The sequence below is a fragment of the Bos mutus genome, chromosome 1 (genome assembly GCF_027580195.1).
Source record: "Bos mutus isolate GX-2022 chromosome 1, NWIPB_WYAK_1.1, whole genome shotgun sequence".
Taxonomy (NCBI): domain Eukaryota; kingdom Metazoa; phylum Chordata; class Mammalia; order Artiodactyla; family Bovidae; genus Bos; species Bos mutus.
Genome location: NC_091617.1, coordinates 124,939,257 through 125,059,757, shown reverse-complemented (window position 1 = coordinate 125,059,757; position 120,501 = coordinate 124,939,257). Strand labels below are relative to the sequence as shown.

General features: G+C 41.9%; 2 protein-coding genes across 2 annotated transcripts; one reads left to right on the top strand and one right to left on the bottom strand.

The window, feature by feature from the left end:
• Positions 1-2,022: 2,022 nt before the first annotated feature.
• On the bottom strand, positions 2,023-99,235 carry PCOLCE2 (procollagen C-endopeptidase enhancer 2). The gene is made up of 9 exons (XM_005888758.2): positions 98,859-99,235; positions 97,748-97,856; positions 34,435-34,690; positions 24,720-24,844; positions 21,303-21,439; positions 13,503-13,660; positions 9,423-9,506; positions 5,782-5,949; positions 2,023-2,599 (listed from the first exon to the last, which is right to left on the bottom strand). The coding sequence occupies exons 1-9, from the start codon at positions 98,939-98,941 to the stop codon at positions 2,469-2,471; spliced, it is 1,251 nt and encodes a 416-aa protein (XP_005888820.2). The 5' UTR covers positions 98,942-99,235; the 3' UTR covers positions 2,023-2,468.
• On the top strand, positions 98,940-103,180 carry LOC102273670 (ferritin light chain). The gene is made up of 3 exons (XM_070362366.1): positions 98,940-99,088; positions 101,107-101,189; positions 102,389-103,180. Exons 1-3 carry the CDS (start codon positions 98,940-98,942, stop codon positions 103,078-103,080), a joined length of 924 nt encoding a protein of 307 aa, XP_070218467.1. The 3' UTR covers positions 103,081-103,180.
• The last annotated feature ends 17,321 nt before the right edge of the window (positions 103,181-120,501 follow it).

Genomic DNA, 120,501 nt, shown 5'->3' with positions numbered 1-120,501 from the left:
CAGGGGCTCTGTATCAAACTACAGGGGTGGAATGGGGAGGGAGGTTCAAAAGGGAGGGGATATATGTATACTTATGGCTGATTCATGTTGAGGTTTGACAGAAAACAACAAAATTCTGTAAAGCAATTATCCTTCAATAAAAAAAAAAGACAAATCATTGCCATCTATTATTAACCACAAATCCCATCAACAGTTCTAAGTCTTCTGTCAGAGATGTCAGTGGTATGAATAGTCTGGATTTCTTTTTACCTCATTGTGACTCCAACCCTCTCTCAGAAACCTATGGAGGTATTTACACTGGTTGTGAAAGAAGCTGATGGCTGCAAGCCTGCTACCTGTGGTACACCAATAGAAGTTTCTGTAAGAAATGCTAAAATCTTTAGTAATTGCTTCCAAGGTCCCACAACATGCATTCTTGAAAGGTAGTGAGCTGTCTAGAGAAGGGTGGAATCAATCAGGATTCACAGTTAAATTCTGGCTGCTCGCAGCTGCCCTGTGCCCTCTGTGGGTTGAGAGGGCTTTTCTAAAAGGTGGCACTGGCCAGGGAAGCCACCCACCAGCTCTTCTAGTTCATCCACTTCCTCAGCTGGTGAATTCCCTGGTTGTTGTCTGGTTTTTGCGTCTGACTCTGCAACCCCTTGAACTATAGCCCTCCAGGCTCTTCGGTCCGTGGAAATTCCCTGGCAAGAATACTGGAGTGGGTTGCCATTTCCTCCTCCAGCGGATCTTCCCCACCCAGGGATCGAATCTATGTCGATCCACATATCCTGTACTGGCAGGCAGATTCTTTACTGCTGAGCCACCAGGGACGCCCTGAATTCCCTGGTACTGATGGTCACCCCACTGGGAGAGTTCAGGAATGATTCCTGACCCTCAAACTAGCCCACATTCATTGCTTTCTTGTGCTCCCTTAGCTGCCCAAGCAGGATTCTTCCTTTTGAATTTCCATTTTCTGCTCTTTGAGTGTCTGGTCACGTCTAGGGCTGGGAGTTATTATTTTTACCCAAAAGAGTATTTTCCCTTACTTCTAAAACATTGCTTCAGCTATGGGGGACCTTATGACCCAAGTCTGTGTTTATCCCTGGTGTGCTTTTTACCTTCGGATAGGGACAGTTGTTCCCTCTTCTGCAGCTCCTGGCCAACAACCTCCTGAGGCTGGTTGCCTGCCACACCCCTGGCAGGTACGGCTGCGTTTTAAGTAGCTCTGCACACGATGGGAGCCCTTTTATAGTTCTTCCTCTCCTGGGTGAGTATAGATTTTTTAAAGGCAGTGGCAGAATGCATCCCAGTAGATACACCCTGACCCAGTTAACTAGGGATGAACAAAATAGGGGTGGGAGGCGCCCTTCTAATTTCTGTACTTCTAATTCAAGTCCTATAAAATGACTTGATTTAGGCTAGGGAAACAAAGACTGAACTCTGCAAGATGAGGGAGTTTTCCTCTGGGGCAGAGAAGACCTCTTCTAGTGGCATGAAGGGCACTGGGTTTGAACTTAGGACTTCTGAGCTTGATTGCCTGTTCTGTCTTTTGGGAGGTGTGTGCTCTGGACAAGTTACTAAATATACCCAAGCTTCCATTTCCATTACAAAGTGAAGGACCTGAACGAGATTCCTGAGGGACACCATTCCAAGCTCTCAATTCTCTGGTTCTGCAGAAAAGAATTATAGTCTGTTTACAAGACTGGATCCAACTGGTTCCTGTCGTCCTTGGACTGCTCTTCTGGTGGTGGTGGTTTAGTTGCTAAGTCGTGTCCGACTCTTGCGATCCCAGGGACTGTAACCTGTCAGGCTCCTCTATCCATGGGATTCTCCAGGCAAGAATACTGGAGTGGGTTACCATTCCCTTCTCCAGGGGATCTTCCTGATCCAGGAAATGAACCCGGGTCTCCTGCATTGCAGGCAGATAATTTACCAACTGAGCTATGAGGGAAGCCCCTTGATACAAGGACAATCTTACAGGTAAATACCAGGGAATATTCTTTTCATAGTGTTCCACTTTTTAATAAAAAAGTTTAATGGCAGTTATATAATCATTTAAAAATATTTATTAAGCACTGGTTTTAAAAATGCGAGAGAAGAATATAACACCTCAGAGCAAATGCTTGAAGGTAAAACAAATATCACTATAAATATTGCACGTATAAAAATCTCTTTTTTACATCTTCACACAACTCATTTCTAAAATACCCTTTTACAGAGATACATAAATAAACTGCTTCCAAACTGTCAACGCTTGATACATTTAGTCGCATCACCCCACTGAGTCTGCAGGCTTCCCATCAGATATCTGCTCCTCTTCCGTGCCGGCAAGAACTTCCATCAGCAACACCCGAGCTCTCCTACCTACATCCTGTGAAGAGTAAATCTCTCTGAATGCTCAATATTTCAGGTTATAAATTTTCTTCTTCTACAGAGAAAAAAAGATCTTTCAAAGGCAGTGACAGAATGCAGCTTAAATGGACACAGTGTTAACACTGCTTGTTCTTCAGGGCGTCCAGGAGCTTCTGATTCTTGGTCTTGAACATCATGATAAAGCTGTTGGGCATGATCTTGCCTCGGCCATCCTCACCCACTTGACCCATAATTATGTAATTTAAACCTAAAAGAGAACGTAAGATTAATTTTTTTCTCTGTGTGTGTTGGTTTGAAACAACTTAGACTATAACTTACCTCCAGGTAAATGTTTTACAAATCGTGTAATTAGATATTTGTTCTTTCTAGCATAAAACCTTGTTTAAGACTCTCATTGAAGAAAAAAATCTAACTTTGACAGAATAGAATGTTCCAGCTCTGCTTACATTAGGAAACTGGATGGAATGATTAGACCCGGTCAGGTCCAGCTCTGCATAAGGTCTAATGTATTTACTGAGCGTTCTATACAAACACTATTCCTAGGAAAAGCTCTCCTTCCTCAAGGGGCTGTCTTCAGAAGGCCCCTCCTGGTCCCACCAGGCTTCTGGATCTCCCCAGGCATTTGGGAACTATTGATCCATTGTCTTCCGTTGTTGTCTTGAACTTTTTATTAACCCCTCCAACATTTATACTATGTAAGTTTTTTGAGGGCATGGTTGGACCATATACTTCTTTACATTCTTATAGTCCCTAAAAAGATACGTACTAAAAAGTACTTCTATCTGTTGTTCTGTTTTTTTTATATATCTGTTTGTCTGACTAAGGTACGTAGGCCTAGACTGGAGCCCACACTGAGGTATGTTGGGTTCAACTCTGAAGATTTACATTGCTTCAGAAAAATGTGTTACCACCTCCTTTATTCTTCCTCTCCCCCGGGTGTCATAGGAGACATTTCCCCTGTATAAGCCTTCCTCTGTGGTCCACCACTATAATCGTAATGGTCCTGAGCCCGTGAAGGCTCGGCAGGCTGGGCGGGCAGATGCCACCGCAAGAGAGATGACAGTAAGTATGAGATCTGATGAGATGAGATCTGACAGTAAGTATCCAGACCTGGATTATTTGCTGTTCCAGACACTTCTGGAAAGAAGTGTTACCTTTTACAGAGTCTTTACTATTCCCTCTTAAGAGTCAATGGGATTATTATTTGGAATTTATGAGTTCTACATGCATAGTAAAAGTAAATGATGCTCAGTTGTGTCCGACTCTTTGCGACCCCATGGACTGTAGCCTACCAGGTTCCTCCGTCCATGGGATTTTCCAGGCAAGAGTACTGGAGTGGGTTGCCATTTCCTTCTCCAGGAGATCTTCCCAGCCCAGGGATCAAACCCAGGTCTCCCATGTTGTAGGCAGACGCTTTACCGTCTGAGCCACCGGGGAAGTCTTTACATACATATTTGTGCTCATCTCTGATTATTTCCTCAAGAAACTATGTTTTAGAGTGTAATTTCTGAGCAACAGTATGTAAGCATATGAAAGTTGTACTATGTTGCTTTTTCAACAAACCATAAGGTGGTGTTGGTCTTATTTTTCTGATGCTCACTTCCTTTTCTTAGAAGTGAGGTACAATGTTACTGTATTAATTTATAATTTATTCTTGATTATATCCCTTCTACATTTTGCTTTGAAATCACCAATTATTTTCTGTTCAGAAATCAAGTCCTTAATAATACTTAAATAATATCAACCTCTTATCCATTGTGTTTACAAAAATTACTCTACCATTTTATTTATGTTTGTTTGCATTTTAATCTCATTTATAATGTTATATGAAGCTCTGAAGATCAAATTTTTATGATAAAACTGATCAAAATTTCCCTTTCTGGCATTTTCCATTTTATTATAGAAAGATTTTCTCACAATATATATATTTTTCAAAAATAGAGTCAATGTGAAGCTGCTGGCCTCTGACTTTTCTGAACAATCTGAATTCATAGTAAAGCTTTCTTAATGTATTTGTATGTAATGTATCTGTATTTCTGTGTGTGTGGTAGAGGTTTGGCTTCTTTTGATTGTGGGAGAGGTTTGTAATAAGACTGAGAAAAGGAACAAGCTGATACCGGATGGGAAGTCATGGTTCATCACACAGTGGAGTGCAGGGCGTGACTGCCCTGACTGCCATTCCAAAGAAAGAGAGAGCTGTGTATGTGCTGTTGATGGAAAGCTGTGCATATACACATCATGTGGAGGGAAGTTTGAGCAGAATATGTGTAGAAAGATCCCATCTGTCTACATGTGTATGTACATTTTTACATGGACAGAACCTTCTGGAAGGAGCTTTTTCATTGTGCCTCTGGGGAAAGGGAAAGGGCTTCCCTTTTTATTTTAAATCCTTCTCCACTTAGTTGGCACTAGTGGTAAAGACCGCCTGCCAATGCAGGAGACATCAGAGATGTGGGTTCGACCTCTGGGTTGGGAAGACCCCCTGGAGGAGGGCATGGCAACCCACTCCAGTATTCTTGCCTGGAGAATCTCCAGGGACAGAGGAGCCTAGCGGGTATATAGTCCATAGGGCTGCAAAGAGTCAGACACAGCTAAAGAGACTAAGCATGCACTACTTATTTAACTTTTTCAAAAACCATAGAACATACATTACTTTTATATACCTGTTTTTAAAAAATCACGTGCCTCTGGCTCTAGGGTAACTTTCCTTTTCCTAAAATTTATCTTAATAAACTCATTCTCACCCGTGAATTTAATAATCTCATATCTACAGATGAGCCCCAGATCTTTTATTCTAGCCCATAGATACCTCTCTCTTCTGAACACCAACTCTGAATTTCCTGTTCCTTAAAAAAAAAAAAAAAAATGCTTTTATTTGGCTGCACTGGGTCTTAGTTGCTGCTCAAGGGATCTTCAATCGTCACTGAGGTATGTGAACTCTTAACTACAACATGTGGGATCTAGTTCCCTGAACCAGGAATTGAACTCGGGCCCCTTGCCTTGGGAGCATAGAGTCTTAGCCTCCGGACCACCGGGGAAGTCCTTGAATTTCCTATTCCTTGATAGATATTTTCCTCCACACGTAGTAGTGGTACTTTAAGTGCGGTAACTGAAAATCTCTTTCTCCTGAACCTCTTTCTCTGTCTGTTCCCTATTGATCCAACTTCAAATGCTTCTTGAACTCACTGACCATTTCCATTATCCTGTCTTCTTCCACAAGTTACAGGAACTGAGATTGGAGCCCAATTCTGCCTGACGCCAAAGACCCTCCTTCTCCATCAGAAGTGGGCAATACATGAGCCATGACTTGACTTCTCTAGACCAGCCACGGCATGGAAAGATCCACGACTTGCTCGGAGAGGCTCTCCTTTCCCCTTCTCGGCCCTTGAGCTCCCCCGGAAGAAAGCCTGGAGTTTTCCTCCTGCTCACCTCTTCTGAGGAGTGGGCACTGCTTGCAGACCACGAGGACCTTGGCGCTCATGTTCTTGCCGGCCTGCTGAATTGCCAGATTGCCCTCTTTATAAATGTTGATGATCGAGACCGTGGCATGCAGACTCCCACCTCGAGGGATGGTGGTGATGACAGTGCCGGCCAAGACTGCAAAAGAAAACATTTTTAAAATCTAAGACAGTGAAGACCAAGGTAAGCAGAACTGAAAATAGTTGATTGATACATTCCTCTAACTTTCAGATGGGAAACATTTTAGTGTTAGAAAGAAGGGCATAATAAGAGTCATTAAATTTAATTCTGTCTATCTGTCATCAAAATACAGGTTAAAAACCAGGAGTCATGGGGCTGTAATGTTACCCTAGCTGTTAGGCATTGAAAAAAAACCAAAATAACTACCAAACTGCAGTCAGTTGCTGAGACAGAGACTTGTTCCAATGTGTTGTCCAACGTGTGGATCAATTACCAAACATGGTAATTGCACCTCTGCTTGTTAATACTCAACAGGACCGTGTATCCTTAAGGCAGTGCCATAATAAGAAGTTGCATGATGGAGGTTTGAGCCATAAAGATCTGAGTCCTTGTGTCTGTGTGGGTGAGCACTTACCTTTCTGTTATCTCCCCCTGGTTCCTCTCTTTTTATTTATTTATTTGGCTGAGCTGGGTCTTAGTTGCCACATGCAGGATCTTAGTTCCCCAACCAGGGATCGAACCCAAGCCCCCTGCATTGGGAGCTTGGAGTCTTAGCCACTGGACTTCTGGGGAAGTCCCTCTGGGTCTTTCATATTCTCTTTCTTATCCATCCTTTTTATCTCAATGAACAAGTCAAAGTATAGAACTGAGGTATAACTTTAAACATTTCCTTGGTTAGAAAAAACTCTAGCAAAATTCCGTTGCTTTTCACTACGTAACTCTCTCTTCTTACCATGTAACACTCAGAGAAGAGTCTTACTTCTGAGCCACATAAAGAAAGATGCTGCTGCTGCTGCAAAGTCGCTTCAGTCGTGTCCGACTCTGTGCGACCCCAGAGGCGGCAGCCCACCAGGCTCCTCCGTCCCTGGGATTCTCCAGGCAAGAACATTGGAGTGGGTTGCCATTTCCTTCTCCAATGCATGAAAGTGAAAAGTGAAAGTGAAGTCGCTCAGTCGTGTCCAACTCTTAGCGACCCCATGGACTGCAGCCCACCAGGCTCCTCCGCCCATGAGATTTTCCAGGCAAGAGTACTGGAGTGGGGTGCCATTGCCTTGTCTGAAAGAAAGATGCAGTGTTTCACAAAGGCATGCTTCGGGCATTTTTTGAAGGGGGTGTATTCCATGTGACGCAGGACTTAGATTGAATGACTTTTTGATAATCCTGTCCTTACCCAGAAAACCAACTGCAGCCCCCAGTCATTGTGAAATCAAAACCTGCCCCTAAAGAGATTTACTTGGTGGTCCAGTGGTTAAGACTCCATGCTTCCACTGCAGGGGGCACAGGTTCGATCCCTGGTCAGGGAACTAAGGTACTGCATGCCGCATGATGTGGCCAATTAAAAACAAAAACAAAACCCTGCCCCTAAAACAGTGCTACCAATGTGGATTAGGAACCAACAGGCCTCTGGTGATAGTATTGGGTCATTTTGCCATGTAAGTCACAATGGAATACATGGAGTTTTGGACTTGATAATATTACCCTTTCAGGATAAAGTGAAAACTCACTGCTTATGTGGCGTGCAAAGCTCATCACATCAGAATTCTTATTACACCTTACTGTGATTCCCAGTGATGAGCGATTCTCTGCAAAATGTCAGTTGGTAGCTGAGTGAAATCAGATAGCTCTGAAGGGAGGGAGGGAGATTTCCTTAAGCACCTGTTACTGGATGTGGGAGCAATGACACCTGGTGCTACTGGTCTTCATTTTCATGCCGGTTATTTGCATTTTGGCATGCAAACTCCAGATAGATTTAGGGCCCTAGTTTTTTTTATTGGGGTATAGTTGCTTTGGGGGCATCCCAGGTGGCTCAGTGCTGAAGAATGTGCCTGCCAATGCAGGAGACGCAGGAAACTCAGGTTCGATTCCTGGGCCGGGAAGATCCCCTGGAGTAGGAAATGGCAACCCACTGCAGTATTCTTGTCTGGGAAATCCCATGGACAGAGGAACCTGACAGGCTCCCCTCTGTGGGCTCACGAAGAATTGGACACGACTGAGCTGCTGAGCACGCATAGTTACTTTATAATGGGGTACAACAAACTGAATCAGCTATGTGCTTGTGTGTGTGTGTGTGTGTGTACGCTCAATCATGTCTGACTCTTTGCGACTCCATGGACTGTAGCCCACTAGGCTCCTCTGTTCATGGAATGTTCCAGGCATGAATACTAGAGTGGGTTGCCATTTCCTCCTTCAGGGCATCTTACCCACTCAGGGATTTGAACCCACTGGCAGGCAAATTCGTTACCAAATGCGCCACCTGCTGCTGCTGCTAAGTCGCTTCAGTCGTGTCCGACTCTGTGCGACCCCATAGACGGTAGCTCACCAGGTTCCCCCGTCCCTGGGATTCTCCAGGCAAGAACACTGGAGTGGGTTGCCATTTCCTTCTCCAATGCATGAAAGTGAAAAGTGAAAGTGAAGTCGCTCAGTCATGTCTGACTCTTAGCGACCCCATGGACTGCAGCCTACCAGGCTCCTCCATCCATGGGATTTTCCAGGCAAGAGTACTGGAGTGGGGTGCCATTGCCTTCTCCGAATGCGCCACCTGGGAAGCCCCAAATTAGCTATATGTGTATACATATACACATATATGTATTCCCTCCCTCTAGAGGGCCCTAGATTCTTTACTGTCCTCACATCTTTACTACAATATGGTCAATCTGGGCTGCAGTTATCACTTGAAGGCATAAGAAAAAGCAAGCAAAGCTTCTTCTGGGAGGCCCTGTGTTGGGTAAACTATTTAGGCCGTAGCAACTTTCTTTTCCTGATAAGACTTTTCTTCCATATTCCTTTCAAACATAACCAACATAATTCAACTTGGGATCGTTTGCTCTTAAGCAGTTTTCACAGAATGTGCAAGATTTTTTTAATTGGAAAAAAAACTCTTTAGGAATTTTGATTCATTAGGTAATATCTCCCTGATATCTTCCAGTTTATAACAGTTTCCAAATGGATTTCAGATTTCCGAGTTTTAATTTCATCCTCTGGAGGGACACAGCAGAGGAAATACTTGAATTTCTTCTGAGAGAGGCCAGCTTGGATATGTTTCTGATTTATTTAAGTTGAATTACAGATGTGTGAAAAAATACTCAGAACATGAAAACGATGTGAGAAAAAAAAGGATGCAGGGTTTTTTTCCTGGGGTGGGGGAAACACTGGGCTAGCCAGAATAAACAGAACAGCAGAGTCATGTACCAGAAGTCAAATGATTAAGTTTTAAGTTTGTGTGAAAAACGTATTTTCTGCACACATTTTTCTCAGTTGTGAACTCTAACACTTCAAATGGTGCAACACACCTTAGTGTGGAGGAAAATATTTTCCTGGGTAGATGCAGAGTGTAACTGACCCACTACCATCCCATTCATGGCAGTTCCTTTGAGGTTAAGCATGCAGTTTCGGGTTTCTGATTAAAAAGGAAAGACGGTTTTCTTTCTTACCGAAGTTGCTCGAGCAATAATTGCTCTCCAGAGTCCCCGACCGTCTACACTTCTGCTGACACAGGGCCACGGTGGGCTTTAAACCTTCATTCCAAGAAGAAATACATGAGATTCAGGAAAATGAATGCATATATAATTGGTGTTTAGATCTGAATCAGTCCATTTAAAATTCTCATTTATTTCTCTGAGCCACCAATCTGTCACTGCAATGAAATAATTAAAGAACCTGCAAAGGATATTCCTCATGTTACCAACTTCTACTCTTAATTTCCTCAGGGTAACTCAATGCCCTCTGCTGAGCTTTAAACCTGAGATCAAAGATAACCCAAATTTAGCCCCATTCTCTTCTTCCTTTATATATAACTAATGCTGTAACCAAAAATAGATACAGTCTCATGTGCCCTGCTTACCAAAAACCCAGAATAACAAATAAGAACACAGGAAATATAGGTTAACTCTTCACTTCACCAAAGGAATCTTATGGGGTTCCCCTGAGAGTGGAGGGAGTTTTCTTGATGCATTTGAAATACACAATTACCCAAATGTTAGCATTACAGGTTTTGGGGAACAATGCTCATGTGATGAAGTGTGCTATTTTGAGCCTGTCATTGCCTGTAAGGATCTTAAGAACTGAGAAGTAGACAAATTTAAAGTACAGCTAAATAGACAAACACAGTAGTTCTCAATGGGGGTGATTTCTCCCACTAGGTGACATTTGGTAAACTCTGGAAATATTTTTGGCAGTCACGACTAGAGGATGATACCAGCGTCTAGTAGGTAGATAACCAGCGATGCTGCTCAACATTTCACAGTGAACAGGACAGCCCCCCAAAGCAAAGAATTATCTAGCCAAAAATGTAAATGGTGCCAAGGTTGGAAAGCTGTGATATGATGATAATATTTAATCCTTATGAAATGAAATGAAAATATTGAATCCTCATTTTCATCATTAAAAATGTTTCCAAAACATTTGGTAATGATTCCCTTACATGTGGCAACGTGTTAGGAAGAACTAAACAGAACAACTGTCATAGAGCTGTACTTACCGGGTAAGAATTTGCCCTTCTAATATGTTCTGCTAACCCTTCTGTGAATTTAATCTTAATTTGTATCCCTACTTATCTCCAAAAGGATCTAAAGTGGATTACAATATTAAAATATACACAGTTTAATGTTAAAATATACATAATAACATATATAAATATATATATAGTAGAGAAAGAGCTCAGAAAGCATTTAGAGGGAATATTGCTCTAAAAGTTGGGGACCTAAATTTATCTAATTCACTGAGTCCAAAGCTAAGTGCCTTAGAGGTTCTCCTTGTCTGATGAAAGAGCATCTTCTTACGTGGACCACTTGAACCCAGCTCCTTCTCGGCCTCAGGACATTAGTCTGGAGGTTGGGTGGGTGGCCCACCCTGACATTCTTCATCTTCCTGTCTGCTCTCTGCTGCCCTGCACACCCAAGTGTGGCACGGGGTTTTCAGCTTTCCTCTTCATGTGCTCCCTCAAGCATCTTGGTGGGTCCTCCCTCCTTGGGGACGATCGCTCTCTGGCTGTAGCCTCAACCCCGGCCCCCCATCTCAGATGTTCCCTCTGGTCCATCTTCACCCCTCAGTCCCAGGCTCACGTGTCCTTCTGCTGAAGTCTCATCACTAATCTCTCATCCTTCATCCAACAGAACCTCCTCTCCTTTAGGCTTATTTATTCACTCTCCTACTCTCATGACTACTTATTCTTTCTTTCTTTAGAGGTTCAATACACTGGCCCCGCTCCTATTTCCCATTCCATCACCCTGGCCCATCTTAATTCCTTAGCTTTTCCACATAGTTTTCATGGTCCATTAGTTCAGTTACTTTCTTAACAATACTTACACACCTGTTCCTGCTCTGCCCTCTAGCAGTCCGGTAGGAGACTCTTTTCTCTTTCTGTGTCTGCTCACAGACAGCTGAGAACACAAACAGACCCTCATCCAAGTGACAAACTGCCCCACAACCCCCAGGGCTCCCACCTCTCTTCTTGTTCTCAGCAGGTGACCTTGCCTATTTTCTGGTGAGAACAAAGATCACAGAACAAAATGTCCTCCACCAGACCTCCGAGCTGTCTCCATCTGTACCCTGACTTCCTTCCTCTCCTAAGAGAGGAGGCTGCCTACCTCTGGCCTAAGGTCTATCCTTCTGCATGGCCTCTGGAGGCCAGACCCTGCCATCTTTGTGAAAATTTCCTCCTCACTTATTCCTTTGCTCCGCCCTTCTGTTTTCCCTCTTTGCAAGCTACTTCCCCCTAGCTTTACCATGTTCAAACACTCAGGCTCTCTACCTCCCTTCCTCAGGGCCAAACCCTCAGACTGAGTTGCTGGACTTGGTGTTCGTTTCCTTGCCATGCTCCACACGCCCCCTCGCCCTTGTTCAGCATCTACCTGCACCACTCGGCTCACACAACCCCTGCCAGGGTGTCCGGCAGCCTCCACATCACGAAATCAGATGGTACCATTCTATTCCTGCTCTTGTTTAAAGTCTCATCAACATCTGAGTGAGGTGAATTCTCAACATTAAGTGAGAATCTAATCCTGAACTTTGCTTAAATCCACCAACAGCTTCCTCCACACTTAGGATAAAATCCCAAATACTTAGAGCATAAGGAGCAAGGTGGTAGAGCCTAAAGATGAAGCTAGAAGGGGAGGCCCCAGGGACAAAGTGTGAAGGAGATTGGCCCCTGCGCTGTCCTCTGGTCTGGCTGCTGGCCACAGGAGGCTTTTTAAATTTAATGAAGTTAAAAATTCAGATCTTTAGTTGCACTAATCACATTTCAATCATCTAAAAGTGGCCACCGTATTGGAAGGCATAGGCGTAGACAGCAAATCTAAGTGGGGGAGAGACACAGTCTGTGCTGTTGGGGGTGGGGGGAAGGGGCAGGGCATGCATGGGGAGTTAAGATAGAGGAAGTCAAGGGAACCCTAGGAGTGTGGCTACAGATGTTGTGGCCCAGGCTTGAGAAAATAGGTGGAGAAGCAGAAATGAGACAGAATATAGTGTGATAGAAATGAGTTAAATCTGATATATTTTTCAATGTCTAGCAGTTGCAAACCTGTAGGAGATAATTAAAAAGTCATGTTTGCAACTTCAGAGAAAGTTTAGGACTGGATATAAAAGCTGGAGAACCACATGGGTGTAGACAGATGATTCTCTGGGAAGAATAAGGACACCAAGGTCCACTGAGAGAACTGGAGAAATATTGCTGCGATGTGCAGCAGTACACTTCCGGGCCACAAGGTGGCACACTTGCGGAGTGCTCAGAAAAATCAGCCCTTCTGGAAGTGTCTGTACTCAGGACAGCCCTCTCTGCGAACTCGCAGAAAATGGTGGGCAATAAAGCTGGGCTTATTTCAGCCCATTTCACGTCTTAACCTTAGATTCCCCCTTCCACTTTTTTCTCCTCCCTTTTAGATTTTGAGATCTGAGGGCTGAAATCCTGGTGGGCTCTGCTGACAGGGTGTAGAGACAAGAAACAGGAACGCTCTGTTGCCCTTGCATTTCTTAGGTCATACCCAAACCAGAGGTCCCCAACTGGTGTCTACAATACATACAATGTTTTTGTTTGATTTACTTCAGTTTAAAAAAATAATATATTTTGTATGGCACATTTTGGATCATACCCCTCCCCACAACAAAGTCCAAATACTTGCAGAAATGAAAACAGACAGGAATCAGGGCCCTGAAATTTTAACCCAAAATACTACAGTTCTATGTAATAAAAAGGAAAACATGATTTTATAAATGCCAAGAAAGAAAAATTAGGCTTGTTATGGTCTCTAGCTATAATAGGGTTCCTAGTATTTTTAAGTGACCATAATTTTCCTGGATAACATTTTAAAATTATTAGCTTATAAGCATTCTTATATCTTATACTTTTCTTTCATTTATGGAATCATATTATTCTCTTATGTAAGTATTTGTCTTATTTAACTTATTTTAGTTTCAAGTATTTTCCTCTTAATCAGTTTCCCCCCTCCCCCCCACCCCCACTTCAGAAGAATTGTTCTTATACTCAAGTCTGAGTAGAAATTTCAAAGCAGACTTACTTGTTGTAGACACTGGAAAGGTGGTGGTAACAGGCAGTGCAGTGGTTGTCGGCAATTTTTTGGGCCTGAATTTGTAGTGACCGATAAATCCATCTGCAGTTAAACTTAAATCTGATAAAAACTGAATGAGAAGTTCGTTTCTCTCAGATACAATTGGCCTAAAAGGGAAAAAAAAAGTTTTAAAAATGCATATATATAGATTTAAAAGTGTAGAACTAACTTTCCTTTAATTTCCAACAATAGATTACTCTCTGTTTAAACTGAAAAGTTAAAAGACTTAAAAAGATGACATTCTTAACCTGCTCAATATTCACGCAAATAGCTAACATTTACTGAGCGTTTGCTCAGTTAGGCACTGAGCTTTTTGCAAACTGTTGAATTGTGCTTTCACAACAACCATGTTATTATCCCCTTTTTATGGAACAGGTGACTGAAGATCAGCGAGTTAAAGTGATTTGCCCAAGGCCCTCCGCTTGTGTGTAGGAGAGTCAGGATTTGAACCCAGGACCAGGTGCCACTGGGGACAGTGTAAGTACTGAAGCTGCAGCTGGTGCTTCATAAGCGCTTTAGGGTCTGGTCTGACTCAGCAACTGCACAGCATCTTTGAACTAAGACTCAGTTCCGGCTGGCCTGGGGAGCTAGGGGTTGCTGGCCATGGGGAATCAGATGGAGAAACCTGGTGAACAAATTTCCACACCCTGTGAAGACACAACGAAAGGGATCGTCTTAGCGGGCTGGTCACCTAGGGATAAGAAAGCCACTCAGAATTTAATGGGACTTTCATTTCATTGTTAATAAGAGTTCTCACGCGTGCCTGAAATGGAAACCTTTCTGTTTATAATCTGGGTAGCAAAATGCTCTTAAGGAGAAAGAGAAAGTGATTACTTTGTTTTGGTGGTCATGAACAACCTCATTAAGAATCTAATTTTAAAGCAATCTTAGGGGCGTGCTGGTTAGTTGGGACTAAAGATTTAGTAGCGCTAATTACTGAGGCTCAGAAGCTCTCTCACTTAAATCTTAGGGGATAACTATATTATAAAAGATGGTAGTTTCATCTAATCTTTTGCTATTGTTATTTAAACAATGGTTTAAAAATGCTGTTTGGCTAATTCCATTTTAAAACTATTTAATTCAGAAGTGGAAAAAATTAGTTATTTAACCAAATTAATTGGTGGTTTGTCTAAACTCCTTTTTTGAGGCATCTTCTCAGCCGAATCACTTCTTAGGCATCTTGGACAATAAATACATGAGGCAACTCTTGTTTTCCCTCACCTATCAGCTACTTTGAGTTGGAAGCGTGGAGGGGAAGGTAGATCTGGCCTTGACCACCAGGGAGAACAGTGCAGGGTCTTCTCTGTCCTGAAGGTTATTGCCTTCCGAGCCAAGACATGAACCAAACCTAAGAACGAGCTCTGTGACTTCCCTTTTGCCTTCCAGTCACAAAAATGGGACCAAGGTCATCTAAATAAAGATTCTGAGCATCAAGCCACAAACGTGAATATTTAATCCTGCTTCTGAAAATATTCCATGAAATAAACACAGCGTGCATGAAATACAGTTTTCAACTACAATTACAAATAAGACATGTTAACCTTGTTTAGATGATAAAATTACAAAAAGCACTTCTTGTAAGCAGCAAAGAAAACCTGACGATCCAACCAAGCCAGCCTTAGGGGCACGATGTTATAATTATAGTGATCATTCACTGCCTCTTGTATGAACTAATCTTGGAAGCACTATACTGGAAGCTAAATTTTCTCAAGGAAGAGTATTTTTGTCACAAAGACATATTTCAGCTATGCTGCCACTGAGCTTTAGTATGAATGTGACAGAACCGCAGTGCCATAAATGTACTGAAGGCCAAGTGTTGCATTTGCAAATTAATGTTACAAATCACTCGAAAGGCAAGGGGACATCTCATGTGTGCCCACTCCTCACTAGCAAATCCCAGGACTGGATGAAGGATGCTCACTGCTGTCTTACAGAATTGGCTATGAGAACGGTCTGCAGCCAACCAACCACCATATTTCTTGACCCACCTCCTCCTCATCTTCACCATCCTTCACCTCCTTGTCTTTACCTGGACCACTGCCACAGCCTCCTCCCTGCTCTTGTCTAGGAGGGGTTCTAGGGGCACCGGTCCTGTCATTTCCCCCACCTGCATGGGGAGGGCCCCCACGTCTGCACGATGTGGAGTCCACTCCACTCTCAGCCTCCTCTGTCTCTCTCTCCCACTCAAGGCGTAGGCTCTAGAACAGCATCCATCTCCTCTGTGTATCTTTACAATCAAACTCTGCTTGGAACGAATCCTCTGTTCTGTATCTCACTTCCACTCTCTGTCAAGACTCAGCTTCAAGAAGCATAATCTCCCCCAATTTCCCCACCACTTGTCCCTACTGGACCAAAGGACTCCTTGTCAGAAATCCACCCAGACTTTTTGTTGCCAATTTACCTGTCTGCCTTGTTTCCGCCCCTCCTGCTACTCACTTCTGTATTTTTTATTAATCTTGGAGTTCCAGGTCCCTAACATCGTGCCCACCACATGGCTGGGGTATATATAGTAAATGTTTCTGAACTGAATCCAATGGTACTGATACTGTGCTGAATCAGGCACAGGGATGCTGGTGATGTCCTGCCAGTCACAACACTCCTCCTCCTAGTCACACATCTAACAGGGGAAAAGTTCCCCAACAGGTTTTCTCACTTTCTGTACTGCTCCACCCCAGAAGTACTCTAACTGTGGGGAGATATTCCTGTGGTCCAAGCTCTTCCAGGCAAACTTCTCAGGAAGCCAGGGATGCTCAACAGCGCCACCATCGCCCCCACCCACCCTCGTGGAGGCAACCGCTACCCTGAGTTTGTGCTCCTTTCCCTTCCTTTATCTACTACAGATTTACTTATATAAGCTATGGTTTGTCCAGTAGTTATGTATGGATGTGAGAACTGGACCATAAAGAAGGCTGAGTGCCAAAGAATTGATACTTTTGAACTGCAATGTTAGAGAAGACTCTTGAGAGTCCCTTGGACAGCAAGGAGATCAAACTAGTCAATCCTAAAGGAAATCAACCCTGAATATTCATTGGAAGGACTGATGCTGAAGCTCCAATACTTTGGCCCCGTGATGTGAAGAGCTGACTTGTCAGAAGAGACTCTGATGCTGGAAAAGACTGAGGGCAGGAGGAGAAGGGGTGACAGAGGATGAGATGGTTGGATGGTATCACTGACTCAATGGACATGAGTTTGAGTAAGCTCTGGGAGTTGATGATGGACGGAGAGGCCTGGCGTGCTGCAGTCCATGGGGTTGCAAAGAGTCGGACACGACTGAGTGACTGAACAACAATGGTCTGTATCATGAATCCATATAACCTATAGGTTTGTATGCTCTTAAACTTCATATAAATGAAAGCGTATAGTGTGTCTTTTTCGTTTTTTTTTTCCTACCCTCAACATTACAACTGTGAGACTTATCCACTATGTTCATGGCTATAGAGTGTGAATTGCAACAGAATCTGACTATTCTCTTGTTGATAAACACTGGGCTGTTTACTCTCCCTCCGGAACACACAATGTTAAAGAGAACACTTTTATGTGCTGTGATGCAGGAGGACAAAAGTATCCTTAGTGGACACACCAGAAGGTTAGGGTATAGACTCTACACGAGGTTAACGGATACAAGTTCATGTTCAATTTTAGTAGATATTGCCAAACTTATTTCCAAAGTGACGGTACCAATTTACATTCTTCTCAAAGATGCATTCACTGTGCAGCTTTCTTCTGGGAATGCCTTTTCATGTCCTTTGCCCATTTTTCCTAATGAGTTGTTACCTTTTCCTTATTCACTTTTAAGAATTTCTTGATACGTTCTGGAACCTAGACCTAGGTCTTTGTCAAGTATATCAAATATTTTACAAACATCTGTTTTGGTTTTGCGCCTTCTCTTTTCTCTCCCTTTAAGGTGTGTTTTGATGAGCAGAAATTCTCATTTAAACTTCTCATTTAAGTTCCATCTGTAACCCATCTGTAATTGATTTTTGTGTGACATAGATATGAACACAATTCATTTCTCCATGGAAACAAAAATGGTCCCTGCCTCCATTCTCAACAGGGCCAACCTTTGGCCGCTGACCTGTGGGACTCTGGAATGTGCCCACTCTGCAGAGACACATGGATGTGTTTCTGGCTTCTCTGGTGTTTTCATTAGTCAGTTTTTCTATCTTTCTGTTAAAACCACACTGTCTTAATTACAACAGCTTTCTGACCTTGTTCCATCATGGTAGGTCAAATCTTCCTGCCAGTTCTTCTCCTTCAGAACTGTTCCCTGATCAGGGATCAAACTGCTATGCCGCCTGCATTGGGACTGTGGAGTCTTAACCACTAGACCACCAGCGAAGTCCTACAGTGTTCTCTATTTATCCATTAGACCAAGCGTGTTGGTTTACAACCTTCTACCTCTTCATTTCTACTTTTTTTAAGAGGCTACCTCAATTTACCATCCATAGTTACTTTGGCATATTATAAAGTTTCATAATATCTTTGCCCGATTCTCAAACAACACAGAGACCTGAGAACCTTCAACTCTGTATCCAATATCTTTGCTCAGTGTTTGTTCCTGCGTTTTAGTCTTTTATTCTGTGGCCATTACCTTTCTGCCTGATTTAAAGTCATAATGTAGTTTCTTTAGTTTGGATTTGTTGGTAGTAAACTGTCTCTTGGAGAAGGCAATGGCAACCCACTCCAGTACTCTTGCCTGGAAAATCCCATGGACAGCGGAGCCTGGTAGGCTGCAGTCCATGGGGTCGCTGAGAGTCGGACACAACTGAGCGACTTCACTTTCACTTTCAAACTGTCTCAGCTCTTATTCAACTAAAAATGTCTGTATTTAACCCACATTCACAAAAGAGAAGGTTTTCTGGGTAATTAATTCTAGAGTGACAGTTATTTTGTGTTAGCATTTTGAAGATATTTTTCTAAGATCTAACTTTCATTGTTGCTACTGAGAAGTCAGTTGTTAGGCTCTTTGTGATAATCTGTCTTTTCTTCCTGGATGTTTTTAATATCCTTCTTTGCTGTTTTGTGGTTTTACATGTAGGCATGGATCTATTAAAACATATATTGCTTAGGCTTTATTGGCTTCTCATATTTGATCATTGATATCTCTCCTCCATTTTGGAAATCGCTCAGCTAGTATTTCTTCAAACATTAAATTTCCTACATTCTGTATTTTTTCTTATGGAACCTTGATTAATGTATATTAGGTTCCTTCACTCTAGCTTCTACATATCTTAACCTCTCTTTCACATTTTCCATCTGTCTCTTTGTGCCATGTTCCAGGCAATCACTTCATACCTATTTCTCAGTACCTTAAATCCCTTCTGGAACTATGTCTATCAACTATTTAACATATGTATTAACTTTCTTGTTTAAATTATTATGTATCTCAGTTCTGGAAATTCTGTTAGACTCTTTGTTAAATCTATTGATCATTTCTAAAACTCTCTTGGTTCTTATTCACTTTCAACAGTCTGTACCTTAAAGGCTCTCAAGTAATATATTTTACATGAATTTCTTTTCACATACTTATTTTACCTTCTGTATCTCATAATTTTACTATATATAGTAATTATGTAGTTAATATTTAATTAATATATTTAATTTATATTTAATATAAACTATATTTTTACTGATTACTATAATCAGGCCTTTGTAGGTCTGATTATAGCTTGTTTCTGCTGCTGATTGTTTATGTTGGCTTTTTCTTCGTGTTTCATGATTTTTTTGATTAGTACTTGTAGTTCTTGAAACTTTATTTATAGGAATTCTTAAAGCCTAAGTTAAGATGCATTCTTTCAGCGAGGATTTGTGTTTTCCTCTGTCATACCATGTGGGCACTCACAACTTGGAAATTCTTTAAGTTTCTGACTGCATTTTTTGGGGAATAGTCAGGTAGTGTAAATTATAACCTCAAATTCACATGTGGACTGGTTTTTGGTTAAAAATTCCCATCAGAGACTATTTTTTCTTCCTTTCACCAGAAGCCAAGGCCAAAACCAGCCAATTTTCCTTATTATCTCCCTTGCGGTAGCGGGGGGAGGGAGGAAAATTAATTCAACCACATTGGTGTCACATAGCTATCTCCAAAGCCAAATTTGTGTATAGTAATTTTGAAAGTAATGGCAACCCACTCCAGTATTCTTGCCTGGAAAATCTCATGGACAGAAGAGCCTGGCGGGCGCTACAGTCCATGGGGTCACAAAGAGTCAGACGTGACTGAGCGACTGATTACATACATGTCTAAATTACTACTAACTTGTACATATTCAAATTCTTACTATTATCAAACTTAATAAATATAAATGAATCTAACCTGGAAAGTGACTTGGGACTTTCCTAGTGGCCCACTGGCCAAGACACCATGTTCCCAATGCCTGGGGGGTGGGGCGAGAGGGGGCAGGTTTGATCCATGCTCAGAGAACTAGATTCCACATGCTGCAGCTAGAAGTTGGAATGCCACAACTGACACCCGGCACAGCCAAAGAGATAAATAAAAGTAAATTTAAAAAAATAAAGAAAATGCTGTGCTTTAATTCTAATGTGCCTATGGGAAATCACAGAAATTCACTAAGATCAAGTGATGCAGATACTTTCACTAGGTTGAAGAACAGGGTAAGAAAGACCTTTTTTTTAGAAAGACTATTTAAATTAGCACAATGGTGACTTGCAGGCAAGCAGTAGTCATTTAAACTGCCACCTTTACTAGTACTGTATGCGAAGGTGTGACATGTAGTTTAGTCCTAAGTCGTGTCTGACTGTTGTGACCCCATGAACTATAGCCCACCAGGCTCCTCTGTCCATGGGATTCTCCAGATAAGAATACTGGAGTGGGTTGCTATGCCCTCCCAGGGGATCTTCCCAACCCAGGGATCAAACCCAGGTCTCCTGCATTGCAAGTGAATTTTTTACAGTCTGAGCTACCAGGGCTTACTCAAACGAGAATTTGGGCAACCATGTGAGGAAGCATAAAGCCCCCAAAGGTCCAGGACAGACCTCTGATCAGGTAAAATCATCTGCATCCAGCTAGCCTAAGCTTCCAGGTTTCGTCATCTGGATTCTCAATAAACAGCCCCCAAATTTTTCCTTAGAATTTTCCTCATTCTGCTATGACACTGGAGCTCCTCTCACAAGGCAGTGAGGTTTCCAGGTCTCTGGCTCAGCATCTGCGCCTGGGGCATCACCAACTCTGCTTCGGTGTATCTATTCAGCTGCCCAGGCCTCTCTGCTGCTGCTAAGTCGCTTCAGTTGTGTCCGACTCTGTGCGACCCCATGGACGGCAGCCCACCAGGCTCCCTACTCTCTTGTTAATGCTGCCTTGCTCTCTGGGTTGGCTATTCTTTGTTTTGTTGCTGTATGGGACTTCACTGGGAAGGAACCCAAGAATTTGTGAACAAAACAACACAACACCTTCCAGAAAATACAATATAATTGGGCAATTTTAGGGGACATCCCTGGTGGTCCAGTGGTTAAGACTCCCCCTTGCAATGCAGGGGACTTGGGTTCGATCTCTGGTCGGGAAACTAAGATCCCACAAGCCGCAGAGCAACTAACCCCACACGCCACAACTACTGAAGCACACACGCCACAACTAGAGAGTCCACGTGCACAACATAACAAAGATCCCGCGTGCTGCGACGAAGATGTGACGTAGCCGAATAAAGAAAGACATACTTAAAAAATACAGTAAAAAATAGACAATTTTATAAGGAACAAGTTCAGAGCCCCTAAAATAAAACAGGTGCTACTTACGCAGGGGGGCTGTCGCCACAATACTTTCCAATTCTTTCGGCGTCGTTGATCTCCCCACCATTAAACACAGCCACGTAATCGTACCGGCAGTAGTTATCACGCTCAACATCAAATTTCTCAAACTTTAATTCTATAAGCTTTAGTGAAAGCACAACATTAGAAGGGTCAAAGGGGTAGTGCAGAAAAACATCAAACAGAATTCTTCCTCTCCTCAGGTTTGTAAGGGTACCGTGTTTTTCCTTCCTAAAAAAAATGTATTCACCTTCTTTACATTTTTTCTTATTGTTTTCAAACTTCTTTAGTTAACAACATTGTGTTATTCTCTTGCTTTCATTTTTAATTATCTCAAAAGATCACTTTAAGCCCAGATCAACCCTAGTTAGGATCTTTTTTTAATTGTGGTAAAAGTCACATAATATAAAACATATAATTTTAATCAGGCTTCCCTGATAGCTCAGTTGGTAAAGAACCCACCTGCAATGCAGGAGACCCTGGTTTGATTCCTGGTTAGGGAAGATCTGCTGGAGAAGGGAAAGGCTACCCACTCCAGTATTCTGGCCTGGAGAATTCCATGGACTGTATAGTGGCACTTACATTCACATTCTTGTGCAACTCTCACCATCATCCATCTCCTGAATATTTCACCTTCCTGAATTGAAACTCTGTCCCCATTAAACTCCAAGTCCCCATTCTTCCTCCCCCACCGCCGGCCCCTGGCATCTACCAATGTACTTTCTGACTCTATAATTTGATTATTCTAGGTACTTCGTATAAGTGGAGTCAAACAGTATTTGTCTGCACTTACAGAATCCCACGGACAGAGGAGCCTGGCGGGCTATAGTCCATGGGGTCGCAAAGAGTCAGACACGACTCAGTGATTAACAACAACTGTATATTAGAATGCATTTTTAAGGTTATCGATTTAGGATCTTAAACATGGGAACTCTGTTCACTTACAGCTAAGAAAGTACAGAAACACTACATAATCCTAGCAATCAATATTAAGACTTAAATTGGGTTTGTATTGGAGTGGAAATTGGGGCTATATACCAACTTCATTCTTCTCTAGAGGAAAACTAGTAGAAATAAAAAGGATTACCTACAATGTCCCCTGTAGTTGGGATGTGGTGTTTGTGTACGTGTTTGGTTGTCTGAGATGGGTGGACGCAGCAGTTCTACCTTCAAGGGAAGGAGACTAATATTCCCATCACATGCAAAGAACTCAAATTCTTCAGGGCCAGAGGTTCAGGGAAGTGGGAATTGACTCTGATGTCTTCTGAAAGTATGTTTTAAGACTGTGTCTGCCAAGCACAGCGTGCTTGGTGATCTGGTTGATTTTTGAAGAGGCTGCATAGAAGCATGAATGCACAAAGTCAGTGTTAGATTTCTGAAGTTCTTTTTTTTTTTGGCACTGGTACCAACAATAGTGTCCTAAAATACTCAAATCAATAGGAAGTTTTGATTTAAAAGCAATCATTCCCCTTATAAAAGCAGATCTTTCAAGAGGCCCTCCACTGTATGAATCAAAGGAAGTCTCACTGGGTTCATAAATACCCATGGCACCCAGAGACTGGTCCCTATTCTTTCTGGGTGGGCAGGCAACCCTCCCTAATGCTTATGGAAGATAATAGGTGTTAACTCATGTTAGGACAGTCACGATGTTATTAGCTGTTAGCTAGCGAAGACTTGGACAGTAATGTTGGTGAAGTTGTAACAGCAGTGACATCACAAAGAGACATAAAAGGAAAGTTTGGCTTTGAACATGATTGCCACATATCCACATATTTATCCACTTTTCAAAAGCACCAGCAAAGGCTGAATAATAGCTTATTTATACTCAACACTGCTTTAAGTTACATTAAAATATTTCCCCTTTGGGTCCTGTAACTTTTCATTGGTCAGAAACAAAATGCATTCCAGGTTACTAAAAAATTGGCTGAACTTTTTGTACTTAGAAATTGGTTACAAATTTTGGGAGAGAAAATAAAAATAAACAGGGTAAAGTAGAAAGCTATGATTTTTTTAAAAGATATCTTTTAATAGAAGAAAATGCCCAAAGATTTACATAGAAATTACTTAAGACTTAATTTTCTCATATTATTTTTCTCATTTGGACAGTTTCCACTGATTTCAGACACTACAACTATGACTAGAGACTCAACTGGCTAAAGCCAAAAATTAAATAAGTAAAATCTAAATGTAATTTAAATAAAGAGAAAAACTTGTGGAAAAGATGGCAAATTGTAATCTGCAAGTATAATTAAATGGAAATCACTTAATCTAACATATTTACAAATGACACAAAGAGAAAAATGATCAATACAATCTCAAGAATTACATAATAGCTTAAATGTTGGATAAATTTAATTTTTAAATGTTATCTTAAACTATAAAATGTTCAATAGATTTACAGAATCCTTTATTATCAAATAAATGAGTAAATTTTTCATTTAAACATAAAACTGAGTTTTAGGATTATGATCAAAGTATGTGTGTGTGTGTGCAGTCAAATCGCTGACCTGCACGGTATATTTGCTGAATAATTTTCCACTAAGGAAATGAATATATGGCAAATAGTATTTGTGTAAACAAAAGATCAAGTTAGAAAAAAATTTTTAACAATATCGTAATATTCACCATACAGTGTTTGGATTAAAGTCTATAATGATTCCCATAACAATAATTTTTAAAAGTTATTTTCAAAATTCTATAGCAAAGAGTTGGTCTATTCTTATGCTAACTTCTATCCTGAAATTAATATCTGAAAGTGGTCCCCAGAAAGTGTAAAAATTTATATAACCACAAACTAATAAACACTGGAAAACAAGATCTCTGTTGATTGTTTTAGAGCAATGAATAGGTATTTGTGGGGAACCTGCACAAATTTTAAACAACAACCAAAAAAAAGAAAAAGAAAAAGCATCATGGAGCACAGCAGTTTTCATATCAGAGACCTTGTTCTTAGAAAAAATGATGTGATGTGCTTGCACTGGCTTTGCTGAAGTGAAGCATTCTGGCTGTTTTGGATTTGGTGATTCAGAGGGCTGTTACCAGGACATGATGCTTTGTGAGCAGATGGTAACCTGAGGTGTATGTAAACTTGGGGATTTGTTGTCCTCCTGCACTTGGTCACTGCTGCTCATAAACCCATGCTTATAACACCTTCCACAGTGTTTAAACAACCTCAGGTGGGATTTGCAGGCCGTTTGTATTTTAAACCTGTTGAAAATTATAATTCTCTAATGGGAAATTAAATCCATGACTTTGCAAGTCAGAGAGCACAAAGGCAACTTTAACCTGGGTCTCTGCATGAAGAAATCCTGTGTCCAGCAGGGCCTTCCTTGCCTGTTATCTTTAACAGTTCACACTGGGCAATTCACACATGCATACTTTCTTCATGTTTTCAGGGAACCTCACCTGATTCTTCGGGGCTACGATGTGCCACACACAAGTGACTCCTGCAGGGTAATCACGGTCTGGCCAGTTGGGGGTTTTGAAAGAGCCGGAAGGTCTTTCAAGGAGGCCTCCACAATACTGATCACCTGAAGTTATTAAAAATGAAAAAACGTCCACGTTTATGGCAATGCAACCATATGGAAATAGGAACTTTGAATATTGACAGTATAATAAAGGCAGTAGCAGATGCTCTTAGTTTTTCCCTTAAAAAATGGTTGTATAGTCTCCTTTAAACACACACACAGGCACACACACACACACATACACGCACATACGCACACACAGAATGATCTCAAGGTTACCTGACAGATCACATCAGCATAAGAGAGTGAAGGAGTGAAATGAGGGCCATAGACTCTTTTCTTTTCCCCATTTTTTGGATGAGACAAAACATCTGGGCGGGTACTCACACATTCAAACACCATGCAGGCTCAACCAATTCTATACATTTAAGAACTGAAGGCAGGGGTATTTATTAATAAGGCTAAAATTCAGGTCCATGGACAAAGTCTGACTGAGTTATTATAGACAACTCTTATTACTAGAAAGCTGTTTATAAATCTTTCACAATTTTCAAGAATAATTTTGTCAAAACAATATGTTTATAAAACTGTCAGCGATACAGAAAAGCATTAAAGGTAGGATTGATTTCTAGATTGGCCTGATGTTGGGCAAGCTCTCTCCTGGTCTGAGAAAAGTGACTGCTCCAGAAAAGTCTGCTGGATTAACAGGTACAGGTGTCGCGTGGGGTGGCTCCGCGCCTCACAGCTAACCATGCCCCCGGACTTGGGGCCCGGCACGCGCATTTCTGCTCTGAATGACTTCAGAACAGAGCCAGGAAGGCTAGCCCCCAGGAGCCTCAGGAAGGGGCTGTTGGCGGCGCCCTCACACCACACAGCACAGGCCTGCTTGGTTTGACAGGGACTGTGCTTCTTCAGCCTGCGTCCCTCGTCTGCCCTCTGTCCCCAAACCCTTGGTTCCTCCCTCGCCTGCACACTGAGATGGCCTTGTGTGGGGGGATGAGACCGTCCCCCACTCATACCTCTGTTTCTCCCACCCCAGACCCTAACCTAGAGCCCAGACTCAGCCGTGCTGAAGGTTCTCCCTTTAGGCACAAATCTCATTATTTCACTAGGAGGTTCTGGAAGTTTCACCAGAGCCAGACTCAGCAGTAGTTCTGACAGTGAGGATACTAAGGATGAAGGTTTGGTTTCACGCTTGGTTTTCAAGAGAATATTCTGCAATGCTAGCTTCCTGGCCTGTGCGAATATTAGCCTCACTTCCCTGGGACTGAACTGGGTTTCCTGGACATATCTGAGGTGCTGCTGCTGCTAAGTCGCTTTAGTCGTGTCCGACTCTGCGCGACCCCATACACGGCAGCCCACTAGGCTCCACCGTCCCTGGGATTCGAACACTGGAATGGGTTGCCATTTCCTTCTCCAATGCATGAAAGTGAAAAGTGAAAGTGAAGTTGCTCAGTCGTGTCCAACTCTTAGCAACCCCATGGACTGCAGCCTACCAGGCTCCTCCGGCCATGGGATTCTCCAGGCAAGAGTACTGGAGTGGGTTGCCAGTGCCTTCTCCGGGACACTCTAGAGGAGTCTAGAGACTCTAGAGAAGTCTCTAGACTTCTCTAGAGTCTCTCTAGACTCCTAGTAAAGCTGCTTATTCCCCGTGGGGGGTGATTGAATTTGGGTTAAGATTTCCTCAAATTCTACCACTTAAAACTAACCACAATAAGTATGTGACAAATGCATTTCAGACATCTCTATGCATATGTACTAAAGGGTTGATTGAAATAATTTTAGAAAGATATTTCAATACAAGTTTTAATTTAATTTTACTTGGATTTAACCAAGAAAGAAAAACAAACTAATTCATATACTTTAATAAAATATTTGACACAGAAGCTAATCATTCTTAAAAGGATTCTTTAAATTGAAGACAATGTATTATAAAAATAGTGGTTGGAATAATTTCTACAACTTTTTGTTTATGGAAAACTTCAAGCATATACAAAGCAAACAGACAATATAATGAATCTCTATGTATTCGTCGTTCAGTTTCAACAAGTATCATCATTCTACTATTCTTTTTTTAAATGTTTTTTTATTTTTATTTATCCTTTTTGACCATGCTGTGTGGCATGGGGACCCTTAGTTCCCCAACCAGGGATCGAACCCAGGCCCCTGCACTGGGAGTGTGGAGTGTTAACCACTGGATAACCAGGGAAATCCCATCATTCTACTATTCTATCAATATAGCTAGCCAATGCCCACCACTTGCACTATTATTATTATTACTTTATAGGTTTGAGGGAGGTAAATTCGATACTTTGAAATGCACAAATCTTAGCTGTAAAAATTTGAAAAATGGTTACACCTGTGTGAGCCACACTCCTATGATGTATGTATCCAAAATTTCTGTATCCTTCACCAGTCAATTTGCTGGATCTCCACAACACTTTTCTGAAAGATTTCACTGTAGATTAGTTTTATTCTAGAGCTTCATATAAATGGAATCATATGGTGTTCCTCTTCTGTGTTTGACTTCTCTTGCCTGGCACAATGTCTGAGATGCAGTCATGTTGCTGTGTGTATTGGTAGCTTGTTCCTTGACATTGCTAAGTAGTATTCTGGGGTGTGGAAACAACAGTTTGTTCACCCATTCTCCCGCTGATATCCATTTGGGTTGCTTCCAGTCTGGGCTACTGTGAATGAAGCTGTTATGAACATTTTTGTACAAATCTCTTGGTGGACTTGTATTTTCATTTCTCTTATGTAAATACCCAGGAATGCAATTGCTGGGCCAAGAGTAGATGTAGATGTTTAATTTCATAAGAAACTAAAATATTTCCCCAAGTGGTTTTAGTATTTTATGCCTCTCACGGGATGAGAACTTTGGCTGCATCACATCTTTGCCACCATTAAGTGCTGTCAGTTTGTTTGTTTTTAACCTAACCTGGTGGGTATGTAACAGTATCTCATTGTGTTTTTAATTTGCATTTGCCTGTTAACTAATGACACTGAACAGTTTTTCATGCACTTATGAATCATTTGTGTATCTTCTTTTGGAAAGTAAATGTTCAACTGTTTACTCATTTTTATATTTATTGGGATCTTTATCTTTTTACTGTTGAGTTATTTAAGTTCTTTATTCTGAATACACGTCTGTTATGAGGTATTTTTGCAAATATTTTTCCTATTCTTTAGGCTATCTATGTAAAATTATCTTTTTATAAGCATTAGTTTTCACTTTAATGAAATTTGCATGGTACATATTTTTCCACCCTTTTATGTTTAGCCTGTTTTGTCTTCATATTTCAAGTGCTTTCTTGTAGACAATTATGGTTGGGCTTTGCTTTTTTTTTTTTTTCTAATTTTATTTTATTTTTAAACTTTACATAATTGTATTAGTTTTGCCAAATATCAAAATGAATCCGCCACAGGTATACATGTGTTCCCCATCCTGAACCCTCCTCCTCCTCCCTCGCCATACCATCCCTCTGGGTCAGTCCCTGTACACTAGCCCCAAGCATCCAGTATCGTGCATCGAACCTGGACTGGCAACTCGTTTCTTACATGATATTTTACATGTTTCAATGCCATTCTCCCAAATCTTCCCACCCTCTCCCTCTCCCACAGAGTCCATAAGACTGTTCTATACATCAGTGTCTCTTTTGCTGTCTCGTACACCGGGTTATTGTTACCATCTTTCTAAATTCCGTATATATGCGTTAGTATACTGTATTTATGTTTTTCCTTTTGGCTTATTTCACTCTGTATAATAGGCTCCAGTTTCATCCACCTCATTAGAACTGATTCAAATGTATTCTTTTTAATGGCTGAGTAATACTCCATTGTGTATATGTACCACTGCTTTCTTATCCATTCATCTGCTGATGGACATCTAGGTTGCTTCCATGTCCTGGCTATTATAAACAGTGCTGCGATGAACATTGGGGAACAGGTGTCTCTTTCCCTTCTGGTTTCCTCAGTGTGTATGCCCAGCAGTGGGATTGCTGGATCATAAGGCAGTTCTATTTCCAGTTTTTTAAGGAATCTCCACACTGTTCTCCATAGTGGCTGTACTAGTTTGCATTCCCACCAACAGTGTAAGAGGGTTCCCTTTTCTCCACACCCTCTCCAGCATTTATTATTTGTAGACTTTTGGATCGCAGCCATTCTGACTGGTGTGAAATGGTACCTCATAGTGGTTTTGATTTGCATTTCTCTGATAATGAGTGATGTTGAGCATCTTTTCATGTGTTTGTTAGCCATCTGTATGTCTTCTTTGGAGAAATGTCTATTTAGTTCTTTGGCCCATTTTTTGATTGGGTCGTTTATTTTTCTGGAGTTGAGCTGTAGGAGTTGCTTGTATATTTTTGAGATTAGTTGTTTGTCAGTTGCTTCATTTGCTATTATTTTCTCCCATTCTGAAGGCTGTCTTTTCACCTTACTAATAGTTTCCTTTGATGTGCAGAAGCTTTTAAGGTTAATTAGGTCCCATTTGTTTATTTTTGCTTTTATTTCCAATATTCTGGGAGGTGGGTCATAGAGGATCCTGCTGTGATGTATGTCGGAGAGTGTTTTTTGCCTATGTTCTCCTCTAGGAGTTTTATAGTTTCTGGTCTTATGTTTAGATCTTTAATCCATTTTGAGTTTATTTTTGTGTATGGTGTTAGAAAGTGGTCTAGTTTCATTCTTTTTACAAGTGGTTGACCAGATTTCCCAGCACCACTTGTTAAAGAGATTGTCTTTAATCCATTGTATATTCTTGCCTCCTTTGTCAAAGATAAGGTGTCCATATGTGCATGGATTTATCTCTGGGCTTTCTATTTTATTCCATTGATCAATATTTCTGTCTTTGTGCCAGTACCATACTGTCTTGATAACTGTGGCTTTGTAGTAGAGCCTGAAGTCAGGTAGGTTGATTCCTCCAGTTCCATTCTTCTTTCTCAAGATCACTTTGGCTATTCGAGGTTTTTTGTATTTCCATACAAATTGTGAAATTATTTGTTCTAGCTCTGTGAAGAATACTGTTGGTAGCTTGATAGGGATTATGTTGAATCTATAAATTGCTTTGGGTAGTATACTCATTTTCACTATATTGATTCTTCCAATCCATGAACATGGTATATTTCTCCATCTATTAGTGTCCTCTTTGATTTCTTTCACCAGTGTTTTATAGTTTTCTATATATAGGTCTTTAGTTTCTTTAGGTAGATATATTCCTAAGTATTTTATTCTTTCCGTTGCAATGGTGAATGGAATTGTTTCCTTAATTTCTCTTTCTGTTTTCTCATTATTAGTGTATAGGAATGCAAGGGATTTCTGTGTGTTGATTTTATATCCTGCAACTTTACTATAGTCATTGATTATTTCTAGTAATTTTCTGGTGGAATCTTTAGCGTTTTCTATGTAGAGGATCATGTCATCTGCAAATAGTGAGAGTTTTACTTCTTCTTTTCCAATTTGGATTCCTTTTATTTCTTTTTCTGCTCTGATTGCTGTGGCCAAAACTTCCAAAACTATGTTGAATAGTAATGGTGAAAGTGGGCACCCTTGTCTTGTTCCTGACTTTAGAGGAAATGCTTTCAATTTTTCACCATTGAGGATAATGTTTGCTGTGGGTTCGTCATATATAGCTTTTATTATGTTGAGGTATGTTCCTTCTATTCCTGCTTTCTGGAGAGTTTTTATCATAAATGGATGTTGAATTTTGTCAAAGGCTTTCTCTGCATCTATGAGATAATCATATGGTTTTTATTTTTCAATTTGTTAATGTGGTGTATTACATTGATTGATTTGCGGATATTGAAGAATCCTTGCATCCCTGGGATAAAGCCCACTTGGTCATGGTGTATGATCTTTTTAATGTGTTGTTGGATTCTGATTGCTAGAATTTTGTTAAGGATTTTTGCATCTATGTTCATCAGTGATATTGGCCTGTAGTTTTCTTTTTTCATGGGATCTTTGTCAGGTTTTGGTATTAGGGTGATGGTGGCCTCATAGAATGAGTTTGGAAGTTTACCTTCCTCTGCAATTTTCTGGAAGAGTTTGAGCAGGATAGGTGTTAGCTCTTCTCTAAATTTTTGGTAGAATTCAGCTGTGAAGCCGTCTGGACCGGGGCTTTTGTTTGCTGGAAGATTTTTGATTACAGTTTCAATTTCCGTGCTTGTGATGGGTCTGTTAAGATTTTCTATTTCTTCCTGGTCCAGTTTTGGAAAGTTGTACTTTTCTAAGAATTTGTCCATTTCTTCCAAGTTGTCCATTTTATTGGCATATAATTGTTGATAGTAGTCTCTTATGATCCTTTGTATTTCTGTGTTGTCTGTTGTGATCTCTCCATTTTCGTTTCTAATTTTGTTGATTTGATTTTTCTCCCTTTGTTTCTTGATGAGTCTGGCTAATGGTTTGTCAATTTTATTTATCCTTTCAAAGAACCAGCTTTTGGTTTTGTTGATTTTTGCTATGGTATCTTTTGTTTCTTTTGCATTTATTTCTGCTCTAATTTTTAAGATTTCTTTCCTTCTACTAACCCTGGGGTTCTTCATTTCTTCCTTTTCTAGTTGCTTTAGGTGTAGAGTTAGGTTATTTATTTGACTTTTTTCTTGTTTCTTGAGGGCTTTGCTTTTTAACCCATTCTAATACTGTCTTCTAATTGGAGTATTTAATCCTCTATATTTAATGTGTTTATTGATATGCTTGGATTGAGTGTGCCAACTACTATTTTGTTCTATTTGTCACACCTTTCTCTTGTTCCATCTCTTCTTCCTTTCCTGCCCTCTTTGCGGGGGTTAAATAATTCTGGTATTCATCTTTTGGCTTTTAGTTAAAATGAAAAAGGCATTTTTAATGGATTCTCTAGGGACTGCAATATGCATCTCTAACTTATCACAACCTTTTAGAGTTAACTGAATATGTCTTCATGTATGGTATATTTCCACTTGCTTCTCCATCCTTTGTTCCATTGTTGTCATATATTTTATATCATATATTATACTTGCCACAATACGCACTTAAGCTTTTTGTTTTGAACAGACAGATGGTAAAGAAATGAAGAGAAGAAAATAAAATAATACATAGTCTGCTATATTTACCAATTCCAGTGGCCTTCAATCCTGTTACCTTTCAGTTACCCTGTGGGGCCACTTCCCTTCAATTTAAGAAACTTCCTTCAGTATTTCTTGTGACATGGTTGTTTATCTGAAAATGTCTTTATTTCACTTTCATTTTTGAAGTCTGGTTATAGAATTCTGGGTTGATGCTGTTCCACTGCCTTCTGGCCTCTACTGTTTCTGATTAAAAGAAAGCCATCCTGCATACCATTGTTTTTCTAAATGTAATTTGGGTTTTATCTGGTTGACTTTAAGATTTTCTCTTTATCTTTTGATTTCTTTCATCATGACGTGGCCAGGTGTGGCTTCATTTTTTACTTATCTCATTTGGGGTTTGTTAACCTTCCTAGCTCTGTAAATTGATGTTCTTCACTAAATTTGGGTGGCTCCAAGCCATTATTTCTTGAGATACCTTTTTTCTGCACTTTTATCACTCTCTTTTTCCCCTGGGACACAAATTACACATATGTTAGACCACCTGATATTGTCTCACTAATCTCCAAGGCTGTCATTTTTTCATCTTTTTCCTACTGGTTCTTCAGATTGAATCAGTTCTAATCAAAACCACTGCATTTTTCTTCTACCATCTCCAATCTACTTGTAAGTCCCTCAGATAAATTTCAAAATTTCATAGTCTCTTATCTTTCAGCTCTAGCATTACTATTGTATTCTTTTCTGAGATTCTCAGTTTATTTTTCTTACACATATATTTTCCTTTAAATCTTTAAACATATGTATAATAGCCGCTTTAAAACGCTTGTCTGCTAATTGTAACCTCTGGGCTAGGTGCAGTTTTTTAAAAGTATTTATTTATTTATTTTTGGCTGTGCTGGGTCTTTGTTGCTGCACTGGCTTTTCTCTCGTTGTGGTGAGCGGGGGCTACTCTCTCGTCGTGGTGTGCAGCTTCTCTTTGTGGTGACTTCTCTCGTTGCTGAGCACAGGCTGTAGGGTGCATGGGCTTCAGTAGTTACGGCACGTGGGCTCAGTAATTGTAACTCCTGGGCTCTAGAGCATAGGCTCAGCAGTTGTGGTGCATGGGCTTAGTTGCTCTATAGCATGTGGGATCTCCCTGGATCAGGGATTAAATCTGTATCTCCTGCATTGGCAAGCTGATGCTTTATCACTGAGCCACCAGGGAAGCCCTGGGGGTCAATTTTTATTGACTGCTTTTTTTGTTGTATATAGACACACTTTCCTGGTTTCATCAGATGATTGGATACTGGACATTATGAATACACTATAAAGTATATACATATGTATATGTATATACATTATGTGTATGTGTATACATTATGATACACTATAAAGTCTCTAGATTCTACTGTGTTCCAATGAAAAGTGATTTTTGTTCTGGCAGGCATTCAACTTAGCTATATCCAAGCTCGATGTCTGTCACCCTGCTAATGGGCAGCAGCTGTATCTTGGATCGGTTTCTTCATATTCCAGATAATGCTTTTGTGCCAGGCCACCTGGGCTCTCCCCCATATATGTAGAGTTTAGCTGTTAGCCAAAGATTTGGGTGGATTTTATGTGTATATTTTGTGCCTCAATTCTTCAGAAGCTCCCAGCCAGGATTTCCTCCCAAGTGTTCTGGCTGCTCTGTCAGCCCCAGATTCTGTACTCTTAATATCTCAAACCAGAGAGGCTGAGCTACAGTCCAAGGCAAGAAAAGATTAGGCAGTGCCTTTAGGCAGAAGGCTGCAGATCTTGGCCATTGCAGCTGTCTTCCAAGGATGGAGGTTTCTACCCTTGGGAGATCACATGTACTGATGTGAAACTACTCCAACTTGTAGGGCGAAGCAAAAAGAAAAAGCTGTGAAACAATATGAAAGCATGACCCCACTTATATATTTTAAAAGTTTTGCAAAAGTACAAACTAGTAAGTAAGTGCACAAAGCATGTATGGGACCCACCAGCCATGCCTGGCTGTTTCTAAGAGGGGACTACCATGGGGCAAAAGTCTCTATATCTGTATGCAAGGTTTCACATTTTTTACTCCATGAATTTCTACATTTGAATTTTATAAGAATATATATGGGCTTTAAAAAAATACTGATTTTTGTATATGGTTTATCTCAGAATACATGAATATAATTCCCTGTGCCATACAGTAGGACTTGTTGTTTAACCATTCTATATATAACAGTCTGCATCTGCTAACCCCAAACTCCCAGTCCATCCCTGGCCATTGGCAAGACTGATTTTTTTGATGGTTTGGTGGGCTCAGCAGTAAAGAATCTGCCTGCAATGCCAGAGACCAGGTTCAATCCCTGGGTCGGGAAGATCCTTTGGAGAAGGGAATGGCAACCCACTCCAGTATTCTTGCATGGAGAATTCCATGGACAGAGGAGCATGGTGGGGTATAGTCCATGAGGTTGCAAAGAATCGAATATGACTGAGTGACTAACACTTTGATGATTTGGTGGTATTTATTAGCTCTCCGTTTGAGAAGAATTGCTCTTAAACTTTGGATTAAGTGCTTAGAACAGTGCCTGTCATACAGGAGGCATTCAGTAACTATGGGCCCTTATTATTGCTGTAATGTGGGAACAATACCTCTTTCATTTGGTTCCGCGGCAGAGAACATGGCCATGAAGCCATTCCCAGCTGTGTTGGCGTCGGAAATCATCTGCACCATCATCTTGTTGCTGCTGGACACAAGGGCTCCAGGCCGGAACGTGCCGCAGAAGCGCCCGATGCGCTGGCCGTTGGCATGGCCATTGTACACATCCACAAAGTCATAACGACACAGGTTGTCACTCTCCAGGTCTATGAATCGGAAATTAAGAACTACCACTTTTCCCTCTGGAACCTGCCAAGAAAACGGCCAAGGGGAAAACTGTGTCATGGAAATGGTGTCTGAAATCTTCACATCTAAGCCAATTACTGAAATGAGCAGAGAAAAGGTTAATACCCCAGATCATGCTTTTTTCCTTCAACACTGAATGAGGCCAGAAAAGGCATTCTACCATAATGCATTCCCAGTAAAAGACGAGCATTTATTATCTTTTCACAAATTCCACAATTCTCTAGGGTACATGAGCTTATTCTTAGGGAGTCTGTCTCAAAGTTGCAAACTATTGGATCAGTCTTGTTTTTGAAAATTAATTATTAACTTGTTTGGCTGCACTAGGTCTCAGTAGCAGCATGCGTTTTGGGTTGTTTTTTTTTTTTTTATTAGTTGCAGCATGCGAACTCTTAGTTGAGGCATGTGCGATCTAGTTACCTGACCAGGGATCAAACCTGGGCCCCCTGCATTGGTAACACGGAGTCTTAGCCCTAGACCATGAGGGAAGTTCCTGGATCAGTCTTATTAATTAACAAATCATAGCTTACAAAGAATACCAGGCCTGACTGGATCTTAGCACACATCTCACATCTGCACATTCTAAAGCACCATGGCACTCAGACATAGTGCTCGACAAAGATCCATTTGAAATGTCAATTCTTACAAATAACACAATAGGACAATCTCAAGATATAGAATGTTTCTATGAAATTCAAACTCAAAGGGTGATTTGGCAACTGTGTAGGTAATTTATAGATAATTCACTTTGGGTCCTCAAGAGGCCAGATCAATTATCTACACTGATTATATTGATCAATTGTTGAATCAGCTCTTCTCAAAGTCACTGAGTTTTTGTTTTCCAGGTGAAAACTATATACTAGGCAGCCTTGAAACAAAATACACTGATGAAAAAGATGCATTTTCACTTTCTCCACTTTCTCATAAGACTTTTTTCACCATAATTTCCTCCTCCCTCCTTGTTCCCTGACTAGGTAGAGAAAAATGGCTACAAAAGCATTTGGCAGGATTCTTAAAAAAGCCCCATTTATTTCACACTATTTTTTAATTTCTTCATACAAGCTGTTTAGTCATAAAGTCTTGATCAGATTTGTTTCACACTCAATAGCATAAGAATTTCATTCTGTAAAAACCTACAGATGACACAGATCAGTGATTTAAAAACAACAAAGATCCACAAGCAACACTGTTCGCTTCATCTTAATTAACCATCTCAGACTTAAGGATCAACAGACACCATCACATGTATGTGGCTTCCCCATGTTGGTAAGTGCCCCATACTGGTAAGTGACATGAAATTTTTTTTTCCTATAATAAGAAGTGTGTCAGTGCTACGTGCCTTTTTTAATCAAACACATAACACCCAACGGAGAAACTATAACCCAGTAATCACAAGAAGGGGGATATTTTAGCTTTACCATTGTTGCATTCTAATTGCTGGAGACTTATCTTAAGTATGAACATCAGAAGCTCTAAAGCCACAGTCTAAGAAGCTGACAGCAGAAAACACAATTTAATTTTTAAACATTCTCACTGAGATATTTGTTGCAGAATGTCCTTGGTTTTTTTGTTTTGTTTTGTTGCATACAATCTTTCTTTATCCCATGATGAGAAAATTATCACAATGTGGTGCCACATCTGCTACCTTGACTATAGGCAAGCTCTCCATGAATCACTGAAAAATTCCCAGTTAAGAAAAACGTTTGTAACTAAAGTAATTTGGATTGTCCTTGAGTGAATAATGACTATTTGCGTAAATGTATAAACTCTATGGAGGGCAATTCAAAGCTATGACACTCATCCACCCACAAAGTGAGTGTAGATGAAAAAGGATAGAGGTCTAAGGATGGAGTCCTGGGGCATTCCAATGTCATCGTGTCTCAAAGATGAAGCCAAACCACCAAAGGGACTGAGTCAGTAAGTAGGAGGCAACCAGAGGAAGGATGTGGTGCCCAGAAGCCAGACAAAGAGAGTGTGTCAAGCAGGAAAGACTATTGGCAGAATCAGGCGCTGCTGTTTAGTCAGTAGGATGATGACTGAGATATGACCACTGGGTTTAGCAACCAGAGGTCACTGGTGACTCTGACATGGCTGTTTTGCTGGACATTAGCGGGCTGGGGAGTGCTGATCTAAGACACCGTGGAGCACGGATGGTCTGCCCAGTGAGCGGAAGGCAGGCAGATGCAGGGAGGTTGGTACACGAGGCTGTGGTGGCATATGAAATTTTCTTCTGATTACTTTGCTTTTCTCAGTGAAATACAGAATGAGGTATAATGAGCAGCAAAATGAGCAGCAAAAGAGTGGATATGGGAGGAGCTACTGGGAGTTTGAGAACAGATGAATAGGTAACAGATTGCTGCTGAGTCGCTTCAGTCGTGTCCGACTCTGTTCGACCCCATAGATGGCAGCCCACCAGGCTCCCCCGTCCCTGGGATTCTCCAGGCAAGAACACTGGAGTGGGTTGCCATTTCCTTCTCCAATGCATGAAAGTGAAAAGTGAAAGTGAAGTCACTCAGTCGTGTCTGACTCTTAGTGACCCCATGGACAGCAGCCTACCAGGCTCCTCCATCCATGGGATTTTCCAGGCAAGAGTACTGGAGTGGGGTGCCGTTGCCTTCTCCAGTGTAATAGATTAGGGAAGTGTAACAGGGCTGCCATGAGTGCTGAGGTCCACTGGAAGTAAATGAATTAAAAGTGAGTCCTCCCTACCATATGATCCAGCAGTTCCACTCCTGGGTACATATTTGAGAAAAACAAAAACAGTAATTCAAAGACACCTGGGCCCCAGTGTTCATAACAGCATTATTTACAAAAGTCAAGATATTCAAGCAGCCTACGTGTTTATCAATAATGAAGGGATAAAGATGTGGTACATATATACAATGAAATATTAGTCAGTCATAAAAGAATGCAGTTTTGCCATTTGCAACATGGATGGACTTGGACTCTGGGATTCCCTGGTGGCTCAGACGGTAAACTCCTGCAATGCAGGAGACCTGGGTTCAATCCCATGTGTTGGGAAGATCCCCTGGAGGAGGGCACGGCAACCCACTCCACTATTCCTACCTGGAGAATCCCCATGGACAGAGGCCTCGCAGGCTACAGTCCATGGGGTCACAAAGAGTCAGACACGACTAAGTGACTAAGCACAGCACAGGATGGACTTGGAGAGTATTAGGCTAAGTGAAATAATTTAGACAGAGAAAGACAAATACTGTATGGTATCACTTAAGAGTGGAATCTATAAAGTACAACAAACTAGTGAATGTAAAAAAAGAAGCAGGTTAACAGAGAACAAATCAGTGGGGAGAGGGCAGGGAGCAAAGGGAGCAGAGTAGGAGGTAAAAACTATTATGTACAAAATCAACAAGACCTGGTTTCGATCCTTGGGTTGGGAAGATCCCCTGGAGGAGGGAAAGGCTACCCACTCCAGTATTCTGGCCTGGAGAATTCCATGAACTTCATAGTCCATGGGGTCGCAAAGAGTCAGACACGACTAAGTGACTTTCACTTTCACAAAATAAACAAGCTACAAGGATATAGGGTACAACACAGGGAATATAGCCAATAATTTATAATGTTAATAACTATAAATGGAATGTAGCCTTTAAAAGTTGTGAATCACTATGTTGTATTCCTATAACTTACATAATCATGTACATAAACTATGTCTCATTTAAAAGGAAAAAAGTGAGTCCTCTGCATGGTTGTATTCTCTTTCTCCCCAGCCATGTTCAGCTCCCTAGGTGGAGGTCCAGAGTAGGCAGAGTTGAATTTAAGCAGTGTTGTGGGAGGAGTTTGGGGAGGTGGAGGGATATTTGCCAAGTTAGGACGATGAAGGGAGAGGGGACATAGGCAGGGGAATGACCACAATGGTGGACTACGGAATCCATGCTGGGTTATAAGGACAGAAGTCAGGACTCAGTGGGGTGAGGACAGTTGTTGTTGTTCAGTGGCTCAGTCGTGTCAAACTCTTTGCGACCCCATGGACTGCAGCACACCAGGCTTCACCATCTCCCAGAGCTTGCTCAGACTCATATCCATGGAGTCAGTGATGCCATCCAACCATCTCATCCTCTGTCGTCCCCTTCTTCTCCTGCCTTCAATCTTTCCCAGCATCAGGGTCTTTCTAATGAGTCAGCTCTTTGCATCAGTTGGCCAAAGTATTGGCACTTCAGCCTCAGCATCAGTCCTTCCAATGCATATTCAGGACTGATTTCCTTTCGGACTGACTGGTTTGATTACCTTGCTGTTCAAGGGACTCTCAAGAGTCTTCTCCAACACCACAGTTCAAAAGCATCAATTCTTTGGTGCTCAGCCTTCTTTATGGTCCAACTCTCACATCCATACATGACTACTAGGAAAACCATAGCTTTGACTAGACAGATCTTTGTTGCCAAAGTAATGTCTCTGCTTTTTAATATGCTTTCTAAGTCAGTCACACCTTTTCTTCCTAGGAGCAAGTGTCTTTTAATATTATAGCTGCAGTCACCATCTGCAGTAATTTTGGAGCCCAAGAAAATAAAGTCTGTAGATTGTGGTGGAGGCAAGGATAATGACAATGAATGTGGATGACTAAGAAGCAATGGAGAAGAGAAGATAAAAGACCCAAAGGGATCATCCACACAGATGTTGAAATGGCTGTGAATAATGACAAGATTAGTCCTGAAAACAGTGACCATAAGCCAGGGCCCAAAGTTTATAAGAAATGTGGAAGGCTGTCGTGAAGTCTTCCGATGACTGCAACATGGAAGGACACGGGACATGATGGTCTTGTTTCACTGGTAATTTCTCAGTTCTCTGTCACTGAGAAAATAGTGTGACTGCAATCAGGCTGTTGAAATGGAACCCAAGCTTTGGAAATCCATTCCCTATGGGTAAATCATTTATTTTCCAACGTTCTTTACTTGGTCTGGATGCAATGAAAAGTTGAAGCTTCTCTGAGAATGAGACACAAATATGTTGGTAATAGAAAATGGGTTACAGCGTGTAACTCTGAACACAAAATCCAACAACCCTAACAAAAATTCTTTGGAGGGAAGATTTCAGGGGAGATCAGTATTCACTGTGGGTCTCCTGGAACTAGATAAATGCCATCTCACACTGAAGGCCAAGAGAAATTCTGTTGCAAGTGAGATGCACGTCGTAGTGAACCCTTCACTATAGCACAACACTGTTCATCTTTATATGAGGAACCAAGACTGATGTTTTATTGACTATGCCAAAGCCTTTGACTGTGTGGATCACAATAAACTGTGAAAAATTCTGAAAGAGATGGGCATACCAGACCACCTGACCTGCCTCTTGAGAACTCTGTATGCAGGTCAGGAAGCAACAGTTAGAACAGGACATGGAACAACAGACTGGTTCCAAATAGGAAAAAGAGTACATCAAGGCTGTATATTGTCACCCTGCTTATTTAACTTAAATGCAGAGTACATCATGAGAAATGCTGGACTGGAAGAAGCACAGGCTGGAATCAAGATTGCCGGGAGAAATATCAATAACCTCAGATATGCAGATGACACCACCCTTATGGCAGAATGTGAAGAACTAAAAAGCCTCTTGATGAAAGTGAAAGAGGAGAGTGAAAAAGTTGGCTTAAAGCTCAACATTCAGAAAATGAAGATCATGGCATCCAGTCCCATCACTTCATCCCAAATAGATGGGGAAACAGTGTCAGACTTTATTTTTCTGGGTTCCAAAATCACTGCAGATGGTGACTGCAGCCATGAAATTAAAAGACGCTTACTCCTTGGAAGGAAAGTTATGACCAACCTAGATAGCATATTCAAAAGCAGAGACATTACTTTGCCAACAAAGGTCCATCTAGTTAAGGTTATGGTTTTTCCAGTGGTCATGTATGGATGTGAGAGTTGGACTATAAAGAAAGCTGAGCGCCAAAGAATTGATGCTTTTGAACTGTGGTGTTGGAGAAGACTCTTGAGAGTCCCTTGGACTGCAAGGAGATCCAATCAGTCCATCCTAAAGGATATCAGTCCTGGGTGTTCATTGGAAGGACTGATGTTGAAGCTGAAACGCCAATACTTTGGCAACCTGATGCAAAGAGCTGACTCATCTGAAAAGACCCTGATGCTGGAAAGATTGAGGGTGGGAGGAGAAGGGGACGACAGAGGATGCGATGGTTGGATGGCATCACCGACTCGATGGACATGGGTTTGGGTGGACTCCGGGAGTTGGTGATGGACAGGGAGGCCTGGCGTGCTGCGGTTCATGGGGTCGCAAATAGTCAGACACGACTGAGCGCCTGGACTGAACTGAACTGAACTGAAGATTGCTGCCCTGTGATGTGAACTCTGCTAAGAGTTCCTGGATTATCATTCTAAAGGATTTTGGAAAGCATCTTCTCTGAAGATGACCTTCCACTTCAAGAATATATAGTCTGTACCCTTGGTTATTCTTTATTAGGAGTATAAAAAAATATTTAAAGATACATAAAGTAATATACACTTGGATACCAACAAGCCAGAATTGATTATTGTTAACATTCTTTAAAGTCTCCTTCAATAAAGTAAATAAATAATTTCAGATAAAATAGCTTTCTTTGTCCTCATGTACAGCCTCATTCCCCTGCCTTTCTCAGAAGCAAACATTCACAAATTTAGTGAGTTTCCTTCTGTGCTATTCAAAAAGCTAAATTAATATACCTGTATATGTATCCATGCAAAATCCATAATTGTGTTTTTATGTATGTTTTAAAAATGAATGAAAGTGGGATAATGCTGTACATATCACTTTCCAACATGGGCATCCTTGAATTTTCTCAAGGGTGAGGAAGAAGAGAAGTGGGAGAAATTAAAACAACAGGGATTTGGTAAGCTATTTATTCTACCTAGAGCACTTTTCCACTTCTGCCCTTCTCTTACTCAGGCTCAGGGTCTCATTTTCAAGGTCACCTCTTCCTGGAGGTGCATCCAGACCCCTCCCACGTCCTCCTCTCAAGATGGGCTCTGCCCAGTTAACAGCCTGGCCCTCGGGTCTCCAAGCCCTAGAAGGCTCAACCCACTTACTTGGCCCCTGTCTGTTTTCCCTGAAAGATGGAGTTCTAGAAGGTAAGGATCCTCATGCCTTGTTCACTGTCCCATTCCCAGCTTCTGGACAACCCATGGCCGCAAGCAGAGTTGTATCATAAAGATATACTAAATGAATGAATCCATCAAGAGCTAAATGGAGATTAGGTTCTTTACACAAATCCTGGACAAGGTACCTCCTGGGTGGCTCTGCCTCTTTGAGTTTTAACATCTCATACCCTATCCAGCAGCAAAACTCTAGAAGGCCTCTTTCTTTTCTAGGTCATTCTTTAAAAAAAAAAAAGAAGACATATCCTTGGGGAAACTTTATCTTTCAAATCTCCTGTGAATGCTAACACAATGCAGAAACTCAATTAAGACACTTTCTTGGGGTAACATATTAGACAAGGCCACTGATTTGTGAGATCAAATTGACCAGGGGATAAACTATCTGCCTGTAGAAAAATAAATCTGTATTCGTGTTTTTCCCTATCAGCAGCTGAATTCTTCGTCGGCCAAAGCCCGGCGCTGCAACAATGACCTCAGCTCACCCCGCAGTTCCTGGGATGTCCTCACGGTCACAGGCAAGAGTGCCAAGTCGCCCAATGCCAATGCCAGGGCTGCTGCCAGAAAAGGAACTGGGAATTGCATTCTAGGCTGGTTGTTTGCATTTTCAGGAAACTGTAAGCAAATGCAAATAGAAGTCAGCTTCTTTTGTCTGGAGTGTAGACTTCCACAGAAATGGGAACGCTCCTTTGTATCTACAGCTTTTCTCTCCCCAAAACACCATTTACTAATTTAAGCAAAAAAAATCTGTTTCTAAAGCCTGATTTTTAAAAAAGCCCTTGTTTTTCATTCCTTTTTATGACTAATACCATGCTTCCCAGGTGGCTCAGTGGTAAAGAATCTGCCTGCTGATGCAGGAGCTGCAGGAGACATGGGTTTGATCCCTGGGTCAGGAACATCCCCTGGCAACCCACTCCAGTATGGGAATTCCAAGGACAGAGGAGCCTGGTGGCTAACAGTCCACAGGGTGAAAAAAGAGTCAGACAAGACTGAGCATGCATGCACATCAGATCAGATCAGTCGCTCAGTCGTGTCCGACTCTTTGCGACCCCATGAATCGCAGCACGCCAGGCCTCTGTGTCCATCACCAACTCCCGGAGTTCACTCAGACTCACATCCATCGAGTCAGTGATGCCATCCAGCCATCTCATCCTCTGTCGTCCCCTTCTCCTCCTGCCCCCAATCCCTCCCAGCATCAGAGTCTTTTCCAATGAGTCAACTCGTCACATGAGGTGGCCAAAGGACTGGAGTTTCAGCTTTAGCATCATTCCTTCCAAAGAAATCCCAGGGCTGATCTCCTTCAGAATGGACTGGTTGGATCTCCTTGCGGTCCAAGGGACTCTCAAGAGTCTTCTCCAACACCACAGTTCAAAAGCATCAATTCTTCGGCACTCAGCTTTCTTCACAGTCCAACTCTCACATCCATACATGACCACAGGAAAAACCATAGTCTTGACTAGACGAACCTTTGTTGGCAAAGGAATGTCTCTGCTTTTGAATATGCTATCTAGGTTCGTCATAACTTTCCTTCCAAGGAGTAAGCATCTTTTAATTTCATGGCTGCAGTCACCATCTACAGTGATTTTGGAGCCCAAAAAATAAAGTCTGACACTGTTTCCACTGTTTCTCCATCTATTTGCCAGGAAGTGATGGGATCGGATGCCATGATCTTCGTTTTCTGAATGTTGAGCTTTAAGCCAACTTTTTCACTGTCCACTTTCACTTTTATCAAGAGGCTTTTTAGTTCCTTTTCACTTCCTGCCATAAGGGTGGTGTCATCTGCATATCTGAGGTTATTGATATTTCTCCCGGCAATCTTGATTCCAGTTTGTGTTTCTTCCAGTCCAGCGTTTCTCATGATGTACGCTGCATATAAGTTAAATAAGCAGGGTGACAATATACAGCCTTGACGAACTCCTTTTCCTATTTGGAACCAGTCTGTTGTTCCATGTCCAGTTCTAACTGTTGCTTCCTGACCTGCATACAAATTTCTCAAGAGGCAGATCAGGTGGTCTGGTATTCCCATCTCTTTCAGAATTTTCCACAGTTTATTGTGATCCACACAAAGGCTTTGGCATAGTCAATAAAGCAGAAATAGATGTTTTTCTGGAACTCTCTTTTTTTCCATGATCCATTATGTACTATACATCTTTATCCATTCATCTGTCAATGGACATTAGGTTGCCTCCCTGTCCAAGCTCCTGGAGCAGTAACTGGCAACCTACTCCAATGTTCTTGCCTGGAGAATCCCATAGACAGAGGAGTCTGGAGGGCCAGAGTCCATGGGGTCGCAAAGAGTTGGACATGACTGAGTGACTAGCACACACACGTCCTGGCTCTATGTCCTGGCAGGCTGTACTCCATGGGGTTGCAGAGTCAGATACAACTTAAAAACTGAATGAACGGAACAAATGTGAGAGAACACTGGGGTACACGTATCTTTTTGAATTATGGTTTGCATAGGTTGCTTAGCTCGGTGCTCTGTGATGACCTAGAAGGGTGGGATGGTGGGGTGGGAAGGAGGCTGAAGTGGGAAGGGATATATGTATACATATAGCTGATTCACTTCGTTGTACAGCAGAAACTAACAAAACATTGTAAAGCAATTATACTCTAATTTAAAAAAAAAAAAAAAAAAAGCCCTTGTTTTAATCTAGATTCTCCTGTTCCACAAACAGACCTTGGGGAAAGTGTGTTCTAAAATACTGACCACATTTTATTTATGGAAAGTTCAAGAGGCATAGCAGCTCTGTTGTCAACTCATTTATATCCCCAAATGTAATCCAGGGCAACGTACATACAAATTATGTACAAATATTTGGCGATGCCTCAAGAGGGATAAATCCAAAGCCTCAAGATCTTATTCATGTATATTCTGTGTCTATGTAAATACTCTTTTGAAACATTGAACTGTATAAGCATTTGGAAACCAGAACACACATTTTGATTCATGGAAATAACGTGATGTTTAGAAAAGAAATTTTTTTGGCTGGGGATTAAAAAAAAACAACTCTATTTACCTGTATGTTGAAAAGGAGGGTGGAAATCCCCATCTACCTCAAGCCCAGGCCATGAGAACCAGTCAAAATGGAGACACTCCTCTTCTGAAAACTGTCCAAAAGCTTTCCCATCAAGGTAGGAATAGAATCCTCACTGGACCTACAGTCACACACCTGGGTAGTGTGTATTCAGTTCAGTTCAGTTCAGTCGCTCAGTCGTGTCCGACTCTTTGCCACCCCATGAATTACAGCACGCCAGGCTCCCATGCAGTCCATGGGGTCGCTGAGGGTTGGACACGACTGGAGTGACTTTTAGTTCCTTTTCACTTCCTGCCATAAGGGTGGTGTCATCTGCATATCTGAGGTTATTGATATTTCTCCCGGCAATCTTGATTCCAGTTTGTGTTTCTTCCAGTCCAGCGTTTCTCATGATGTACGCTGCATATAAGTTAAATAAGCAGGGTGACAATATACAGCCTTGACGAACTCCTTTTCCTATTTGGAACCAGTCTGTTGTTCCATGTCCAGTTCTAACTGTTGCTTCCTGACCTGCATACAAATTTCTCAAGAGGCAGATCAGGTGGTCTGGTATTCCCATCTCTTTCAGAATTTTCCACAGTTTATTGTGATCCACACAAAGGCTTTGGCATAGTCAATAAAGCAGAAATAGATGTTTTTCTGGAACTCTCTTGCTTTTTCCATGATCCATTATGTACTATACATCTTTATCCATTCATCTGTCAATGGACATTAGGTTGCCTCCCTGTCCAAGCTCCTGGAGCAGTAACTGGCAACCTACTCCAATGTTCTTGCCTGGAGAATCCCATAGACAGAGGAGTCTGGAGGGCCAGAGTCCATGGGGTCGCAAAGAGTTGGACATGACTGAGTGACTAGCACACACACGTCCTGGCTCTATGTCCTGGCAGGCTGTACTCCATGGGGTTGCAGAGTCAGATACAACTTAAAAACTGAATGAACGGAACGAATTGTGAGAACACTGGGGTACACGTATCTTTTTGAATTATGGTTTGCATAGGTTGCTTAGCTCGGTGCTCTGTGATGACCTAGAAGGGTGGGATGGTGGGGTGGGAAGGAGGCTGAAGTGGGAAGGGATATATGTATACATATAGCTGATTCACTTCGTTGTACAGCAGAAACTAACAAAACATTGTAAAGCAATTATACTCTAATTTAAAAAAAAAAAAAAAAAAAGCCCTTGTTTTAATCTAGATTCTCCTGTTCCACAAACAGACCTTGGGGAAAGTGTGTTCTAAAATACTGACCACATTTTATTTATGGAAAGTTCAAGAGGCATAGCAGCTCTGTTGTCAACTCATTTATATCCCCAAATGTAATCCAGGGCAACGTACATACAAATTATGTACAAATATTTGGCGATGCCTCAAGAGGGGGATAAATCCAAAGCCTCAAGATCTTATTCATGTATATTCTGTGTCTATGTAAATACTCTTTTGAAACATTGAACTGTATAAGCATTTGGAAACCAGAACACACATTTTGATTCATGGAAATAACGTGATGTTTAGAAAAGAAATTTTTTTGGCTGGGGATTAAAAAAAAACAACTCTATTTACCTGTATGTTGAAAAGGAGGGTGGAAATCCCCATCTACCTCAAGCCCAGGCCATGAGAACCAGTCAAAATGGAGACACTCCTCTTCTGAAAACTGTCCAAAAGCTTTCCCATCAAGGTAGGAATAGAATCCTCACTGGACCTACAGTCACACACCTGGGTAGTGTGTATTCAGTTCAGTTCAGTTCAGTCGCTCAGTCGTGTCCGACTCTTTGCCACCCCATGAATTACAGCACGCCAGGCTCCCATGCAGTCCATGGGGTCGCTGAGGGTTGGACACGACTGAGTGACTTTACTTTCACTTTTCACTTTCATGCATTGGAGAAGGAAATGGCAACCCACTCCAGTGTTCTTGCCTGGAGAATCCCAGGGACGGGGGAGCCTGGTGGGCTGCCGTCTATGGGGTCGCACAGAGTTGGACATGACTGAAGTGAGTTAGCAGCAGCAGCAGGCCTCCCTGTCCATCACCAACTCCTGGAGTTCACTCAGACTCACATCCATCGAGTCAGTGATGCCATCCAGCCATCTCATCCTCTGTCGTCCCCTTCTCCTCCTGCCCCCAATCCCTCCCAGCATCAGAGTCTTTTCCAATGAGTCAACTCTTCTCATGAGGTGGCCAAAGTACTAGAGTTTCAGCTTTAGCATCATTCCTTCCAAAGAAATCCCAGGGCTGATCACCTTTAGAATGGACTGCTTGGATCTCCTTGCAGTCCAAGGGACTCTCAAGAGTCTTCTCCAACACCACAGTTCAAAAGCATCAATTCTTCGGCACTCAGCTTTCTTCACAGTCCAACTCTCACATCCATACATGACTACTGGAAAAACCATAGCCTTGACTAGATGGACCTTTGTCGGCAAAGTAATGTCTCTGCTTTTGAATATGCCATCTAGGTTGGTCATAACTTTCCTTCCAAGGAGTAAGTGTCTTTAAATTTCATGGCTGCAATCACCATCTGCAGTGATTTTGGAGCCCAAAAAAATAAAGTCTGACACTGTTTCCACTGTTTCCCCATCTATGTCCTATGAAGTGATGGGACCGGATGCCATGATCTTTGTTTTCTGAATGTTGAGCTTTAAGCCAACTTTTTCACTGTCCTCTTTCACTTTCATCAAGAGGGTTTTTAGTTCCTCTTCACTTTCTGCCATAAGGGTGGTGTCATCTGCGTATCTGAGGTTATTGATATTTCTCACGGCAATCTTGATATCTCCTTGTGCTTCTTCCAGCCCAGCGTTTCTCCTGATGTACTCTGCATATAAGTTAAATAAGCAGGGTGACAATATACAGCCTTGACGTACTCCTTTTCCTATTTGGAACCAGTCTGTTGTTCCATGTCCAGTTCTTCCTGACCTGCATATGGGTTTCTCAAGAGGCAGGTCAGGTGCTCTGGGATTCCCATCCCTTTCAGAATTTTCCACAGTTTATTGTGATCCACACAGTCAAAGGCTTTGGCATAGTCAATAAAGCAGAAATAGATGTTTTTCTGGAACTCTCTTGCTTTTTTGATGATCCAGTGGATGTCGGCAGTTTGATTTCTGATTCCTCTGCCTTTTCTAAATCCAGCTTGAACATCTGGAAGTTCACGGTTCACGTATTGCTGAAGCCTAGCTTGGAGAATTTTAAGCATTACTTTACTAGCGTGTGAGATGAGTGCAATTGTGCGGTAGTTTGAGCATTCTTTGGCATTGCCTTTCTTTGGGATTGGAATGAAAACTGACCTTTTCCAGTCCTGTGGCCACTGCTGAGTTTTCCACATTTGCTGCCATATTGAGTGCAGCACTTTCGCAGCATCATCTTTCAGGATTTGAAATAGCTCAACTGGAATTCCATCACCTCCACTAGCTTTGTTCGTAGTGATGCTTTCTAAGGCCCACTCTACTTCACATTCCAGGATGTCTGGCTCTAGGTGAGTGATCACACCATCGTGATTATCTGGGTCATGAAGATCTTTTTTGTACAGTTCTTCTGTGTATTCTTGTCACCTCTTCTTAATATCTTCTGCTTCTGTTAGGTCCATACCATTTCTGTCCTTTATAGAGCCCATCTTTGCATGAAATATACCCTTGGTATCTCTAATTTTCTTGAAGAGATCTCTAGTCTTTCCCATTCTGTTGTTTCCTTCTATTTCTTTGCCTTGATCGCTGAGGAAGGCTTTCTTATCTCTTCTTGCTATTCTTTGGAACTCTATATTCAGATGCTTATATCTTTCCTTTTCTCCTTTGCTTTTCACTTCTCTTCTTTTCACAGCTATTTGTAAGCACTTTACTCATATTATTCCATTTAATAACAGCAACCCTATGAAGGTGATGTTAGCCCAGTTTTACAGTGTACAGGTAAGGAAACTGAGGCAAAGAGAGGGAAAGGCCTCATATAATACCCCTGACTATCTCTCTGGCCTCATCTTTCTCTATCATGCAATAATCTGGCTGTTCAAGTAACCCTCCAGGCTTATTCTCCACCTCAGGGCCTTTGCACAGTCAGGCCTCTCTGCTCAGCACACTCTCCTCCCTGATATTCACACATCTGCCGCTACCTACCTCATCATTTAACACTCAGCTCAAGTGTCATCTTTCCAGAGGGCCCTCTCCTGAGTCTTTCAGTTGCTTTAGATCATGTCATCTACATAACCATATTATTTCTTCATAGATTTTCATCTGTCTCTCCACCAGAATGTACAATCATGAGACCACAGCTTGTCCACAGCTAGTCTAATACCTGGCTATTACATGAGTTCAAAAAGTAACTATTGAATAAATGACTGAGATCCTTATAATCTTTTTTTAAAAGAAATTTTTTTTTATTTATTTTGCTGTGCTGGGTCATAGTTGGCACATGCGGGATCTAGTTCCCTGACCAGGGATCAAAGCCAGGCCCCCTGCATCCGAAGCATGGAGTCTTAGTCACAGGACTACCAGGGAAGTCCCCAAACACTCATAATCTTAATTTTTTAAAAACAGAGCAGACCACAAAGCCTATAAGTAGCACATTAAGTTTATGTAACAATGTACTTTAACTAATGGGCTCCCTTGGTGCCTCAGTGGTAAAGAATCCTACCAACACAGGAGACGTGAGTTCAATCCATGGGTCAGGAAGATGCCCTGGAAGAGGAAATGGCAACTCACTGCAGTCTTCTTGCCTGGGAAATCCCATGGACAGAGGAGTCTGGCGGGCTATAGTCCACAGGGTGGCACAGAGTCGGACACAACTTGGTGACTAAAAATCAACAACAAACGGGTTCAAGGCAAGCGGTAGCGGCACGCTTCTGAAAAGGAAGAAACTGCTCGGAGTGGTTGTGATGACTTAGAGGCACCCAGCAAGTCAGCAGCAGAGGCCAGGTCTCCTGACTCCTTCCCGACTATGTTTCCCGTGGCCTGATACAGGCAGGGGCTGAGGAGGTGCTTATGATCTCAAGTCCTTTCCCCAGCCCCACAGGAAGCTGACATGTCCCAGCCTGCACTGCAGTTAGGTAAGGCCAGATGCCGGGGTCCTGACCAATGGGACGTAGTGAGGGAAGTCAGGTACCCACGTCGAGGCCTAGCCATAAATGTCTCTGCCCAATCCTTTCAGAGTTCTCTTTTGGCTCTAAGGAGGGAACTCAACGGAGGAAACAGGAAGGTTCTAGGAGAAGGCAGAGTCACACAGGAGTTAATGCTCAAAAGAGCTGTCCAGGACAGTCATCCAACAGCACTGGACGGTGTCATAAGCAAGAAATCACCATCTGTTCAGACTCACAGACATGGAGTGCTTCACACACCGTGCTGGTGGTAAAGAATCCACCTGCCAATGCAGGAGATGTAAAAGATGCAGGTTCGATCTCTGGGTCAGGAAAATCCCCTGGAGGAGGAAATGGCAACCCACTCCAGTATTCTTGCCTGGAAGTTCCATGGACAGAGGGGCCTGGCGCCCTACAGTCCATACGGTCGCAGAGTCGGACATGACTGAAGCGACTTAGCATGCACACACAGACACAGAGGAGGCTGCCAGGGGGAGGGAAGGATTGGGAGTTAGGGGCTAGCAGATGCAAACTCTTCCAAATAGAATGGATAAATAACATGGTCCTACTGTATAGCATACCTGTTATTGACCTGGGGCCAAACTATGGTGGAGGAAATGAAGATAATGGTGACCTCCCTCAAAAGATCCCATGCATGCACTGCTACACTCAGTGCCCCCAACCCTGCAGCAAAGTGAAAGTGAAGTCACTCAGTCATGTCCAACTCTTTGCGACCCCGTGGACTGTAGCCCACCAGACTCCTCCGTCCATGGGATTCTCCAGGCAAAAGTACTGCAAGAGTACTGGAGTGGGTTGCCATTTCCTTCTCCAGGGGATCTTCCCAACCCAGGGATCAAACCCAGGTCTCCCAATTGCAGGCAGATGCTTTCAGCTCTGAGCCACCAGGGAAGCAACCCTGCAGCAGGCCACCACCAACCCACGCCAACCCACGCCTCCGCTGGAAACTCTTGGAGACTCACAGGCAAGTCTGGGTCAGCCTCTTGTGTGGGAACACAGATCCACCCATCAACAGAAAACTGGATTAAATATTTACTGAGCATGGCCCTGCCCATCAGAACAAGACCCAGTTTCCCCCTCAGTCAGTCTCTCCCATCAGGAAGCTTCCATACACCTCTTAGCCTTCTCCAGCAGAGGGCAGACAGACTGAAAAACACAATCACAGAAAACTAACCAATCTAATCACATGGGCCACAGCCTTGTCTAACTCAATGAAACTATGAGTCATGCCATATAGGGCCACCCAAGATGGATGGGTCATGGTGGAGAGTTTTGACAAAATGTGGTCCACTGGAGAAGGGAATGACAAATCACTTCAGTATTCTTGCCTCGAGAACCCCATGAACAGTATGAAAAGGCAAAAAGATAGGCCACTGAAAGATAACTCCCTGGGTTGGTAAGTGCCCAATATGCTAATTGAGATCAGTGGAGAACCAACTCCAGAAAGAAAGAAGAGATGGAGCCAAAGCAAAAACAACACCCAGTTGTGGATGTGACTGGTGATGGAAGCAAGGTCTGATGCTGTAAAGAGCAATATTGCATGGGAACCTGGAATGTTAGGCCCATGAATCAAGGCAAATTGGAAGTGGTCAAACAGGAAATGGCAAGAGTGAACGTCAATGGTTTAGGAATCAGCGAACTAAAATGGACTGGAATGGGTGAATTTAACTCAGATGACCATTATATCTACTACGGTGGGCAAGAATCCCTTAGAAGAAATGGAGTAGCCATCATAGTGAACAAAAGAGTCTGACTGAAATCCAGTACTTGGATGCAATCTCAAAAATGTGGAATGATCTCTGTTCATCTCCAAGGCAAACCATTCAATATCATGGTAATCCAAGTCTATGCCCCAACCAGCAATGCTGAAGAAGCTGAAGTTGAACGGTTCTATGAAGACCTACAAGACCTTCTAGAACTAATACCCAAAAAAGATGTCCTTTTCATTATAGGGGACTGGAATGCAAAAGTAGGAAGTCAAGAAACTCCTGGAGTAACAGGCAAATTTGGCCTTGGAGTACAGAATGAAGCAGGGCAAAGGCTAATAGAGTTCTGCTGAGAGAACACACTGGTCGTAGCAAACACCCTCTTCCAACAACACAAGAGAAGGCTTTACACATGGACATCACCAGATGGTCAACAATGAAATCAGATTGATTATATTCTTTGCAGCCAAAGATGGAGAAGTTCTATACAGTCAGCAAAAACAAGACCAGGAGCTGACTGTGGCTCAGATCATGAGCTCCTTATTGCCAAATTCAGGCTTAAATTGAAGAAAGTAGGGAAAACCACTAGACCATTCAGGTATGGCCTAAATCAAATCCCTTATGATTATACAGTGGAAGTGAGAAATAGATTTAAGGGCCTAGATCTGATAGATAGAGTGCCTGATGAACTATGGACAGAGGTTCGTGACACTGTACAGGAGACAGGGATCAAGACCATAGCTAAGAAAAAGAAATGCAAAAAAGCAAAATGGCTGAGGCCTTACAAATAGCTGTGAAAAGAAGAAAAGCGAAAAGCAAAGGAGGAAAGGAAAGATATACCCATTTGAATGCAGAGTTCCAAAGAATAGCAAAGAGAGATATGCAAGCCTTCCTCAGTGATCAGTGCAAACAAATAAAGGAAAACAATAGAATGGGAAAGACTAGAGATCTCTTCAAGAAAATTAGAGATACCAAGGGAACATTTCATGCAAAGATGGGCTCAATAAAGGACAGAAATGGTATGGACCTAACAGAAGCAGAAGATATTAAGAGATGGCAAGAATACACAGAAGAACTGTACAAAAAAGATCTTCACAACCCAGATAATCACGATGGTGTGATCACTCACCTAGAGCCAGACATCCTGGAATGTGAAGTCAAGTGGGCCTTAGAAAGCATCACTACAAACAAAGCTAATGGAGGTGATGGAATTCCAGTTGAGCTATTTCAAATCCTGAAAGATGATGCTGCGAAAGTGCTGCACTCAATATGGCAGCAAATGTGGAAAACTCAGCAGTGGCCACAGGACTGGAAAAGGTCAGTTTTCATTCCAATCCCAAAGAAAGGCAATGCCAAAGAATGCTCAAACTACCGCACAATTGCACTCATCTCACACGCTAGTAAAGTAATGCTTAAAATTCTCCAAGCCAGGCTTCAGCAATACGTGAACCGTGAACTTCCAGATATTCAAGCTGGATTTAGAAAAGGCAGAGGAACCAGAAATCAAACTGCCAACATCCACTGGATCATGGAAAAAGCAAGAGAGTTCCAGAAAAACATCTATTTCTGCTTTATTGACTATGCCAAAGCCTTTGACGGTGTGGATCACAATAAACTGTGGGAAATTCTGAAAGGGATGGGAATCCCAGACCACCTGATCTGCCTCTTGAGAAACCTGTATGCAGGTCAGGAAGCAACAGTTAGAACTGGATATGGAACAACAGACTGGTTCCAAATAGGAAAAGGAGTATGTCAAGGCTATATATTGTCACCCTGCTTATTTAACTTCTATGCAGAGTACATCATGAGAAATGCTGGGCTGGAAGAAGCACAAGCTGGGATCAAGATTGCCAGGAGAAATATCAATTACCTCAGATATGCCGATGACACCACCCTTATGGCAGAAAGTGAAGAACTAAAGAGCCTCTTGATGAAAGTGAAAGAGGAGAGTGAAAAAGTTGGCTTAAAGCTCAACATTCAGAAAACTAAGATCATGGCATCCGGTCCCATCACTTCATGGCAAATAGACGGGGAAACAGTGGAAACAGTGGCTGACTTTATTTTTGGGGGCTCCAAAATCACTGCAGATGGTGACTGCAGCCATGAAATTAAAAGACACTTACTCCTTGGAAGGAAAGTTATGACCAACCTAGATAGCATATTCAAAAGCAGAGACATTACTTTTGCCAACAAAGGTCCGTCTAGTCAAGGCTATGGTTTTTCCAGTGGTCATGTATGGATGTGAGAGTTGGACTATAGAGAAAGCTGAATGCTGAAGAATTGATGGTTTTGAACTGTGGTGTTGGAGAAGACTCTTGAGAGTCCCTTGGACTGCAAGGAGATCCAACCAGTCCATCCTTAAGGAGATTAGTCCTTAAGGATTAGGGTTCATTGGAAGGATTGATGTTGAAGCTGAAACTCCAATACTTTGGCCACCTGAAGTGAAGATCTGACTCATTAGAAAGACCCTGATGCTGGGAGGAATTGAAGGTGGGAGAAGAAGGGAACAACAGAGGATGAGATGGTTGAATGGAATCACTGACTCAATGGACATGAGTTTGGGTAAAATCGGGCAGTTGGTGATGGACAGGGAGGCCTTGCGTGCTGCAGTCCATGGGGTCACAAAGAGTAGGACACGACTGAGCAACTGAACTGAACTGTATAGCACAGGGAACTATATTCAATATCCTGTAATTAAACCATAATGGAAAAGAATATGAAAGAGAATGTATATATATGGATAACTGAATCATTTTGCTGTACAGCAGAAATGAACACAACATTGTAAATCAACTATACCTGAATAAAATAATTTTTTAAAAAAGAAATTTCCATTTGTTGTACTAGGCCACCAAGATTTGGGGGACTTGGGGGTACAGCTTTGCACTTTGGGTTAATTATCCTGACATGAGTCAGTTGTCCTAACCAAGCAGCTCGGTGACAGGCAACTGGAGAGATGCCTTTGTTGTTTTTTGGTGCCTGTTAAGTTCTATACAAATCAACATTATAACATGGCCACCGAAAAAATGGGCGCCGTCTCAGGCTGTGTGAATGGTGAGAGAGGTGACAGACAATTTGGAGCAATCAGGAAAGTGAGTGAACTCAGTAGGCGTCACTGAGGTATGTGTTGTAAATTCAATGGCTCCTGCAAAATCTAACTGGCACCACCATTGTGACCCCACGATGCCTTTATCTGTGGCGGGGTAGTGAAGGTGAGAAGAGGGTCAGCAGCCAGTGGGGCTGCTCCAGGTGGGAAAAGAAATGGATCTTATGACTGAAGACTTGGCTTATCTGCAAGGGAAAATTCTGGTGGGAAAAACTTGAAGAAGCAATAAGGCAGAACCCAGAGCAACAGGATCTGAGGAAATTCCAGCCAGGATGGGGAGACAGGCAACTGGGCAATGAGCTGGCTTTAGGTTTTGCTTGGGATAGAAGAAAAAGTTAGGTTTAAATGTAGAGTATTCCTTTTTTAAAAAATTCTGAATGAAGTTATTTTATTTTTTATTGAATTATAATTGATTTACAAAGTTGTGTTAGTTTCTGGTATACAGCAATGTGATCCAGTTATATATATATATATAAAATATAACTATATATAAATATATATATAAATGAAACAATTATATATGTGTGTGTGTGTGTGTGTGTGTATCTGGGAGGTGGTGATGGACAGGGAAGCCTGGCATGCTGCAGTCCATGGGGTCACAAAGAATCGGACATGACTGAGCAACTGAACTGAACTGAACTGGTATATATATATGTGTGTATGTGTGCACGTGTGTGTGTGTGTGTGTTAGTCGTTCAGTCGTGTCTGACTCTTTACAACCCTACAGACTGTAGCTCATCAGGCTCCTCTGTCCATGGAATTCTCCAGGCAAGAATCCTAGAGTGTTTTGCCATTCCCTTCTCCAGGGAGACATATATATACATATCCTCTTTCAGATTCTTTTCCATTATAGGTTATTACAAAATAAGGACTATAGTTCTCTGTGCTATACAGTAGGTTCTTATTGTTTACTCTCTATATAGTAGAGTGTATATGTTAATCCCAAATTGCTATATTCCTCTCCCCCTTCCCCTTTGATAGCAAAGAATTTGTTTTCTATGTCTGTGGATCTATTTCTGTTTTGCATGTAAGTTCATTTGTATCTTTTTTTTTTTAAGATTTCACATTTTGTCTGATTTACTTCACTTAGTGTGATAATCTGAAGATCTATTCATGTTGCTGCGAACGGCACTATTTCATCACTTTTTAATGTCTGAGTAGTATCCAATCCAGTATTCTTGCCTGGAAAATCCCATGGACGGAGGAGCCTGGTAGGCTACAGTCCATGGGGTTGCAAAGAGTGAGACACGACTGAGCGACTTCACTTTCACTAGCATCTCACTATATATCTACCACACCTCCTTTATCGATTCATCTGTCGAGGGACATTGAGGTTGCTTCCATACCTTGGTGATTGTAAATAATGCTGCAATGAACACTGGGGTGCATGTATCATTTCGAATTGCAGTTTCTCTGAATATATACCCAGGAATGGGATTGAAGGATCATATGGTAGCTCTATTCTTAGTTTTTTAAGGAAACTGCTCACATCTTTTCACACTGGGGCCTCTTCTGCTTCTCCTGTGGCTCATAACATCACTAGTACCGTACTGTGGATGTAAGTGATGACAAATCTGAGCAAGTTAGGCAATTCATCATCACCTTTCTTGAGAACTGGAAATTCACTACTTAATTTTTCACTAAACACAAGCTGCCTTTTTGGCCATTTGTTCCTGAAAGGATTTACTGCAAAATAAAAAAAGCATTATCCAACAATAAAATAAAAAATCACTACCAAACAATAAAATAAAGATTTATACAGCAAAGAGCTGTAGATTTATACCAAGCAATAAATAACAAAACCATTCTAGCAAGAGCACTCAGACTATTTTAAACAGAACAGCTCAGCCTCTGTTTGCCAGCGTACGTTTCATGGACAATGAACCTATACTTCCCATGTTGTCCAAGGGACCAGCCCACTGGCAGCCTGGCGGCCTCATGTGTCACTGGTGCCACGTGGCTGCGGGGAGCAGAAGCATAAAATGCTCATCCTTCCACCACCCAAGACTGAACACAGTGGCTGAAGCCCAAGCTATCTCATGTGATCACTGTGTGTCCTGAATACTGCCCTTGAGAGGTCTTAGCTGTGTTGGGAAAAAAGAGACAAGTTCTCACTATTTGTCTTTGTCATCTAACCACATGTTTAAGAGAGAATTCTGCACCCTGCATATGTGAAATACGTACTTCGAGACAAGATCTCAGCAGAAGATGGAACCACCAAGGGAAGCTCTACCAAACCCATCTTGGATTACTGAAGCAACTCTTAGGAGTAATATGCCTTTTAAAACAATGAAAAATCCACAACAAATAGTGAACCACATGACACACCCTGAATGACAGGTACACATCAGAATGGTCTAGGACAAATGAGGACACCTGGCTATCCTGGCCTCAGGGCACCTGGGTCCTTCCTCTAAAGTTTGAAGCTGCCCCATTAAAAACCACAGGTTGAGAGACTTCCCTCATGATCTGGTGGCTAGGATGCTAAGATTCCACTACAGGGGCCTGGGTTCAATTCCTGGTTGGGGAACTAAGATCCTACAGGCCCAACGGCATGGCCAAAAAAATCAAAAAATTTAAATTTAAAAATTTAGAAAAAGGATTTCCCTGATGGTCCAGTGATTAAGACTCCATACTCCCACATTGCAGGGGGCACAGATTCAGCCCCTGGTTGGGGAAGTTCTACAGGCCGCCATGGTATAGCCAAATACATACATACATACATAAATAACAACCATAGGTTGACTAAATGAAGAGCTGCTGAATGGATAAAAGGGTGAAAGAATGGCTTCCTGATACTTGGAGAATGAAGTCCAAACTCCTTAGAATAATAGTGTGTGAGGCCCACCCTTCTGACATTCTACCCATCCTCGAACACACCCAGCCCCTTTCCATTTCCACCTCTATGAGATCACATGTGCATCCCCTGCCTGGAATCCTTTCTTCCTGTCTCAGACCATCCACTGCCACGCCGATCCCAAATTCTGGGCCAAGCAGCACCTTTCTAGGAACCCAAGAGTCTCCCAGTCCTCCACCAATGTCCACACTCAGGGAGACGTTATCTTCCCTCTTTCTGCTCCCGGAGCCCACTCATCTACTGTTCTCCCTGCTCTATTGGTAGATCCCTCAACATCTACGGGGCCCACAGGGCCTGGGGTGTGTGTTCTCTGCCTCCAGAAGGACTGCGAACCTTCCATAGGCAGGACCGTTTCATTTTGATTCATCTGTGTCTGAGTCTGAACCCACAGGCAGCTGGAGGCCAGGTATCAAAAAAAGTGCAGTGAAAGTTAGTTAGGTAGGAGATAGATGGCTCCTGGGTTGGACAACTGGTGTTTGTCAAGTGGATTAAAACTGAAGCTTTGTTTTCACCCAGACACTCCAAGGACAAAGCTAGTGGCAGAAACTGAGCTCTGCAGAAGCAGAGATAAGATGACCACTCTTGGGGTCACGGAAAACTTCCCTGTCTACACACGTGCAGGAAGGTTACTTCGGGGTCAAAAGGGAGGGGGCACCACCCAGTAAGAAGTGTGGGCTTGCACCCACAGGCCTCTGCAATAATGGACTCCATCTTAGCAAAATGTTGCACATGCATGTTGGGGAGGGTCCTAGAACAGGTCAGGTGTGGAAAAAGAAACGAGACAACTGGCCAAGGTAAACAAAGACCCGGGCTTCCCTGATAGATCAGTTGGTAAAGAAAAAGCAGGAGACCTGGGTTCGATCCCTGGGTTGGGAAGAAGCCTTGGAGAAGGGAACGGCTATCCACTCCAGTACTCTGGCCTGGAGAATTCCATGGACTGAATAGTCCATGGGGTCTCACAGAGTTGAACACAACTGAGTGACTTTCACTTTCAAACAAAGACCCGGAAGAACTATGTAAGTGATTTAAATCACCCCTTTTCTGTGTTCCTCATTCAGGACACACACACCTCTCTGGGTGTGTATTTCTTCCTAGCTTCTGTCTTAAATAATAAACTGCTTCTCTGTGTGCTCTCCCATACCTTGTACTGTGTCTCCAATAATATACTTTGTACCTGTTTTTACAGTTTTTTCCTCCTTGAAACATTTCTGCTTTCAAATGGAGGACCTCTTTGCTTCTAGCCTCTAGCCCTGGGTAATCTAGTGGTTAGAACTCCTGGTTTTCATCCAGGCCACCCAGGATCAATCATGGGCAGGGAACTAAGATCTCTCTTCCAGGACAGCTCACTGCTCTCTCCAAGATCATTAGAATGGAGATGGGGAACAGTTTCCAATCATTTCATCTCAGATCTGTGAACAGTTTGGGGAATTTCTATGGTATTTGATTATTTGTTCTGCAAATCAACAAGTATTCGTTAAATACCAGCTGCTGGCACAGCATCATACATCACGCTGGAGAAAACACTCCGAGGTTCCCTGTGACCCGACAGTGCCTCCCTGGAGCAAGCTGTGCACGCTAAGTCGCTTCAGTCGTGTCAGACTTTTTGCTACCCCATGGACTATAGCCTGCCAGGCTACTCTGGCCACAGGATTTGTTACCATCTGAGCCACCAGGGAAGTTGCTTGGAGTAAGTTACGGCTTCACTAAGACATGTGAGAGGTTTTCCTTGACCTCAGGAGAAAGAAGTTGATTTGTAAGAGCACCCATCCCAAGCTGTCTGCTTTGTTATATTTTCTCAATCTGCATGGGATTCCCAGGTGGCATTAGTAGTGAAGAATCTGCCTGCCAATGCCAGAGATGCAAGAGACTTGGGCTTGATCCCTGGGTCAGGAAGATCCCCTGGAGGGGGGCATGACAACCCACTCCAGTATTCTTGCCTGGAATCCCATGGACAGAGGACTCTGGCAGGGCTACAATCACAGAGTCAGACACGACTGAAGCAACTGAGCATAAACATTTATACTGCTGCTCTGGGCCTCAGTTTCCTCATCTACAGTCCATGGGGTTGCAAAGGGTTGGTCATGCCTTAGCACACATGCACTCTCAACCTGAATATAATGGATACTCTTTACAGGGTATTCATTGCTTCTTCTTAGCTGTGTTTCAGCAGACTGCAGATAGGTCACAGAGATTAAAGCTAGCCAATTTTTTCATGCCTTCAAAATATGGAACAAGGTACTTACTTAAGTCATTTTAGGATATGTTTTCAATTCTCTAGAAGATGTCAACACAAGTTAATCCAGAATGGGATAAACATGATTGGTGGAGATTCTTGGAGAAAAAGCATTTCTACCCTAAGCCACTGTTTCATGTTTTCTGACAGCGAAGCTTAATGGTAACAGATACAAAAGCCAGGGTTGTTCTTTGCTAGTGAGGGGCCTTTCTGTCATACAGTACCCGGGGTTTTCTCCTTAAGAACATGTGGGTGTAATTTTTTTTAAAGCTTTTATAGGACAGCATTGATTTTTATGCAGTGACCTAAGGAAAAAAATCTGAAATATTTTCAAGAAAACAATCTTGTAATCTGTGATTTCATCTGAGAAATCTGTAACGGCCAAGGAATACAAAATTCCACTATTTTACTAGGAGTGAAACAGAAAGCCCTTCCCTTCTGGGATGAGAGAAGTCACAGGAAGGTAATAAACACATTTCAAGCAAAACAGATGCAATGTGAGCATCCAATGTTCTCCTCAAGGAGTAAGAAACAGGGTTCACGTGGCCACATTAGGTTGTTACAAGAAAGAACTCAAGTTGTTTTTAAACCTAATTCCTGGACTTCCTAGTGGTCCAGTGGTTAAGAATCTACCTGCCAATTCAGGGAACACGAGTTTGATCCCTGGTCCCAGAAAATTCCATATGCTGCAGGGCGTCTAAGCCCATGAGTCACAACTACCGAGCCCAACCAAGTTCTAGAGCCCCATGCTCCACAATAAGAGAAGCCACCAGACCACAACCGGAGAGGAGCCCCTACTAGCCGTGACTAGAGAAAGCCCATGCAGCTTTCTGAAGACCCAGTGCAGCCAAAAATAAATAAAATTTTAAAATAAAAAAATAATAAACCTGATTCCTTTATCCAAAAAATTCATGCTATTTTATAATTTAAAATAGCACTACAAGACATTAATGGAAAATAACAGCCCTGACTCTTCCGATCCCTGATTTCCACTACTCAGGGACAACCAAATTAACTCTTTTGTCTGTTTTATCTGGCCTTTACCTCCTGCTTTTTAACAAAATGCTTGTGCTGCTATTTCTTGACTTATCCTTTTAAAACTTCATCTCTTTACTCACTACTTTGCCGAAAGTGTTAGTAGCTCAGTTATGTCTGACTCTGTGTGACCCCTTGGACTGTAGTCCACCAGGCTCCTCTGTGCATGGGATTCTCCAGGCCAGAATACTGGAGTCGGTTGCCATTTCCTCCTCCAGGGGATCTTCCCGACCCAGGGCATGAACCCAGGTTTCCCTCACTGCAGACAGATTCTTTACCGTCTGAGCCACCAGAGAATCCAATCATCAAAATTCTGGTTAAATCAATATTTAGAATTTTCAGTATTGTGACCACATACATATTACTCACTGCTGAACTAAGTTGTTACTGTTCTTGTATAATCTTTTGCTTTTCTTAGGTTAATAAGTTGCCTTGTTCCTTAAGTGACCTTTGTTTGCTTCGTGCCTGTCACTCAAACCCCTCACAATAATGGGCAGGCACTGGTGTCCTATGAATTCCAACAATGATTCTGGAACCTTCCACCCTCCTGTCCTCTCTCTCTTTCCAGTCTGGACTGGCAGCTGCACAGCTCCCAGGCTGGGATTTCCCTTTCTCATCAACTCAGGAAATCCCCACGGGGCTCCTATGGCTTTTTCTTCTTTACCTTATTCCGTCATTGTGCTGGAGCTCACCCTCTTATAGTTTTCTTACAAAGGGCACACAGAGATGAAAAGTTTCAGATCTTGCATTTCTAAAAACACCTTAATTCTGTGCTCACATTTGTCTGCCAGCTTGGCAGGGTATAGAATTGTAGCTTAAAATACTTCTCATCAGAATTTTAAAGGCCTTGTTCACCACTGTCTTCTAGTTTCCAGTAAGTTAATATTCCTTTCTCTTTCTACGTGATTCCCCCTCCTCCAGAAAGGATTTTCTCATCTAAGTTTAACAAAGATGTGCCTTGGTGTTTATCTTTTTCCATTCATTGTGCTGAGTATTATTTCTTTGATAGTTTCCTCCCCTTCATATTCTGTTGTTTTTTTCCTAGAACTCTTCTTGGTCATACAGGGGTTCCCTAATCTCCTTTTCTCTGCAATATCCTATCTTCTCCTTTTATTCTACTTTTTGAGTGTGTTCAGGTTTATCTTCCAGCTCCTCTATTGATTTTTTTTTCATTTCTCCAAGTTACTAATTTCCAAGAGCATTTTGCTTATCTTCTTCTTTTTTTAAGTATCCTCTTCTTATTTTACAATAATTTTTTATTTTTGATCTCTTTCTTATTTTTAATCTCTCTGAGATAACAATATTCATTTTGAAATTTTCTTCTGCCCTCTGTACTTTCTTTCTTTGGAGTTTCTGGTTTTTGTCTGTTTGGGGCTCCACTCTTTGAGGTAAGAGGTTTTCCTCAAATATCTAGGGACCTTCAGCTAGCTGTCTATTCATATTCAGAACTGGGGCCAGGCTGACAGAAAGCCCTGTGGCAGGACTGATCACTACAGTGTGACTGGGGACAGACTGACTTTTTCCTTGAGTCTCCCAAAAGTCAGTGTCTAGAGGGCCTTCCTTTGGGGCTATTCATTTTCTCTGAGATTCTTCAATGCCTTGCCCAAAGGGTAAAGACCTTGCTGCAGCTTTCATGAAAGGAGCAGAGAATAAGGGGATCAGGAGGGCCTCCCCTTTCATATGCAGACTTTAATTACCCAGTTTTCAGTGCCACACCTTGGCCTGACCCCTTCTGCTGGGCCTGCAGTTCCCAGGTCCAGAATCCCTCTGGTTCCTGAAGAAGCAGGCCTACCATGATGGAGGCAACAGGCAGGGGAGGTGCCCATGCTGCAGGGAGTGGGGAGGGAACTGAGGTGGTTAATTGCTCTTACGTGTGCATGTTAAGTCTCTTCAGTCGTGTCCAACTCTGTGCGACCCCATGGACTATAGCCCCCCAGGCCCCTCTGTCCATGGAATTCTCCAGACAAGAATACAGGAGTGGGTTGCCATGCCCTCCTCCAGGGCATCTTCCCAATCCAGGGATCAAACCTGCATCTTTAATGTCTCCTGCATTGGCAGGCGGGTTCTTTACCATTAGCGCCACCTGGGAAGCCCAATCACTCTTAAAACGCTTTCAACTATAACTCCAGTTTTTAACCTCCCCTCCTCTGCTGCCTTCCAAGAAATCTGGCACCTTCAGTTCCTTTCAGGGATTCTGTGGCACAAATCAGCTTGCTCTGCAGCGGCCCCGTCCCCTGCCCCTCTGGCAGATACACAATTTTCATTCTCTCTGCTTTGCTAATTCAGTTACCACTGATCATCTGCTTTCTTACCCTCCAAAATTTTGTCAGTATCTCTCACTTACTGTTAGTTCCATTTCAGTGCCCTTTGTCCTTGTGGGTTTAAATTTTTAAATTTCCTTACCATAATTTTTGTGGGATCTTGAGAGAAGGCAGAAATAAACATGAGCATTTAATCTACCATGCTTAACCAAAAGTCACTAAGGTGATTTTTATAAAGACTAACATTTATCTTATCCCTTTCCTTCTTTGAGTGCTTCCCTGGTGGCTCAGCTGGTATAGAATCTGCCTGCAATGCGTGAGACCTGGGTTTGATCCCTGGGTTAGGAAGATCCCCTGGAGAAGGAAAAGGCTACCTACTCCAGTATTCTTGCCTGGAGAATCCCAGGGACAGAGGAGCCTGGCGGGCTACAGTCTGTGGGGTTGAAACTGCGTGATTAACACATGCCAATATGTTTCTAATTTTTCACTACTATATGATCACAACTATATAAGTCTTCTTGTGTTTAAGGGAATATTTATGTAGGATGAATTCCTAGAAATGGCTCGGTCAAGTTAAGGAGTATGGGCATTTTAGATGATTACAAAATATACCCAAGAAAAAGCTGAACTAATGCATATTCTCATGTTTCACACCCTCAGCTACACTGATGCAATCAAGACATATCAATCTGGTAGACAAAAAAATGACATTCCACTGTTGATTTAATTTTTCAGTGGGCATCTGCAGGGGACACCTGGGTTCACTTAAGGTGGTAGAGATGAAAGGGAGAATGGCAGGGAAAAGAAACTTCTCTAAGATGACCTCGAGGCTTCAAGCCCACACCATCCACATTAGAACAGTGAGAAAGAGAGAAAGCTTTTGTTTAGTTTTAGAGGAAAGCAGGATGGACAGAGAGAGCGTGTCCTAAGTTTGCTTTTGAACACGACAAGTATCAGATATCAGACTATAATTTCAGTATCAAAAGGCAGCTGGAATGATGGTTGGAAGGAGGGGAATGATTTTAAAAGGTGTCGTTCTCTCAGGAAATAGGACATGGAAAACTTTTACAAGCGAAAACACAGTCTGAGGCCAGGGATGACTCTTACTCTAGCCACATGTCTCCCAAATGTGAAGCCACAAGGAGAGGGTAAGAGAGGAGGGTGTGTGCGGGGCTGAGAGATGCCAGAAGCCACAACCCAAAGGGCATGTCCTTGGTACAGCGGTTAGGAGCGTAAACACAGGCAGCTTCTCCATTATTTCCACTACTGTCTTCCCAAGACCAACAACCTCGCTAACTCTGCTCATAAATTCTCCTCCCCTCAGAGCCCCATTCCCCAAGGAAGCTTTTAAAAAAAATGTAAATGAAATTGCACACACAAGTGGATAAACGAACATGCTTTTTAAGAAAAACCTCAGGACTCCCAGAGGAGAGTTTAGTCAGCTGGAGAAAAGACGCTGAATCCTTTTGCTCAGATGGTGTGACATTTAAATTAAATGTTCTGTGACAACAGCACATTTAGGGAAAATCACAAAAAGAAGGCACTCGTGGATGGGAAGAAGAAAATTGGAGAGAAGCTGAGAACGAACTCAGTAGTCCAGACGGCGTGTAATTGGCACAGATGGTTCGAAAGTCACGGGAGGGCGGAGGTCGTTACGTCAAACATCGCCTGGCGTGGTGTCCTGCTCCGCCTCCACGCTGTCCCCTGTCTGTTCTTGTTTCTGCAACTGCAAACCTTGGGCTTATTCATAAAATGAAAAAAAAAAAAAATTCACCCTTTCCTCAAAGCTCTTGGCTGCCTACAGGGATGGCTGATATCAAGGCGGTGTTATCATGTGGGTTTTTAATTCAAGAAAATGATTCTTGAAACTAGAGCCCTGTAATGCCAGACAGCGGTTCTGCTTTTATTAGTCCCCACTTGGCCACAGGTGTCAAGTAGGGTTTTAGTGTTTCTTTAGTATCTCAGACCCCATTTCAATTCTGAAAATGTAAAAAAAAAAAACAAGAAACTTCACTGAGGTGTTACAAATCATACAACTGATTCCTCTTAAGGATACATGAGGTAAAACTTGCAAACCATAAAACTGATTCATCTCAATGATTTTTAGTAAATATTTAGAGTTGGGCAGTCATCATCACAATCCAATTTTTTATATGTGAATTTATTTTTACTTTAAAATTTTTTTGGCCGCACCATGCATCTTGCAGGATCTTAATTCCTAGACCAGGCACTGAACACAGGCCGTGGCAGTGAAAGCACTGAATCCTAACCACCAGACACCAGGAACTCCCTCTTGATCCAATTTTCTAACATTTTCATCACTTCAAAAAGATCCCTCAAGCCCATTCAGTCATTCCTCATTCCCATGCCCAGCCTCAGACAAGCACTAAACTACTTTCTATCTCTATAAATTTGCTTTTTTGGATATTTCATATCAATGGAATTATATAACATGTGATCTTTTGCATCTGGCTTCTTTCACTTAGCATAGTGTCTTTGAAGTTCACGCATGTTGTAGCACGAACTTCATTGGCACTTCATTCCCTTTTATGGGCAAGTAATATTTCATTGTGTGACATACCATGTATTATTTATCCATTCATCAGTTGGTGGATATTTGAGATGTATTTAGTTCTTGGCTATTGTTAATAGTGCTTTCATAAACATCTTTGTGCAAAATTTATGTTGATGTGTGCACGTAAGAGTGCAATTGCTGGGTCATTTAGTAAATGTTTAACTTTAAAAGAATCTGTTTTCCAAAGTGGCTATAGTATTTTCCATTCCTACCATCTGTATACAGGAGTTACAATTTTTCTACATCCTCAACAACATTTGTTAAAATTATCTGTTTTTTGATGATAGGTATCCTAGTGGAAGTGAAGTGCTAGCTCATTGTGGTTTAGGGCTGTATTTCCCTAGTGACTAATGATGCTGAACATATCTTCATGTATTTATTGACCATTCGTATATCTTCTTTGGTGAAATGTGTATTCAAATGTTTTGCCTGTTTTTCTAAATTGTTAACCCTAAAATAGTTTCAAATTTCAAACAGAAAGCATCAAAACTTAATGTGTAATAAAGATGAGCATCTGAGTCACACTGCAAAACCTGATTTCATACATCGATTTCATGATAAGAGGAACGTGCAAGGCACCCCTAACAAGTTTGGTTGATGAAGTTACCACACAGAATTACAGTGAGTTGACAACAGTACCTTTTAAAGAATCTGTTTGTTAGGAACACTGGGATTCTCATTTTAATTTCTCAATCAGCAACAGTTTCTACAAAAGATGTTGAAAAACTGAACTGAAAATCCACACAGAAAAATAAGAATCTTGACTCCCACCTCACATCTCACAAAATTAATTTGAGATGGATCATAGACATAAACGTAAAAGCTAAATCTATAATATTTCTAAAAGAAAACATAGAAGAATATCTTTAGAACCCTGGGTAGCAAGAAAGCAACTATAAGAGTAAAAACCGATAAACTGGACTTCAAAAAATTTTAAGTTTCTGGTCGTCCAAAGAAACTCATAAAATGAGTAGATAAGCCACAGATGATAAGAAAATATTTGCAATACATGTATCTAACAAAGAACTTATATTCAGAATAAATAAGGAACTCCTACCACTTAATGATAACAGACAAATAATCCAATTAGGAAACACGGGAGCAAAACTTGAACACGTCACAAAGCCAGACCAACAGGCACATGAAAGAGCGTTCAACTTCATTAGCCATCATGGAAATGCAAACTAAAATTACAGTGAGACATTACTGTACACTCTCTAGAACAGCTAAAATTAGAAAGACTGATGAGGATATCAAATGCCAGAACATGGAACGTACAGAACTTTCTACCATTGCTTTCTACCACTGGAGTGTAAAAGGGTCACTATTTTGGAAACTGATCTGGCAGTTTCATATGAAGTTAAACATATACCGATCTCGTGACTCAGCAATTCCACCCCTAGGTAGCTATGCAAGAGAAAACATGTATATATTAAAAAACCTTACAGAAGAACATTCACAGCAGCTTTATTCATAACAGCCCAAATGTCAACAGGAGAAAGGATAAACAAATTGTGGTTCATACGATGGAATAATACTTAGCAATGAAAGGAATAAACTACTGATACAACAATATAGATAAATCCAAAAACATTATTCTGAGTAAACCCTGAAGAAGGAAAAAGAGTGCATTCCAAATTATTCCATTTTTATGAAGTTCTAGAATAGGAAAAACTAATCTATGGTGCTTTTGCCATGGAGGGATATGGAACAAATGGGGAAGAAGGGAGAGAGAAGGTTCTGCATGCTGGAAATATTTATATGGATGGAGGTGTCAGTTACACAGGTGTAATGTGTTTGTCAAATACACTAAAATGTAAACATTAAATTTGCATTTTACTCTATTTAAAGTATACCTTAAAAACCCAAACTAAAATAAGCAGAAACACGCAATGTCATGCAGGTGCTAAGAACATATACCTATCAATCTACTGAGTTTAGAACAGTGCCTGCCAGTTATTAAAAGCTCAATAAATACTGGGTAAAATTATAAGTATTATCTATTATAACCTAGCCACTAGTTAAGGCCACCCACAACATTGTGCAAACTTAAAACCCACTATTTAGGAAGTTTGAAATTGATATGAACCTGTATAACAAATTGCTATAAAGTTTAGTCACATTTCCTTGCCCTGTGATCTAGACTAAAAACTCACTTCTTACTGTATGCCACATCCAATTTATCCTGTTTTGTTAATGAAACCCAGTCTCCTTAAAACTGACTTACCCAGCTAAGTTTATGATTAACCAATCCAAAACTTTACTGAGCTTTCTTATCCCCTCCCTTCCCCTCAGGATTGAGGAGTATCAAAGGGAAGTGGGGAGTGAACCTGAGCAGGACCCTTCAGAGCCTTCTGAGGCACAAAAGCCCCTCCATGTCTCCTATTTCTTGTTTGTAGAGAAAGGCTTTAGTCTCCTGGGCCTTCCCTCAGTTCCAGAGAACAGATTCAAGAAGCTATACTAATTAGAGATGTAGTAGAATTCAGAAATAAAGGAAAAGCAGTTAAGCAAGAAAAGTAATGATAGCCTAAACAACAGTTCAGTGAAAAAACAAGGGTCTTAGTTCCTCCTCAAAGGATATATTTAACTATCTGATGCCATGAAGTGATGGGACCAGATCCCATGATCTTTGTTTTCTGAATGTTGAGTTTTAACTCAGCTTTTTCACTCTCTTCTTTCACCTTCATCGAGAAGCTCTTTAGTTCCTCTTCGCTTTCTGCCATAAGAGTGGGGTCATCTGCATATCTGAGGTTCTTGATATTTCTCCTGGCAATCTCGATTCCAGCTTGAGCTTCATCTAGCCTGGCATTTTGCATGATATACTCTGCATATAAAGTAAATAAGCAGGGTGACAATATATAGCTTTGAAGTACTCCTTTCCCAACTTGGAACCAGTCCGTTGTTCCACTGTTCCATGTCCAGTTCTAAATGTTGCTTCTTGACCTGCATACAGATTTCTCAGGAGGCAGGTAATGTGGTCTGGTATCCCCATCTCTTGAAGAATTTTCCAGTTTGTTGTGATCCACACAAAGGCTTTAGGGTAGTCAACGAAGCCAGAGTAGATGCTTTTTTGGAATTCTCTTGCTTTTCCTATGATCCAGTGGATGCTGGCAGTTTGATCTCTGGTTCCTCTGCCTTTTCAAAATCCAGCTTGTACATCAGGAAGTTCTTGTTCATGTACTGCTGAAAGCCTAGCTTGAAGGATTTTGAGCATTACCTTGCTATCATGTGAAATGAAATGAACATTCTTTGGCATTACCTTTCTTTGGGATTAGAATGAAAACCAACCTTTTCCAATCCTGTGGCCACTGCTGAGTTTTCCAGATATGCTGGCATATTGAGTGCAGCACTTTAACAGCATCATCTTTTAGGATTTGAAATAGTTCAGCTGGAATTCCATCACTTCCACTAGCTTTGTTTGTAGTAATGCTTCCTAAGGCCCACTTGACTCCACACTCCAGGATGTCTGGCTCTAGGTGAGTGATCACACCATTGTTGTTATCTGGATCCATAGTTCTGTGTATTCTTGACACCTCTTCTAAATCTCTTTTGCTTCTGTTATGTCCTTGCAGTTTCTGTGCTTCATTGTGCCCATTTTTGCATGAAATGTTCCCTAATGTATCTCTAATTTTCTTGAAGAGATTGCTGGTCTTGCTTGGTGCCCTGCAAATAAACACTGTACTCAGTGTCAGTAGATTGCCTATGTTCCATGGGTGGACAAAAGGATCCAAGTTCAGTTCCGTAGCAGTTGGGTATAGCAGAAATTAACATAACACTGTAAATCAAAAGAGCATCATCTTAAATAGTGTTTCTCAAATTTTTGACTTCCAAGGACCATTTTACGGATACTGAGAATATATAGTTTGTCAACTTTGGGTCTGTTTTGAAAAAGTCTAAAATTAAACTCATTTACATCTTATAATTAATAGTATTTTCACATAAACAAGAGGGGTGACTACAAACTGTGCCAATGATAAAAACAAGGTTCTACTGTATAGCACAGAGAACTATATCTAGTGTCCTATAATTAAGCCATAATGGAAAAGAATGTAAAAAATAATGTGTATATCAGTTCAGTTCAGTCGCTCAGTCATGTCCGATTCTTTGCGACCCCATGAATCACAGCACACCAGGCCTCCCTGTCCATCACCAACTCCCGGAGTTCACTCACGTCCATTGAGTCAGTGATGCCATCCAGCCATCTCATCCTCTGTCGTCCCCTTCTCCTCCTGCCCCCAATCCCTCCCAGCAGCAGAGTCTTTTCCAATGAGTCAACTCTTCACATGAGGTGGCCAAAGTACTGGAGTTTCAGCTTTAGCATCATTCCTTCCAAAGAAATCCCAGGGCTGATCTCCTTCAGAATGGACTGGTTGGATCTCCTTGCAGTCCAAGGGACTCTCAAGAGTCTTCTCCAACACCACAGTTCAAAACCATCAATTCTTTGGACACAGCTTTCTTCACAGTCCAACTCTCACATCCATACATGACCACTGGGAAAACCATAGCCTTGATTGATGGGCCTTTGTTGGCAAAGTAATGTTTCTGCTTTTCAATATGCTATCTAGGTTGGTCATAACTTTTCTTCCAAGAGTAAGCGTCTTTTAATATCATGGCTGCAGTCACCATCTGCAGTGATTTTGGAGCCCAAAAAATAAAGTCTGACACGGTTTCCACTGTTTCCCCATCTATTTCCCATGAAGTGATGGGACCAGATGCCATTATCTTCATCTTCTGAATGTTGAGCTTTAAGCCAACTTTTTCACTCTCCTCCTTCACTTTCATCAAGAGGCTTTTTAGTTCCTCTTCACTTTCTGCCGTAAGGGTGGTGTCATCTGCATATCTGAGGTTATTGATATTTTTCCTGGCAATCCTGATTCCAGTTTGTGCTTCTTCCAGCCCAGTGTTTCTCATGATATACTCTGCATAGAAGTTAAATAAACAGGGTGACAAGGAGTACAGCCTTGACGTACTCCTTTTCCTATTTGGAACCAGTCTGTTGTTCCATGTCCAGTTCTAACTGTTGCTTCCTGACCTGCATACAGGTTTCTCAAGAGGCAGGTCAGGTGGTCTGGTATTCCCATCTCTTTCAGAATTTTCCACAGTTTATTGTGATCCACACAGTCAAAGGCTTTGGCATAGTCAATAAAGCAGAAATAGATGTGTTTCTGGAACTCTTTGGCTTTTTCCATGATCCAGCGGATGTTGGCAATTTGATCTCTGATTCCTCTGCCTTTTCTAAAACCAGCTTGAACATCTGGAAGTTCACGGTTCACGTATTGCTGAAGCCTGGCTTGGAGAATTTTAAGCATTACTTTACTAGCATGTGAGATGAGTGCAATTGTGCAGTAGTTTGAGCATTCTTTGGCATTGCCTTTCTTTGGGATTGGAATGAAAACTGACCTTTTCCTGTCCTGTGGCCACTGCTGAGTTTTCCAAATTTGCTGGCATATTGAGTGCAACACTTTCATAGCATCCTCTTTCAGGATTTGAAATAGCTCAACAGGAATTCTATCACCTGCACTAGCTTTGTTCGTAGTGATGCTTTCTAAGGCCCACTTGACTTCACATTCCAGGATGTCTGGCTCTAGGTGAGTGATCACACCATCGTGATTATCTGGGTCATGAAGATCTTTTTTGTACAGTTCTTCTGTGTATTCTTGCCATCTCTTCTTAATATCTTCTGCTTCTGTTAGGTCCATACCATTTCTGTCCTTTATTGAGCCCATCTTTGCATGAAATGTTCCCTTGCTGCTAAGTCCCTTCAGTCGTGTCCGACTCTGTGCGACCCCCTAGACGGCAGCCCACCAGGCTCCTCTGTCCCTGGGATTCTCCAGGCAAGAACACTGGAGTGGGTTGCCATTTCCTTCTCCAATGCATGAAACTGAATTTTCTTGAAGAGATCTCTAGTTTTTCCCATTCTGTTGTCTTCCTCTATTTCTTTGCTTTGATCGCTGAGGAAGGCTTTCTTATCTCTTCTTGCTGTTCTTTGGAACTCTGCTTTCAGATGCTTATATCTTTCCTTTTCTCCTTTGCTTTTTGCTTCTCTTCTTTTCACAGCTATTTGTAAGGCCTCCTCACACAGTCATTTTGCTTTTTTGCATTTCTTTTCCATGGGGATGGTCTTGATTCATGTCTCCTGTACAATGTCACGAACCTCCGTCCATATTTCATCAGGCACTCTATCTATCAGATCTAGGCCCTTAAATCTATTTCTCACTTCCACTGTATAATCATAAGGATTTGATTTCGGTCATACCTGAATGGTCTAGTGGTTTTCCCTACTTTCTTCAATTTCAGTCTGAATTTGGCAATAAGGAGCTCATGATCTGAGCCACAGTCAGCTCTTGGTCTTGTTTTTGTTGACTGTATAGAGCTTCTCCATCTTTGGCTGCAAAGAATATAATCAATCTGATTTCAGTGTTGACCATCTGGTGATGTCCATGTGTAGAGTGTTCTCTTGTGTTGTTGGAAGAGGGTGTTTGCTATGACCAGTGAATTTTCTTGGCAAAACTCTATTAGTCTTTGCCCTGCTTCATTCGGTATTCCAAGGCCAAATTTGCCTGTTACTCCAGGTGTTTCTTGACTTCCTACTTTTGCATTCCAGTCCCCTATAATGAAAAGGACATCTTTTTTGGGTGTTAGTTCTAAAAGGTTTTGTAGGTCTTCATAGAACCAGTCAACTTCAGCTTTTTCAGCATTACTGGTTGGGGCATAGACTTGGATTACTGTGATATTGAATGGTTTGCCTTGGAAATGAACAGAGATCATTCTGTCATTTTTGAGATTGCATCCAAGTACTGCTTTTGTTGACCATGATGGCTACTCCATTTCTTCTACGGGATTCCTGCCCACAGTAGTAGATATAATGGTCATCTGAGTTAAATTCACCCATTCCAGTCCATTTTAGTTCGCTGATTCCTAGAATGTCGACATTCACTCTTGCCATCTCCTGTTTGACCACTTCCAATTTGCCTTGATTCATGGACCTGACATTCCAGGTTCCTATGCAATATTGCTCTTTACAGCATCAGACCTTGCTTCTATCACCAGTCACATCCACAACTGGGTATTGTTTTTGCTTTGGCTCCATCCCTTCATTCTTTCTGGAGTTATTTCTCCACTGATCTCCAGTAGCATATTGGGCACCTACTGACCTGGGGTGTTCCTCTTTCAGTATCCTATCATTTTGCCTTTTCATACTGTTCATGGAGTTCTCAAGGCAAGAATACTGAAGTGGTTTGCCATTCCCTTCTCCAGTGGACCACATTCTGTTTCTCTCTCTCTCTCTATATATATATATATATGTATATATATGTTACTCACTTTGTTGTATAGCAAAAATTAACACAACATTGTAAATCAATTACACTTTCACAAAAAAAAGTGTACCAATACATTTTGTAATAGTCCCAGAGGCAGTCAGTTTTGTTTTTTATTCTTGTCTCTAAAACTTAGAAAATAGTAAGAATCATAGGATGTCAATAAAGGCAGCGAGTGTTTCCTGGCTCTGTTGGAAAGTTCTGGTGAGTCAAATCAAATCAGGATCCAGAATAACAGAGTGAGTTCTCATTATAAATGACAGCATTCTGTAAAATGTCAGATTGATGGGTTTATCACACTCAAGGCCTAGAAAGCTGACTGTTTCAATTTGGGCAGGAACAATGAATGGGTTCCTGATTCTGTCTATGATAACATTTAGCTCTAGAAAGTGTGTTCTGCTGAAGCATTTGGGTGTGGTTAGAAAACATATCTATTATTAAGTTATTGATTTATTTCTCTGAAAAGTGAAGAAAAACATCCAGTGTTGGGAATATGCCAAATTCTCAGTAACTAAACCGTATGTACCCCAATTCAATCTCAAAAGGTTCTAATTCCTAATTTTTAATGTAAAATATTGACATTATGGATCTGAATAATAGGTTTACTCTAGGCAAGAAATAAGATTTATTGCTGTCATACATCAGAGCAAGTCATTTGAAGTAAAAGAAATGTCTTTATCAACATTATCAGTGAAGCAAAGCTATTTTTTTTTAACTCTATATGCCATTTCATTTCAAAAACTTGCATGAGAACATTTATCTTCAGCTGCCAGACACCTAAGCATATCCTTTACTGCAGCTAGTCCCTTGAACTGCAAATTTTAAAGATGGGGGCTCGCTGATGTCATGTGATCATTTTTGTATTTTCCTTATTTTCCTAAAGCACTGATTCAGTAGGAAGCCAACTGTTAACTGCCACCTGTTCTCTTTCCGAGTTAAGCAGTATTTGGGAGGACATTTTGATGTGGGGTCTGATGTACACTCCAGCTTACACTCTGGATGTTGAAACACCACCCCTGATCACCCCAGCAAATCTGCTCCATCTCACCTTCCCTGCCACACTTTGTCTCATCCTTCCTGGTATGCTCAGAACTTTTAAACCATCCTTGGCTCCTCCCTATCTCTTCCACCCCACATTCTGTCCATCAACAATTCTTATTGGCTCTACTTTAAAGTATATCCAGAAACGAACCAGCTCTCACCTAAGCCTCTGTGGCTCCCACGCCGGTCCAAGCATCATTACTTCTTGCCTAAATTACAGAAAGAGCCTCTTAACCAACCTCCCCTCTTCCATCCCTGCCACACCCCCATGCTCTGCTCTGAACACAGCATCCAGGGATCTATTACAAACACCCATCATGTTGTGCCACTGCTCGCCCAGAGCTCGGCACTGGCTCTGGATGGTTAGTTTCAGCTTGGCTGGCCTGTAGCACCCAGTGATTCAATCTCACACAATTAGATTCTAACTGAATCTAATTAGTTGGATTCAATTAATCTAGGTGTTGCTGTGAAGGTACTTCACAGATGTGTTCACATCTACAATCACCTTGTTTTTTTTTTTAATTAATCTATTTATTTATCTGCTTGTGTTGGGTCTTAGTTGTGGCATGCTGGATCTTTCCATGCAGCTAATAGATTCTCTAGTTGTGGCGCTCAGGTTCCGTAGTGGTGGCATGAGGGCTGAGTTGCCCTGCAGCATGTGAGATCTTTATTCTCGGTCCAGGAATTGAACCTGAGTCCCCTGCAAGGTGGATTCTTTACCACTGAAGTTCCTACAATCACCTCACTTAAAATAAATATTATCTTGATAATGTGGACAGGCCTCATCCAATCAGCTGAAGAGCCTTAAGAGCAAAACTGAGGTTTTCCTGAGGAAGAGAGAACTCTGCTTCAGGACGGCAACATCTTCGACCCCGAATGACAAGTGCTAGCCTGCTGACCTGCATTACAAATTTCAGATTGGCCAGCCTCCACAATCGCGTAAGTTGATTCCTTGAAACAAATCTCTTTACATATGTACTTCTGTGGCGCAGCGGTTAAGAGTTCAATGCAGGAGACACAAGACTCGGGTTTGATCTCTGGATGGGGAAGATCCCCTGAAGGAGGAAATGGCAACCCACTTAAGGATTCTTGCCTGGAAAATTCCATGGACAGGGAGCCTGGAGGGCTACAGTCCATAACATTGCAGAGTTGGACATGACAGAGCGACTGAGCACACACACGCATGTGTCGGTATATGTGTGTATGTATACGTGTGTATATATTTATATGTACACATGTATATATGAGGGGCTTCCCCTGGTAGCTCAGCTGGTAAAGAATCCACCTGCAATGCAGGAGATCCCAGTTCGATTCCTGAGTTGGGAAGGTCCCCTGGAGAAGGGATAGGCTACCCACTCCAGTATTCTTGGGCTTCCCTGGTGGCTCAGATGATAAAAAATCCGCCTGCAATATGGGAGACCTGAGTTTGATCCCTAGATTGGGAAGATTTCCCGGAAAAGGGCATGGCACCTGACTCCAGTATTCTTGCCTGGAGCCTGTGGTCCATGGGGTTGCATGGACGACTGAGCTACCAAGCACAGCACAGCACGCATATACATGATGTATATATGTATGCGTGTGTGCTAAGTCACTTCAGTCATGTCCAACTCTTTGCGACGCTATGGACTGTAGCCCACCAGGCTCCTCTGTCCATGGGATTTTCCTGGCAAGAATACTGGAGGGGGTTAGCATTTCCTTCTCCAGAGGATCTTTCCAATCCAAGGATAGCACCCTCATCTCCTGTGTTTCCTGCACTGCAGATTCCTTACCCACTGAGCCAACTGGGAAGCCCGTATATACATATACATGTTGCATATTTATATGCACAGATGCATATGTTTGTATGTGTGTATATGTTTATCTAGTTCCTACTGGTCCTGTTTCTCTGGAGACCGCTGACACAAGTTCCCCATGTCCAATGCCTTCCATTGGCCCCTCTGGGTCCATTCTCTTCCCACCTCCACCCTACTCCCCTTCCTGGATGGTTGATCTGGATCCGTATATCAACCATTGTGTTCAGGGTGCTGGAGCCAAGGGAAGCCCCAACAGGAAACTGAAACTAGGAAGAGTGAGATCGGGATGTTAACTTCCCTGGTTCTTTCTGAGGTCATCATGGGTTGACTCCTGTGTTCTAGTAATGTCTCCCTCCTCCAGGCTTCCCTTACCTTTTTAAACATCTTCTTTGTAAACAACACTCACCCCCCATCATCATCATCTTTTGAATGAGCTGTTTTCTATGGAGACTCTGATTGATAAGACTACCTTGCTTACACTGGTCTCCAGGCTTTATGTGATCTCCTGGTGGCTCAGATGGTAAAGAATCCACCTGCATTGTGGGAGACCTGGGTTAGGAAGATCCCCTGGAGAAGGGAGGGGCTATCCACGCCAGTATTCTTGCCTGGAGAATTCCATGGACAGAGGAGCCTGGCAGGCTACAGTCCATGGGATCACAAAGAGTCTGGGCGATTTTCACACTTTCACTTCCCTGTCTGACCAACTTTCACACTTTCACTGAGCAATTTTCACACTTTCACTTCCCTGTCTGACCTCAGCATCTGCTCCCCTTCCCTTGGGTCATACCACAGGCCTCTTCGCTGCTCCCAGCACATGCCAGGCATGAAAAGCTCCTCAAGGGCAAGAAGCCCTGTCTGCCAGGTTCTTTGATGTATCCCTGGTGCCCAAACAGTGCCTGGAACACAGTTGTTGTTTAGTCGCTCAGTTGTGTATGACTCTGCAACCCCAAGGACTGTTAAGATGTTGTGACTGGATGTTATAAACACTCATTCACCAAACAATTCTACAAATGTTACAATGATACTATAATCTAACCCATTTCATTCAGCTCTATATCACTCACATTTTCGTAAGACTGGCTGGCTTGAAAAATCAATAACATTTTTCCCAAAGTGAACTAGCTAGTAGAATACACTCAATTTATATTAGCTGTTCATCGATTTCTCTGTTTTACTATTTACAGATTCCAATCCCAAATGGTTGTCTATGTAAAGCTGCAGCTTTGAAAGTCAACACGAATAGTGCAGCACTGTACTGTCGCCTATACAAAATGAATACGTACACGAGTACACGAATACTAACACTGTGCAGTGGAACAGAAGGCAGAGAAGAGCTTCACTCCATGATGCATCTAAGACTGTTCACCCATACTGGCAAGGAGAGTACACATTCAGAAATCAACAATCAATCCACAGGCTGTGTTGTTCGCTCATGTCACTGATACGCAAACTGACTGGCGGTCACCCAGTACAACCATACAGTGACTTATAATGCACGAACCCCAGGGGAAGTGCGGACAGCACACACGTGTAACACAACTAGACACAAGGGAGGACGGAGGAAGGGGACATTTCTTTCAGCAGCAGCATTCTGCAGATTATGAACATCTTCAGATTGTCTCCTTCCCCAGAGAGCTCTGGCAACAAATAGATACTCTTCTGCAGGGATCTGTAGCTTCTGTGCTGTTCTGCCTAAAATCAGGTTTGGTCATTGAATCTGTTCACTCATTCATTCACTCATTTATACATTCATTCTTTCACTCAGCTACTACTGCATGTGTCAAGCACTATGTTAACTACTAGGAGAACAGAAAACTAAAACAAGGATCTCATCCTCAAGAGCTTTGCAGTTTAGTACAGAAGACAGATTAGTAACCAGATGATCAGTGATCAGTGCTGTAATACAGATATTCCCCGGATGCTATGGGGTCACAGAGGAAGTAGATTCCAGTCTTCACTGCGGGATAGAGAGACAGCTAGAAATGTTAACTGCAAATTCCTTTCTGACTTAATAATTCTATGATTCATTTCTCTAATAAGAAATACAGTTTCATTATTTTCAGATATATAAATAGTTAAGATTTGTCTCTATAAATTGTCTCTACACCACTGTAATCCCTAAATACAATGATGCAAGTAATGAAATAATATATGTATTGCTAAGATTTATATGGATAAATATATATAAGATTTATGGAGAATAATAAAGCAAGTTCATTAAAAGCTGTAACTCACCATTATATAAAAACAAGTATATTAGATAACTCTTAGGCTAGCTGCCTGGCTTCTGATAAACCTTTTGCTCCAAAAAATTTTTTTCAGCTACCAAAGATCCGTCTAGTCAAGGCTATGGTTTTTCCAGTGGTCATGTATGGATGTGAGAGTTGGACTGTGAAGAAAGCTGAGTGCCGAAGAATTGATGCTTTTGAACTGTGGTGTTGGAGAAGACTCTTGAGAGTCCCTTGGACTTCGAGGAGATCCAACCGGTCCATTCTGAAGGAGATCAGCCCTGGGATTTCTTTGGAAGGAATGATGCTAAAGCTGAAAGTCCAGTACTTTGGCCACCTCATGCAAAGAGCTGACTCATTGGAAAAGACTCTGCTGCTGGGAGGGATTGGGGGCAGGAGGAGAAGGGGACGACAGAGGATGAGATGGCTGGATGGCATCACTGACTCGATGGACGTGAGTCTGGGTGAACTCTGGGGATTGGTGATGGACAGGGAGGCCTGGCGTGCTGCGATTCATGGGGTCGCAAAGAGTCAGACACGACTGAGCGACTGCACTGAACTGAACTGAACATATATGCATCCCCCAAACAATACATGCTTAGCTGTAATCCCTAAAAACAATGGTGCAGGTTCATATTAACTTGATAACTGTACCAGAATCCCTCCTAAAATCTCAGTTGGCTTGGGGTATCCCAAAGGGATATCTACACAGGCCCACAAAGCAGTCTGGCTCCCTAGTGATAGTATTCACAGGTCTTTCTTCTCTTACTGCTGGAAAGTAAGTTGCGTGTGTGCGTGCTCAGTCACCAAGTGTGTCCGACTCTGCAATCCCATGAACTGTAGCCCGCCAGGCTCCTCTGTCTGCGGGATTTTCCAGGCAAGAATACTGAAGTGGGTTTCTATTTCTTCCTCCAGGAAAACAAATTGATGGCTCCTGAAAAAGCCAAGAATTACCACATGATCCAGCAATTCCACTCCAAAGGGTATGCCCAAAGGGATTAAAAGCAGGGACTCAAACAGGCACTTGTACATCCATCTTTGTTGCAGCATTATTCAAAATTGCCAAAAGGTGGAAATAATCCAAGTGTTCCTTCACAGACAAATGGATAAACAGAATGTTCCTGGTAACTGATGTGCCATCCAAGTCCCCTGAACAGGTCGATAAAGGGGAAGCCTCTATCTATTTCAAGGGTGCTATCTCCTGATGCTCCTAAGATTCTGCAGTACCCACCCCCACAAAGGTTGCAGAAACTTGTGAGCTGGGATGATGAGAACACCTACCTCCCATTCTGCATCCCACTGTGTCACCTGGAACCCAAGGCAACACTACTCACAAAAACTGACCCTTAAGCTCCACCCTCCCTACATTCTAAAGCAGCTTTCTAAAGTAAACACCAAACAACTTAAACATAAATAGACAAAAAAGTAAACCAAATCCACTACTCTCTCCACAGGAGCTAACCTTAATTCGTGAGTAAGGCCTTTGCACTCATAATCATCTGGAAGATATTTTGTATTCACAAAGGCAAGAAACCTCAGAAGTTGCTGAATGCCATGTACCAAGTCATATGCATTCAGAGCAGTGATGACCTCATCATTTCTTCAGGGAACATCAGTGGGGAAATGCTTTGCATCATTCAGGTTTCAGTTCAAATGTCACATCATCAGCATCAATCTCTATTATATCATCTTCTTTTACTGTCTTCATGGTACCCATTCCCATCCTACAATCAGTGATCTATTTTATTGTCTCTCTTTCCCCCCAGAAAGTAAACACCCTCAATGCAAGAACGTTCAGTACTGTATCTTCAGAATATAAAACAAGACTTGACACGTACTGAGCATTCAGTAAATATTTCCTGACTGAAAAATATCTTTGTTTTAGTATTTACCACATGCTAACAGTATTTTAGTATTTACCACTGTTCTTAACACTGTACATGCAATAGCTAACTTAATGTTCAAAGTGATCCTATGAGGTAGGGAGTATTAGTAGCCATATAGACATTGGCTCTATGTCATAGCCATATAGTAGCCATTTATAGACAAGGAAACTGGGGCATGGGGAAACTAACAAATTCCAAACTCAACCTCATACAGCTAGTAAGTTACAACCCCAAAATTTGATGACTTGAAACAACAATGTACTCGTTTCTTTTAATAATACATTTATTATTATTTTATAGTAGGTCCTTGTTGGTTATCTATTTTAAATATAGCAGTGTTATTATCATTTAGTTGCTAAGTCGTGTCTGACTTTTTGCAACCACATGGACTGTAGCCCTCCAGGCTCCTCTGTCCATAGGATTTCCCAGGCAAGAATACTGGAGTGGGTGGCCATTTCCTCCTCCAGAAGTTATTTTAAATCCAGGGATCAAACCTGCATCTCCTGCACTGGCAGGTGGGTTCTTTCATGTACTCTCATTTCTTATGGTTTTGTGAATTCACTGGTCTCAGCTGGGTGGTTCTTGCTTGAATTATCTCATGCAATTACTATCAGTTCTCCATTAGGGCTTAAGTCATCTGAAGGCTTAACTGGGCTGATCCTCCAAGATGGCTTTTCCACTCACACGTCTGACACCCTAGCTCAGAATACTGGAACAGCTGGGGGTTATCTGAGCATGTTTCTCTCTCTCTCCATGAAGCTTCGCTACAGAGCTAGCTTGGGCTTCCTCACAGCATGGTTGTCCTTACATGGCAGCTAGCTTTCCCCAGAGTTCATGTTTTAAGAGACTAAGACAAAAGCTTTAAGATTCTTATGCCCTAACTCCAGAAGTCATGTCGTGTCACTTTTGCCTCATCCTATTTTTTCATCAGGTCAGTCAAGATTCAACATTTGGAGAGGCTAGGAAAAGGTGTGAATACCAGAAGGTGAGGTTATTTAAAGGTCATCATTGGAGATTCACCACCACAACTGTAGAGCTGGTGTTTGAACCCAGGCAGTCTGGCTCCAGAAACTATACTCATGGAAGTGTCTCTATTAGGAATAATGAATAAATTCATTACTTACTTTGTAATAATGGGGACTATTCTGATGGTTTGAGGCTCCAAAAGTGAATTAAAATCTCCATCTCTAAAGACAGAAAATTATTTCTAATTTTTAGCTGGCAATTACTTCTCTGCCTCTAATATCTTAGTTTTAAAAGTTAAAGGGCATTTTCATATGGAAGACGGTATGGAGATTCCTTTAAAAACAAGGAATAAAACCACCATATGACCCAGAAATCCCACTCCCAGGCATGTACCCTGAGGAAACCAAAATTGAAAAAGACACATGTACCCCAATGTTCACTGCAGCTCTATTTACAATAGCTAGAACATGGAAGCAACCTAATGTCCATTGACAGATGGATAAAGAAGTTTTGGTACACACAACCAATGGAATATTACTCAGCCATAAAAAGGGATACACTTGAGTCAGTTCTAATGAGGTGGAAGACCTTAGAGCCTACTATATAGAGTGAAGTAAGTCAGAAAGAGAAAGATAAATATCATACACTAACGCAAATATATGGAATCTAGAAAGATGGTACTGATGAATTCATTTGCAGGGCAGCAATGGAGAAACAGACATAGAAAACAGACTTATGGACATTGGGGAGAGGGGTGGAGACAGTGAGATGTACGGAAAGAGTGACACGGAAACCTACATTACCATATATAAAATAGATAGCCAATGGGAATTTGCTCTATGGCTCAGGAAACTCAAACAGCGGCTCTGTATCAACCTAGAGGGGTGGGATGGGGAGGGAGATGGGAGGAAGGTTCAAGAGGGAGGGGATATATGTATATCTATGGAGGATTCGCGCTGAGGTTTGACAGAAAACAACAAAATTCTATAAAGCAATTATCCTTCAATTAAAAAATAAATTAATTAAAAAAAAAAAGTTAAAGGGCATTCTCAGGTAGTGTGGGATGGGGGTGGTTGGTTGAGGGCCCACGGCTTGAGGAGAACCAGGGAAGGTTTGGAAGTGCTTCTGTTGACAAAGTCTTATGAAAGACCATATTTTAAGTGAAGAAAGGACATAGTAAGTAGGAATGGATATTTCCAGTGTGAGCTAGCCATGCCCCAAAGGGATTACCATCCAGTTTGAAATGCATTGGCTTGCAGACAAATTCTACACAAACACCACACTTTTATGCCTTATTACAACCCTGGAAGAGAGGTTGAAAAAAAACACATTTATTGAGTACTTTCTTGCATCAAGCGCTGTGCCAAGGGCCTTTCATCTACTACCTCCTTCAATCCTCACACTACCCTTATGAGGCAGGTCTGGCCATGATAACCAACTTTGGAAAGTTCTGGAAACTGCATCACATTCCTAGCAAATGGCTGAACGATATTTCAGCATGACTTGCCAATGCCCTTTCTTCTAGTTACTGGATAATGCCATACTCACAAAGTTCCACCGTGAACCCGGGCACAACGTGCTACCATGATTCATTTCCCGGACATCTCCCAGACTCCTGACTCTTCCTTATTATTCCAAGCTCTGTTCTGGGACATGGTTTTCCAATCATTACAGTCTCTGTGCCCAACCCAGCACCTGATCTCTGGTAGGTACTTTAAATTGTTATGAAGTATGATTTATTCACAGAAGATCAGTCATAGCCCAGGCTTTTAGGAAGTCTAGGTCAGACCTCCATCAGACCCCCACTGAGACAGGCTGAGACTTCAGACTTTTTGCTGCAGTGCCTGTACCTGGAAAAACATCTCCTCCATCAACAAAATACAAAGAAATTTTAAGGGACTAAAAATAACCATGCACACATGCAGTTGAGCCGTGCACATGTGCAGCTGGGGCAGATTCTGGACAACAAGATACAAAGAGACCAAATACCCAACTGCCACTTCTGAAGAGCCAGGAGCAAAAACCGGGTACTGTGAATGATCCCTGCACTCAACACCACCTCAGAGGTGGGCCAACCACTTCAGCCACGCCTCTGACCCAACCCCAAGACACACCCCTACCCTCACCCCATATGAGGAACCAGCTCACCCCTCTTCAGGGAATGAGCAAGGGAGCCTGTTACTTGTTTCCACTCCCCTCTGCTGCTGCAGGGGCCCCAGTGAAGCCTTGCCTGAATTTCTTGTCTGGCTTCTTATCAGTCTCCATTGATTAAGAAGGGCCAAGAACCCTTGTCAGTAACAATATCAACTCCTTTCTGGGAGCAGTAAACAGCAATCCAATCTCCATTGGCTTCCCTGTGCTTCTTCTCAGCCTGGTCCACGGAACAGCCTGTCTGTGACTAAAAGGTCTCCCCCTCCCTCCACACTTTGGCAAACACTATTTTATTATGTGTCATGCTCAGCAGTGTGTTGGAGAGGTGGTAAAAGAGAGGTGACACTTAGGGGCAGGACGTGTCCTGCTTTAACTGTGACTCCCCACATTTCTATGGGTGTTCCATTTATTTTCAGATATTTATCCTGGTTTTCCCACAGAAGGCAATGGCACCCCACTCCAGTACTCTTGCCTGGAAAATCCCATGGACAGAAGAGCCTGGAAGGCTGCAGTCCATGAGGTCACTACGAGTTGGACACGACTGAACGACTTCACTTTCACTTTTCACTTTCATGCTTTGGAGAAGGAAATGGCAACCCATTCCAGTGTTCTTGCCTGGAGAATCCCAGGGACGGGGGAGCCTGGTGGGCTGCCGTCTCTGCAGTCACACAGAGTCGGACACAACTGAAGCGACTTAGCAGCAGCAGCAGCATACTGGTTTTGCAGAGACCTGCCACATTAACTTTTATGATCTAAGAAATAATGTAACTGAAGAAAACCCTTCTATTCTCCCAAGTTCCTAGAGTAAGAAATTCAAGAGTACCCCCAAAGTGCCATTGCCACTGTTGATAAAGTTGCTAAATTATAAGGGGTGGGTGTGTAAGTTCAAGGGCTTCCCTGGTGGCTCAGTCAGTAAAGAATCTGCCTGCAATGCAGGAGATTCAAGTTCCATCCCTGGGTTGGGAAGATCCCTTGGAGGAGGACATGGCAACCCACTCCAGGAGAAATACCACTCCATGGCAACCCATTCCAACAGCAAGGAATCCACAAAATTCTTGGAACAATTCAAATTTGCCTATAATTCCATATCATAAATTGAACTCTGAGAAAGGGAACTCTGGGAAAGTAACTCCACCAGTCTTTTTAATAATAAAATATTTAAAATCACTTCTGGGTGTTTTACCTCTTGCTTTATTAGACAGCTTTTTAATAGAGAGTTTTAGATTGCAATATTTGTGCTCTTTTATAGCAATATTTCAGAAAAATGACTTTTTGTCATTAATATATTATTAAAAAGAATCTTTTTTAGAAAAAATACCCAAAGAGGAGTTCATTTTCATGGTCTCTCATTTCCTTCTCTATTCATTAAGCCCTTTCTAAGGCATCTGCTTTCACCGAGCACTAAAAATACAGGCAGTACAAATAAGCACATTAATAAAACATCATGTTGTCAATCAACAAAAACATATTTGATTTCCATGTGAGACAGCAAAGAAAAACAAAACAAAAACAAGCAACAGAAGCTCTTAAAAGCAAACAGCAAAATAAACGCATTCAGAAAAATTGGACTGAGGCCCCAGTGGGAAAACGTCATCTACTTGGCTTATTTATTTAGGATCTATATTCCTCCCTCCTTCTCACAAGGATGGAAAACGTTTTAATTCTTCCAGTGTTTTATCAACTGAAACCTCACTGGGACAATTTAAGGGTCATAAGGGGGATTCCCCAATGGCTCAGTGGTAAAGAATTCGTCTGCAATGCAGGAGATGCAGGTTCAATCCCTGGGTTGGGAAGATCCCCTGGAGAAGGCCATGGCAACCCACTCCAGTATTCTTCCCCGGGAAAGCTTATGGACAGAGGAGCCTGGCAGGTTACAGTCTAAGACACGACTGAGCAACTGAGCGCACACACACACACACACACAAGGATTGTAAGAATCACAAAGTTTCTGAATGACACTCTCCTAATTAAAAAGCAAACAACAAGCAGCTATGGCGCTCTTGTTCATACAATCAAGTTTGGGTATGAGACATTTCTGTTAACTGTACTCATCTTTACTAAGGAATTAGATATAAATAATATTAAGTCAAGCATTAGGTTAAATTACTACTCAGGCAGCTGAAATAATGAAGCTTAGTCCAACCAATGTATATGTACATTAAGACAAACCCCACAGTTAAGACTGGAATTTAAATCTCTATTTAACTCTAAATCCTACATGTAGTTTAAAGCCAGGAAATATTTGTTGAAGGCCAAAATTCCATTCCCCTATCTGTCCTGCTGTGGTTATGCCAGGCGAATAATAATTACAGTAATTTTAGAACTCCTTGCTATAGCCTTCGGTATAATTAAGGGACTTAAATGTTGAGTTCCTGTCTAAATTCCCTATTTGTTTTCTCAAATTATATACCTAGTGCTAATCTTAATAAATAATCACTATATGTATCAATTTCCATGAAATTCCATGTCCCACCCCTGCTTTATTTTCATGAAGCCATATGAAGGTTATGGGGATGATGTACATCCCAATCAAAATTTCAGTCTATCATTTCTTTAAACTAAATGTGAATGCCATTTAAATTTAATCAGGCTTTTGGAGGATGTATTCCGTATGATGACTTTAACACACATTAGTAACAAAATCCCCCCATGGTACGGGAATGCCTATACATCATTGTTTGTTAGGCATACTTAGAAATATCAAGGCATGTGTTGTGAAATAGCCCTGTGCTGTCAAACAAAGGGCATATAACAATTTCTCAAGTCTCAGAGCAGCATAGAGATAAAATGAGTCATGGCATCTTTTACTCTTTGCATGAGGTAAGAACTATTTTCATTTAAATCATCTAAAACCTTCAATAATTTTTAAAATCACATTATCAATACTTAAAACTATACTTACAGTGAGCAGCATAATTATTTACACAACAGAATTGCTATTGATTTTCTATTTTAAGGTGTTTATTTTTTAAAAATTTTATCTATTTATTTTTGGCTGCACTGGGTCTTTGTTGCTGCATGCAGGCTTTCTCTAGCTGCAGCAAGCAGGGGCTACTCATTGTGGTGACTCCTCTTGTTGTGAAGCACCGGTTCTAGGGCTCATGGGCTTCAGTCGTTGCAGTTCACAGACTCTAGGGCTCGGGCTCAGCTGTTGTGGTGCATGGACTTAGTTGCCCCGCAGCACGTGGGATCTTCCCGGATCAAGGACTGAACTGGTGTCCCCTGCATTGGCAAGTGGACCAGTGCAGCATCAGGGAAGTCCTTGATTTTCCTATCTAACTACTCCCTGTTGTTGTTTAGTTGCTAAGTCATGTTTGACTCTTTGGCAATTCCATGGACTGCAGCCCACCAGGCTCCTCTGTCCATGGGATCTCCCAGGCAAGAATAATGGAGTGGGTTGCCATTTCCTTCTCCAGATCTTCCCAACCCAGGGATCGAACCCAGGTCTCCTGCATTGGCAGGTGGATTCTTTATCACTGAGCCACCAGGGGACCCTAACTACTCCCTACCAAATTATAAACTCCTTAAGGGTAGAAACTAGGTCTTCCCTTTTTACTCCCAGGACCCCACCCAGTGCTCAGTACATAGTAGATGCTCAACAAGCACTGAATGAATGTTTGTTTATTTGTTATAGAAGGGCATAAGAGTCCATTTGTATCGCCAAGTTAGAAATGTGCTAGTCTTTTCATGCCATTTTCAGGGATATTTGTAAAGATACAAATGCTTTAGACCTCAGTTTCACCATTTGTGAAATGGACATAATAACATGTATCCATTGACATCACGGAATAGGATGCAGATGAAATAACTACGTTATTATTTTAGATCTGTGACCTACATAATAACTAGTATATTTAATTGCTGTTGAACAGAAAAAAAGGTAGTTATCAAAGTGACAGTACGTATATTACTTGGGGAACCTGAAGATCTACATATGACGATGCCTTTTTTCTTCTGTATGAATTAGCTAAACAAGGAAAATTTTGCCACATACTTTCAGCTTAAATGGGACTGACTCTATTCATTGCTGTAATTCTCCCATTTCTGGCATAGGTCTGTGACTTTCTGATCAGCCCACATTACTTACTTCAGAGTTAAAGGAACCTCCAGTACCAAATTTTAAACTGCTCAAATGTTAGCTGGTTTTTTTCCCAAGCCAGATTTCTGCCAAAAATAATAACTGAAACCTTCAATAATCTGCTCTCTAATTTCAGTGCCTTTAAAAAAAATTGGAAATGAAGATATATAAATCATAAATAAATGCTTTGCAATTTCAATGATGATTTATAACAATAGGACCACATACATGAATTATCTCATTTTTAAAAACTGTTTTGTTAATGATGCCCACTTTTAAATGTAAGGACAAAATAATTTTCACTGACATCTGCATACCAACTGCTATTTATTTAGATAATAACAGCAATTCAGATGGAATACCTAGTTTTAACGTCAGGAACCAATTTAAAATAAAGATTTCTACATACCTAGTAGAGGAGAGTTCCCAGAAGGTTCTAGGCTTCAAGTTTCCTCTAATTTGCATAGCAGCTATAAACAAAGGTTCAGCTGGTTCCACTTAGCTGGCCCTGCCACATGCCGCCCAAGTCAGACTCTGAATAGAATTGCTTTTGCAAGGTGTTATTTTGCTACCTATGTATGGTCTTCCTATTTTAAAAAATTGTTTCAAATCATCACTATGAATTTCTAGTTCTACTGTGAGACTGAATAATGAACAAGTTATGGATGAGACCGTCAAGGTTTAGAAGCATTGGTGATGTGCCAAGTTAGCAACGAATTTATCAGGAAACCATTAATAGAATGGTGATCTTTGTGCCTCTGGAATCAAGAAGTCAAGGTGCCTGTTGGGCTTTACCTCCCTTCCCACTCAGAGCCTGGGAAACACGTCATCCCAAGCTGCCCAGCCCGCCGTGCTCACATCTCCCACGTATTCATCTGTGTGTCTCCAGCACCTAGAACCATGCCTAGGGGGCTCTTCGTAAACGTGCCTTGTCAATGTAGCAGTAAGCCGTATCCCACTGGCTGTGCTCTTGTTGACAATGGTCCACTCTGCCTGACTTTCGGGCGGTGGCGGGGGATCTCCAGCAGGACTGTCTCCAGCACAGTCCTGGCCCTCTGGGCATATGTGCCCAGCACAAGGACCACTGTAATAGAGAGGTCCAGGTGGTGATATGTCAATAAGTGGAGCTTCACTTCATGTTGCCAGGTTTGATACAGGTGCAGTTACTATTAACAGTTCTTATCCTTCAATCACTTTGGATGACTTTTGCCTCAACCCAGTCATGTCCTTCCAAGCCTGTTTAGAAGACCAGCCACCATTTTCTAAAAATTAGACATCCTTCAGCTGTCAAATCATACTTAACTCCTGACCACCCCTATGTATGCAGGCTTAGTATTTTATGCAGACACTCCTTAGGTCACAGTATTGAGCATCAACTCATAAAGGAAACTAAGAAACCTTTAACCCCATCACTGATAACAAAATATTTTAAAATTTCTTAATCCTCAAATTCTCTGATTTGATCTCTTTTTTAGAACACACTCAGGAAAATTGATTTGAACATTTTTTAGAACACAGTCAGCAAAATTAATTAGTAAAACCTAATACCAACTGATCTCATACGCTAGTAAAGTGATGCTTAAAATTCTCCAAGCTAGGCTTCAGCAATACATGAACCGTGAACTTCCAGATGTTCAAGCTGGTTTTAGAAAAGGCAGAGGCACCAAATTGCCAACATCCGCTGGATCATGGAAAAAGCAAGAGAGTTCCAGAAAAACACCTATTTCTGCTTTATTGACTATGCCAAAGCCTTTGATTGTGTGGATCACAATAAACTGTGGAAAATTCTGAAAGGGATGGGAATCCCAGAGCACCTGACCTGCCTCTTGAGAAACCTGTATGCAGGTCAGGAAGCAACAGTTAGAACTGGACATGGAACAACAGACTGTTCCAAATAGGAAAAGGAGTATGTCAAGGCTGTATATTGTCACCCTGCTTATTTAACTTATACACAGAGTACATCATGAGAAATGCTGGGCTGGATGAAGCACAAGCTGGAATCAAGGTTGCCGGGAAAAATATCAATAACCTCAGATATGCAGATGACACCACCCTTAAGGCAGAAAGTAAAGAGCCTCTTGGTGAAAGTGAAAGAGGAGAGTGAAAAAGTTGGCTTAAAGCTCAACATTCAGAATACGAAGATCATGGCATCTGGTCCCATCACTTCATGGCAAATAGATGCAGAAACAGTGGAAACAGTGTCAGACTTTATTTTTCTGGGCTCCAAAATCACTGCAGATGGTGACTATAGCCATGAAATCAAAAGACGCTTACTCCTTGGAAGGAAAGTTACGACAAACCTAGACAGCATATTCAAAAGCAGAGACATTACTTTGTCAACAAAGTTCCGTCTAGTCAAGGCTATGGTTTTTCCAGTGGTCATGTATGGATGTGAGAGTTGGACTGTGAAGAAAGCTGAACGCTGAAGAATTGATGCTTTAGAACTGTGGTGTTGGAGAAGACTCTTGAGAGTCCCTTGGACTGCAAGGAGATCCAACCAGTCCACCCTAAAGGAGATCAATCCTGAGGGTTCATTGGAAGGACTGATGTTGAAGCTGAATCTCCAATCCTTTGGCCACCTGATGCGAAGAGCTGACTCATTTGAAAAGACCCTGATGCTGGGAAAGATTGAGGGCAGGGGGAGAAGGGGATGACAGAGAATAAGATGGTTGGATAGCATCACTGACTCAATGGACATGGGTTTGGGTGGACTCCGGGAGTTGGTGATGGACAAGGAAGCCTGGCGTGCTGCGGTTCATGGAGTCACAAAGAGTCAGACATGACTGAGCGACTGAACTGAACTGAATACTAACCTCACTGCATACGACAGGCTCTAGGTTTATCTGCACCACTACGACTGACTCAATTTCTTTCCTTTTTAAGGCTGAGTAATATTCCAGTGTGTGTGTGTGTGTGTGTGTGTGTGTGTGTATAAATATACACGCTACATCTTCTTTATCCATTCATCAATGGACATCTAGGTTGCTTCCATGTCCTGGATATTGTAAATAGTGCTGCAGTGAACATTAGAGCACATGTGTCTTTTTGAGTTATGAGGGTCATACTGCATATACATGAAATCTAGAAAAACAGTACGGATGAACCTGTCTGCAGGGCAGGAATGCAGACGCACACTTAAATAATGGACATGTGGACACAGCAAGGGAGGGAGACGGTGGGAAAAACTGAGAGTAGCACTGACATGTATACACTACCACGCGTAACACAGGTATCTAGCAGGAAGCTTCTGTGCAGAGCAGGGAGCATAGCTCGGTGCTCTGTGATGACCTAGAAGGGTGGGAAGTCGGTGCGGGGGGGTTGGAAGGGAGGTCTAAGAGGGTGGGGATATAGCTAATTCACTTGCTATACAGCAGAAACGAACACAATGCTGTAAAGGAACTACATTCCAATTAAAAAAAACACAACCAAACCTTGAACATTATCTACAACAGCACCGTCCAAAAGAACTTCTTGTGATGATGGACATATTCATATTAAATACTGTCTAATACGGTGACTGCCATCTACATGTGGTCACTGAGCATTTGAAATGTGACTGAGGAACTGGATTTTTTAAAAGCTTTTTTTGGCCATGCTGGGTCTTAGTTGTGGCATGCAGGATCTTTTGTTGTGGCATCTGGGACCTAGTTCCCTGACCAGGTATCGAACCTGGATCCCCTGCACTGGGAGTGCAGAGTCTTAGCCACTGGACCACCAGAGAAGTTCCAAAGAACTGGATTTAAAATGTGCAACTTAAATTTAATTAAGTTTAAATTTAAATAGCCAATGTTGATTGTGCATTTAGACAGTGCAGCTGTCCACAGAATAGCAATGAACTCTTTTAAGTACTATAATTCAAGGACAAATCTAAATTTCCACTCTGCAAATTGAACTTCCATATCAGAAAGTCCAATACAAATGGCTAGAAAGTTTGCTTGTGACCACTAACTAGCCTTCACCTTTCTCAAAGTATACAGACATTAACATCAGACTTTCCCCAATCCCCCACTGATAAGACACAGTTTGATGACAAGGATTTGATGGTGAAAACCACCTTACTGGGACACATCTCCAGTCTAGAAGAATGGACTGGGAGGCAGATGAGGGTGAGAGGTGGGATATTTCTAGCTATGGGAACTTGAGTTTGAGGGCTACTCTAGACTATTCCATCTTGAGGGGTCTCTATGATATTGAATCACTAGTGGGAACTCCTCAGTTTACTGACTGCAGGAGCTGGAAGGTAGACTGGATCCACTGGCTTTCAGAAAGCTTTTAATAGACTGCCTTGTTTGAGGCTATACCAGAACACAGCCCTGTCTGGAGCAGGTGACGAGGAAGGGTCCAGAGAGAGCCTGGAGGATTAGGCCTCTTGGCTGGTACCACTCCACCCTTACTGCATTCAGAACCTCTAAGACAACTGCTTTAGGCAGAAGGCTCCATATTTCTTCATCTCCTTCGTAACTACCCTTGTCCATTCTACCCCCTTCTCTCTCCTGGAGACCACAGAGCTTCCTAATTGGTCTCCTGGCTTCTCCTCTTAGCTCCCTACAACTCATCTTCCACACAGCAGCCAGAATCATCTTTTCAAATCAAATCATCTCTGAACTTCCCTGACCGTCCAGGGGTTAATTAAGATTTTGCCTTCCAATTCAGGTGTGCGAGTTCAATTCCTGGTTAGGGAGCTGAGATCCCACATGCCTGAAGGATAAAAGACCAAAACATAAAACAGAAATGATATTATAACCAATTCAATAAAGACTTTAAAAATGGTCCACATCAAAGAAAAAAAATGTTAAAAAAAAAAAATCAGATCATCTCACTCCTCTGCAAGGTTCTCCGGTAGCTTCCTACTCAAAAAATTCAACCTTTTCACCATGGCCTGCAAGGCCCTGCTCACCTTTTTGACTTCTTCTCTAGTTACCCCTTTGCTCATTCTGTTCCCAGCCACACTGATCTCCTGGCTGTTCTTCAGACAAGTCAAGCTTCTTTGAATCTCAGGGCCTTTGTACCGATGCTTGCTGGTCCCTCTGCCTAAAATGCTCTTCCCCAGACCTCCACATGGCTGGCTCCTTATCACTCAGGCCTCAGTTCAAATGTCACCTCCTCAGAGTGGCCTTTCCTGATCACCTCATTCATTGCTGCTGCTATTCCACCACTAAATTATGTCTGTTTAGTTGTTTCACAAATTTCCTGAGGAATATTAACATATTATAAAACTCACCCATTTTAAGTGCACTTTTAGTAAAAACAAGTTGTACAGCCACCACCATAGGTCAATTTTAGACCATTTCCACGTTCTTGAGATCCCTCATGACTATTAACTGTTAATCCCCATACCTACCTGTCCCCTGCCACAGGCAAGCACTAATCGATAATACTCTGTCTCTACGGACTTGCCTTTTCTGAATATTTCATGTAAATGAATTATACAATTATTATCTAATACTCCACTGCTCTGTTTTAATTATTATTATTTTCTTTTGACCGTGCCATGCAGCTTGCAGAATCTTACTTCCCTGACCAGGGACCAAACCTGCATCCTCGGCAATGGAAGTACAGCATCCTAACCACTGAGCCACGAGGAAATTCCCTTATTTTATTTTGAAAGTATTTTTTATCTTGGTAAAATATACGTAACATAACATGTACCCGCTTCCGCCATTATTGTAAGTGTATAGGTCAGTAGCATTAAGCGCACTCACACTGTGGTGCGCCCATCACCAACATGCAACTCCAGAACCTTCTCAGCCCTCCCAACTGAACCTCTATATCCATTAAATACTAACTCCTTTCCGCTACTCCCCCGCCTGAGAAGACTACCATTCTACTTCCTTTCTCTGATTCTGACTACTCTTGGTGCCCCATGTTAAAAGAATCATACAATATTTGTCCTTTTGTGACTGGCTTATTTCACTTAGCATAATGTCTTCAAGGTTTATCCATGTTGTAGCATGTGTCAGAATTTCTTTAATAGTTAAAGCTGAATAATATTCCTCTGTATACCGCATTTTGTTTGTCCATTCATCTGTAGATAGATACCTGGGTTGCTTCCACCTTTTGGCTCTTGTGAATAACGTGGCCAAGAACATGGACATATAAATATCTGTTCAAATCCAGCTTTCACTTCTTTTCGGTATACACCCTGATGTGGAATCTCTGGGTAATATGATAATTCTATGCTTAATTTCTTGAGAAAGTGTCCCATTGTTTTCCACAGCAGCTGCATAATTTTACATTCCTACCAGCAATGCACAAGGGTTCCAATGTCTCCACTTCTTTGCCAACACTTGTTATTTTCTATTTTTTATAGTAGTCATCCTAATGGGTGTGAAGTAGTAGCCACTTTATTTTTATAATTCATTCATCATTACTTATTTACTTAAATATTTTCTTATTTACTTGTTTGTTTAAACATTAATTCCCTCATCTCTCCAAACTAGGATGCTAGCTGCATGAGGGCAAGGAGCTTGTTCACCATAACTCCAGTGGTATCCAAGACCCAACATACATTTGTTGAATGAATAACAGACCTTAGGGCCACAAGCTTCTACAAACTGTAGCCCAACCACAGTTCTCTTTCTATTATCAACCCAGGGACACACAGAAGCTGCTAAGTCGTTTCATTCGTGTCCGACTCTGTGTGACCCCATAGACAGCAGCCCACCAGACTCCCCCATCCCTGGGATTCTCCAGGCAAGAACACTGGAGTGAGTTACCATTTCCTTCTCCAATGCATGAAAGTGAAAAGTAAAAGTGAAGTCGCTCAGTCATGTCCAACTCTTAGCGACCCCATGGACTGCAGCCTACCAGGTTCCTCCCTCCATGGGATTTTCCAGGCAAGAGTACTGGAGTGGGGTGCCATCGCCTTCTCCCACACAGAAGCTAGGGAGTTTCTTTTAGCTACTCTGACACACCAGAGGACCATTAGAAAGAACTGTAAAGATTTTTACCAATGATGCAGTTCTTTTCCTTGTGAAATATGAAGAAAAGAAGATACCGTCAAACTATAACCTTGAGAGCATCCACGGCCTTTGTGAACATTCTGCTGAGGGTACAATTATAACCAGGAGAATGTGCTGGGCTCCTCTGGAAGCTCTTGGTCCTATTCACATGCAAACATACAAGTGGCAGCTGCTTGAAATAGAATCAACCAGCTAAGAGTGAAAACTATAAAGCTTTTCACTAGAAAAACAAATTGTGCCGTCCTTTCTTGTACATTACCTATGCTTTCTAAAAATATATTTTTTTTCTAAAAAGGCTGGCATTTGTTACTCAACTTTGGAACATTAGTTCGGGCAGCCTAGGCAAACCACAAATAAATATGTCACAGAGACTGCCTGTCGTCTGCTTGTTTTCCCTTCTTTCCACAGGTGATAGAAGATGTTTATTCAAAAGAAGACTTCTGGATTTTAGCGGAGCACACAGATTCCTGACAAGAAGCCTTCACTTCAGGGCTTCCTTGCAGCTAGTAAGGGCCATGTAATTAGTAACTGGCAAATGTGATGTGAACAGCAAAGTGCATGTAATTCTGCGCAATGTCCTTAAAGGGAGCATCTGTGCCCTTCTTCTCTTCCTTTTTGCTGGCTAGACCATGCACCTACCTGATGGCTGGAACTTGAGCACACATCTGAATGGATACTGAGTTACTAATGATTTGAAGCAGCCACACCAATTCTGGATTGTCTACCTCCAGATCCCTTCACATAAGAGAGAACCAAGTTTCTGGTTTTGTTGTTGCTCTAGTTGCTAAGTTGTGTCCGACTCTTTGCCACCCCATGAACTGTAGCACGCCAGGCTCCTCTGTCCACGGGATTTCCCAGACAAGAATACTGGTGTGGGTTGCCATTCCCTTCTCCAGGGGATCTTCCCAAACAAAGGATCGAACCTGCATCTCCTGCATTGACAGGCAGATTCTTTACCACTGAGCCACCAGGGAAACCCAAGCTTCTGGTTGAGCTACTGTTACTTTGGATCCCTTTAACTGGGAGCTGACCTAGTTCTAACTCACATAGAATCTCCCCAAAAAGATTATAGGAGAACCGAAGTACAAAAATTTCCTAAAAGTACATGACAACATTGATTGTTCCATCAAAGATGAGCTGCTTTAAGCTGATGCCAAGCCCAGCTAAGCCAATATACTAAGTGGGTGGCAGTGATCTGCCATGTTGCCTGTGGGTCAGAAGGAAAGATGAGTCAATACCAGCAGCAAAGGGTAACAGTGTTGGCTAATATTTAGTGAGCACTTATTATATCCCAGGCACTCAGCCCAAGAGCTTTATATGTACCATCTCATGTTGTCTTTACAACAATCCTGAGGTTTAAAGAAGATAAATCCATCACACAGCTTATGAGTGAAGAAATGTGAGCCCACCTACCTCACCTTTGCATTGTATCCATATGCAGCATCCATTAATACTTCCCTCCCGCATACATAAGAATGGGGTAGTCAGGGCTCTCGAGAGCACTCCAGTTTGTCAAGGAGAACTTTCACTGGACACCCTCCTCTGTCCCATCAACACTAACAATGCCCCTAACACCCAAAACACTGGGCTAACCTTGGAGTCTACTTGTCAGGCACAAGATGCCTCTCAGTCCCTAATTTCCTTGGATCATTTTTAACTCGTAGCCATTTACTTACAACTGAAACACAACTATAACGTGAAAAGCAAGTTACATGTTTGTTTCAGAGCCTTATTTCACATTTATGCTAATATCAATATTTCGAGGGGATTCCCTGGTGGCTCAGCAGTAAAGAATCTACCTGCAATGCAAGAGACCCGAGCTTCATCACTCGGTCAGGAAGACCCCTGGAGGAGGGCATGGCAATCGACTCCAGTATTCTTGCTGGAGAATCCCCATGGACAGAGGAGCCTGGCAGGGCTACAATTGAGTCGGACACAACTGAAGCAACTGAGCATGAACATTTATACCGCTGCTGTGGGCCTCAGTTTCCTCATCTATAATATGGGAATAATTGTACTTTCTCACAGTGATTTCAAAGATTCGGTAAAATTATGCCTGTTAACTTCTGGCACACAGTAAGTGCTCAACAAGAGGTATCTACTTAAAAAAATCATAATTCATGGCTGACATTGAATGAAGCTTTCAGTGAACTAATGTGTTCAGTTATTAAACAACTTCCCTAAAATGAAAAAATACAGAAGATAACAGTCACTACTGTGCTGACTGGAAAAATGACAGTCTAGTTGACTAAATCCAGACTTTTTTTTTTTTTTTCAGACTTATTTTTTTTAAGCTGCTGCTGCTAAGTTGCTTCAGTCGTGTCTGACTCTGTGCAACCCCATAGACGGCAGCCCACCAGGCTCCCCCGTCCCTGGGATTCTCCAGGCAAGAACACTGGAATGGGTTGCCATTTCCTTCTCCAATGCATGAAAGTGAAAAGTGAAAGTGAAGTCGCTCAGTCGTGTCCGACTCTTAGCAACCCCATGGACTGCAGCCTACCAGGCTCCTCCGCCCATGGGATTTTCTAGGCAAGAGTCCTGGAGTGCGGTGCCATCGCCTTCTCTTTTTTAAGCTAGCTGTCTCTAAATCTGACTTCTTATCTTGACTTAACGTAATCTATGCTATTACTAACCAGCCTGTTAGTTCTGTTAGTTTTTGTTTGATATTTAGGCATTTCCCCCCCGAAAGTGAAAGTAAAAGTTGCTCAGTCCTGTCTGACTTTTTTCGACCCCATGAACTACGGAATTATTCATGCCAGAATACTGGAGTGGGTAGCCGTTCCCTTCTCCAGGGAATCTTCCCAACCCCGGGATCGAACCCTGGCTTCCCACATTGCAGGCAGATTCTTCACCAGCTGAGCTACAAGGGAAGCCCTTTTCCCCACTAAGTTATTATTATTCTCTATTTTTAGATTGCCTTTAATGGTGGTTTTTCAAAAATATCCATTCCCCCCAAATGCAGTTGTGAGAACAATCATTTAATTGTTTTAGTATTTACTTATTTGTCTATGCCAGGTCTCAGCTGCAGCATGCAGGATCTTGCGTTGTGGGATCCTTTTCAGCTGCAGCACGCTAACTTTTAGTTGCAGCATGTGGAACTTCCCCCACCAGGGCTCAAACCCTTGCCCTCTGCATTGGAAGCTCAGAGTCTTAGCCACTAGACCACCAGGGAAGTCCCTTTAGGGTGGTTTTAAGTCAGACATTAATAGGATTCTTTTTTTTTTTTCTTTTTCTTTTGCCTAACCGCCCTCCAATGGATATAAAGTAGTCAGAGGTGAGTACTACCTTTGATTTTCTATCCACCACTGGGAGACATTTATGAAAGGCACAAGCAATAAATAGCTCCTAAAAGTCTTTACAAGGGGCCTTTGCTTGAAAATAGCCTTCATTCAGAATCCATGAAATTCAGCTGAGTCCAACTGGGTTTTCAGAAAACACATCTGCTTTAAGAATTTATCCCTCCAAGCATTATCTCGAGCCCTTTCTAATTGTTAACGCAGGACACCATCAGTTCTATTAAAAATCTCCCAAATAGTTGAGGCAAAGCCAACATTTCACTATTTCAGACATTTACCCCCAACCCAAATTCTGTCACCAGAGGAGAAAAGCAGCAGGTCTTCCAGTTTTCAGTATTCATTTTTGGAGAATAATCTTTTAAAAACTGCTTACTGTGATTTTCCAGGTACATTTGCTATTGGGAGGGTACACTCCAGGAAAACCTTCGCTGCCAATAAATCCAGACTCTCCGGTAAGAATGCCGCCACATGTGAAAACAGGTCTGGGAAAATAAGAGGAAAAGAAATCTGAAACAGAGCCTAACAATTCACTGTCAATTTCAGAAAGACGTAGTTTATTAATAGGGATAAAATGAATACTGACTATTAAGTGCCTGCATCATATAGGGAATTTGAAATACTTATTAGCTCTTAGAATATTTAAATTATAGCCTAATAAAACATTCAGTCCAGCTACAATGATCTCCACCATAGTAACACTATAATAACAAGATCAATCTACCGATCTATCCATCCATCCATCCACCATCCATATGCAATCAAGTCCGTATCAAGTGATAAGACATCACTGGAAAATGGTAAATAGAAAATGTAACTAGGGGGAGTGAGAGAGAAAAGGTGAGAGCTAGGCTCTGTGAAGTGCATGGTTTTAAAGACAGACAAGTAATTAGTTAATGTGGGAAAGTTTTAATTTCCTAGATGAAGAGAGATGCCTAATTCTCCCTGTTTTGGAAAATAGTTGGCCATTGGCAGAGCCTCCCACTGAAAAGGGATGTTGATGGTGATGGAGGTGGAAAAGGAGATGCCAAAGTTGGCCATAGGACGAGTCCCCAGCCCAGGTCCTGGAGCCATCCGGCAGCTCAGAGGTTGGTGAAGAGTTAACTTTCCGAGAGCTGCTCCCGGGCGCCGGGCAACTCGGGCTTTTCCGTAGGCTTAAGCCTCTGGGCAAAGCGTCTCCAGGGAAGAAAACAGAAGTAAACCAAAGTTCACATATTTGGGCCCCAGTGCTTCTTTGCACCCGCATAAAGCTGCGGGCAGAGGAGACCCAGGGCAGGTTAAGCCCCTACCACGTGGTGGCTGGCCAGCTGCAGGGCCGTCCAGCGGGCGAAACTGGGGGCGCAGGAGGGAGCCCCGACGACGGGCGCCGTCCCGTGTCCCGGTGGCGCGTGGGTCCCCCGGCGCCCCAAAGCGAACTGGGTAAAGTAAAGCAGCGGGCGAGGGGCTAGGAGGAAGGAGGGGAGGGGTGCGGTTGGGGGTCGCGTTACCTCTCGGAGAGCTGCGGACGCGAGTGCTGGGCGGCGGCGACCAGCAGCAGGCAGAGCGGGGCCCAGGCGCCCGCGCCCCTCATGGCTGGTGAAGACGCTCGGGGCTCGCCCCACCCCGGCGCGCACACCGGAGCACCGCGCGCTCCGCACCCGCCCGGGCTCCCGCCCCGGCGCGCCCCGCACCCCGGCTTCTCCCGCTCGCTCGCACGCGCCGCCGCGGGGCAGCCCAGGTAGCTGGGTGTGCGCGGCAGGCGGGGCCGGGGCGCTTTTCTAGAGGCGATTACGGTGCAGTCTGCTTCGCCGCTGGATGTCCCCTGAGGAGTTGCTCTGGCAGCCACAGGCCACTGCTGAATATCCCGTTTGTTCTCCAGCGGCGAGAGGGGGCGGCTCCCAGGCCGGAGCCTCCTCCTTTCTTGGGGCGGGCGGGCGGCTCCTCGCTGGCACCCCGAGACCCGCAGTCCTGGTCACATCCCGCCGGCAGGGGCGGTGAGGAGAAGGATGAAAGAGAACCCCCTGCCAAGTGGTACCCAAATGGGACTCGGTGCCTTGATCTACAGATGATAGGGGGTGGTGTGACCTTGGTTTGCTTTAGGGGGTGTTTTTCTCTAGTTGCTTTTAAATAAAAAGTATTGACGCTAGCTGGTTGCTGGAAAACGTAGGGTTCCTCCTTCAAACACCCAGCTCCAAGGATAGAAAGGGGAAAATAAAAGAGGGATTCTATCATATTTTAACTCCTACCCTAGTTCTCTTACTTTAAGCAAACACGGACCTACACACACACACACCCGTCTATACATACACACGTACAGTGTCAGTAGATTCTTTTATGTATTTACTGGTGTGTGAGAATAGGGACATAGTTTCTATTTGGGAGGGGGATTAGGAGTTAGAAACGAGTTTTCAGCCATGCGATTTGTGACTGAATTATCATTATTGTGCCAAATATAAGACAAAATCCGGATCATCAGTTCTCACTATCCCCTGTTATGTTTTGAAAATAGTATTTCTTTGCTAGCATCTCTTTTTAAAAAGATATTTTCCAACAATGTCTTTTTCTGTAGTATTAATTACTTTTTACAGAGAATTTGTTTTTCTAAGAACAATTGCAGTCTTATGGAGTCAAGACTAATTTTAAATATTTATTTGGCTAAGTGTTTCTCAATAACCATAGAGTAGTAAAAGAAAAACAAGAACAGAATGGATTCACTGAGGTTTTTCAATGACCAGGTCCCCACAAAAGGGATATAGCTGAATTTACATGCCTCCTTTTAGATGTTCCTCCTACATTATTTTCACCATTCTAAGCAGAATAATAATAATAAGCATTAAGATAGTACTTACCAAGACTTCATTTCTAATAATGAACCTACAGTGTTAAGAACCTATAGTGTTAAGAACATAAATACTCATAAATACATAAAGGAAATAAACAAAAGTTGGCTACATAGAATAATCTTATTTTTAGAAAAGTGGATTCCAGGAGTCAATAGTAGGAACCAGAATTTCCCTGTGGGGTTTAGATTTTCTAACTATTTTTGAAAAAGTGAAGGAAAAATACACCAAGAACTACAACTTTTAAAAAATTTTCTAAAGGCACCACACCCTGTGAGACATTAAGAAAAGAAAAAAAGGATCACAGAATTTGGCAAACAACATTACATCCTGAAACCTACACCCTCAACCCAATAAAATTGTTTTAAAACAGCAAATAGGAAAATAAATGATTGTTTATTTTGCACATGTTTCAAGAGTATGCTGTCCAATAGCATATGTGTTTTAGATGATATTTTATTGAAAAGTCAGAGTTTTAAATTATAGAGTGAAAATATTACTCAACTCACTTTCTGGTAATGATTTGAAGTGATCATAGCCAGAAAATACTTCATTCTTAGGACTAAGCTAAGTTTTCAAAATTTTAAATTAAAAAACAAAGTATTAAACATGACTAAGTGGATAGATAACTGAACATAAGTACGCAACAACTCTTTTCTTAATTTATGTGTTTATATAATGACTGTGTTTATTACTGTGTTTATATCCTCACTAAAAAAGTTAGAGTTTCAGCACTGATAGTTCTGTTATTGTTGAGATATGTAAAAAGACATGAATGTTACCATATGATTTTAGAAATTTACTAAGACCTTATTATTTGCTGTTAGAAATGAATATTTAACTTGGAACTACAATTCTGACCAAAATTATAAACCTTTAATGTCCCGAGAAGTTTAATGTGTTAAAATTGAGACAGACCCAAGTGGACTCTGAAGGTTCATGTAAAAACCTTCAGTGAGACCGATTTTTGGACTTCAGAGATGCAGTGTTGCTATGGTGGTAGGTAGCCACAGAATTCCAGGCACTAGGAAAGGGGAAAGGTGGAGGGGACCAAACCCTGTGGATGCAGAGTGGTAGGTGAGGTGATCCTTGTTGTTCAAAGTGTATATTACCCAGCCTTTGCAGTAAACCAAATTGCACAGAGACTCAAAGTCATAAGAGTATGAGGATATTCACCAGTGGACTAACCACTAACAAAATCAGACCACACTCAAATGTATTTTGCTGCATAATATCAGCACCTGTGTGTACATAATATCAACACCTGTGTGTACATTTTGAAGAAAGTGGAGAAAACCACTAGACCATTCAGGTATGACCTAAATGAAATCCCTTATGACTATACAGTGGAAGTGAGAAATAGATTTAAGGGACTAAATCCGATAGACAGAGTACCTGATGAACTATGGATGGAGGTTCGTGACATTGTACAGGAGACATGAATCAAGACCATCCCCATGGAAAAGAAATGCGAAAAAGCAAAATGGCTCTCTGAGAAGGCCTTACAAACAGCTGTGAAAAGAAGGGAAGTGAAAAGCAAAGGAGAAAAGGAAAGATATACCCATTTGAATGCAGAGTTCCAAAGAATAGCAAGGAGAGATAAGAAAGCCTTCCTCAGTGACCAGTGCAAACAAATAGAGGAAAACAATAGAATGGGAAAGACTAGAGATCTCTTCAAGAAAATTAGAGACAACAAGGGAACATTTCATGCACAGATGGGCTCAATAAAGGACAGAAATGGTATGGACCTAACAGAAGCAGAAGACATTAAGAAGAGGTGGCAAGAATACACAGAAGAACTGTACAAAAAAGATCTTCACGACCCAGATAATCACTATGGTGTGATCACTCACCTAGAGCCAGACAGCCTGGAATGTGAAGTCAAGAGGGCCTTAGTAAGCATCACTACAAACAAAGCTAATGGAGGTGATGGAATTCCAGTTGAGCTATTTCAAATCCCGAAGGATGACGCTGTGAAAGTGCTGCACTCAATATGCCAGCAAATTTGGAAAGCTCAGCAGTGGCCACAGGACTGGAAAAGGTCAGTTTTCATTCCAATCCCAAAGAAAGGCAATGCCAAAGAATGCTGAAACTACCGCACAGTTGCACTCATCTCACACGCTAGTGAAGTAATGCTTAAAATTCTCCAAGCCAGAAGTGCAGGGGCGGCCCCGCAGATCTGTCTCTTGCTTCAACAGTGCTTGGACGGAACAGACGCAGGGACGCCCCTTGCTCCAGCCTCCGATCACCCTCCAACCTTTTTTCCAGTCGCAACCTCCGAGTCAGCCACCCAGCTGTCCGCGATCACCGGGACCAGCCACCATTTTTTAACTCATTATTACCGACCAGATTATTACCGAATCTAAGCTCCCAGATTCGTCAGAATTATTCTACCGAGGTGGAGGCCGCCGTCAACCGCCTGGTTAACATGCAACTGCGGGCTTCCTACGCCTACCTCTCTCTGGGCTTCTATTTCGACCGCGACGATGTGGCCCTGGAGGGTGTAGGTCACTTTTTTCGCGAATTGGCCAAGGAGAAGCGCGAGGGCGCGGAGCGTCTCTTGAAAATGCAAAAACAGCGTGGCGCCCGCGCCCTCTTCCTGGACGTGCAAAAGCCATCTCAAAATGAGTGGGGTAAAACCCAGGACGCTATGGAAGCCGCCCTTCTCGTAGAGAAGAACCTGAATCAAGCCCTGTTGGATCTGCATGGCCTGGCTTCTGCCCACGGAGACCCCCACATCTGTGACTTCCTGGAGAACCACTTCCTAGATGAGGAAGTGAAACTCATCAAGAAGATGGGTGACCACCTGACCAACCTCCTCAGGCTGGCTGGTCTCCAGGCTGGGTTGGGCGACTATCTCTTAGAAAGGCTCATCCTCAAGCACGACTAGGAGCTTCTGGAGACCAGTGGCCATTGAAGAACCCACCTAACATCAGGGCTGCCTGAAGCCCCTCTCTGCAGCCACTAGGCAGCTTTTTAACACCCTGGAGCCCTCCCTCAAGCCTTGGACCAAAAGGAAACAATAAAGCTTTTTGCAGCATAAAAAAAAAAAAAAAAATTCTCCAAGCCAGGCTTCAGCAATACGTGAACCGTGAACTTTGAGATGTTCAAGCTGGCTTTAGGAAAGGCAGAGGAACCAGAGATCAAATGGCCAGCATCCTCTGGATCATCGAAAAAGCGAGAGTTCCAGAAACACATCTATTTCTGCTTTATTGACTATGCCAAAGCCTTTGACTGTGTGGATCACAATAAACTGTGGAAAATTCTGAAAGAGATGGGAATCCCAGACCACCTGACCTGCCTCTTGAGAAATTTGTATGCAGGTCAGGAAGCAACAGTTAGAACTGGACATGGAACAACAGCCTGGTTCCAAATTGGGAAAGGAGTATGTCAAGGCTGTATATTATCACCCTACTTATTTAACTTATATGCAGAGTACATCATGAGAAACACTGGGCTGGATGAAGCACAAGCTGGAATCAAGATTGCCAGGAAAAAGATCAATAACTGCAGATATGAAGATGACACCACCCTTATGGCAGAAAGTGAAGAAGAACTAAAGAGCCTCTTGATGAAAGTGAAAGAGGAGAGTGAAAAAGTTGGCTTAAAGCTCAACATTCAGAAAACAAAGATCATGGCATCCGGTCCCATCACTTCATGGCAAATAGATGGGGAAACAGTGGAAACAGTGCCAGACTTAATTTTTCTGAGCTCCAAAATCACTGCAGATGGTGACTGCAGCCATGAAATTAAAAGACGCTTACTCCTTGGAAGGAAAGTTATGACCAACCTAGATTGCATATTAAAAAGCAGAGACATTACTTTGCCAATGAAGGTCGGCCTAGTCGAGGCTATGGTTTTCCCAGTGGTCATGTATGGATGTGAGAGTTGGACAATAGAGAAAGCTGAGCGCCAAAGAATTGATGCTTTTGAACTGTGGTGTTGGAGAAGACTCTTGAGAGTCCCTTGAACTGCAAGGAGATCCAACCAGTCCATCCTAAAGGAGATCAGTCCTGAGGGTTCATTGGAAGGACTGATGTTGAAGCTGAAACGCCAATGCTTTGGCCACCTGATGCGAAGAGCTGACTCATTTGAAAAGACCCTGATGCTGGGAAAGATTGAGGGCAGGAGAAGAAGGGGACGACAGAGGATGAAATGGTTGGATGGCATCACCGACTTGATGGACATGGGTTTGGGTGGACTCCGGGAGTTGGTGATGGACAGGGAGGCCTGACGTGCTGCAGTTCACGGGGTCACAAAGAGTCAGACATGACTGAGCAACTGAACTAAACTGTCTGTACTCAGTCGCTCAGTTGTGTCCGACCCTTTGCGACCCCATGGACTGTAGCCTTCCAGGCCCCTCTGTCCATGGCATTTTCCAGGCAAGAATACTGGAGCAGATTGCCATTTCCTACTCCAGGGGATCGTCCAGAACCAGGGATCAAACACACTTCTCCTGTGTCTCCTGCATAACAGGTGGATTCTTTACCATTGAGCCACCTGGGAAACTCCCTAGCTAGGCCCAATATGTCAACATCTTTGTTAGTTAGTACCTGGTCAGTTCATCAACCTTGCAAATATCTGAAAATGCAACATAAATACATTGCACATTTAATTCATGGTGCAGTACTGATCTTGTAAAAGGTCCAGAATCTCACAAGATGGAAACAAGTGATGTTGAAAGAAGTGGAGGGATGATGGACTTTTTTGACAAATGAAAACCTAGAACAATCACTCCAGTGAACAACTGAAGGAAAAAAGCTAAAAGTCTCTGACCAAAAAAAAAAAAATTTTTAATGCCAAAAATATTAGAGATGCCTGTGTGAACAATTAAAACTCCCTAAGCTATTTTTTTTCTAAAGTAATCTACTTTATGATTTTGTGAAAGTCAAAGGTGGAGGGAAGAACGTTTGTATCTTGCTCAAATGCATTTTCATAGGGAAAATTATTCTGAAAAATCCACATTTGATTCAGTATTTTGAGAATTGGCACATAGCTGCAAATATAGATGAAATTTTGTTAAATACAAAATTTAATTTAAAAATTTTTAGTTTTGTTTTTGAAGGTAAAATTCTAAACAGTTTTTCAATATCTGCTGTGAAAATTTGGAACTTGTTTTCAGTACATTTTAAGTGGCCTTTTAATCTCAGCTATGATCATCTCTAATTACCCTGAAAGGCACCTGAACCACAATGAGGGCTCTGCATCAGATTGAAGAGGAGAGGCCGAGAGAGGACATAATAGGAAGCTGGGTTCTATCCTTACATCCCTCCCATTTGTTCTCTTAGGGGCATGAGCCATATCTGGAACTCAGGTGTGCTCTGTGCTTCCTTGAACTCGACACTGCTCCAACTGCAGCACACGAGTCTCAAGATTTATAAGTGCTCCAAATATATAAAGGAAATGAAAAGTATATGGAAAGCAATGTGTAGAATTTTTTTTTTATGCAGCCCAAGTTAGTGACAATACAATGTTCAGGATGTTTGTTTCCGTAACGTGTGTCATTCTTCAAAACTATCACACTGGAATCTCCCTGTATTCTTTTATCTAGGAAAATATAATAGTGTAGAGTTATGATATTAACACTTAAGTGATGAAATGCCTTTCCTGAATTCAGTTTTCTAGGTACTATCAACATTTAGGAACACTCTGTCATCTTTGAATTCTTGTGCATAGATACTCTGTTCTTGTCACCAAGGATTTTGGAAATTAAAACTTCAAATTTTTTTTTTTTTTTGATGACTAGTAGCCAAACTATTCCTCCTAAGAACAGAACATTGGAAGGGAATTGTACTCGTTAGTCTTCTTATCTTCAAACAACTGAGTTTATTCTGGCTGGCTCAAGCAGTATAAGGAATGTATTTTAAAAGAGAAGGTAGTTTATATTACCATTAAGAGAACTGGGGAAACTTATTTCAAGGCTATTTCCCCCAGAATAATAGACAAAACCTTGCTTCAGAAATGGCCCCATGAGAAATCTGTTGACATTGCTGCCACCAAGGCTAAGCACTAAATGCAAGTACTTCAACTTGTTGCCACTGCCACCTCTGTGAGCATAGCTCATGAATTTCTGCCCATGAAATTCAGTCTCCAACACTCCTACCTCAAAGGCCAGACAGCTCTGCTGCCACCTACAGAAGGAAAGCTCATCACAGACCCTCTTTGCTTGGATCTCTTGAATGAGTCTCCTGCAAGTGCATATGGTAATGTTCATGTCACGTGCCTGCATCTCAGCTGCAAGAAAAGCTAGGAGCTCAGCTCTTTGTGGGTGATAAGAATTGCATGTTGTATAAATTTCTCTCAATATTAAAAAGCAACTCAAAAAATAATGGCAGGCACAAATATGATTAATGTCCAAGACAGGGGAATATACGAAGTTCCATTAACCTATCTCTATGACTGAGTGACTGAACTGAACTGAACTGAGTGAGGAAATCTGATGTGAAGAACAGATTCATTGGAAAAGATCCTGATGCTGGGAAAGATTGAAGGTGGGAGGAGGAGACAACAGAGGATGAAATGGTTGAATGGCATCACCGACTCAATGCACAGGAGTTTGATCAAGCTCTGGGAGTTGGTGATGGACAGGGAAGCCTGGCATGCTACAGTCCGTGGGGTCGCAAAGAGTCAGACATGACTGAGCAACTGAACTGATTCAGGAAATCGGCTCCCAGGTGGTCTTTATGTAAACAGGTCCTGAAGAAACCTAATGTGTGTTGAATGAAACCAACTCCACTCATCTGCCCGTATTGGACAAAGAGGTCAGCAACATTTCCCTGGTTTGGAATGAAACTTTGTCCAATGGAAGCACTCCATGATAAATCATCACCATCAACATCATCACCATAATCATCATCACCATCTCTAACTTTTACTGAGCACTAATATTATGGCCTTCCCTTGTGGCTCAGCTGGTAAAGAATCCGCCTGCAATGCGGGAGACCTGAGTTTGATCCCTGGGTTGGGAAGATCCCCTGGAGAAGGGAAAGGCTATCCACTCCAGTATTCTGGCCTGGAGAATTCCATGGACTGTATAGTCCATGACTATACATGACTGGACTGAGCGAATTTCACTTTCACTTTCAATATTATACACCAGAAACTGTGATATAAATGCTTTGTAACAATATTTTGTTTAATTATCTCAAAAACCCTATATAGTAAAAATGATTATCACTATTTTTACAGGTGAAGATTCTGAGATGTATAGAGGTTAACCAATAAACCAAAACCTGCCATATGTAAAAGAAATGCTAGAATTGGAACTCACATTGACTAGAAAGTCCAGGCTCTTGATCAACATTGTGCATCAATTCAACAGAGCCTTGCAGGGGATTCTAAGTTCAGTGTACATGGAGATGGTGCCTGGAGTTGATGGATATATGCTGTGTATATGCACCCAGGAACACTGACTTCATTTTCGGTATTTCTCCAGCCTCTGCCTCACCTGCCGGCCTTGGGGCGTGTGACCAAGGACTGTCCAATCAGAGAGCTCTCCCAGGACTCTTCTGTTGTTGTTTAGTGCTAAGTTGCCTCAGACTATTTGCAACCCCACAGACTGTAGCCCGCCAGGCTCCCCTGTCCACAGGATTGTCCAAGAATACTGGAGTGGGATGCCACTTCCTTCTCCAAGGGATCTTCCCAACATAGGGATCGAACCTGCATCTCTTCTACTGGAGGTATTGGCGAAAAGGTTCTTCTACCCTCTGGAAGCAGCATGTAAGCAGATGTTATAGGAAAGAGGAGTGAGCCTGAGGTAAATGCTTCAGAGAAACAACTTATTCAATTTCCACATGAAGATGAACCTCCAAGAATTTGGAAAAGATTCTGTTGGGAACCCAAGATTCTACCACAGAATAAGACTTGGTCATGAGAAAAGATACAAGTACCAGTGTTAGTCAAAAAACTAACTTGATCCTAAAAAGTCCTCAGTGAGTGGAACATTAATGATACTGAGGGTCATGAAGTATAGAGTATAATTATCAACATGACCAAATCAAACCAAAACACCTCCGAATGATTTTATTATGTTGACTTTTGGGGATAAACATTTGCCTAAAAGAATGATTATTATTAACTGTAGGTAAGAGATTTCTTTTTATTTGTTAGATATACATCCCATAATTAAGTAAAAAAAGTCATTTGGATGCTTTTTGTAGCTAACTCATCCAGCTATCTCACCAGGACTCAACTTTACTCATAATCATGAGTCATGCCAAGATGGCAGCTGTCTTCAAGAAGGCAGTGCAGTGGAGTCACTTGGGGGAAAGTGATGGGACCCCAGAGATTAGAGGAATGCCACCGTGATTGCCCATTAACAAGGAACCAGGAGACTGGAATAAGAAATACCAGAGTACCACAGAGTATTAGCTCAGATCCCTTTGCCCTAGACCACCCTGAGGTCCTATGCCCTCCTCACTGATTCTCAAAGCTCAAGAGTTTGGTGTCAGACCCAACCCTAAGGAGCGAAAACTGAAACCCTCTCTTAAGCTATGTGGGTGTTCATCTTCGGTCACCATGTCTTCGTCTTTTTATTTTTTAAGTCAAAATTTCCCTCAATAAAAAGGAAATACATGCTTATGATGTAAAATCTGGAACACATTTAAAAAGAGAAAGAAGAAAATCACCATTAACTTTGCCTCCCGAAGATGACACTGGTGTCCATTTTGTTCCCCGTCCTTTCTGATGTGCCTCTTCTACTATAAAATTGTATCTAGGGATTTGAAGAGTTTGTTTTCAATCCAAGTCCTTCTTTGATTTTGGGAAAGTTACTAATAGAGAAAATCAATGATAATTTTATAGTGTCAACATTACTGCAATGACAGGCTGAACATGACTTCCTAAGAGGAATGGTGGTTTATCTTTTTCTATTTTAACTCCATTCACAAGTCACTTCCTGCTTACTCATCGCTCTTCTAAACTGCTATTTGGAGAAACCAATTCTAATCACAGGCAGAACTAGCAAATCTACATCCACTTAATTGTCTTTTATTTGTCCCTCAAGGAAAAGATTCACATTCATTGCTCGTTAAACATCTGGAATAAAAAAAATTGTGTTTGCAATCTGAACCTTGTTTGTTATGAGTTGCAAGATTGTTTAGGGGTTATTGCTTTTGAAAAAGTGAGGTAACTAGCTAAAAGCCATTATACAAATAAATATTATATGTAAACAAAGACTGCAGAACTATGAGACTGAATCATTAAGACATTCTTTAGAGTGCTGTGAATTACGCAGTTTGTTTTCTTTTAAGCATTTCTGTAGAGATATTGCAATTTGAGAATGAATAAAAATTAAACAAAATTAAATTTAAGAATTTCTCTAAAAACTTTATATATAAAGAATTTATTAATATAAAATTATGTGTAAAGAATTTATATGCAGTATAGTACCTGAATATGTTTATATATAAATATATATAAATTATGGCTATGAACACAGTTCTAAATCCATGCTATTAATAAAACTAGCTTCAAGTATGTGTCCCAAGGCCTTTGACTTCAGAGTTCTAAAGACATTTTATAGTCTTATAAATGCTTTTGAAATAATCCCAACGAAAACTTCATTTTTCCTAAGAAAAGAGTTGAACTCTGAATACGTATTTTTTTCCACTAAGATAATTGCGAAAGAAGATATATGTAAGAAAATATCACTTTGCATAAATTTAAATGAAGCCCGAAGGTTTGCACATCAACATATATTTATTGTGGATATTAAGTGGTTATTCATTTTAAAAATTTGCATGAGACTTGTTTGATGGAATTTAATAGGATTACAGCTCTTGACAGAGTCCAGAGCCTCTTCTCAGGGACACTGCAATTGCAACATCCTAACTGAGGGATGTTTGCCAGACGCTAATGACAGGAGTACCCTGGCTCTCTGTATAGAACTAATTGCACAAATGAGAAGTTGTACCAACAGAAGTGCTGTGTCTGTGCCTGGAGCTGGCATTGTCTGTTTTCTCAATTGGTAATGTTTCCATTGGCAGTGTGGAGAGATTTTTTTTGTTTGTTTCATTTTCCTTTGAACTTTGTGCTTTATTTTTGGTAAATATTGAGAATTCTGAACAAAGTAATATATGAACATATATGTATAATATACCCAGCATTTTCTGTACATGTACTGTTTATGCATATGTAGATAAGGATGCAGCTTTGAATGTGTGTATGCATCGTCCCTAGACAGTGCTGAGAATGCAATAACAAATTTTTTACTCTTTGAAGTGCCCTTTTCTAAATGCCAAACTGACCAGCCTCTTCTAACTACATGTTTTTCCTTATAATGCTACAGTTCTGATTCAATGGACATGAATTTGAGCAAACTCTGGGAGATGATGAAGGACAGGGAAGTCTGGCATGCATGGAATTGCACAGAGTCAAACAAGACTTGAGGACTGACCAATAGCAACACAACAACAAAGTTTAATTTGATTTTTTAATCTCAGCTAATCCAAAATCTTCCTTTCCTCCCTCCCTCTCTTCCTTTCATAAATTTTTGAGAGTCTACTTTATGTCAATTGCTGCACTAAGTCCTGGATATACAGTGTTGAATAGAGCAGACCCAGCTTATATTCTCACCATTGAGAATGCCCTTCAAGATTATTTCTCCTTGGTAATTCAAGGGAACTAATCTCTTTCATTTTGTGTGGTGTTGGTTTGGTCCTCTGGGAGGCAGACACTAGTACAGACTTAGGTGTCCAAGAAATGCCTGTGGGAGATAAAAGGAAGAGGAGGCACGAGTAGATGGGGAGCCTCAGACTGCAATGCAGACTGGCACCTGTGAAAGGAGTTAGAGAAAGAAGTGGGGTTGGGTTGGAAGAACTTTGGGTAACAGTGCAGTCCTGAGCAAAAGCCGGGCCACATCATCAAGAAGCTCCCTCAGGGAGCCTGTTAGAGGAGACCTGGGTTGGGCCTGGCTGTAGTACTTCTGCCATTGACTGGGAATAGCCTGGTGGCCTTGGCATGCATCTTAGTAGATTCCTAAAGTATGGCAGCTGGAGGCTACCAGCTAATGACAGTTCTTAACCCAGGTTCTCTCCTGAGGGACAACTGTATGGTATACTCCATGGCTGCCACGTAGATAGATTTTAGGGTTTTATCCACAGATTGTACAATATCTGCATGCTCAGTTGTGTCCAACTCTTTGCGACTCCGTGGACTGTAGCTTTCCAGGCTCTTCTGTCCATGGAATTTTCCAGGCAAGAATAATGGGGTGGGTTGCCATTTCCTTCTCCAGGGGATCTCCCTGACCCAGGGATCAAAACCGAGTCACCTGTGTCTTCTGTGTTGGCAGGCAGATTCTTTACCATGGCGCCATCTGGGAGATGATCTTCAGAGGCAACTTTATTTTCAAGTTTTTGGAAGGCATAGGAGGACAGTGAGAGTGGAAGAAACATTTCACTTCTGCCCCCAGGTAAAGACTGCTATATCAAGAATTTAACTGTCTGGCAACAAGGGAAACAAGCAAGCACAGGGAGCTATATTCACTATCCTGTGATTAAACCATAATGGAAAAGTGTATGAAAAAGATTATGTATCTGTATATATGTATAACTGAGTCACTTTGCTGTTTAGCAGAGATTAACACAATATTGTAAATCAACTATATTCAATAAATTTATTAAAAAGAATAAATAATATGAATAAAAATGTATACTATGAATTCACAGTGATGGTACAAAATTTGAAAGGTGAAATTTAACAAAAATAATTTTGTGTGAAAAAAATTAATTTTGTAACACCTAAACAAGTGCATTACTGTGTCCTTCTGTTTTAGGAGAGAGGTCTAGCACCCTCCATGGTCCAACTCCACTGAAAGTGTAAATAGGACTGTTTGTAATGATGCATTTCTTTGGATGTCTAAGGCTCCAAATCCTTTTTTTCACTCTTGCACAATAGACACTTACCAGCAGTAAGGTATAAAATTAGACACACAGCAGGCATCCTATATTGCCTGTCTCTTCTAGACTGCTTGTGCTACCTACAAATCTAGGACGTCCAGCCCTGCAGTTCTAGGACATCTTGGATTGCCTTTCCTCGTCTCTTAAACAAAATTAAGCCAAAACCACACCATCCCATGCCACCACCACCACCAAAAGACTTGTAGTTGAGGAAAAGATAGACCAAGTTAAAAAATGGATTAAAAAATGAAAACTACAAAACCATGTGATTATCTCCAGAATAGTTGTACCCTAATGCATTTCCATTGGACCCTCCTCCAGCTTGCCCTCCCATCAGGTAGCTCTAGTGGGTCTGAAAACATAGGCAGCCCAAAGGATTTTAACCCATAGTATAGCAAGCCAACAACTCTCCATCTCCAAAATGATCATCACCAAGAAAAAATTGAATACCAGCAGTCAACTGAATTCTTCAGGGCAAAAACAAATAACTGAATACTAAGTGTCCAGATGGGTAGTATTTCAGATGAAGACATGGTGGTTGGACTCTTTTTTTTTTTTTAATCTCTGCTAAAAGCACTAAAGAAACAGGAGAAACTTGCTTCTTGGTTTCCAAAAAGGGAAACATGAGAACATTAGACACAATGAGAAGGAGATTAGGAGATTCTCACTATGCTACTCCTCAACATTTTTGTGGTTGGATCTACACTTATCCAAAAAACTAGCTCCCTACATTAATTTTAAAGTGTAACTATGATGTCTTTAATGTTCTGAGAAACAGTAAATTAAAACATACTTTAGCTGAGTATCCAAATGTGTGCTATTCAATGACAGCCACCAGTCACATGTGACTATTTAAATTTAAATTAAACTTATATCAATTAAAATAAAATTTAAAAATTCAGTTCCACAGTTGTACACTTCACATTTTGAGTATCCAGGAGCCACAGCTATGGGGCAGCACTGATTTAGATGACTGGTTAGATTTTAAATAAATTGGCCTGGTCTACAAGATAGTCAAACAGCTTCTCACTTGCAAGTGTTTAAATAAACAGTGCGTTTGCCTTTAGCAAATGTTTATAACTTATCTCTCTCACTGTGAGAACTCCCCTCCTTGCTGACCTTCCACTCTCTTCTTTCTTGCCCTTCCTTTCATTGATTCTTTTCTTGTATGGTGTGAAGACAAGTTGCTCCCAAACATTCTCAGCAGGTTTTGCCTGCCTCTCCCATCCCTGGTGTTTAAAGCCCAGGGGAAAAGATAGACTTTAAATCAGTTAGAATTTCAAGAAAACTAACTGGAGATTCGTACCCTTCCTCTTGAAAATGAGCTTTAGCAACAGGTTAAATTCAAATTGTTAGAATTAAACAAAATTATTAGCTTAATTCTATATATTATTTAGCCAAGTACAGATTTAAAAGAACTTACAATTATATAAAAATGAAAAATATATTTGAAAGCTAGGACAGACAGCTTTAATTATCTTTTCAGAGGAGTCTTTAGAAAAATCAATGGCCTCTCTGAAATTCTAAAAAGTTTTACAATATGTGAAACTGACAGTGTTTCAAAGAAATCAGAAATATTTTTATATTTACTTTGGTCAAATGTCACATATATAGTTAGGGACTATAATTAGGTCTGTTGTTTAAATCATTAATAAAATCTTTCCCATCAAATCAGACACTAGTTTTGAATTTAATTGCGCAGCACATATGAATCCTCTAGTGCTAGAGCTAGATGTTACAAAAGCAAAACTTTCTCGATTTTTCTAGAGCTGAAATCATGCCATCTCTCAAGCCCAGGTGGCACTAGTGGGAAAGAACCTGCCCGCCAGATTCCTCCTGCCTGCAGGAGCCTTAAGAGACTTGGATTTGATCCCTGGGTTGGGAAGATTCCCTGGAGAAGGGCAGGGCAACCCACTCCAGTATTCCAGCCTGGAGAATCCCATGGACAGAGGAGCCTGGCGGGCTGCAATTCATGGGGTCTCAAAGTGTGTTAAGTGAAGTGACTTAACACACACAAAGCCCTAGAAGGCAGAAAGCCTCATCCTACTTCTTGAGTCTAAACCCAAATCACTGCCAGCTTCTTCTCAGTTTATTTTGGGTAGTTACTCAGTGGTCATCATTTCCCTTCTCTTCCTCTTCTTCAAGGAGTGACCTCATTAATTCACTCATCTAATATTTACTGAGCTACCACTATTCAGCAGGAACCAGGCACTGGGGATATGATGGCAAATAAGACAAAGTCATAGGACTTCCCAGGTAGTTCAGTGCTTAAGAATCTGCCTTCCAATAATAGGGACATGGGTTGGATACCTGGTTGGGAAACTAAGATCCCATCCGCCCAGGGGCAACCAAGCCCTCACACCATAACAACTGAGCTCCATGCATGCACCACAACTAGAGAGAAGCCATGTGTGCACAATAATTAAAAAAAAAAAAAGACAAAGTCCTTCCCCTCAGAGAGCATGTGTTCCAGTCGGGAAGGAGGACAATAAGAAAGCAAACAAATAAATACATGAAAAATATTGACACTAGTAAAAGCTCTAGAGAAAATTAAAACAGGATGTTGTGGTAGAAAGCCCTGGGTGAACAGGGAATCCTCACTGTGATAATATTTAAGCCAAGACCTGAATAATAAGAAAGAACCAGGCTTGAGAAAGAGAAAAGAGCATTTGGATGAAGGAAACAGGAGACACCAGCTCAAAGGTGAGAAAGAGCTTGGCTTCTAGTCTCCGAAGACTTCCATGAGCTCCAGCAGCAGCAAAGCGGATAGTGTATCTCCTCCCTAACCCTGAGCAATGCATCTGGCTACCTCAGTAAGGGAGGGACTTGGGCAACCAGCAAATCTTAGGAAAAAGAAACTTTCATATTATCTTAGACTTTTACCACACAAAAGTAAGCATTCTTTAATCAACTTGTGCACTTCTCCCCTTTCATTTTCTATTCCTTGTGTAACTTTTTTTTTTTTTTTTTACTCTTAGTAGAAAATAGCCCAACTGGTAAAGAATCTGCCTGTGATGCAGGAGACGTGGGTTCAGTCCCTGGGTTGGGAAGATCCCCTGGAGGAGGGCATGGCAACCAACTCCAGTATTCTTGCCTAGAGAATCCCCATGGACAGAGGAGCCAGGCAGGCTGCAGTCCATGGGGTCGCAAAAAGTTGGACATGACTGAGCGACAAAGAATAGCACAGAACAGAAACAATGTTAAGAAAGCATGGAGTTTGGTATAACATAATTTTTGAAGCAAAAGCCAAGATGATGCTTTTTCTTTCACAGGCTCATCATCTTTCTTGCAGGACCACACTAGCCAGTTGTCACTCTTGCCTCAGTTGGGCACCAAAACGAGAAATACGTATGGTGAAGTTCTTGGGGAACTTCTTTATGCCAATGTGATTTTTCAAAACATATATCATAATTAACGGGCTTCCCAGGTGGCTCTACTATTCTTTCCCAGTAGTAAAGAATCTGCCTGTCAAGCAGGAGACATAAATGGCTACTCACTCCAGTATTCTTGCCTGGAGAATACCATGGACAGAGGAGTCTGGCAGGCTACAGTTCATGAGGTTGCAAAGAGTCAGACATGAGTGAGCACACACACACACACACACACACACCTTAATTAATATACATCTAATATTCTCTCTAAAGTCTTTAAATTATTATTTATTTCTTGAGACTATGTCATCTGTCCACCTATTTGTATGTCCATACATCCATCCACCTGTTGGGCAGATTTCATCAAATATACAAGGGTCAGGTCCTTCTTGATCCAGTCCTGCTTAAACCCTTTCCTCTCTCCCCTCCCTTGGAATCCCTTTGGCCCTTTTTCCATGCTGTGCAGCTTAGCACTTTATGATGTATTGAATGCATTATCCATTCTGACCACTGCAATGGTGGCAAGAATTAGGGTAGATATTATTTCCATCTCGCTAATGAGGAAACCAAAGCCTGGAGTATTGACATCTATGAGTGCTCTATTCTCTATTAAATATCCATCTGTCTTTCTTTTTTTAAATTATCTTTTATTGAAGTATAGTTGATATACAGTCCTAGTTTTAGATGTATAACATAGTAATTCAATATTTCTATAGATTATATTCCATTCAAAGAAATACTAAATCACTATGTTGTGTATCAGACACTAGCATAGTGTTGTATGTCAATTATACTTCAGAAACATTTAAAAAAGAGATAACGTTTGTGGTTACCAGAAGTGGAAGGCAGCATAGGGAAAAGAATCGGATGAAGGCTGTGAAAAGGTACAAACTTCTAGTTATAAGATAAGTGAGAACCAAAGATGCCATGTACAACATGTTAAATATATTAACACTGCTGCATGTTATGTGTGAACATTTTGGAGAGAATGGGTACTGAAAGTTCTCATCACAAGAAAAAAAGTTTTGTATTTCTTTACTTCTGTACTGTGAAATGGAATATTTCCTGCCATCTCAATAAATAAGGATGTCCCAAGCATCCGTGAATCCAGCCCTCCAGATATGAATTTCTGAGCCCAGGAAGAGCAATGCCTGCTATCTGACAGCAGTCGAGCTTCCACCACAAGCTGCCACCACTCCCTATGGTGAGCAAGGAACTAAGAATATGAGTAATCAAACCGCAGGCTGCTGGCCCCAGATGGCTGAGATACACGTGAAAGGAATGATTTCAGTAAGTCTAGACTCTTGCCTCTTCCCATACATACAAAAGCACTAAATTTCTTAAACTGAGATATCTGGTTTTCCTTAATTAACAAGAATCTTTCAGTGTTCAAACTACCTGCCCCTTGCTGCAAACTTCTGTCTAAACTGACTCCTCCTCCTGCCTCCTTGGAGTAGCTCTCTCAGGGTCACTTGAGATGCTGTCTCCCAGGCTGAAGTCCTAAAAATTCCCAAAAAATAAAACGAGACTTTGAACTCCTAGGTTGTGACTACATTTTAAAGTTCACAATACCTACAGGAGGTGGTAACTGGACTTGTGATAATCACTTCATGGTGTATGTGGGTCAAATCATCATGCACCACAGCTTAAGCTTATACAGTACTACTAATCTTATGTAGATTATGTCTCAAAAAAACTGGAAGGAAAAAAAGCAATGGAGTAAATCTCTATGTACTGGTAAGAAACAGATGATCAAGTTTTATATGCTTAAAAAGTAAATTGTTAAACATTGTTATAATAGGATCCCATTTGTGAAATAATATAGATGTCTCTGTGTGTATGTACATGTACATATTTGTATACACACATACATGTTTATATTTATCCATATGTATTTGTATATGCATGAAAAATCTGGAAAGTAGGCAACTGCAAGAGGGACTTCTTGCAGTTTACCTTACATTCTTCTGAATATATGAATTATTTACAATAAGAATATGGCAATTTTATAATTTAAGTTTTCTTTTACAATTAAAATAAATACTTTGTACTAGGTGAAAAAAAGTTATTACAAAATAATGTCTACAATTCTCTGTCCTGTAAATATGTCCGTGTTACTTTGCCTGTGCTGTGCTCAGTCATGTCCGACTCTTTGAGACCCTATGGACTGTAGCCCACCAGGCTCCTCTGTCCGTGGGATTCTCCAGGCAACAATACTAGAGTGGGTTGCTATAGCCTGCTCCAGGAGATCTTCCCTAGCCAGTGACTGAACCCATGTCTCCTGTGTTGTAGGCATGTTCTTTACTGCTGAGCCACTGGGGAAGCCCATTGCTTTGCCTGTTTTCCTAAAGAGTTAAACATGTACTTTTGACCCAGAAATCCCATTCTTACATCTTTTCTCAAGAGAAATAAAAATATATGTCTACAAAAAGACTTATACATGAATATTTATTGTCATTTTATTCATACTAGCTCAAAGGTAAAATAGCCCAGGTGTTTAACAACAGGAACGTAGATAAACAAATTGCAGTACGTGTATACAATGGAAAACTACTCAGTCACAAAAAAGGAAGAACCTTTTTTTAATGCCTACCAGAACATGGATGAATCTCAAAAACATTATGCTGAGCAAAAGAGGCCAGCCTAAAAGAGTACATAATACGATTCCATTTATATGACATTTTCAATCAGGAAAACTAATCTGGAGCAGCAAAAAGCATATCAGTGGTTTTCTGGGGCCAGAAATAGGGGTGGGTAGTGGATGAGTATAGATAACAAAGAGTGCAAGAGGACTTTTGGGGGAGGTAGAAATGTTCTATAGCTCAATTGTGGTGGTGGTTCCATGGGTATATGCTTTTGTCACAACCCACTGAATTGTACACTTAAAATAGGTAGATGTTGTATGAAATTTATATATCAATAAAAACAATTAAAAAAAAATATATATCTACCTATAAAATGTATATATATATGTGTGTGTGTTCTTAAATCAGAGAAGGCAATGGCACCCCACTCCAGGACTCTTGCCTGGAAAATCCCATGGATGGAGGAGTCTGGTGGGCTGCAGTCCATGGGGCGGCTAAGAGTCGGATACGACTGAGTGACTTCACTTTCACTTTTCACTTTCATGCATTGGAGAAGGAAATGGCAACCCACTCCAGTGTTCTTGCCTGGAGAATCCCAGGGACGGGGGAGCCTGGTGGGCTGCCGTCTATGGGGTTGCACAGAGTCGGACACGACTGAAGTGACTTAGCAGTAGCAGTTCTTAAATTCCCTTTCCTCTGTATAAGAAGGTTTATGAAGATGTAGGGAACTATATGTAAGCCAAAGTTCCAGACAAAGAAGACACTGTAACCAAGAATGAGCATGTTTCTCAGCTTTGAGGATAACATGCAATGAGCAGGTAGAAATAGATTCCAAAATATAGGAGTGAGGCCACTGCACACACTGGAAATTCAGTTCCTGGGAGGGTAGGCTTCTAGCTGCTCTTCCTAAGCAGTGGCTCATAGATTCCAATAGAGCATAATACAAAGTAAAAAACTGAGGTGGTAATACCTGTAGCCTGGCCTCATTAGGTCCCTGGGGAGGAGGGTGGTAGCGGGGGCAGGGGCAGCGCTGACTCCCCTGAGACCCAGGGGCCTCTCTGGGACTGCAGCTGCTTGCTGGCTCCCCCTAGAGGTGGGGACTCTCCAGTGGGAATGAAGAGAAAGCCTTTCCCACAGTGTGGGCTCAAGAGAAGACAAGGCTCACAAGAGAGTTGACCAGAAATCGGTCCTCTTGGAGACTCTGACTTGGAGCTGCTCACCTGGGACTCTGTGGTGGTGAGTTGCTTGGTTCCAGGTTTCTGGTCTGAATGATACCAGGCAGCGGAGATTGGCAGGGCTAGAGCTGAAATGGACGCTTGTGGCCAACTCCCCATTCTTGTGCTCTTAGTGCCTGTATTGTCCTTCCCCACTTTTAGTCCAAGTTGTCCTGGCGAGGAGGCTCCACCCTGGCTCTCTGGGGGAGAACAGTGACTCAGGCAGCAGTAAATCAGAGCTTCCTACTCCCCTGGCCACAGCGAGGAGTTCAGGGATGGGCATCTGACTGCTCCCTCCCCAGAGCCCATGGGTTGCCACGAAACATTTTTGGAGAATGAGACATTTCTGTGAAGAGTGGGATGTGGAGTCATTTTTGCTCTGAGGCTAAGATCTGAGGGGATGTTGGGTCAGATCTGCTGCCACCATCTTGATACTACCGGAGCTATCTCAAAGGAAATCGGATGAGAGATAGAGAGCAGGTCCTAAAGACAGTGCTTGGACCCAGAATCCCAGCATGATTGATGAGTCCATCCTGGGACTCTGTTTTCTCACTCAGTTCCCTAGTCAATTCCCTTCTTTAAACCCACCGGTGTCAGGTTTTCTGTCTCATGCAACTGAAATGGAAAATTCCTGTTGCTTCCACTGCATGGAGTTACCCCACCCCACCCCACCTCCATCAACTGGCAAATATGTCCTTCTCTTTCAAGATTCACTTTATGCACCAATCACCTCTAAGTCTTTTCTGGCTCTCTGGCCCAAGGTGGAACTTCCTTCATTTCCCTCCACTGTACTCCGCACACATTTGTATCAAAACACCTAAATTGCTTTAGAACCCTTATTCTTATCATTGGTGGCTCTCTCTCTATTAAGTTGTAAAGTTCCTGAGGACAGGAGCTGTCTATGCGTTGGTTTTGTATCCTCAGAGTCTAGTCCAGTGTCTGACACATAGTAGGTATATGACTAGCATTGGTTACATGAATCAGTGAATGGGGCAAGAGTCTGTATCCAAGTTTTCCTATACGTGATATTCACATCCTAGCAGCTGGACAGAGTGACATCATGGAGAATTTTGGGTTAACAGTGGAAAGAACCAATCGTTCATCAGTCAGTCAGTCAGTCAGTCTATCCAAATCTACTTAGGCATCACTCACAGCTGGAACTCCTAGGCTGAGGAGTGACTCATGCTTGGAAATAGGAAACCCAGGGCTGTTTAAAAGCCCCCTAATGCCCAAAACTGATTTTT

Excerpts from the sequence above, each read along its gene's own strand:
- LOC102273670 (XM_070362366.1), top strand. The coding sequence starts at position 98,940 with ATGGCTGGTGAAGACGCTCGGGGCTCGCCCCACCCCGGCGCGCACACC. Across the intron at positions 99,089-101,106 it reads GCCGCCGCGGGGCAGCCCAG|ACCCAAGTGGACTCTGAAGG; the intron begins GTAGCTGGGTGT and ends AAATTGAGACAG. Across the intron at positions 101,190-102,388 it reads GATGCAGTGTTGCTATGGTG|TGCTTGGACGGAACAGACGC; the intron begins GTAGGTAGCCAC and ends TTGCTTCAACAG.
- PCOLCE2 (XM_005888758.2), bottom strand. The coding sequence starts at position 98,941 with ATGAGGGGCGCGGGCGCCTGGGCCCCGCTCTGCCTGCTGCTGGTCGCC. Across the intron at positions 24,845-34,434 it reads CGCGGAACCAAATGAAAGAG|GTGATCAGTATTGTGGAGGC; the intron begins GTATTGTTCCCA and ends TAATAACTTCAG. Across the intron at positions 9,507-13,502 it reads CTTTCCAGTGTCTACAACAA|GTTTAAAGCCCACCGTGGCC; the intron begins GTAAGTCTGCTT and ends CTTGGAATGAAG.